This window comes from Dermacentor variabilis, chromosome 3 (genome assembly GCF_050947875.1).
Source record: "Dermacentor variabilis isolate Ectoservices chromosome 3, ASM5094787v1, whole genome shotgun sequence".
In the NCBI taxonomy this organism is placed as follows: domain Eukaryota; kingdom Metazoa; phylum Arthropoda; class Arachnida; order Ixodida; family Ixodidae; genus Dermacentor; species Dermacentor variabilis.
The window spans coordinates 170,056,116-170,200,294 of record NC_134570.1 but is presented as its reverse complement, the minus strand read 5'-3'; the positions used below and the strand labels follow the sequence as shown (position 1 = coordinate 170,200,294).

The 144,179-nt window shown below is 45.6% G+C and overlaps 1 protein-coding gene across 1 annotated transcript; it reads left to right on the top strand.

The window, feature by feature from the left end:
* Positions 1-33,484: 33,484 nt before the first annotated feature.
* On the top strand, positions 33,485-110,217 carry LOC142576513 (neprilysin-1-like). Its single transcript, XM_075686665.1, has 22 exons — positions 33,485-33,715; positions 35,499-35,626; positions 41,492-41,637; positions 49,041-49,088; positions 54,331-54,507; positions 58,719-58,811; positions 62,751-62,947; positions 64,873-65,052; positions 68,048-68,134; positions 71,014-71,144; positions 78,954-79,185; positions 80,801-80,911; positions 86,029-86,106; positions 86,175-86,284; positions 86,896-86,954; positions 89,365-89,416; positions 90,463-90,530; positions 91,745-91,875; positions 102,927-102,992; positions 104,155-104,262; positions 104,650-104,726; positions 108,352-110,217. The coding sequence occupies exons 1-22, from the start codon at positions 33,698-33,700 to the stop codon at positions 108,473-108,475; spliced, it is 2,421 nt and encodes an 806-aa protein (XP_075542780.1). The 5' UTR covers positions 33,485-33,697; the 3' UTR covers positions 108,476-110,217.
* Positions 110,218-144,179: the final 33,962 nt, after the last annotated feature.

Below are 144,179 nucleotides of genomic sequence, written 5' to 3'. Positions count from 1 at the left end.
CATAATCAAATCGTGGTTTTGGCACGTAAAACCCCATATTTCTTTTCTTCAAGTTTGTTTCTGCCCAACGGGAGAAGCATATCACGAAAGAGGTTTGACGCCATTCTCAGGAAACGAGGTGTTCGCTGCGGTGCGTTGATGCATTCACTGCTTTAACAGCATTGAGCCAAAATGCGCTCTGCTACGTCAGATGGGAGGGCGGCTAGAAACAATGGACAAAACAATATTACGTAGTCTTATGCTGCTGTGCTGAGCTTCGCAAGATAACTTTAATTAAACTTAAGTACTTCCATCGTGACACAGCTTGCCCCTGAAAGTTAGTCGGCGCAGCGCAACCATTTCATTGCTCCTGCATGGGTAGCGAGCACATTTCGCGGGCGAACTTCGTCAGCGATGATAATCAACGCTTTAAAACAGGTGACAACCTTAGCTTAGATCACCGTTTTGAATCTACTTTTTTCTGTAAGCCCGTCATACGCATTTAAAACTAAAAGAAGAAAGTTAAGAAGCTCAGGCTGGTTGGTACTTGACCAAATAAACAGCTGGAGCGCTACGCACACTAGAAAAAAGAAGCTACCGAACTTCTGAGAACGGCCTACTAATGCGTAGGCATTGTTTGGCTCGGCTTTGACTTCGTTCTTTCTTAGTTTTGCCTACTTGCTTTTATTAGCTAATGCGCGTCTTCCGGTGCAAAGACTGCTTACGCTTTACTTTAGGCCACTGTCAGATTTTCGCGCCGCATCCGGCCCCTTCAATGCAGTTGTTCCAGTTGAGCCGCAACGCCTGGTCCGTACTTGCCCAAAGCCACCTAGAAAAAAATATTTTTTCCTAGGTAGCTTTGGCTCGCCTCGACGTAGAAGAGCGGGTGAACGGGAACACCAGCTGCCGCAGCAGCGCGGGAGGCGTTGGGTGAGGGGATCGGGCATCGCCGAGATGCCATATCACCTTCGCTGTCGCTTTCAAAAGCCTGTTTTATGCGCGCGTTCCTTGTCCATGCATGACCCCCCCCCCCCCCCCCCCCTGCGTTCTGGCTGCGCCTCGATAAGGGCCAGTGAAAACCTGCTAAGCGCGTCAACGTGCTCGCTTGCTCGAGAGATGTTCATAACTCGAGGGACGCTCAGCAGCGTTCACTTGGACATTGCGCCACCCCAACATCTCAAGTTGTTCCACACCCATATTTCAAGTTGGCACAACCCCACATTTCAGTTGTGCCAACCCCAAATTCCAAGTAGGCCCATCCCAAAATTGAAGTTGGCCCACCCCGAAATTCAGTTGGGTCACCTCCCCAGACCCAAAATTCAAGTTCACCCACTGGGAGACCCACTCGCCATGTCTACATGGCGAGTGGGTCTAAATGCAGGTTTTGTCGCCCGACATTGTAACCTCGTTTTGTATCCTCGTCACCTGTGTAGCCCTCACTTTTTTTCTATTTCAGTGCTACGCTTGAAATTTAGAAATTTTACACTGAAATATTTTAGAACGAAAAATTTAGCATTTTAGATCGAAATTTGAGAACCACTCGGTCTGAAAACTTCGAATGATTCCAGAAAACCCTTTTCTCAATTCTGAACGCGAATGTGCAGCTTAAGCCATTGTGTGCGGGCTTGATAGCTGTCATCCGGAGTACATTCCCAAAGGATCCATTGTCCGCGATAGCAATGGGCGCGCTGGCGCAATACATTCGACGAGCCCATCCGCTTTCGCCGTTCTCCATACGCCATATGCCAAAAGGAGGCGCTGGACCCAGGCCAGAAATGCCTAATTCTATGCTAAAAGGGCGATATCAAACGGCAGCAGGCACCCTGACAAACAGGATGGAAGGTGACTAAAGGGAACGCAAAATGACATAATGCGACGCTCGTCCATTATATACATATACACGTTAAAACACGTTGGCGGGCTAGTTTGTATATACGTGCCCGTATACACACACAGCTGCCATGCCTGCGGTGCCCATGATGGCATTAATGCGTTCGTTATGCCACGCAGGGTATCGCGCAAGCAGATTCAGCGCAACCTCCCTGAACGGGAACTATCGAATGTATGCGTAGCTTTATATGGCAGTTGGCGTGTTGCGGAATGAACATGTTCAGCAATGTACATATCTGCATCTCTCTGCTATGCATACGCCTAATGCATGAATAAATAAATAAAGCATATACATAATCTTACCCCCCCCCCCCCCACATCAGTACTACGCATAAAACATTTCGCGCATCTCACCGACAGCCATATAACGTACGCATATATTCGACAATTCACCTTCAGGGAGGTTCTGCTTAATTTTTTAGATTGTCCAGGAAAGAACATGTGCCATCCGCGTACCACTTTGTCGTGTATGCGGCCCTAGTGTTTCAGTAGACGCAAATAATAATCTTTATGCTCAACAGAATTGGTTGGTGCTGAGATGCGCTTCTATTGTATTGTCGCTGAAAACGTAAGCGCAAATATTGCGATATCGACGTCAAATATAATGTAGTGTCTTGCAGGCCTGCGTGCAGAGCTGTTTTAGAGCGCAGCTCTTTGGCGTCCGTTCCTGGGTTTCGCGTCGGCGTCGTCGTCGGCCTCGTAACCAGCTCCGCCCCACTTTCATCCCCCCCAGCGCTAGCAGCGATCGACTGATACCGCTGGATGCCGCTGACGCCGCTAGAGAGTCAAGATAACGTGACTGCATAGAACACCGTCGCCGCCATGCAGAAAGAGGAGGAAAGGGTCCCCCCCCCCTGTTCTTGTGTGGCGGATAGGGTGCTCTTCAGTTGCCGACGCGCCGGTTATTCCTTGTCCCTGAAACCAACTCCGCAGCTGGGGTTGACTCACTATCGGCGTCAGCGGCATCAGTCAGTCGCTGCTATCTCTTTCCTCCTCCCTTTATCGTGTTGTCCGCTTGCTGCGCGCGCTTCTGCCCCCATCGTTTGCCGCTGGGTGTACACGCCGCCCCCCTCCCCCCTCTTCCTGCGAGTCTCCGGTTGTCAAAGCGCCGGCTCGAACTTAGTTCCTTTCTTCGCTCCTCCTCCAATGCAACCCCTGTGCGGTGGCAATCAGAGAGCCAGATCGGTGGCGGCGGATCTGTATATGTGCACCGCCCGAGCCGAAATTGCCGCTGCCGTTCACCCTGTGCGGTGGCAATCAGAGAGCCAGATCGGTGGCGGCTTCACATAAAGACAAACAGCAATTTCCTAACACTTATGCGGGAGAACATCCCGTTCCTCTCGCTCGTAACGCGTCCCACGGCTGTGACAACCTCGCGAGGCACTTGTATACATCTCGTCTTTGAGAATCAAGCATTGGTGTACCAAGTCGAACATATATCAGTCTATTTCTCCGACCACAAAGCTTCCTTCATGACTGTCAAGAACTGTTAGTGGAGTCTTTGTTAAAGGAATACGTGTGAAAAAAAAAATTCTGTGATAGCGCATACATGTGTTGCTAGATTTCTTTGCCTCAATCTATCGAAAAGGTGAAACAGCTTATTTGCTGCGCTCAAATTTCGCATTAGGAAGTAACGTAATCGTCGGCAATTTTTTTTTTCAATGACGGCAGTGTGAATAGCGATGTGGAAGTCGCTATTTTTCGTAGCATCTATAAGTGGGCGGCGAAGCTCTGTGTCTATTCGGCAGCTCCACGGGGTATTTGGTGCGTTGTAATCGCCAGCTACAATTGTATGTCTAGTGGGACATCCGTTTTAGCCTCGACTCCAAACTCATTGCTTCCGCAGTTTGACAAAGCGGCTATATTTAAATTGAAGCCACTAGAAGTCAGAACCTTCTAATGTTAGAGCAACTAGAACGATATCACGGGGTGGAGCGGGGACGGGGGGGGGGGGGTACGAGGTAGGCTGTACAAATGTTGCGTGCCGATCCTAGCTTCCAGAAGGCGCTTGCCAAAGAAGATGCCAGCTAAGCCTCTAGCACTAACGTTTGAAGCTGCTAAGCGGCCATTCAGTTTGCGTAGTGTACTGTGTTGGAGGTATTTGTTATAGCCAGACAACACCATTGTTGGTCGGGCGTTCATACATTGAAGGATAATCACGGGAATTCTTTCTGTTGGGTTGAAGACGTAGGCAGAGTTCTGCATGTGTGAGAGTGAAATTCTGACAGCTGCACTGCAACAATTGTGATAAGCGATGAACGGTATCTTGAGAGTGATTCATGTTGAAGCTGGTACAGTGGTTGGAAGATAAGGTTACAGATGACCCACTAACCCTGATTCACCTCCTGTTCCTTCGAGACCCACTGGAAAAGCGCGCGGGGTTGTGCCTGTCTCTCTAGCGCTTGAATAAGAGCTGCCAGTTTGCTTATCGTTTGGTGCATAGTCATGATAACATTCTGTATATGCTACAGAAGCAGTTGCAGCTCCTGCCTTTGAATATCGTATGGGTGGCGTGACCCATCTTCGCATTTGCTTAACCTCGGTTACATCTCTCACTGGGTGTGATAAGGTAGCAGTGGGCAAATTATTGTCCGGCTCCGTATTTTGTCGTTATTTCATACAGTGCTTCTTGCTTGTAGAGAGTTTCTTTTATCCCCAATGTATGAACCGTGCGGTGAGATTTCTCCTCGGTGTGCTTCCTTCTCAGCTGTGTGGACGTACATTTCGGCAAACATACGTCGAACCTGTTGTATTTTCTTTCTGCTTCATTTTCAGTGGGCCTGCGCATCAATAACTTTCTCTGGTAATTTCTGAACATCTGTCTCATCTTCTTTCTCTGGTTCCGCGACATCCAATGGCGATTTGTTGAAGCACGTCTGTCTCAGTCGTAGTTCTAGAATTTGACGGCCTGCACGTGAGTGACAGCTGCGTAGCCTGTTTGCGCCAGATGAGCAGTTAGGGCTTGTTGTGTGGACACCTTGAAACACCCGTAGCATGTTCGAGTTGGCAGTGTGGATAGCGCGGTTGTATAGCTGTCCAGATTTCTCCTGCAGTGTGCATTCCTTTGCGTTCATCTGCGTCCCTCTGTATCTGCCATATTCTGCTTCGTGCGGGCAAACGTTTGCTTTGTGACGAATCCTTTGACAATGCGAACATTAGATGGGCGATGGCCGAATAGGTTGCATTTCACGCGAAATATATTTGATTTTTACATGGCATCGTATCTCAGGACTTGTAATAATGTTTACCATCCATCTATCCATCTGCTTTATTTTATTAAGACGGTATGTATTCAAACCTTTTACCCACATTTGCAGGCGGAGAATCGAATCTCGAACGCCCTCGTCCATAAGTTATGTGCTGAAACGATATATGATACGTTTGATCGCGTCTTCTATTGAAGCGACGTATAAGCTTGCACTGGGCTATGACCAAGATTTTCTATCTTTAGAAATTATTCTGTTGCTACGTCGGCAGGAATATACGATGCAACGAAGTTTGCGTGAAGCTGTTTGCGAATAGTTATCAATGTTTTGCAATGGTGCTCTCTTTTGAGACAGACGTCTAGCACTGTGTCTAGAATCGACAGAATCGACGCTGCGGTCTTGGGTCCTACTATTATAGTGGTGGTGTCTTGCGGAACCTCACTCGTATAAAGATTAGCTTTCTGTGGTTTTCATGTCATGAGTGGGGTTGTTTCATTGCGCGCTTGGCTGGTAATTTCAATTTCTTGATCTGAATTTGGGCCGCACTATAGCGCGTCCTCTTCGAAGCCATGCTTCTAGTCTCCCTTGCGAACATGCTTCACAGCGTCGCGTGGTTGCAGCCTTTTTTCTTGCTTCTTGGAGCTCAATGTGCACTAATGCAGTGTTTTAGGCTTGGCTTCACTTATTCCCCACGGTCCTATGGTAATGCGCTGTCACGCCGCACTCAATGCGCATCGCTTTGTTATAGTCAAAGTGTGCCACAATTCTGGTTGGCCGAAATGCTTCCCTATATTTCTGAAATATCTCGTGCAGTTCAGGCGACGATTACCCAATGTCATGTTCTTGAATTTCGTATATTGATGTAGCCAGCATAACATTAATGGGAAGAGGCTAGGGGATAAATTATTATCAAAACAAAGATAAGGAAGTATCTCACTAACGTTCTATAGCTTTAAGGATTCATCACATAATACAGAACTTTTCCGAATGATCCCTGTCTCTGCTTGCGGCTCTTATGTCTTAGATGAGAAGCTTGTGGTCTCCTGAAGAAACACTTCTGTTGGAAGTTTCGTACCTACTTCTAAGAAGCGCCGCAGAACCTTCTAGAAATTTCTTTCCAGTATCACCTTTACAGGACGAAGTCAACGTACACTCCTATGCTGGTTGATCACCAAGTGCGGCTTTTATAACCAACTGCATATACCCATTGTACTAATAAAATAATCACCGCCCAAGGACTCCGTGCCCATGGCTAAGCAGCAAATTGGAACGTGCGGCCCCGGTTTTTATCAATGGCATAATCCCGACGGTTCGTTAAACGATGGCTTGGCTGCCGGATCCTCTGTGCGCCGTTGCTGCTTATGTTCGGCTGCACGAGCCGTTCTTGTGCCTGGGCTGCAGCATCAGCGCGTAGTAGGCGAGCTCGTTGACGCTTCTGCTCGCTGCGTTGCTGATCGAAAGCTGCCTGCTCCTCAGGATCAGGCAGCTCACGCGTGGCCTACCCATTTCAGTGCTGGAGAGAAAATGCTGTGCGCGCTCGGCTGCGATGGAGAGCAACGACGTCACTACTGGAGCAGCCAATCGCGCGCCTTTCTCCTTTCTTTCGCGCATGCGCATGGGTTTGTGTTGGCGATAGGCGACGGACGGACCAATCGGCGAGCCATATAGAGCTTCGCTGTAAAAATTTGAAGATGCAAAACCGCTAAACCAATCAGCCTTCTGCAGGGAAGGGGGTGGGTGTTCTGGTCGTTCGCTGTGGGTATATATCACCCAGGGGGAATTCGTACGGACGCCTTTAAAAATGGCTTACTCTAGACGTTCGCCTTACGTCAAGTTACAAGCAAGATCGTAGACTGCCCAGACAGCAAACTGTTCCCTTATAAGGTGCGTCCACCGTTATCTTTTAGTCGCCACATATCGCAACGAATCCATCTTTCATGTACGCTCGCGCAGTCAGTATAGGCCAATTGAAGTGAGCAGCAGGAGAACGCATGCCGAGCTTCAAGAGGCAGCAATACTATCACCTTGTTTCATTGTGTATGACAGTGGTCTTGCCTTGAATATATTTCGACCCGTTCATTCAAACGTATACAAATGCCTTTGTCGCACGTAGCATACCCTTGTTACTTACTGGAATGTCTTTATGCTCCGACAAAATGTTTTCTAGCTCCTGTCTCTCATTGTATTTGAGGCAATAGACACGCTGGACACGAGGGTAACGAAGCCCTTCAGGGCTTGAATGAAGTTCACCGAAGGGCCTTAAATACCGGTGGCTAAGTGCGACTCCAGATGCAGTCAGGTTCTTGCCGTCAGACCTGACTCAAAGCATGCGCTTAGTAGTGATGGGCGGTGGAGTCAAGTAGCAAAAGAACTACACCTAATGTATAGGCCATCTTACGAGCTGCTTGTGTAGGCGCCTCATGAATACTTACAGGAAATCGGGCGTCCGTCTCCATGATAATGCCCTTTCCTCGACAGCAGGTGTGGCGCAGCACAAGGCTACCAAACCCTTTCTCGGAGACTGCTTCAGCGCATTGCATGCATAAAAAAGACGCTTTATACTAACGGGCTTTGCGTTGAAAGAAAATTCGTTCTGATATCAGTGGCATGTTTGCTGCGATGACAGCGCAGATTTGCCAGCAGCTGAAATGCTTTGCATGAATAAAACAGCAGTCCTCTGCCGAGATGTCGTATGTTCCTCGCCTCTTGCTGGCTTTTTCTTATCCCAGTTTTTGTATTTCCACCATTCATAGTGGTATTTGCTGTTTCCAAGTCAATTCACACACTTACATCTCAATCTTTGAGTATCTGCTCTTTATCAGATTAGTGCCTAAATCGATTAGTGCCTTAATCTATTCTGAACCATGTTGCTTATGATGTCCCCCCCCAAATGTGGTGTGTTCAAAACTTTGTCTTTACCTGATTTCAATTCTTTATTGCTGGAAACTGTTGTCTTAAAGCATTTTTGGATAAGCCCGTATAAAATTCCTCATGTGCCTGTTCGTTGCCTGAGACCAAAGAATCCGCATGTTACAACCCGCTGTAAGACGAGATATGGTCGAAGACTCCGGAACTATTATGTCCCAGCAATGTTTAGTTTACTTCCCCAAAGCATACAAGATGTGAAGACGAAATATGGTCTCAGAAAGGCTCTTAGCACATTAATGCGTCATCGGAAGCCTGTCATATCTGTGTTTGTGTGTTTTTTTTTTCTGACTGTTGTCTACAATCTAATAACGTGTTACTGATGGCTCTGTTGCTGTCTGCCAGGCACGGCCGTTCAAGCCCATTGCGGCTTTGGCAGGCCCGATTCTTCCATTGTATGATTCTCAAGTCATCAATAAAGTATTATTATTATTATTATTATTATTATTATTGTTATTATTATTACTATTATTATTATTATTATTATTATTATTATTATTATTATTATTATTATTATTATTATTATTATTATTATTATTATTATTATTATTATTATTATTATTATTATAGACCCTTACGCTATCTGGATCTTCTTCATTTTTTCCATACTTCCTCCTTCGCTTTGTTCAACATTCAGGGCAAAAAGCAGAGTCCTTCAAGCGTGGAGCATTCAGATTACGCACAAGACAATACGCCTACAGCCCCTACCCCCACTCCCCACTTACCAGCAAACTTGTGTGAAATATTGGTGGTAAACACTGGTGTACTAAAACCAATGTTTCATTTGTTGACCAGCGGTCAAGAAGCTACGGTGTTCTACACGTTAGTGCCAATGAGCATGTAGGCACGTTTCGTGAATATAAAATTAATACCCGCGTCGAAATTGACTGATATTTTTCCAGGAATAAATAAATAAAGGTTAGAAAATATACCCTCTTGAGTGACTTACCAAGTCTTTCTGCCTCCCATTTTGTTATTTGATTGTCTATGCCAATATGCCAATCTCCGAAAGAGTGTACCACAAGCTTCTTTCTTGTATAAGGGAATACACGGGGAAGACAGGAGAGGGAAATTCAAGACGATGATCAAAACGAGGACAATGTAAAAGCGGCAGCCAACGTTTGGACAAGTGGTCTTTTTCAAGGCCACATATGCTAGTATATATGGGTATGCTAGTATATATAGGGTGGATCACATATGCTAGTACTGCATTTATAGGTAGGCCTCTTCTAAACGGCAAAGGGTTAAGGCGGATGGGCAAGGCAACGACCGAGGGTGTGTTAGTGGCGGGGTTGCAAAATTTAAAAGAAAGCTGTGTTATTCATTGTCGTGGAGGAATTTGAGGAAGCGCCATGTGTTTTTTCGTGAAGGGGCCTGGATTACCGGCTCGGGGTGGGGGGAGGAGGAGTGGAGATTATCTCCTCCGCTAGAAATGCGTGAGCTATCGTTTAAAAGAGATACAAGAACGGGCAGAAAGTGGCGCTCGTGGAAAAAAATCACTACAGTTCAATAAATATATAAACAAAAAAAGATGGGCAAGAAGGAAAGAAAAGAAAAACAAAACACTAAGCAACTCAATCAAAAATAACTAAGTGATGTTGTCTATCCTTTGAAATTTAACAAAGAGACAATTTCAGAACACATCCAGAACTTATGGATGAGGTACCATTCTCTGTATTTTCTGTCTCGCGGGCATTTCATCGTAGGATGTGCAGTTTCAGTTCATTAGTCATGATTATCTTGCTTGACATGTTCGGCACCCGCCGTGGTTGCTCAGTGGCTATGGTGTTGGGCTGCTGAGCACGAGGTCGCGGGATCGAATCCCGGCCACGGCGGCCGCATTTCGATGGGGGCGAAATGCGAAAACACCCGTGTGCTTAGATTTAGGTGCACGTTAAAGAACCCCAGGTGGTCAAAATTTCCGGAGTCCTCCACTACGGCGTGCCTCATAATCAGAAAGTGGTTTTGGCACGTAAAACCTCAGATATTATTATGACATGTTTGGCGACGGCTTCGGGAAGCTTTTTAGCTGTGTCGGCGCGATGTCCGTTTAACATGACGTTCTTTGATGATCCCGTTTCATCGATATATCGTTCATTGCCGAAGAAACATTCAAGTATACAAATCACATAGGAACTACTGCAAGTAAATCTAGTTTTCACTTCGTGTGTACAACTATTTGCGGTGCTCTTAATTTTATTCTCACTTTGAAGGTTCCTGCATGTTTTGCATCTGGGGCGACATAATGCTTTTATTACATAGGAATCGTGTTGCCTGATCTTTGTGTGCACTAACATATCTTTAAAGTTCCTGTTGCGGCGATAGGTCACCCTTGGTACCACTGGGAAGGCTTTTCTCAGACGCTCGTTACTTGATAATATCGGCGGGTATTTTCGTAGGATCTTTTTTATGTTTGAGAGGGCATTACAACATTTTGTTGTAAAGGCTCGTGGTCTTTCAGATTGTGGTTTAAGCTGTTTCTTAACTAATTCCTACCGCCTCTCCAATCTTGACGCAACGTCAAAGCTCCGTCGAGAGGAACTTGTGGATAGTTTCTTTCTGCCAGCGTTGCTTTTGATCATTTAGGCGGTGGATATAATTCTTGTCTTCACTGCAGATTCTTCTTACTCGTTTCGCTTGTCCTACAAAAATTCCTTGCGTCCAGTGTCGGGAATGATGAGTGCGGTAGCCGAAATATTGCTGGCTATCCGCAGGCTTTCGGTAAAATGTCGTTCTCCGTTTTCCATTTTCTATGTACACCATCGTGTCGAGGAAGTTTATTTCCCTGGAAGGATGGTGAGCAGTAAACTTATTACTCGGGTGAAAGCTGCTGAAATGGCTAATTAGGTCTGTTAGCGCGCTTGTGCAGTGTTCCCATAGTCGTCAATGAAATGCAGGTAGGTGTGGGGTTTTAAAGGGTAACATTTCAACTGGTCTTCTTCAAGCTGTCCCATGAAAATGTTGGCATACATGGTATACCAAGGGTGACCCATCGCCGCAACACAAACTTTAAAGACAGCTTAGTGCACGATAAAGTAAGCCAACGTCATTCTCCCGCAATAGAAGCATGTTGCCCCTACAGGTGCTAAATCTGCAGGAATCTTCAAAGTAGCAGTAAAATTAAATGCCCCGCAAGTAGTTATACACTAGAAGTGAAAATTTGTTTTACTTGCACTAGTTTCCATGTGATTTACATGCCTGAATGTTCCCTCTGTAAGAAACATTATATCGGTGAAACGGCACACTCAATGAAAGTAATCATTAACGGACATCGCTCAGACACAGCTAAAGAGCCTCCCAAAGCCGTCGCCGAGCATTTCTACCAACCATGTCATGAATACAAATGAATACAAACACTACATCCTACAGTGAAATTAGCGTTCTGCGCGAGAGAGAAAATACATAGAATCATACCTCACCCATAAGTACAGGACATTGAGAGCAATAGGCCTAAACGTTGCAACGGCAGCTTTAGAAACTATTCGCTATGCTAACTTTTAAGCCATAGACAACAGCACTGTTCTTTTTTCATTGGGTTGCTCTAGCGTTTAGTTCTTTATTTTTCTTTTCCGTCATCTCTGCCTTCTTATTCTTATATTTATGTGCTTGTTCCATCCTAGTAAATTTTTTTCCATCCACGGCCACCACTTTCTCTCGCTTCTTTCATTCTCTCTCAGACGATAGCTCACTGACCTCCAGTGGAGCAGATAAGCCCCTCCTCCCGTATTACAGGCCCCTTCAACGAAAAGACACACGGCCGTGTCGCAAGCCGTGTGTCAGTCGGCGGCAGTTTAACCGGCTGACACACGGCGATTCCTCAAATTCCTCCACCAACGTTGAATAACGCACCTTTCTTTTCAGTTCTATAACCTTTCCGATAACACACCTTCGGTCGTTGCCTACCCCACCCAACTTACCCCGTCTCCTCTTTAGAAGAACCCTACCTATATATACTGTGCCAAGCAAAGCTTATGTTGCCTTCAATATGACAAGTCCACTTGTCGAGACGTCGGCTCCCGCTTCTACCTGGTTCTTTTTTGCTCATTTCCCTATATAAGAGTTGATGTGAAGTCATTTGAAATGCTTCTAGGTTGAGTAAATCAGTTCTACAAAGAACTGTGACGTAGTAGACGTTTTATGATACACTTAATTCTCATCGACCTATCCTCCCGGCGTGGTCGATCTACTATGAGAGCCAACCAGAAGGCTACAAGGTTTTTGAGCTGGGACAGGTAAATTGATAACTCTGAAGTGCAGATACCCTGCATATGACAAATGACTTATGCGGAAAGGCGCAAGGTAATGGAAGTTCAAATTGTCAGTTATACAAATGTAACAATTCATGCAGGTTAAACCACAGACAGACAGGCATAAAGTATACTGAGATGCATTTAGGAAATTTTATTGTGATGCCTTCGTTACTGTGACAAATCTGCTGCAACTCCACCTCCATGGAAATCACTGTGGTGGTTCATCTGCTGTGTTCCTGTTAGGCTTTCAAAGAACTTAGTCACCCAGTACACTTAATGTCAAAAGGAAAATTGAACCACGTTTTCCTTGGCACCGACATCTCCCTGTCTAATTTCCCGGTCCTTATCTCTAATCTCCCTTTCCTTATCTCATGTCCTTGTCCCTGACTGCATATTGTTTCTGAATGAAGGCCAGCCCTTCTATGCGAAATTAATTTTTATCACTTGAGGTTTCTGTACAATTACATACAGTTACTGTTTGAACATACAATAACGTTCGGATAACAATCGTTCAGCTTATCTATAAACCCAATCTGCTTCGCTCTTGAAGTTGTGTTCATTTCCTCTCCTGCGCTAAGCTATTTGTCACGTAGCTTCTTTTCAATTCTGCCATCACTGTGAGCGCCTGTCTTTACGTCCAGATATCACACTGCTCGGCGACTGGCAATCGTTTCTTTAAGCCTCTTTACCGCGCGAACTGCTGTGAGAGCGAGAAGCAAAGACCGCTTCTGCCGCTTCAGCGCATGATGAGCTTGTTGTGGCACGCAGATGCCACTAATGCAGTGACCAGCCTGTGGGAGCAAAGAAAATGTGCTATATAAAAATAACATAGGCTTCCACATGCAGTCAACACCTCACCCCGCCCCCTACTGCGCACCCCATAATGCCCTAAACGAAATAATTGAGACGTGTTGCGCTGGAATTTTTATTCTATGCTGGAGTTCGCTTACTTGCCAAACTACTTTGTGAAAACTAATGTTCACACTACGTGACCCGAAAGCAGCAGGTTCTAATGCGGAGAAGTCATAGCGTACATTGTCAAAATTGCCGCGGGGTACTTTAGCCGTTATAGCGCGGGAATTGTTCCCACCAAACAATTCCAGCGAGCGCATCTATGACTGCGTAATATGACGTCTCCTCGCGGGTATCCCCAAAGCATAAACACCTTTTAGTGAACAAGGGCATGAGGTGCCACACAACGCTTTGATTTTCGTGATTTTCATATATTTATACTATAGACAGTCCTTGGGCAGTTAGGTATGTTCCACGGGGTATGAGTCTAGTTTTGGACAGTATTTCTTCTGGCCGCCGGGACACGAGGGGTATAGACTCCCTAATTACCTTTACGTATGCGCTATACTTCTCTCCGTCAGCACCGCGTCTTACATTCCTTCCCTCCACAGACATCAAACAGCTGCTCCGTGATTGTGGTGACACTGCGTGGGCGTTTTACAGTGTGCATCCGCGAGAACGGCTTTGCTGTTCGGCATGGATCGTGAATGGTGTAGTGCATAGGTGAACGCAAACACTACATGACATTAAAGTCGGGACCCGTGCGATGCATAAACATTGTAGGAGTTTACACGTTGAATTCGTGAAAATAAAGACAATTGCGAGCATCACCTTCAGTTGTATTGCATATAATTGACTGCGTTAGGAAAGCTTCGCTTCACATAAATTCGAAATTGTGCGCTGTATCTCCGTACACTTTACTGTTATCTGCTGATATAATTTCGAAGGCCCTCGCTTTAATCTTCACGAACAAATAAATAAACATGTCCTGTCCATGTGCGAAAGAATTAGCGTTCATCCGCAAAATGGTATAATAATTCCTACATGTACTGGCCTCTACACTCACCATTCTGGTAGCTTATTTGTTGGCTTCACTTTAACATTTCGTCTTATAAAGGCTAGCGAGTATTTACATATTTTATTCTGAGGCCGCAGGATTCCCGGTCATGAAAAATTAGAGTTGCAGGCAGGCAACTCACGTCACGTGATTGTCCACATGTTCGGATCATGAGTACAGCTAGGGTTATGCGGACAAATGTAATACTATACCTATACAACTGGTATTTCGATTCACTGTTGTTCTATAAGGGTGGCCCTTCGCGACGCAGCAGCTAGCAGGAGTGTTGAGGAGAGAGCGCCTACATACGTAACACGCTCTCAAAGGAAACTAAGAAAACCCAACGTAGCATCAATACCGTTCTAACTGGGGACAAAGGATTGCAATGGCAAAAACGAGGTAATTACCTGGTGCTCGCCAGTGAATTCCCTGAAGGCCTGAAAAAAGGAAACAGTTCTACGATGTTACACGTTTACAATAACACCCTTTAAAACTTGGTATTGTGAAGGTAGTGACATCAATAACTGCTTTTCCAGTTGAGACTAGTGTATAAAATCTGAGCTCCACATAGAAGTGAAGCAGATAGCAAGGTAGGGAGAACGAAGAATATGTTACTTCACCCTTAAAACACTGACGACTGCATTATTCGACATAGCTGTAAGAAGAAACTGCAGGTTTCACGGGTCAGCGAAAAGTAGAATACTACACATCCCTGCAGCGACCGCGTATCTCTAAAAACTACATGTTTTCAATAAATCTTAGCAATATCGGTGGCCATTCTTTCTTCTCTCCTGTTCAACCTCCTCGAATAAGCCCTGTTTCTCTATAATTGTATAATTTTGTAAATATATCGTGAAGTATTCTTGTCAAATTATAAATAAGTATATTCACTGAAAAAACAACTTGCTTTGATTTAATTCAGCTTTTTCTTTAAATATTTTGTACTGCCTATTATTCCATTACCATGCTTTTATCGTTTTCTGTACTGCTACAACTGCCCGGTATATTAAAGCAAAGCTGCTAGTGCATAAGCACATGAAGACGTTACAAGCAGGTTTTCTCGGTGTCCTTTGAAGACAGGATGGGTCACTAATTTTACATAAGGGCCAAGTAGATAATATGGTAATGCTGGTGTGGGCGAAAAAAGGTTTTAAGTTTATGGAATAAATAAAATATTGTGGACAACTGGACAGAAATACGGCAATGACTTCCAATTTTCATGGCAATATTCTCTGGCCTTGCAAGTTTAAAATACGGAAGGTAATTACTGGTTTTCTAAAAAAGAAATATTGCAGGCTATTGTAAGCGTTGTACACGCGTACATTGCGCACGCAGAATGCTTTACATGTCTAATGGCAGACTCGAATATGGCAGCGACATTAAAACAGAGGATATCGAGGGTATTTTATGGACGGTATGTGGAGCCGGAAGTATAATTTATAGAAATGAGCCGACAGTTGAATCGTCCGAGGGTGGTGCGGTGTCCCTAGTCAAGGCTACCTTGGGCCGGAGACGATAGCAAAAATTAAAAGTATCTGGGTTAGTTACGGGCCTTGTAAAAGTTACTCGCACAGGCGCTCTAAAGCAATGCTTTCGCGGGAAATTCATTCGTGGTTTCACAAGGCAGCTGTAGTCTTTTTGTACAAGTCCTTTGTTCGGCAAATTCCAGAAAGAAGCAAGAAAAATAAAGAAAGGAAGACGGAAGTACGCGTCACTTCGCTTAAAACACTATCGACAGGATCCGTTCCTTTAGCAGTGACAAGTGGTTATGAGGCACATTTAGGTCGATATTCTTATTTTCACAATAAAAGCAATTACGCAAGTCCGGCATCGAATTCGTATGCTCTAAACTTTAGCAGCAACATGGAGGCAAAAATGCGCAAATATGGGCTCTCGCTTCAATTGCTTCCTAGTTTGTAACGCATCTACTTTCTAACGCATCTACATTGCAGCAGCGTACGCTGCTGCAACGATCCTAACATATGAAAAGCGATTCTTCCAAGCTACGTCGAAAACAAATATGGCTACCTTGCCGCATCTATATCCGAAAATTTTCTTCCGCTACTGGTTAAACCATTCATTCATGTTTTTGTTTTGCGTGAGATGTTAAAATATCACCCACAGTGCAAGGCGTGCCGTCCTGCTCCATCTGAAAAATTATTGGAGATTGAACATCTTCGGAAAGCAAGCGGCACGGAAAAGTGCAGTGTCTTGCGTGAAATGTCTGCAACAGAGAAAATTTGCATTTGACATATAAGCGATATTGAAAAGATTAGAAAAATACACTTCTAAAATGAAAACTCTGATATTCAACTGAGCGTGTGTTCTCTCGCGGATCTTGAGTGGATAATATTGTGTGCAATAATCTGGGTCCGCATACAAAAAAAAAAACCCTCTTACAATAGGATTATCCATAACAGCGTTTTTAAGCCCGTCCTAAAGCTGGCCTTCCATTAGCAAAGGCGGCAACAGAACGCAAAAGAGCACTTATGAATGATAGACTTTGTGGATTTGGCCCCTGAAATTCCTTGTAGGATGGAAACGTTTCTACTTCACACATTTTGTCAGTGGATATGAAATGCGCATTTCTTGGTTTGTTTTTAAACTAAATAGGTAGTGGTCTCAAAGAGAGCCTACGCAGAAATACTAAAATTCGTTAGAGTGAGAAATTAATCTTTATAACCTATATATTAAAGAATTTCGCTGTAACATGTTTGCTATCTGGAGACTAAATGTAAATAAAAGTTCTACTTTTTGGATTCTCTGTGGAAAGCCCGGCGCAGGTTAGGCAATGTACCGTGAGAAAATTGAAAATATTTGTTTCGTATTTTCGCTGCTGTGGCTATATAAAAGTTCGTGAAACTGCTTTAGCCATGTGGCTCTTTACAAATTATTGAAGTCCATCTTTACCTATAAAACACTACGTAGGCGCGAGCAGACACTGTCAAAATCCATGACGTCTTAACTAGCTTGTGCGGAAACTTCTAGGCGGCGTGACGAACAGTATTTTGTTGCTTCGTATTGTCTGGCTTAATTACCAAGCTTCTTCTCACAGTGACAGTGACAATGTTAGCAATGTACAAAAGTAATCTATAAGTAGAGATCAAACTAGGTTTATGTTTAGTGCTTCCTTAAGTGTCTCAGGCACTTAAAGGGGTGGCTTCTCGTAATCGGGATAATTTTTAGACGAAGAACTGCTAGGTAACACAGGATGCGATGTAATAATTACGTGCGAGGGCCTTGAGAGATACTTCAAGCACTTTGTTCATCATCATTCCTCATTCCCTTCTACTTCTCTGTGTTTTCGCCTTCCCCTTCACCAAAGTGTGGAGTAGCAGGCCCGAGACACGCTTCTCCGGCAAACCTCTCAGCCCTTGTCCTAGCACTGTGTATTCTTCTCTCTATCTCTCTTTCAAGCGGCCGTGGACAGAGCGACAAGTTGGTAAGCTTGGACAAAGTTGGGCAGGTCGCGCTGTTTGATCAGTTCTTCACTTCTCAACACACAGCAAATTAAAACTTGGCCACAACCCACAGTGGCAGCCTAAGGACTTGCGCTGCTCTGCTCGACATCACGGGTTCAATGGCGGACGCGGCGGGCTGTATTTCGATGGGGGTGAATTGCAGAATCGCTTGTATTCCCAGATTTCGGAAAACCTGAAAGAACCCTAACTGGTCAGAATTATTTTGGAGTCGCCCACTCATATCCTGTTTTCGCAAGTAAAACTCCAAAACTGAGTTTTTGTTTTCAACATGGTTAAAACCTCTACTCCTCGCGCATGAAAGAAAAAAAAACGAACTAGGAGGAAGCGGAGGAAGTCATGAAGTATAGAACGGAGCGACCATGGGGAAAAGCACCCAAGCTGGCGATGGCAAGCAGCGTTGTCTAGCAATACAGCATGGCTGTAACAGTCTCGTCGTACCCGTGTCTTCAGCGCCGCTCGCATGTCAGCTCGGAGGTTGTAATGGGGTGGCTAATCGTGCGTACGTTCGGGGGATGTTGTTACCGTTGCAACGCAAGCAATGTTTTACAGGTTTCGAGGGCGGGAACCACAAGTATCAAGTGCGTCGAGCAAAAAGCGGGCGGTCAAAGCAGCGGCCAGCGACTCTCAAACGAACCACAAACGGAGTCACGTACGCCGTGCTGTTCCCAGATTTCCACGGCCGAGTCGCGCATTTCCCAATATCCCTAAAGTAGATGGAGATAAAGAACGGCGTCAGAGGTGGTCGCCTTGCGATGGTTGGATACTTGAGGTAAACTTGTTCCGGGATTTTTTGTTTTATTGTCATTTTTTGCTCCATGTCGTCACGCCCATTACTTCTGTGTTCGCTTTACTGGACATTCCCAACGGCTTAGTCGCTATTCCAATCTGCTGCTTAGCAGATATCGCGAGTTTGAAAAGCCAACGAAGCTGCTATATACTAAAGCAAGGTTTGGGTACGGGCTAGTTGGTGTTCCATGGTATCAATCGTCACATTAGCGCATACATAGACGAGGGACAAAAAAGGACGACGAAGACAAGCGCTGACTTCCAAATGATTTTTATTATGAGAAACATACATATATATACTGGGACACCAAGACAAAAGCGCCCCCTACAAAGCAACAACCCGACGTGAGTATGCATTCAAAATTCACGAGCTAAGAACAACGAGAGCGCATGTGCGACCTCAATAAAGCCAGTTCTTTGTCAGTTAATGCAATTGATGGCTTGCTAACTGAGTCACCATCGGCAATCGCTGCTGCTTCCATGATAAGTCTGGTGCATTCATTAGAATGCCTCGCTAAGATAGTGGTTCATTTGAAAAGCGGGATACAGCCGCACTGTGCGCAATGAACACCTAGAAACCCTTCGCGCCTTTTGCGCACTTTATTGCTGTGTTCTTGTAACCTGACGTTAAGACATCTGCCTGTCTGCCCTACATAAGACCGACCGCATTTCAAAAGTACCTTATACAAAATTCTTTTCGAACAAAGAGTATACTTTTTTATGATAAACACTGCAAATCCTACGTTCCTTAGCAACAGGATTGGTTCTGACACAAAGCTGGGCGAGTTTTCTTTTTCTTTTTCGTACGTTCATGGAATCTCTCGCAAACTCACAAAAATAGGACAAAGTGCAGGTATCGAGGTTGTATCCTCAGCTCCAAAAAAAAAAAAAAAAAGCTTGCCCAGCTTTGTGTCAGAACCAATCCTGCTGCTAAGGAACGTAGGATATGCAGTGTTAATCATAGAAAAAAGTATACGGTTTATTCGAAAGAGGTTGTGTATATGATACCTTTGAAATGCGGTCTGTCATATGTAGGGCAGGCAGGTAGATGTCTTAACGTTAGGTAATAATAACACAACAATAAAGGGCGCGAAGGGTTTCTAGGTGTTCATTGCGCGCAGTGCGGCTTTTTTGTCCTTGTTTTCCCACGTCTATGTATGCGCTGTAAGTGATGATTGATGCTACATACTAATTGGGGTGGAAGTCAAAAGTGCCTTTGTATCTTGCTTTCGGGTCACGTCAATGAAGCCCAGGAACATTACATCGTTCCGAAATGTAGTTTAGCAGAATGCGTTGTTGGGCAAGTTGGTTCATTGTATTTGGAAAGATTGGTTGCGCTTTGTAGACGACCACAAGGAAGAAGGCGCCTGTCCTGTATTGCGCATGTCCTGTCTTCTTCCTTGTGATCGTCTACAAAGCGCAACCAATCTTTCCAAATCGTTCTGAAGCCTGCCAACACGGCGTTTTTCTTTATGAGCTGTCAATTGATACCCATAACTGTTATTTTTTTTTCAAGCAATGTTCCGCCAGAACCAGATTTCTGCCGTTCCCAGTTGAGGACATTTTTCCTGCAGGGTATTACTGCTGTGTTCTTGTCGACGTGTGTCATCAAGAGATTTTGAAAAAATATATATATTTGCGAACTCTGACATATGTACTACATAAAAGTATACTAGCATACACGCCGCAAAGCGCCAGCTGTGTAACCAGCCGCTTCTGAAAAGGCCAACACCAACGTAATTCAAGATAAACTAATAATACCTTATACCTGAGGGAATGTATTTCGAACATCTTCAATATAGGTCGGTGTATCGTTTGGTTAAAGCAAAGATATCATCCGCGGTGGATGTCACCAATTCCACCTAGCACACCCTATCGCTCATGATTTGAGCTGATGAGCGAAATATGTCACTCACAGGTATCAGTGAAATGAATCGATGGCAAAACCAAGGGCTTGTAGAGAAGTGGTGCACCTCGGGCATCACAACTGAAAAAAAAATGGGCAAAGTACTTAACATCTCTTACATGCCGCACGGACGGTTCACAAATGAGGTCGCTCAGGAGCGTGTGCTACACGGCCCCTGATCCCAGACACATTGCGTCCCAAAGCAGCGCAAGCAACAAAATAAGCATCATGAGCATCCCAGATATATCCTTTAGCACTTGGAGAGAGTATAGTGGCCTCGAGGTCATCTTAAAATTCTGAATGCTGTTTACTAGCATAGACCAATACTGGGCAACTCTTCCACATATATGATATGAGCGACTTAAATGAATAATCATTATAACAGCGGGTCGAATATATTCTTTTCTGAGACGATGCACCAATACCTGAATTTGCTGAGGGTTCATGCACCTTCGCTGGCTATTTGCGAGTTCTGACCACGTAACGGAGTTGGAACAGCAGGTCCCAAACGCACATAAGCTAAACGGAGCTACTTCGTCGCAAATGTGCAAAACGTTTGAATGCACGTCGTCGGGCTGCAGCTATCGTGTTGTTAGAGTGAACTTATTAAAGCCGGCTCTCCTTGTGTCCGTTATGAGACCTGCCTGTTTACTTTTTGACGAAATTGGTCCATGTATTATGGAGTTTACCTAACTTTTTAAGAAGTTGGTGCTTGTCGGCGCTTATTCTTCCTTACTTTCCAGCTATCCAAATTTCGGAGTTTATTTTTTGAGTTTTCATTGGTATCACGCTATAAACAGGGACTTAAATCACACGACAACGTCTCCAGTATTCTGAAAACAACATTATTCAGGTGTAATATTTACAATGCCGGTGGGCCATCACAAGTACAACCCTACAGCGCGCATTACAGCTAATTGTAATAGATACAGGAATAATTCACGAGATTCATGTCACTGATGACAGCATGCTGCTCTCCGATAATTACTCTTCGCATAGAAAATCCCCTTTACACATCGGCGTTCGAAACTGATAAAGCTAATAGTGTCAATGCGCAGCTGGGTAGTGCGCTGCGTGACGCCTCCAGAATCAAAGGGGGTCAACACTGCTCCCAACCGCGCAGCTTTGATATTTTCGAAAATAATCAGTGAGTTCCGGCATATCGTCCCTGGCACGGAGCAACAGCGTAGAAATCTGCTCATTGTGTGCGAAAAAACTGGGCAGCTCAGCCTCCTGACGTTCGGATTAACAATTTCAACACCAAACGAAACAAGTGAGTTGGTATACTTTATTCGGTCGACTAAATCCCTTTTAGCAGTCACCTTTGAATAGCCTTTCGTAAATCGGTGTTCTTCGTCTAAAACTTTACCGTCTAGACATTTATTGGTGGATGTTTTTTGGCTCTTTTTGGTTTAAACCGAATACACCGAAGCTTACTGGACCCAAGAGGAGCCAGCTCTAGGTTAAGCCTAGCAACACAACAGCTGCAGCTTGAGGTCGTGCTTGCGGTTGATAATAGATCGAACAGGAGCCAGTTTTATTCTCATCGAAGCCGCACAAAAGCTGCCGCCCTGCATGCGGAATACTGTTGCTGGTGTTTTGTCCCTTTTTCGGAAAAAGGCGTTCTATGTTCATTCCATGCTTCTGGTTCCTGCTATTATACGCTAGTTGCAGGGCTGGGACAACAAATGAAGTTGCAGCTCGGAAAACGGTTGCCAATCTAGTCAAGGAGTATAAATGAGTTGCACTGTAGTTTCCGCAATGCAAAAATGTACTTGTAGTTGCGGCCATAAGACAATCATGAGTAAAGCTTCGGCGTGAAATTATTGGCAAATTTTACACGGCATTACTGAATACTTTGATATATTGTGTCAATTTCTCAAGGTATCTAAAAAACAAGATCAAAAGGGAGCAGTTTATAGTACTTGTGCGAGTGTTCCAGCTCTGGAAGCACCAGATGAAATTTTTAATGTGTGTAGTCTATTCCGCAACGAATTTTCTGGTGCTCACAGGGTCTTTTGGATTCGCAGATAGTGTTTGACTAGATACATATCTCAAGTTAAGAATACATGTGGGCTGAGAATACATGTGCCCTCGTGTAGCATTAGAAAAATGATGGTGCAGCTTGGTGGTCAGCCGCATACTCATGGCTGCCGTGAGGACCGCTCAAGCGAAAATTTGATTCGAATGCCAGCGTTGACGCACAGTTAGCCGTTAATTTTTCAGCGATGTTATTAGTGCGACTGCAAACGATCAAAAGCAAAATATGCCAATTTTCAAGGTTTTCAAAAAAAAATGAAATATCGCCCACGAAATTTGTATTCCGAAAAGCTTTCGTTTACGGCCTGTATAATGACACTTTATGAAAGGTTTATAATAAAGTTTCCCACTGCTCGTAGCAGACCAAAGACATCATCATCATCATCATCAGCAGCAGCAGCAGCAGCAGCAGCAGCAGCAGCAGCAGCAGCAGCAGCAGCAGCAGCAGCAGCAGCAGCAGCAGCAGCAGCAGCAGCAGCAGCAGCAGCAGCAGCAGCAGCAGCAGCCTGGTTACGCCCACTGCAGAGCAAAGCCCTCTCCCATACTTCTCCAACAACACCGGTCATGCACTAATTGTGGCCATGTCGTCCCTGCAAACTTCTTAATCTCATCCGCCCATCTAACTTTCTGCCGCCCCCTGCTACGCTTCCCTTCCCTTGGAATCCAGTCCGTAACCCTTAATGACCATTGGTTATCTTCCCTCCTCATTACATGTCCTGCTCATGCCTATTTCTTTTTCTTGATTTCAACGACGATGTCATTAACTCGCGTTTGTGCCCTCACCCAACCTGCTCTTTTCTTATCCCTTAACGTTACACTCATCATTCTTCTTTGCATAGCTCGTTGCGTCGTCTTCAATTTAAGTACAACCCTTTTCGTAAGCCTCCAGGTTTCTGCCCCATATGTGACTACTGGTAACACACAGCTGTTATACACTTTCCTTTTGAGGGATAGTGGCAACCTGCTGTTCATGACCTGAGAATGCCCGCCAAACGCACCCCAGCCCATTCTTATTCTTCTGATTATTTCCGTCTCATAATCCGGATCCGAGGTCAATACCTGCCCTAAGTAGATGTATTCCCTTACCACTTCCAGTGCCTCGCTACCTATTGTAAATTGCTGTTCTTTTCCGAGACTGTTAAACATTACTTTAGTTTTCTGCAAATTAATTTTTAGACCCACTCTTCTGCTTTGCCTCTCCAGGTCAGTGAGCGTGTATTGCAATTGGTCCCCTGAGTTACTAAGCAATGCAATATCATCAGCGAATCGCAAGTTACTAAGGTATTCTCCATTAAATTTTATCCCCAATTCTTCCCAATCCAGGTCTCCGAATACCTCCTGTAAACACGCTGTGAATAGCATAGGAGAGATTGTATCTCCCTGCCTGACGCATTTCTTTAATGGGATTTTGCTGCTTTCTTTATGGAGGACTACGGTGGCTGTGGAGCCGCTATAGATATCTTTCAGTATTTTTACATACGGCTCGTCTACACCCTGATTCCGTAATGCCTCCATGACTGCTGAGGTTTCGACAGAATCAAACGCTTTCTTGTAATCAATGAAAGCTACATATAAGGGTTGGTTGTATTCCGCACATTTCTCTATCACCTGATTGATAGTGTGAATATGGTCTATTGTTCAGTAGCCCTTACGGAATCCTGCCTGGTCCTTTGCTTGACAGAAATGTAAGGTGTTCCTGGGTCTATTTGCGATTACCTTAGTAAACAGTGTGTAGGCAACTGACAGTAAGCTGATCGGTCTATGATTTTTCAAGTCTTTGGCGTCCTCTTTCTTATGGATTAGGATTATGTTAGCGTTCTTCCAAGATTCCGGTACCCTCGAGGTCATGAGGCATTGCGTATACAGGGTGGCCAGTTTCTCTAGAACAATCTGCCCACCATCCTTCAACAAAGCTGGTGTTACCTGATCTTCCCCAGCTGTCTTCCCCCTTTGCATAGTTCCCAAGGCTTTCTTCACTTCTTCCGGCGTTACCTGTGGGACTTCGAATTCCACTAGACTATTCTCTCAATCTTCGTTCGTGTTCGTCTTCGTTGGTGCCACTGGTACTGTCGACCAAAGACAACAGTAATTTAATACTTAAAAATATGGGGGCCACGTTATGGGTGGTGCGTTGCGAAAGTTTGAAGTCTTTAGGTACAACATGGTGCTTTATAAATAATTATGGAATATTTGTTATCTCCCAATTTTTACGGGGTGTAGAGACGTGTCGTTGCTTTTCCTGGTCTCCGGGGTCTCCTCTGAGAACGGTGCAAGTAGCCTTGTTTAGATTTTGCTGAAGTAGGAATCATGTTGTCGGTCACGTACAGTATATGTATATTGTGGGTAAGTTCTTGAGAACCTTTGTAGAAAAATTGGTCGTCAGGCGTTCCAGAGTGTAATATGGCCGTGATCCGTAATGTTACCCACAGTCCTAAATGAACCACGCATGGCTTCGCGTTCACAATCTCTAAAAACAGGGAATATGTGATTTGTAATGCGCCGCGAAGCTTTAGTGTTCCTCGAGCGTGTAATAATTTCCCAAAATAAAAACTGACCCCTCGCTTCTCTTTTTTCCATTTTCACGCGTTATACGTACGGTTCAGCATTTTTGGCTTGAACCAAAAAAAGTCGAGAACAGTCTCCTAAAGTTATCTCGCCGAATTCGGTTCCAGCCGCAAAAATATTCATTTTCTTCAACCTTCGGATGCACTACGACCTCCGATCCACTTTGTAAAGCGTAAAAGCTAACCGATGTCGACAAGGCAGGGTGCGTTGAGAAACTGGCTGCTGTTTCGGGGACTGCGGACGACTGCGCCGGCGCCGAAGGCCCCATAGTCGTGACGCGTATACGCATCAGCGTTAATCATTAGTTCTAAAGCGCAATACATCGCTCGCTTGCACTTGTGCGTGCGCGTTTCTCAATCCTGTTCCACTTTGACCTAACAAATGGGTCAATGTTATGCCTGTCATTCTGCGTCATTTAATTTTAACAGCAACTCATGGTTAACCGGAACGCATAATTGTAAGAAAAGAAAGAACGAAAACGTGTTTAGCTGTGCTTATATTTACCCTTAACACCAAAAATATGCGTCCAAAATAAAAACCAAGAACACTGAAAGGTAGTTATAGGAAATTAACTACCTATCTCCTAGGCGCCTTCGGTGAAGCAAACAAGGCTTGTTGTTGATATTGTAGTAAAGTCAGGGACAATGTAGAAATTATTTATAGGCGAAGGCCAAAGCGTGCGGTGTTTCTTTCATAACCTTTGCAATGAACTTTGTTTGCAGACAATGCAAACGGTTATAGGCGTGCTTTACGAACCGCGTGGAATTTAGCCTGCACACCCTGGGAAACTGTAAACGTCACGAAGATCAAGTTCTGTGACTACGGGGAAAGTAATGTGGTAAATCAGTTTGCGATATTAAAGGTGTACGGCTTAGGAGGAAGCTTTTTCTCAAGTGCTCCTATCTAAATACATGTAAAAGAATTCGTTTTTCTCGGCAAGCACTGCACCAAATTTGACGTAGTTTGTTGCATTTAAAAGAATAATGTAAAGTACAGAGGCTGTTTGTTTCGAATTCTTCTTTGAGTTCATCAACTTTTTATTATTATCAAGATTGCAAAAATTTCTGAAAACGGAACTATTAAATTTAAAACCCTGTAATTCAGCAATTAAAAATTATATCACAATTGTGTTAATTACATTTGATAGTACACCTAAAGCGGACAAAATTGATATGCTACCCATGAACCTGAAAAAAAATAGTATTATTGGAATACAACATTTGCAGAACCCTTGTGCACAGTAACAAATTCACTTACCATATAAATTGACATATAAAATTTTTCCGCTTTAAATGATATAATGAATGCCGTTTACAGAACCCCGATATCTGTTCTTGCATCTTGAAACGGTAACTGTTACAGTATATCTGCTCTTGATGCAGAACGACTAGTTTGTAAACTTCATACTTCTATTTTTTTCGAACTTTCGAATTTTTCAAGTTCTTATTACCAACATTATGGCCCTAAATTGAAATTCGGCTTCCAACAGCCACTAAAATATAAGTTTGTATCTCAAGTACAACAAAATCCATTAAAATTGGTCCAGGGGTTATCTCAGAAAAGCGTTTCTGCGTGTTACATGTATCTGAATAGGCCGCGTCGCAGTCGGGCCAGAGCTAAAGCTTCCTCCTAATTTCATCTTCTGGAAAACATTCCTTTAAGATGTGCTAAAAAGCATGATATATGCCCGTTTCACTCAAGGCTTTTTAGCCTTCTTAAAGAGTTTCACACCACACTGAGCCTACACTTAGGCATGTTAAGTGTAATCTGTGCTCTAGTTTTAGCATTTTTGGCCTAATTAGGGTCTGTCCAAATGGTTCCTGAACCCCCATTTTTCCCCCAATTTTCAAGCGCTATGAGAGGTTCGCGTTATGTGTGCCGGCGTGCATCGTGACCTAAGCGAGGGAGTTTTTTTATATTTGCCCAATATAAGGCAAATGTCCAGGACGATGCGTTCAGAGTCTCCGGGTGGATAACAGCCTTTGTGATAAATTGCTTATTCACATGTTCAGGAGCACTGCAAGTTTTTCTATGAATGGCGCAAAGTTCAGCCCGCTGCCTTGGAACTCTTAACGACACCTAGATAAAATGTAGTAAAAATGGGATAACTTTATGGTAAATCGGCACAGGAAGTTAAGCGCATGCGCCTACGTAGCGCCATTTCTGAAAACAATTCTTTACCATGTGCTTGAAAGCGTCATATACTGCCGAGGTTTCAAACGTGTGGGTCATTCGCGGGCAGGATTTTAAAGCATGTGGATTAATTACAGGCCACATAATTCTATAGTTCAACGGCTGGAAACACACAGCTTCATTGAAAATGCGGATGTGGTTTTGAAACTGTGCTAAAGTGTCGTTTTCCTTATATTCCTTCCATAAATACAATATTGGTGACTACATTTGAGCTCTTACCGCCAGTAAGGTAGAATAGTAGGAGAACCCACCCTGTACCAGCCATGGTTACGGAATTCGAGGCATATTGCGCCCGTATATAGCTGGGGTGGACGCGCAGCTGTGTTTGCTGTCAATCTAGCCAGCGTCTGAAACTTCTCCCGAAACAGAGCGTATTTTTGGCTTACATCATCCTTGCTATTGTTGACCATGTATTGTTCCAGCTTGGAAAACCCCAGCTACAAGAAAAGCAGCAGCTGCGCTTTACGTCCTTGTTTCAAGTTCATTGCCAAACAAACAAGATCCTGAACTGTGATGACAGTATGCTGCTTACAGTCGTTCGTTCGTTTTGTTTTCCTCGGTGCATAATAAACACATTTGGGGCCCTTATGCAGTTGTATGAAGATAAGGTTGTAAATCAAATTTCGATTTTCCTTTAGGCGGCGATTTCTCTTAAGCTTCTCACAACCTGGTGTTTGCGGAACGTGTTCCATTCTTTGGCCAGTTGTACCTTCTGTCAGCAAAAAACTATTCTTGACTCCCAGCGGAGTTCAAACACGGAACTTACTCTCAACTGCGGTTGCGACAGTTGACATTTGGGCTAGCTGGTATCGATACATGGTGGAATTAAACAGCTCAATGTTTTACGTAGAAGGCGACAGAGCAGGCACACACCTGCGCTGTTGCGTGCCCAGTCTGGCTTCGTCCGTGTAAAGCGTTACACAGTGTCTCCACCGTATTTCGGCTCCGAGCCAAGTATTCTAATTAGTGCACGTCGTCAGATCCGTTGCATGGAAAGAATAGTGAGGTGATGTTAGGCAGCTCGCCGCATTTATGTCAAGGCAATTGGACTTGCAACTTTGAGACGCTTCACGTATGGCTATAGTGTTTTCATATTTGTTTTTGTTTCGTGATACAACATGTAGACCAGTAGAGCTTCAGTCAGAGCTGTAACATTGCTAACTAGGTATCATTAAGAGATTCCTTACGACCATATTGCGGTTGTTTATTGAAATTTGTAATGCACCTAGTTTGTTCTATCATCATCTAGGCGTAAATGGCACATTTATAAGACAACTAACAGCAACTAGCACTGAGCTTTTTTTTTTTCGAGAAACGGTAAATGCATGAGAAGCGTGTGTGAATCGGCGGTTCATAGTCACTTGACGTTGGGCCAAGAAAGAATGGTACACAAAGGTATTAAGGAACACGTAGCTTCGTGACATGGTTAAATATTTCTTAAAAGCAATTCAAATAGGCTGCATTCAATGTATAACTTGTGCAGCTAGCAGATCGAGACTCGTCTCGTAGCAACCTGCCAGCACAATGCGTGCGGACTGTGGGAGGCGCCGCAAGAACAGCTTGCACAAAATTGGAAGCTGGCTCTCGTTTGCTGAGTGGCCAAACAGCAACTAATGCAACCGGTGCAGGAGTTCTGACGGTCGTTGGTCGCGGAGTTCCTCGGAGAGGAGCTGTTGAAGCCTATTCTGTTGCGATGGCCAGAGGCGTTGCAGGACCATGCGTTTCAGGTCGTCGTATGCTGTCTTTGTGTGAAGTGATACGCCGGAGTTGAAAACAGGCCTCTACTTGCCGAAGCCGAACTCGAAGATTCTTGTGCGAAAATATGGGAAGCTGAAGCTGTTCGGCGATGGCAGGAGACGTAATCGCGGCGTCTTCGCCGTCAGCAGGAGTAGGAGCAGCGCCGTCAATGGCCCGTGTTCGAAAAAGAAAAAAAAAACGTAAGTGTCCTGGATCACAATTTTTTGGGAGCTCGGTTTAGCGGAGGAAAGTAATACACGTTTTGACACGTTGAAAACGGAGAGTCGCATAGCGTTATTCCACATTAAAAGCAGGTTTGCCAAGTAGCAGTGGTCGGATAGCCACACGTCCAAGAAAGAGCAGGGGCCAATGAGCCCACGTGGCGAGGAAGCTGGATTTCCAAGAAGCAGGGACAACATATTGTGACGGACGGTTGCTACGAATGCATCAGGGCAACCTGCTCAGAACAGTTCCCTTTTGAATGGCTTTCAAGAAATTCCTTTAATACGCTGAGCGTACATTATGCGCTTCCTTTGAGAGAGCCCATATGTTCAATTTAGTGCGACCTGTTTGAAGCATAGGCCCGGTGCCAGAGCTATGTTTTGAGTTCAGAAATCATTTGAACTTTCCTAGAACACTCGTTTCTGGCACAGCAGGCTTTGTTTGCGTATTAAGATTATTGGTGGCTTTCCCGAAAGGATCCCCCCTCCCCCATTTTAGCCATATGAATGAAACCACTGAAGTCGAGAGTGTCGAGCAACATTAGTACGCGCACAAGATTAACCAATTAGGCTCTAAAAGCTGCTAATATCCCAAGATCCGTATATCGTGGCTGTGTAATAATTTTAAACGAGCAGGGTGCAAGTGTGCGATCAATGATTGTCTGCATGAAGACGATACGTTGCGTGATGTTTATGCAGGTAATGAAATGTGCCGAGATATATTGTAAAGATAGGCTAATCAGGAGACTGCCTGAGAAACTATTGGAATTTGAAAAAGAATAAAATATCACGAAGAAAATGCTTCCTAATTTTCGAACATCTGGAGCTTTCTTTTTGCAGCACACTTTCTGTCAGGCTATTTTTTGAGATCCAGGTTGATGTCATTTAAGTGCAGCATAAGGCACGCACAGCGGAATTGCGGCAGCTAATCTATGCGACAGTTAATAGAGAGAAATATTTCACAAAATGGACAGCTGTTAAGCTCATGTTTCACTACAATGGACACACCGCAACCGCACAACTGCGCGACCACGCCAACGTGCTCCAGAAACACTTCTCCCCTTCTTTTGCAATAACGGAGTGCAAGGTGGCTTTCCAATAGTTGGTAGAACTCTCGCTCCACGTGATGCATCAACTTCTCTAGTACTTCCCCCGTGGTAATCTTTCGGCAGCTCTTTAACTTCGCTCACTTGCGGTACCTTTGGATACCATTCCTCAGTCGTTTGATGGCGCCCGCGGGCTCCAGTGTGTATATTTCCCGCTTTTGGCGTGGCTCTGGCGTTTCAGAACCTCTAAACGCCGATACATCATTAGAAAAGCTTGTTGGGCTAATAAGCAAATTTTCGCCAAAGTTGCACGCTGTTTAAAGGAACACACTGCAGACAGGCACACAGGACAAGCGCAGCGTCCCATCTCTTCTCAGTGTCATGTTCCATTCTAAAACGAATATCATTCGCGACAAATGCATGTCATATGATATAGGTTCAGCTTTGTGGAAGCACGAAATTAAAAGTCTGTTCATTGTCAAATTCTAATGCACGTCGCAAAAAAAAAAACGCTCTTAATAAGCTGTTCAGGGCCTCAGAACATTACGCTTAGTTAGATGCAGGAAGTTGTGCTCATCATTAAAACCAGCGTTGATATATACATAACTATGTGCTATGGCCCTTCTTATCAAAAGTAGCATGAGACGTTAAGTGCTGGCATATCCAATATTTTCACTCATCGTTTACACGTTACATCACCACGTATATGCAATCTATTCCAGATAGGGCATGTGATGTGGCTGGATGACTGTCATGCAAATAACCTAATATTCTTTATAGAAAAGGATAGGGGAGCCTCTGTTTCAGGCTACAACAAAAGATAGCTGACAGAATTAGTATATCCATCAAAAACCACCAAGACTGGTGTATCTATATGGTATTTCCTGACCGAATGCTTCTGAAGGCACCAAATGCCACTTCGTAGTGCCGTTCGCAGCAAGGCCAGATGGTTAACACAACGGGGAAGTACGGCGAACTGGCCTTCAGTTGGAGTCTATAAAAAAGAAGAATTTAGAGCAGAACGCACCCATGTTTGCCCACATGACAAGCAATAGTTCGGGGTAACAGCACCAGCATGCATACAAACAGCCGGTGTAAAACATATTTGCATTAAGTGTGCAGATCACGTGAGTTGAATGCAGACCCAGTTCTTATGTGAACTGCTCATAAAGTGTTAAAAATCTTCCTGTTTTCTTAAAGCAAATGCTGGTTACAGCTTCTTTTTGCACTGAACCCCTATATTCTAAACTTTTCTTTTTGGGGGAATAAATAAGGATTTGAATTCTTGCGACTGTTTTTTGGTGTAGTTCACTTCGCTACACGCACTATAGAAAACAGCGCTCTATGCATGCGCGATGAATGCCTCGCAGTAGCAAAAAGCAAGCAGCGCTCGACCTCTACATGCAAATAAGTAAACATCTTGTATATTATGCTATGTATATACCGGGTGTTCAAAATTAAAACTTATGGTTTTCTTAAAGTTCGACACTGGGCTTGCATATTGCACAATTGCTTGAAAAAAGCGCACAACAGTCTTCATAAAGTAACACTTTTGATCCGTGCAGATAACTTCTGATTACATTTAGTCGCAGGATTTCAACTGGAAATATACCTCTCTATATAAGATTTAATAAACAAAGTTCCAAGGTTTATGGTTCTATTTGTACATGCAACATGTTGAGTATTGCTGGTTTCTGAATAGTTGACGGAGAATACTAGACATCAGTTTCTTTAGCTAGTTTTCTTGATCGATGAAATTTTTTTATTCATCGTGTCAAGGATTAGTTTATGTGGCGTTTTATTAACTTTGGCTTTAATGTTCAGCGAAATGCCCACAAGAGGAAAACTAACTTCCAATGGTTTAGAGCTGCTAGGCAAATGAGCATTGGAATTCTTGCTCCGGAAGGATTTCTGCTATACAGCTGCAACGAAACTTAGGGGAAACACGGCATAGCGCGGCAAAAACTGGCTTCGCCCTATCACATGTTGTAGCTCTAAGGGCGGCATGACTTTTACGAACGGGAATTTACTTATTGTCAGCGAAAAAGAATGACAGCAGTGCTGACAATCTACGTTAACCACATATTGCAATTGCGAAACGGATCTTGCTGAGTGCTCGAGCCACTCCCATTTTAAATATTCTGTGGCTGGTAACAGTTCTGATTTTAGTTTCCTCTGCCAGCGATCTGCTGTCAAGTTTCCTGTTTCCTTTCTTATTATACCTGAAAGCTTACCTGGCTCCCTGCATAAAAAAGTTGGGGTGTAATACAGTTTCATTCGATATATTTTCGTCACTTATCTAGAAAGCAGTGGTAGGGGCAGAAGTTCCGCTAAGTGCACAAGTCGTGAAGCCTGTCCAGTTTCTACCTTTGCTGTTTCGACATATTTTCTGACGTAAATAACTGCAACGTGAATTTGAGAATTCTAGACAACAAGCAAGCTAACCATTTATTGGGTAACAACTTTGAATAGCAATGTGCTACATTAACATGACGTCAAAACCAAGGAACAGCATTATCTCGAGTTCGCGTTTATAACCATTACAAAAATTCATTTAAACTTGAGCACGCAGTACGCGCTGGGAGGTTCGATAAGGAGTCATACCAAATCAGCTGAGTTGGATAAAGTTATTGCCTAAGAATATGCTTGCTTTTTCTTGGAAAAATTTATCAGGGAAGATGAAAAGAGCAAGTTTCTTTTTCGTTTTCTAATTCTGCGCCCGAGCGGAAGCTCGGGCACGTTAGTGCAACGTCAAGAATCTTTAGTGTCTTCTCATGTGCGCGCCGCGTTCTTTTTAATTGTTCTTAGCACTAATTTAGTTATTCGTTTCTTCGGAATACGCTGCAGTGTATGTTTAACAATTGGTGGTTATGAAGCCCACAGCAGACACTATTTATACCTGGAGACGTGACGAGTAGCTTGCGCGGCACTTGTTCAAGAAGCCGCTGGTTTTGAAGCCGTTTTCAACTATATTGTAAACAAGATAAAGCTTTGAATGTTAAGAGCTCGGCTGAGAAAAAAAAATGTAAGTGAGAAGAAAGAAATAGTGAAATTTTAGATATATATTTTCAAATGAAGAAATAAAATAAAAGAAGCAGTAGGTGCTTTCGGAAATTTAACGAGGTAATCAGTTCAGTCGTGTCGTTATTTTTGTTTGCTTCTAGCTCTCCAACGGTATGTTGACGTCAATGATATCCCACAATGTATTTCGCCAATACGACTAACATTTCCCATTTGTGTTCCTAAGCTGCGACGCAAGCTGCAGCTGCTGCTGCTGCTCCTGCTGCTGCTGCTGCTGCTGTGGCTGCTGCTGATGCTGCTGCTGCTGTCTGCTGCTGCTGCTGATGATGATGATGACGGATCTCTATTATGGCTCGTAACCACTGAGGGGCATAGGCCGAGAATCGGGCGGCTGCAGGTAGGCCAGCGAAGAAGACAAATTAGACGGGTCGGTCGAGCTGTATTCTTCATCTCAACATCATCATCGCCTGAACACGTGCCCTCCGTCGACGGCAGCGAGGACGAAGTCTGCGTCACGTGCGTGGACCGGGGCATGCGCGCGTGGTATCCAGAACCAGCTGCCCTTGAGTAGCGGGCCGGGAAAAAAATGCAGTAAACAGCCATGAATCCCTACTCCGGGGTAAGTACCCCGGCCCATTGTGGCCTCTTATACGCTCTATTCGCTTGGACGCTTGTCTTTAGCCTCCGATGGTTATTTCACGACCACGGTCAGCACTGTCACGGTTGCTTCGGCAGCTGTGCCGCTCCGTCGCGATCACGCTCGAGATGCTTTGGCCGTGCCACTGAGTATACAACAGTTTGTCCAATCCCTAACGTTGCCTTCGGATCAACTCTCAGCACACCTTTTGTTGTAACTTGTACGGAGGATTCATTTGCTTTGCAGATAGCCAAAGCGCACTGCCTACTTCGGTAACTCAAAGCAAGCCTTGTAGGGCATGTTCGTAGGCTAAGGGATTTTGCTTTCTCGTACGCAATGGAAGCTTAATTGTGTACAATGCTTGTACAATGCTTGTACAATCGAATGTTCCCTGTCGGAGGACCTCTTTTACCATTTTGCCATTTAAGATATTAGTAGCAGTATAGCAACAATTTTAAATTTGAAATGTTGAAGGCTTCCAATAGCGCCGCGTGCTGTGAACACAGCTTAGCGGTTTGAAACCTGCGACAGAGCATGCCGACGAGGACATCTTGTATATTAGTTGTTATACGAAGAAACGTTGCTTATCTTTGGCAGGTGACCGTGCTCGAGATGCCTAAATATGTATTATTATGCGGCCTGCATTGATCTTTTTATACTCTAGTTGTCTACACGAAAGGCAGAACATTGATACCAAACAGCAATTGTGTGCTACCTTTTTTACATTCGCTTTGCTTCAGTAAAACGTGCAGCTCTCCAACTCACTCGTTACGTTCAGGAACGACTGCTTATATCTTTGGCTGTAATTACGCTCGAGTCAGTGCTAGGAGGCAGTGCATCTTTTGCCGGCATCAGGCAAAATAGATCTGGCGGCAGTATGCTGGCACATAATTCTGCCCTACTAAGCATATATGAGAATCGAGAAGGGTCCCTTATTTTAACGGCCCATATGACGCAGTGGAGTTTTATTGTTTCATTATGGCGGGGCCATGGTTTAATACTGAGCAAGCTTCTTTAGTGCTTCGTTCACATACAGTTATCACTATGTTCGTAGGCCCCATAACTGCTCCTGTGTTCGCAAAACTTATCCTTCGTGAGACGGATAAGTTTTTGCAGATAGAAGGTTTCGTCATTCGCTGCTGTTCGTGCACCCGCACATCATGAGACCGAACTGCTCGATAATGGCATGGTTGCAGCGGTAATAGACAATCGTCGGTAGCGCGTAGGTAAGAAAAGTTTGACAATGCGATACCTGCTCTTCATTTAATAATACGCCTTTTTGAGTTAGTGTTGTTCCTAATGGCTCGAGGCGGGGCTTGTTGATTTACCTTTATCAATTCGAACCCAGGAGACGACGGGACAAGTGATTACAACAATCCGGTTCGTATGGGTTGTCCCATAGTTAACGATGCCCGCCATGTTTTCGTGTGTTAATTCAGGAGTGATCTAACGTTGGGACTTCATCGCGACGGTCACGCGGTGCTTTTCTACCTGCAAAACCAGCTTGCTGTTATTACAGTGACCAGCATGTTATATTCTAGCATTAGTTCTGTAAGCACCACTCCGGCGCATCTGGTAGCCGAAGGAACTTCGGTAATTACCTACTCCAAGCACTCCAAGTTCTCCCGGCAGCCCTTCCACTCTATTTTCCACGACATGCCAGGGCGTCAGCAAATTGACCACTCTCGTAATTAAATTTTCAACCATACGTATTGTCATGTTGCTTCCGTAAATACCATGTTACATCTGGCATACGTACTTGCAGGACACCGCGTCCCGCGACACGACGCTGGAGATGAGAGACACCACTGCGTCCACGACCTACTCCAAGGCGGCATCCTCGTCCAAGTACTCCTCCACCGCCAAAACCACAGGCCTCACGACCTCGGCGCTGTAAGTGTGCTCGATTACCTGTGGTACTGGAATTATTGTAATGTTTGCAGCTATGCATTCGACGCGTCTATAAAGACACGGCCAAAACTTCCTTAAAAGGAAACTTATCCTTGTGCTGCGCTTTATACGGCGACTCTGTGTCATCACGTTAGCATGCTGAACGTTATTGCTTCTCTTCCGCTAGATTAGAGTAGCGCTGCATGTCCCCTTGCTCCTCTGGCGCATGACTAAGGAGCAACGTTCGCCTTCTTTGGTCGAGGCATGTTTGCAGCCAGAGAGAAGGGAGAGTGGTACCCGGGATCCAATAATCGCACCATTGAACGAGCGCGTTCACGCCAAGTGCGCGCCATTTGCCACTTGGTACTTGGCCGGTAGCTGCGTCTTTAGCGCGTGAATGGGGCAGGGCTTCGGACTCCGTTGCGGGTGATGTAGCCTTCGTGGACAGAGGTCCCAGGAACCCCTAAGTATTCGGAACCCCGTTTACCTCAAATGAACCCTTAGTACACCGTTAATAGAGACTTGCTATTGTAAAACTCCTTTGTTAGCTTAACACTTCACATTCCTCATAAAAGCAAGAAATTGAGTTTTATTCTAAATGGTATCCATTAACTACTGCAAATATCCTCTTGCTATTTGGATATACTAGGAATGCAAGGTCTAGACCTTGACTGACCTTGCTGAAAGCTTCCTAAATGAAGCTTCGATATAAAAGCGCTATGTGTGCGATATGGGACGCCGCAACAAAGCTGCTAAGGGCAGTTCCGCAACGAGTTTCGTGCGGCGACGTGCGGCGGCGTTCACAATATCCAGAGCAGATACAACGCAACGGGTGTGGGAGTGCTGAATTTGCTTTGTTACGTAATGAGCGCTGATGATAATATAATAGGCATGTTGTGTATATTTCACTAGAACAGACAACCTATGACCACGGTGTATTCAAGCAGTCATCGGTAATTTTTGCTGGTCACGTCGCGTTATGCCGCTTCCACGTTGGAGGTCAGCCAGGGGTTTGCATACGGCTGCGGCGACGAAGACAGCCGCCGCGGTGTTGCAACGCGTCCTGCCTGGGCGCAGTCAATGAGAACAGCCAGGTACGAAAGCGCTCGAACGCAGTAACAGCAAACAAACCCCTAGAAATTCGAAAGGGTGTGAGAACTCGCGTATATATTTCGCTGTGTTTGAGGTATTTGTTGGCCGATTCACATATACCAATGAAAGATTTTTTTTCTGTGTCAGAACGCGAACACCAACGTGTCATGTCATGAACGCATCAAAGACAAGGAAAGAAGCGCGATTTGGTTAGCCTGATACTCTCGAATGCTCCAATAAAGTCCCTGCTAGGAATCCCATTCGTGCTAACGCATTAGGCGTTTAAACAGGGGTTTCACTTTTTATAGACTCGAGCAGTAGCCTATATCGTTGGTAGTGGAAGGGCTTTGTATATGGTGAAATTTGCAACCCCAAGCCGACCGTTAATTTATAGCAGAATGCTGATGCATAAGTGGACACTTCTTCTTGCGCAGGAGGCAGGTTAAAGGTGGGGAAAAGGGGAGTGACGAATGACCTTACTCACTCGATTCAGACGCCTCCTCGACTGCAACGCGCACCTGATTTCCTGATTTTAATGGCCCGAATTGAAAAATGTGATGCCCATGGCAGTTCACTCATATACCTGATAAGAGATAAAGTAATGATTTCTTCTCTCTTATTTTGGAGTATAGGTAAACGTACACCACCCTAGCCGACAGTCAATCGGGCATCACGTAGGACGCGTATCCTTTTGACTAATTAGAAAAAAAAAACATTTCTATTGTCTTGCGGTCCAAAACTACAATATTATTATGAGGCACGACGTAGTAGGGTACTCCAGAATAATTTTGGCCACCTGGGGCTCTTTAGCGAGCACCAAAACCTAACTACACTGGTATATTCGCATTTCCCATTCCTCGAAATGCGGCTACCTTGGCTGAAATTGAACCGGCGAACGCGAGTTCAGCAGCCCAACACCATAGCCACTGGTCTACCAGGACGGGCCACTTGATCACTACCAAACATTTTTGGTACCTACCGGATACCGCACTTCTTTAGCGTCTAAACTACAAGCAGCTAAACTACAAGCTATGTAATTATTGCTGCGGGGATCCTGTGTGTCGATATGTGTGGATTACGGAAATCTTGAATGGCCGGGATCCTATCACTTCAGGACAAGTTTTCATATCGTTATTAATTCTGACGCGCAGATAATTTTTATACTAAATTTTCCCAGTAATGCATGCGCGATAGAATTGAGGAAACACGATATTTGTGATTCTGTGGCTAAGACGTCGCAATTCCGCGTGCCTATTCTGGAGGATTGGCGAAGAATGTTGGCACATACCAGATAGAAAAATCAGGCACTATAAAGTACATAAAAAAATCTGTGAATATCTTGCCCTACTCCACTAACGTGTAACTTTTCTTTAGGATAATCTGCGAGCCAACCACAAATGAAAAAGCTTTATGTAAGGCTTTTCATTTTGTTACACAGAGCACAGATGCGGTTACCGACGCCGTTCTGGCGGTCAGCATCCTTAAATACGATGTTATATAAGCCCATTCGTTGCCACTTGTACTCGGGATCAACTATACCCTTCGTATATACATCCTAGAAAAGTGGCTTCATGGACTACACGTATTTGTAACGTGGAACATGTCAAATATTTTCTGTAGCGACGTATGGCTTTGGTGATAAGGCTCCGCCTAATAAATCATAATAAAAGATCCAAGGATATCAAAGGTCCTATTATGAGTTGTGTATTCGAAATCATTAATGCCCAATTAAACGCCGCTGAGCGATCTATGTAGTTATAAAACCCATCGCGGGTAAGCGAGCGCGTTGAGACGCTTTGCCAACGCGTCCTAGACAGCATAAGGGAGGTGCACTTCGATCCGTGACGTCATGCTACCTGGCCCGAGTGGCATAGAACGTAATGGGGGACGCTTCTCAATAAACGCAACGCCTCCTAGCTAGCAGGACTATGCAGTCTGCTTTACGACGTCGTGCTACTTGGACCAAAATTTGCATAGCCAAACTCGGCGGGACGAAAGAAGTTAGATGAAGATGACCGCAGCTTACGCGGGAGCATCCCCATTAGATACTACGGCAGTCGAGCGAGGTAGCATGACGTCGTAGATCGAAGTGCAGAGGCCTTGTGCTATGAAGGAGGCGTTGTTAAGCCGCGGTGATCTTGACGTCACAGCTTTCGTTACGCTGGACTTCGCAATGGAAATCACTGTCCAAGTAGTAGTACGTCATGAAGTAGAGTACACATCCCTTATATCTAGTTATAACGAAGGTGCCGAATAAAACAACGGACGAAGGAAGGCGACACGGGACAACCACGTAGCTGCCTTCGTGTCGCCTTCCTTCGCCGTTGTTTTATTCGGCGCCTTCGTTGTAATCATGTATAACTAACTCGCCCACCAGTAAGTGCTCACATGTAGTAGGCCCTGGTTTAGCCTAGTGGGTACGACACTCGACTTCTGAGTGTGGGGACCATCAACGTTTTACAGTGCAGCTATTAGGCGCCCGTTCCTGCGTTAAGCATAAGCGTGGCTTGGTGCCGTACCTCGTAACCGATCGCACGAGCACAATGAAAGATGAAAGCTAACGCGGAGCGCAATGGTAGATGAAAGAACACAGCGCGATGAGGAAAGTGGAGGAGGAAGCAACACAGAAAGCATGAGGGCGGAGAGCGGAGGCGGAGGGGAGAGGCGGTGGCTTGCGCATGCCCTGAGTTGCCTGCAGCCAAGGCATCCGCAGCCGCGTGGACGATCTCATCTGCTCTTCCAGGGCTGGGCTAGGTTGGCGTGAGGTGGGGAGGGCTACGCTCGTACGCGGTATCGGCTGCTGAGGTCAGTTCCGGTACCAGCATGTGTGAGGGGCATCACTGCTCCTGCAAGCACTGATGGCGAGCAGCAACGAGTAAGGCTCGATGTGACGCCCCCTTGTGTGTTATCGCCGCTGGTACTGGTGGCACGATTAACCCGCCACGAAGGGCCGCCGTCATCGTTAGTGGAAAGAAAGCGTAAAAAGAAAAGCGTAGTGACGATCACTGCGATATGTCGCCAGAGTAGCGCACGTCGTCTGTAATGAACAAAGCGCTGTATGAGTGCAGGTCTGTCAGCGGCAGCTGTTGTGAATGGCGCCCACGCGTAACCTACGCGCTGCCTCTCGGTATATCCTGATTAGCGTGGCAGTCGCCTGACACTTGGCTCCATTTGCAACCTGCCGCATGAGACAATGTCCGCGCTAACTACTTTACTCACAGCGTTGTCTTCCTATGTAAGGCGTGTACCTATATAATGATACAACATATTGACACGCGAAATGGAAACATGTGTAGAATGGCGCTCAAATTTCGCATTAGGGAGGTCCATAATCCTCGGTGAATTTTTTTTCCTTTCGAAAAGATTGTTTTTTATGCATAAATGTCTTTATGGCGATTACCGAGGCGAAGTTATAAGGCACTTAGCGGTCAAGGACCACGCGGATAACACAGGCTTTTGAAAGCGAGGGTGGCGTTTTGCCGCGGCGATGCCTTCTCCCCACATGCAATTCCTAGCGCACCAGCATGGTAGCCGGTGTGCCCTTTCGCCCGCTCTGCTCCGTGCAGGCACGCACGCCATGTGCTGTTGCAGCGAATGGGGAATTTAGCTGCCGTTTCGCTGCTGCACACGTGGGCTTTCTGAATCAGTGATCGATTTGATGCTTTCGCGTCAATATATATGCCAAGATACCGACCAACCCAGCAGCGCTAAGTATCCATGCCACACTTGGGAGGGTGGCAAAGAAAGCTTCGTTAAAACAATAACATCGGCAACAGTGGCAACTATAGTCACATCTTAGCGAACATGGCATTATTTTAGTTAGAAAAGGAGCAAAGAGACGAAGTTATACGAATAGAGCGAAGGGTCAGGTTTCAAGAGAATAGCGGAATGAAAGAGGAGGGACTGAAATGGACGGATAAATGATGTGTAATGAATACGTGCAGAAAATACGGATCATAACATCGCTCACGACACAGCCCAGACACAGCCCTCTTATGAGCATCCTGATGAGTTCGCAGATGTACTTTTTATAGGACAGAAGCACTTGTCGTGATTTACACTGGTTGATCTATATCGGGTGTTGAATCCACGAGAGATCAACAAAAGCCGGCATACTGCAACCCAATCCAGATCGACGAGCGAAAAATAAATATGGTCCGGCAGGGACCGCAGCGTAAGGTGGGCGCCCACCATATCCGCCAACCTCATTGCGATTTCATCATTTGCACCTTAAATACCACTTTGTAAAGCACGTACAACTCGTTGTCGTAACTGCTGCTACTTTCCGAGGAACGAGAGCTGTTGTCAGAATCGCTCAAGGCAAGAAGCAGTGCCGCACGGTTGAACGACGCCATTTAGAGAATGTAAACTGCACAGGGTTACTAAATAACGGCTCAAAAAGAGCTGAGAACAGCCAAACCTCCCAACCAACAAACGCGTCGTCGGTGTTCCGCTGAAATCCGTCTCTGCTCCGTGGTTGAGCCGGTTGACCCCAATCGATCAGTGGTAAACGCAAACTTGCTCTAGATCAATCAGTGGAATTCAATTTCTTGGACACGGAGCAAGAAAACGCGCTTCAGATTGACCAGTGGAATGCACCATTAGAATTACGTTGGCTGAGCGCTCTGAAAAAGATTAGCAGGCGATGTTGCTTCGTTTTGTATGTCCGAAAAAAAATTGTGAGCTGTTGAAATAGTGGTCAGCGCCGTGATGCCTAAATATATTGTTGATAATGACGCTCTGCTGGTCTGCCCTTGCTCCCACGCTCCTACGCAGGCGCGAAAGTGGCAGCGGGGGCTCGGCCGACTCAAAGGGCCGGTCAGGTGGCACCTCATACTGGTGGTTCGTGGTTGGCGCCGTTCCGGTTGCCACTTTTCTGCTCGTCACCATACCCATCGCCGCCTTCCTGAAGAGTTTCGTGGGTGAGTATACGGTGCGCCATTTCATCGCTTACTGGCTTCGTCCATTTCACTGACACAGCGCAACTCTAGGAAACAGTTGAAGATTGATAGGCTTAGCCGAAGCGCGCACGCAGTTAGCAACATGAGCTTCACTTTTGCAGGACAAAGTTCGAATTACTGGATAGGTTGAAGTTTTGCATCTTGGGTGAATAGAACTGAGGGACACGAGTGAGTTCGCTTCCATGGTACACCCATTCGCCTCCTGTGTGACGAGCAAGTAGTCGTTGTTCCGATTACATGGCGCGCGTTGATGTAGCGGCCACTGCTCGGGCAGATGACAGACGGCGACAACACTGTAAAAACCTTGGAATTTAATGTGCGGCGATCATGGCAAAAACGCGCTGCGGCCGAAATGATGGAACACCGGTGGAACAGACAACGAAAAAGAGAGGAGGAAGAAGAGAACACGGAATTCCGGGAGTACAAGGTTTCTTGGCTAGAAAGAGAAACTGAAACTTGTAACGGCAACCAAAATTGCAGCGGTTTCGACACATGCTAACAACACACTCCCCGCTTCGTATCACAAGATACCACTATGCAGGCTAAGGAACAGTACGTCAGTCTTCGTGCGCTATACGATGTACAGTCTCAGTCACTAACCGGGAAAATATATTCCCCACACCACAAGTCGCCACCTTCGCATCAACCTTCTGCACTTTACCATCCTCACTGGGAAACGCACTGACTACGCGCGCCTTGGGCCACTCATTGCGGTTAACGTTCTTGTCCTTGAGCAGCACTAGATCACTAGACTAGCTATGCTATCTTGGAAACTGCCATTTGTGCCGGCTCTGCAGCATAGTGACGAAGTCCCGCCGCCAGCAGTGCTAGAAGAGTCGGCGATCATTGGACTTGACGCCACTGACGCCTATGCAAATCCCTACAGTCAGAGACCACGTGTAAAAGTGTTTGCACCCGTCTTTTGGGTCAGGAGCATTGCGGCACTCTGTTCCAGCACTCGACGTCTGTGGAGAATGGAACTAGAGGCCTCGCGTTTATGGTGGCCATAACTTCAGCTAGGAACGTCACGAGTATTTCGTGGGTGAGGCGGCCGGGGGAGTGTTCTTACAACATGGAATCTAAGATGCGCCTGGCAACGCCGATTATTCTTTCCCAGACTCCGCCTATGTGAGAAGTGTGGGGAAGATTAAATACCTAGCTGCAACCCAAGTTTGAGGGAAATTTGTGGACTCTTTCGGTATCCAGGTCGCCCACATTGAGCTGCAGCTTTGAGCACGCTCTACTAAAATTTGTTCCACAATCAGAGCATAGCTTTGCCGGTCCTCTAAAGGAAATGACTCTTGTCAAGGCATTTATAAAGCTTGAAGTGTCCATGAATTCCATGACTTCGCTATGAACTGCGCGTACACTCATGCACGTGAACAACGCAGCCCAAGGCTTGCCGTGGGCTTCGCCCCCTCTACTGTGACCTGCAATCACCATCCATGGTTCGAAAACATCAAGACCCACATAAGTGAAAAGGGGCGCTGTGCTAAGCCGCTCGGTCAGCAGGTCTGCAATTTTCTGCTCTCATTGCTTGTCTCGTAGCTTGCATTTGCGCATGTACGAGCAGATTCGACATTTAGTCCCAACGAGCCAGAAGCCGGCTGCTCGGATCGCTCCTTCGGTGAGGGGCCCACCTTGGTTCTTGACGTCTTCGTGATAGTGGTTTATTAGGAGCATGGCAATATGGTGGTGTCTAGGGATGACAATTGACTTAGACTCGTCCTGGATCCACTGGGCCTTTTTTAGATGACCATCCATTTTCAGCAGTGCTCTGCATCAATCGACCAATGGGTAGAGCTTCCACAGTTGGCTCGATTTTCATATGTTCTCCTGATCTAGACACTGTAGTCCTTAAGAGTATACCTCACTCTGTACTGAATGGAATATGACTGCCTTAGCTCAAGCCTGGTGTTCTGAAGATTCTGGAGTTTGAGTCAGTGAACGAATGTCCTGAACAGACTTGCTGTGGCGAAACTTGCTCGCCGCTCGTACGGGAACTGCCATTACAGGCATTAAACTGGTCCAACTTCAGAAGCACACGAACCTACTGGTGTCAATTCCTCTCATGCTCACAGTGGTCGCAACGCTAGTTGCCTGAGGCCGCACGTCGACTTCAAAGTCAGGACAAATGAGTTCAAACCTACCCCGTAGGACTTCCGAGCACTGTTCGTGGCATCGTAGAAATTCTCGACCAGTCAGCCAGCCCGACTGCGAAGCTGTGGCGCGGGTACGAACCTTGTGCCGAGATCTGCAGGATTAATAACATAGGGCTACTGATCCGCCCGAGTCGATCTCCTGATGCGTTGCATTCGGTTGCGGACGTACACATAGAACCTCCTGGTCTCATTGAGTACATAGCTGAGGACGTTATTGCTATGACAGTAGATCTTTCCAGGGCGCAACGTAGTATCCATTTCTCTTTCCATGAGCTCTGGCAGCTACAATGCCAATTCTGCGCTACCTGCGATCCTAGCAAGTGTGTTCAGAACGCGGCGCCAACTTAGATTTCGCCATGAAAGCCCCTCATGGCACGCACCGTCTTGATTCCTGGTATTCAGATGCGGCGCCACAGAGGCGACTGTCGTGTTTATTGCGTGTGGAAACATGTGCACTTCTTTCCGACGGGCCGTAGCCAGTGAGGTGTGTACGTACTTACGAGGCACATGTAAATTTTCAAGCACCTTCAAGGAATCGTTCCAGTCTTTCCACTCTTTTTTCTTCTCATCAGCAACTGCGGCATTCCAATCACCGCTCTATGTAATAAGCTCAGGGAGAAGAGACATTCTTTGATGGTGACGGAAGCCGCAGAACCTAGAGGGTCATACAAGCTGTTCGCGGTCGACAAGCTGCCACGTCGGGTGAATAGTATCTCTAGTTTTAGATCCCCGGAGGTAAACATGTCCCCTTTCAAATCCCAGCAGATTCCCAGAGTGCGTAGGATGTAGGGGGGGGGGGGGGGTGTCCGTCGACGCCCAGGTCAAGATCTTGCAAGTCATTTGCTCGGTCGTCCCTTAGGAATGCCTCCATCACTAAATTTCTGTTAGACGTGACTTTGTGCAGCCTAAGGTTCGAAGCTTCTAACATGAGTTGTGTGCGCTTAGTAGGCTGAGAGTTTCCTGCTCCATGGGAAGAAACATCAGTCTATTGTCAACATAAAAATCTCTGTCCACAAAGTGTGTGGCATTCGTGCCAAATTCTTCTTCCACTTCACGTGCTATCCTCTGAAGGGCATAGTTTGCAACAGCTGGCGACGGGCTGTTACCCAAAAAGTTGCACCGTCATCCGGTACTCTACAACGTCATTGTGAATGTCGTTGTTGGAGAACCACAGGAACCATAGGCAATTACTATGGTCTTCGTGCACGCTGAAGCAGTAGAGTATCTGCTTAATATCTGCTGTCACTGCAACGAGCTGCTTCCTGAAACGGATGACACCTAAGCAGACTATTCTTCATGTCTGGTCCAATGAGCAGAACGTTGTTCAAAGAGATGTTCTCGTACTGCGCCCTTGAATCAAAGGCAACTCTAGTTTAACTTGGCTTCTGTGGATGGCTCCCGCCAAACATAGGAGGGCACCAGCATTCTTCTCAGTCTCTAAAGGGTGGAGCTTCTTCCGCGTGGCCATTTTTCAACATTTTTTCTATGAATGCTCCGAAATTCTCCACTGATTCTGGTTCCTTATCGAGCGCGCGTTTCGAGGTGGCGATGCGGTATTCTGGGAGAACAAGGTTGCTTGGCTAGAAAGAGAACGCGAAAATTTTAACAGAAACCCAAATTGCAGCGTTATCAACATAAAGTCTCAACACACTCGTGATTGCATTTTCACGGCATTGTCCTAGCTTCGCTTATTAGGATTCAAACAGGCATGTTAGAACAACCTTCAAAGCTTCCAAAACAGTCGGAAATTTCAATCCATGTGAGACATTAGGGAACGGGTTTGATCTGACTAATCCAGTCACTATATTGGATTGCTCTTGTCCAAGTGTGGTTGTGTGTCGGCAACCAATCAAAAAAGCACTAACGTCTGGGATCTTTGGAGTGCACAGCCCACGGGAGTACCTGGCCGATCAATTGGCTATTCGTTATGACTGATGTGAGATAAACAATCATGCCATTTCATTTAAATATCTTACCCAATGACTCGCATATTTTAACAAGCCACAGAACATAGTCGCACGTGCTTTGAGAAATGTTTTTCCATTTAGTTTTTTATATGTTACATAGGCACTCATTGCAACCTACAGTATAATAATCAAGACACAGACCGACGCAGGGCATATCTCTGGTGTCTTGCACATGCTTACCAAGCCTCAGTCAGCTCAAGAAAAAATTTTGTCGGATTTAGCGGACATACGGGCTAAACAATATGCCACTGAAGAAAAAGTGAAGAACTTGACTGAACGTGTCTGCCTTCTAGGGCAAGGTCGCTCGCAGTCCGGTAACTCTTCCGTCGCTTCGAAAGCCCCGTCTGCAGAAATAGCTGCTTTGAAAGCTTCCACAGCTGATTCCAAAAATAGGCTACGAAGGAACAACCTTCTCTTTTTTGGTTTTGAGGATAACCCGTTGGAAACCTGGAAGCAAGCCGAAGAAACTGTTGTTGCGTTCTGCTCTACTAAGCTAGGTGTATCGCTTGACCCACTAAATATTGATCGAGCGCATAGACTGGGCACTTACAGTGAATATAAAAACCGCCCCATAATTGTTCGCTTTGTTAGATTCAAAGATAAAGATGCGGTATGGATTCGGGTCCGAAGTTGAAGACAAGTCTCATCCCTGTCGTCGGCTTTTTACAATCTTTTCGCAACGCATGGGCTTTATCAATTCGTGCAGGGACCAACACGGCGCCATGGCAATGCCGCTTCCACCTTAGATCTTCTGATTTCAAACGCTCCTTCGTTGGTGCAATCTGTTTCCATAGTTCACGGAATAAGCGACCATGATGCAGTGGTTGCCCGTATCGTTGCTCCCAACCCGTACATACCGCCACCAAAACCCAGAAATGTTTATTTCTTTGTTAGCGGAAATTATTCTCGTATTTCTGAAACGCTTGAATCAAACTTCGATACTTTCTCAGAACAAAGCAGCACTGTATCTGTCTCCGAGTTATGGCTGCTGTTCAAGGAACAACTTTTACAGCTCACTGACATGCCCATTCCATCTAGGCTTCTTTCTGTGAAACACCGAAAAAATAAATCTTGGCTTGATAAACCCATAAAGGTACTACTTAATAAGAGGAATCGTATGCTGTAACGGTATAGAGAAAATCTCGATCCTTTGCAATTTTCTAAGCTTCGATAACTTGGTTCTGAAACCCAGATAAAAATCACAGCAGAAAAAAGCGGTATATTGACTCTCTTGGTTCTAAAATTAAAGAAAATCCAAAAGAACTTTGGAAACTAGTGAAATAAAACAGTAAAGACGATGTTGGTATCCCTCCGTTAACCCACAATACTGCAGCTCTTATTAATGATAGAGATAAATCAAGCTGTCTTAATGATTACTTTGTTTCTGTGTATTCCACGCTATTACCTCAACATCTTCCAGTCTTATTGAGCAACGCGCTTGATGATATGCCGGATATTGCAATTCACTACTTCGGAATAGTCGGCCTTCTCCAAAAATAAAAGCACACTCGGCACCAGATCAAGATAGGATACCCAATTTTGTTTTGAAATGCTGCGCACATATCATATCAAGCTATCTAGAAGTACTGTATCACAAATCTCTTGAAACGTCAGAATTACCTGAAGACTGGAGGATGGGCGACACTGTTCCGATTCATAAAAGCGGGCCCCGTGACAGTGTCATGAATTATAGACCTATATCTTTAACATCTGTGTGTTGCAAAACCCTGGAACACATAAGTTACACTAACACCTTCACTCACCTTCAAAGCAGCAGTTTCTTTGTTCCTTACCAACATGGGTTTAGAGGTGGTCACTCATGCGTAACTCAGTTAGTGGAATTTACCCATGACATATTCACATCATTTGACAAAAGGTTTACATCAGACTGCATACTATTTGATTTCCAGAAAGCGTTTGAGAAAGCGTCCCATGTTCTCTTACTTCATAAGCTTTCACTTCTTGGTTTACCAGAAAAAATCCTTTATTGGCTCAAAAACTACTTGACAGGTCGTTTACAAAGAGTGGTAATTAATGGCACAGAATCAGAATACGCGTGCGTATCTTCTGGCGTTCCGCAGGGTTCCGTCTTAGGTCCTCTTTTATTTCTTATATATATAAATGACATTGACACAGGAATCACCTCGAAAATCCGGCTGTGCGCAGACAATTGCGTCCTTTACAAAGAAATTAATAATGATTCCGACCGAGTAGTATTACAGACAGACCGAAATAAAATTTCTTCATGGTGTGACAGGTGGCTTATGTCCCTCAACATCTCAAAATGTAAGCGTGTTTGTTTCACCCGCAAGCGGCAACCAATCCGTGCACAGTATTACTTCAACGGCTCCCCTTTATCGGAAACAAGTGAAGCTAAATGGTGTTACACTTTTCGCCGATCTGACACGGAATCGTCACATTCAAAGCATCACTTTAAAAGCAGGGCGAGTACATAATTTTATTAAACGCAACTTAAGGCACGCGCCACTAGACGTCAAGAGAACACTTTACCTAAGCAACGTTCGCCCGATTCTCGAATACGCGTCTCTTGTGTGGGACCCACATACACAAATTCTTATGAATAGCTTCGAAGCGATACAGAAACGTGCGGCCCGTTTCATAAGTGGCATTTACTCATTTCCAAACAGCATCTCAGAAATAAAACAGCACATATGTTTGGAAGATCTTTCACTACACCGCGTTGTTTACCGCCTCTCTTTCCTTCGAGATACCGTCTTCAATCGCACACCACTAAACAAAGAGACTTATCTACAACCACCAATATGCATATCAGCGCGCCACGACCACTTACTTAAGATAAAAGAAATATGCCCAATATGATCATGTGCTCGTGGTTGCACCATTTTGATATTCGTGAGTGTATTCATCCTCGTTCCCTTGACAGGTACATTTGTTTGCCCTAGCACTCTATCTCTTCGCTACGGCACTGTTGCATTGTCTCTCTTTGTGTTTATTTGTTTGTGTGTGTGTGTGTGTGTGTGTGTGTGTGTGTGTGTGTGTGTGTGTGTGTGTGTGTGTGTGTGTGTGTGTGTGCGTGTGTGTGTGCGCGTGCGTGCGTGCGTGCGTGCGTGCGTGCGTACGTGCGTGCACCATAGTGCTTAATGCACGACTAAATGTAGACGCTGTTAAGCTAGAGCCATTTCGTGGTTACAGTGACGCCCGCTACAGCTTAGTCCCTCCAATGCCACTGATTTGCCCGTTTCTTCCAACGCAGGGTTCGACAGAGTACGAATATGCGAGACTCGAGCATGCAGAGAAGCCGGTGAGTGGTCGCCGAATATAGCTGACACAACGAAAAAGCACAACTTTGTTACGTATCGCTATAAAGCCTTAACCACGCGTGAAACTTGACGGACAGCATGGTCTGCTTCAGAGAAAATTATGGTAAGTAATAAAGGGACACTAGAGGAGAATATTAGATCGAACTAGATTGAAAGGTTAGGCTTCTGTAGTAACGAATTCATCATTCGTAGCAAGACGGAGCTCTTCTGAACGAGAAACTAACGGAAACGGAAAATCAGACTGCGCCACCTATTGCGGATTGTAGTACGTGCCATCTGACATTAGCACTGGTTAAATTAAAGCGCGTGGAATAGCGGCAGATCAGATTGTGATTACTCCATCTTCTCCATTTTCTTTCGAGTGTTTCGAATTGAGGAGCAACAGCGCGACCTTCGGGGACTATTCCCTATGCAATAAAGTTATATATTGACTCACTGAAAATAATCATAGGCTGCTAGATCAATAACCTATCACTATAGCTCGGCCTAGTATTCTTTAGTGTCATTTTGAAAGAGTGGAGCGGGGCGGCACTTATCACGCTATAGATTCTCTTAAGATACGCGGCAGCCAGTTCACAGAGCGAACACACGCATTCTCAAGAAGCCTTTTCTAAAAGAACACGAAGACTGTATAGTAGTGCCTAGGATAGTGCAGAGCAGTCCATAGGGGGGAGGGGCTTCGCAGGGCTGTGTTCGATTTACTGGTCGGACGTGCTGTCTGATATCCCCAATATAAGTCTTGTAAGCATTCTCTTTAATACTTTTGATGTGCGTGTGACCCCGGCACATTTTGATGGACGTGCTTGATGCTGCAATATTAGCGAAAGATGCCTCGTAATGACAGTGTTCTGGCAACACCAAAGCTTTGTTAATTTGACCCTTGCTTTCGATGCGACTTGCGTTTGTAGAGGTTTAGGGACACCTTCGGGATTGACGACAGGGGATTTATAGCAGCCCGTTGGGAGTATTTTAATTCCTGCGCGCTGCTTAAGGCGTTGCGGTCGGTAACTTGTGCATTGCCAGAGGTTTATTTTTGAGTATTCTTTATGCCTATTGTTGGTCCGAGTATACATTTCCTTGGCAACTGCGGTTTGCAATTGGGTGGTCTACATCGTTCGCAATGTCTCCAACATCCCAACTGCCTGGCATGCACTTACGAACAGTACAAGCTTAGGAACTTCTATAAGCGTGTGTGACTATTCGAAGTTTTGCTTACTATTTGAATAGCTTTTGCTACTTTATTTGTCTACGATTTGATAAATAACTATTCGATATTGTCGAACATTCGTTTCACTAGAATACTATAAGGAACAGCAGCAGTTCTTGCAGTTTACAGGAATAAAGACATATGCAAATTGAGACTAATCTGCTATATTAGATTCAATATTGAAAGGTCGTTTCTCTCAAATATTCTGATGCGATCCGATTCCAAGATATTGCTGCTTCAGCATTCCTACATTTTACTGTTTCTTTTACCTAAATGGCGGGCCTTATTCTTTGACACCATCAATCACAATGGATTTTCCGTACCGACGAACGCAAAAGTGCGGCCTTATGAGCGCAAATGGCGCAGGTCAAGAGCAATGGAAGTAGAAAAAGAAATTTATTACAAATTTCTGTCTCTCTTGCCAAATCGCCTACCTACTAACTTTATGAAGGCGCACATTTTTTTTTCTGGCTAAGTAGAGTAAAAGAAAACAAGTGCAATAATTTTTACACTATAAAGATCAGAGTTTGACGAAGCTCCTTATAGACCCTATATTTCTAAGTTGAAGCACCTTTGGTCGCTTCAATAAGGCAGCGACTTGGGCGTGTTGGTACATATTTGAAAAGGTGGCAGCGCAAAAAAAAAAAAAGAACGCAGACGAAGACGAGTCGACAAGGGCGAGCGTTTAACCTGAGATGAGCAAGTTGGATTGCGACCCTTGAGTGGGCGGAGCAGACCAGATCCTCAGTCTCCCCAGTAATTTTTGCCAGGGAACTCCATTGTTTGGTCGGCAAGGACGTCAAAGGTCAGCACATGTTCATATCAGGCATTGTGCATCCTACCGCAAACTTGCACTCTCGAAGATCTCGGTACAAACGTGCTTGGCGTCTCTATTCAGACCGCAAGGTTTTGACAACACGTATTCCATGGCTGAAGGATGGCGAAAGTCCTCCGAACAACACCCTGACTTCCTAAGGTAGTTGTTTGTCATGGACACCGAAATAAACTTCCCGAGCACGGCATACTGAGGTAGCAATGCATGAAACCGTAGCACACGATGAGAAACAGCCAACGTGTGTATCGTTGGTACAGCGCTCGTCCTTGTCGTCTCGTCTCCATGAGTGTTTTTTTTTTTGTGCAGCCGCCTTTTCAAGCATGTTTAGTCGCTCAACGCGTACGCCTCTTTATTGTCACCTCATCCCTCGAAAAAGAACAAATGTCTACAGATTCTATTGTCTGCAGAATCGCACTATTTTTGGCAGCGTTAAAGTATCCACATTTCTTTATATTAATGCCCATTAGGCCGCCCACAATGACAAACGCAATAGTTCCAACAGGTATTTTATCCAGTCACGTCACCGAAACTCCTTCATATGCTAACTTCAGGCGAACCTTTCTTTGTGAACCGTCGCTGCATTTGCTAACTACGGCTGCTTCTGCCATCTTGCCGAATATCTCACAAATAATAAATAAATAAATTAGCTCTCCGATCGCGGGATCGAAGCTCAGTCTCCCTGAACATCAGCAGGATGCTCTGACGATTTGGCCAAAGTTTTTCTTTGTTTTATTGTTTTTTATCACAAACATACTTCTCTAGTCAGCGCCAAATGACCCTCTTAAACGATTGGCACGTGTGAGAAGTCATGGAGCACGTGCGCGAATGCCAGGTTCCATTCAAATTAGAGGGAGGAGTGAAACGGGTGAGTAATAATCAACCTTCTCAACCAATTTTTGTATTGATACACCTTTCCTCTCCATTCTGCGCTCGACACACATCGAACATAGTTTTCGTCCTGGTGACTTCAATGCGTCGATGTCGCAAACTGTGCCTTCGCGTGAACTCCTATTTGCGTTACTGCTTAGCATATGAGCGGTGTCGTGAAGAAACACTGCATGACACTAATATTGTGACCTGCAGGGTGCGTAAACATTGAATTAGCTTACCCCTTGCATAAGGCGACAATAAACATAGTTGCTCGCATCGTGATTAGTTTTACATCATTGAACCGCTTTGCTTGGCGCGCTATAACGTAAACCTATTCCTATCTCTTTCCATTCCATCTCTACCATTAACCCTCCACGATCGGCTTAAAATTCATCGGGCCACCCCCACTTCGCCTGCCGGTCATGTGACGTCACGAAGAGAGCGAACACTCACCGCGTCATAGTGACGTGTACGCATAAAAGATGCAATATTAGGCGGAACAATACTTTCTTCGGAACAGCCGCGACCACCCCGTTCCATAAGGAATACAAAATGGCTGCGCCGTTCGCTGTGGTACTGACTACTCGTAGCTGCAGGGAAGAATGTATTTCTCTGTCTATCATAAAATATTTTTCATGAAGCTATAACGTTGTCCAGCTCTTTTGTCCTGTATAGGGCACCTTTCTGCGAGCACTTCCTCGCTGAAGAGCCATATTATGGTCAGCTTTAACCTGCCCTTCCACGCCAGCGTTATTTTAGACCAGCCACCGCAAATTATGCAAGGGGAACTGGACCAATCACAGGCACCGGCATCACCCTCCTTATCTGTTTATCTACATTCACTGCGGTATCTCGCACTAGCCGAAACCCTCTCCGCTTGTGCGCACTTCTCGCCCGTTGTCAGCCAATCAAACAAGAAAAACTTGTCAAGGCGGCAATGTTGTTTGCAACCAAAGCAAGCAGACATAACCTACACACAATCAGAGCGCGTTTGGTTGCGCTGTTCAACAACAACGCTGTGAGTCAGCGCCCTGTGCTTGCGTCAACGGTTGTGTAAACGTGACGTAAGGAGATTGGAATAAATACAGAACGGATTGTACGTTTCACGTTATACGGCGCTTGAATTCTAAACTGTAGGTTGCATCTGAATAAATATGCTGTACTCTGGCCTTGTTCACAGCATTCTTCGTGACCACATACACGTGCTTTGCGCATGCATTAAAGTCTACTCGTTTCATCGAATGCTTCAAAAATAATTATGCATATTGAGAATGGAATGCACACTCATCACGTATGACCAGGGGCTAAATTCACAAGGATCCTATTTCCGAAGTTCTTTTTACCATTGGCAGGGCACCTCCGTTAATATATGTCCAGCGCCATGATTGACTGACATTTTCTCTTACGAAAGACTAACCTAAGAGCTTCTCGTGGATTCGGGACCATATATACAATTAAGCACAGCTGCACAATCAAAACTTTCTGCTGTACTTATTTGCGAGCTGGCAACACGTGTGTGTGTGGGGCATTGAACTACATATATTTGAATGAAAGGAACCTATCTAAATCTAAAGGCTGCCACCGTTGCACGTTGTTTGTTGTGGTTTAGTGTATTATCTTTTAATGCAAGAGCCAGTAAGCTTTGTTAAGCACGTGAACGTACTTGGCCACATACCTGTTGCCCAAGACCAGAGCCTAGTACTACGGCAGCAGCGCGTCAGTTTATGTCAGTCTTCTGTGCCTTATAGTGAACGCTCCTATTCTGAAGAGGCATTGTCACGTTTTGTATGATGGCGACCAGCAGCCGTAGTTTCAAATGGCCTCTCCGCTTAAGCCGCGTTTAGAGTACGGCGTCTGCAGCGTGTCAGTCAGCCGGCGACGCTACGATCGCCGGAAATTTGCCCCTGTATAGTTCAGTGGTTCAGCGTGCTGAACGTTGCCCCCAGCAGTGCTATACGTTGCCGCAACGCATGCGCACATCTTCCAGGCGAGCGATCACTTGCGTATTTGGCGACGGCGCAAACTCAGCACGCTTGCTTCAATGCACACGAACTGTAGGCCAGCATAGTGGCGCCAAGAGAGCTAGCGAACGATGCACTCTGCTCTAGTGGCTCTGGCGTCAGATGGGAAATGTTCCATTCCTTGGTGAGCAGCACCGAAACCCGCTGAGCGCCACCCGTAACGCTGACTGCACCGGACGCTAGACTGCATAGCGTTGGATTTTCGCGAGCCTAGCGTAACTGCGCCGCGCGTGGACCGCGTCCACGCCACGCCGGACTATATCCGCGCCTTTACACCTTTACACTTGCAGGCAAGTTCTACGAGGCTATCATCGAGCGCGGACGCACGGACCCGTGCGATGACTTCTACGCGCACGTGTGCCGCAAGTGGACGCACAACGCGCGCATTCCCCCCTACGCGAGGAAGTTCTCGTTCGACGACTGGATCATCTCAGACATCGAGAAGACGCTCTTCGCAGAGGTCGAAGGTAAGGCGTATATAACCGGGCACTTCTGAGCTGCCTACGAATGCTACTTAGTAACACGCTGTTTCATTGACGCCAGGTATACGGCCCATGACGTTTATGGGCCAACAGCTGTACAGTATTTGTTCGCAGTGCTGCTTTTTGCACAAGGCGCGGGTGCATGCTTAACTGACGTACCATTCCTAATTATGAGCACGAGCATAACTGCACGCCGTTGATAATTTCACGCAGAAAGATGCTACGCCTACACTTTCTTGCTTCGCACAATAAAAATAATGTAATTTTTCGACCTTCACAGTCTCAACCGATAACATCTATACTCCGTTCCATACACATCAGTCAACGCTCTGAAGACTAGAGAAGCTTCTTGCAGTGGCTTCGTTTCCACTTGGATATTGTTCCATGTTTCATTTCTTTTCTTTTGGCGCACTTGTGCGCAACGGTTCTTTGTTTAGGCTCAGTATTGTGTGAAACAAGTTTTAATCTTTAGAAAGAAGCACTTTGTGGAATACGGCTTTTAATGCGTTGTTTTTGATCATATTAATATTCAGTGTTATATTCGGGTTCTTTATGTATAACCCGAGCCTCATGTGCATGCTCGCGAAGCACCTATCGCAATCGGTGCGGAGCCCCGATTGCGATAGCAAATTAGTAAATATCTGTGCGAAGCAAGAATAGTAGTTTTATCGGCCGTATAGACTTGTAAACATTCGTCTACTAACTAAATTGGCAATGATAGAATATGTAACCGTGACTCACCGAGGAAGAGAGACACAGACACAGCGCCGTCTTAGCGTGTCTGCTTCTTTCTACGTCCTTGTCCAGTCGCGCTTACCCATTGTTATTGATCCAAACCAACTAGCCCGTCAATGTGTTTTAACTAAATTACCAGCACGGTGCCACGCGCGCACAGGTAAACAAGAAAACACCTCGCTCAATGACAGCGGAAACTGTCTGCGAGAACGCTGGAGTTAGGAATTGCGGCAGCAGCGGCGAGTCAATTGACCTCCATACATCTGTCACTTCAACGAAATGTCGAAATGCAAATACGAAGCTACCGGCACTACGCGCTCTCTGCAAACATCGCAGGTCGCTCTGAATATGAGGCCCGCGAGGGCGCGCACTTTGGCCACGTCGCAGATTGCTTTCAAGACACACCAGGGGCCGTATAACGTAAAACTATTCCAATATGTTTTTATTCCAACCTCTTGACGTCAAATTTGCGTAACCGCCGACGCAAGCATCAGGCGGTCTCCCGCAGGGTTGTCTGAACAAACCAATCAAATGCTCCCCTCGTTCATAGGTCACTTTTGTTTGCTTGAAAAACGAATAACATCGCCTGCACTGAGCGGCTTGTCTTATCTAATTGGCTCACAAGAGGCGAGGAGCACGCTCTAGTGGAGAGGGATTCGATGGGGCCGAGCCACTGCGCTGAATATCGATAACCGGATGAAGAGGGCAGTGCCGGCGTTTACGATTGGTCCGCTTTCCCTTACATAGCTAGCGGTGGCTGGTAGAAAATCGCGGCGGCATGCAACGGAAGCCACTAAAATGACACTAAAACGGGTCCTCAGCAAATAATAGTTGGCAGAAGGCGGTCGTAAACGTTCCGAAAGTGTTCGAAAACGTTACACGGCCAGGCAAAAAGGTTTATTACACGCAAATAAACACATGCTCTCCGGCAGGGCAGAGTAGCGAGTGCCGGAGCGAACGGCGGCAGCCATGTTTTATTCCTTGCGGAACGGGGCAGCGTGCGGCTATTCAGAAAGAAATTCAGTTTTGTTCGGCATATTAATAGATCTTTCACGCGTTCGCGTCACTTTGACGCGGTAAGTTAATATTGTGAGAAGCAGGTGAAGTGGGTGCAACCCGAAAACTTTTGACCAATAGCGGAGGGCTAATGGGAAAGAGGCGTCGAATCAGAAATAACTATTTTCGTTTTGTTCGGTCAAATTATGCATAATCAGTGCGCACACGTGGTATCAAATGGGGAGCTATCGCGGTTTTCGTGACGGGGTGTTCCAAAAAAGTTTTTGACCAATCGCGGTAGGCTGATTGCAGAATTAGAATAGAAAAGTTTGGAATAGTTTTACGTTATTGCGCCCCAGCGCCCGCAACGCGTCCCTACAGCGTCCGCCAGAGGCGTCTAGTATGGCGTCCGCGATTCGCGTGGCCAACGCCGTGGTAGACACCGCGGTTGTGTCCACTCTGTACGGAGCGGCGGGCGAGGAGAACGTCGAGTCACCGTAGCAGCCGCCGGAGAAGAACGCCCCTCCTCTCTCTTCTCACCCACTGCCTCAAGCTCCAAAGGACAAGGCATAAATCCCGGCCGTGTTCCTCGCTCGCGAACGCGTGATTGAACCGCGTTCGCCGGCTCACCGTCAGACGCTTTCACTCACACGGAACCTCACGGTGAAGGCGACGGCCGAAACGCGCCTGGAGTGTCCAGATAACAGCTATCGCGATAAAAACCCGAAAAGAACAACAAAAATAACCGTGCGGCATCACAGTAGAAACGGAGAGGGCGCGAACGCGGTCGCACTCGCTATCTCGATGGTGCGACGTCTGATGTGCCACAGGGAAAGCTCATGTGCTACTCGTGCAAAGGAGGGGGGCCAGGAACATGCGTAGCGACCACTGCGGCGTCGCAGACGAAACGGTAAAAGGCGCGAACGGGGTCGTGGACGCTACGTTGACCTTGACGGTGCGATCTTTGGTGTTCCACAGGGGAAAACGCAGGTGCTACACATGCAAAGAAGAGAGACCAGGAACATGCACATGCATGCACACCGAGCACCGCGGCGCGGAAACCCTAACGGAAACGGCGCGAACGCGCAATCCTCCTGTTCGCCTCCAAGCGCCTTCCTTCTCCGGCGCTCGCTTCTCTCGCGGCGACGAATACATTGTCGCCGATTTCACAGACGGGAGACATACCCTTGCTCGCAAAAGGCTATCCCGGCACAGTCTGGGCGCCGCGGTCACAAACTCTGAGAGAACTACGGTGTTACAGCACTGCAGTGCAGAATTATTTTTATTTATTTATTTATTTTCGAAATATCGCGTAATATGAGTAAGCCCAAGCGGGGTGAATACGAAAGAACGTAAGAAACGCACGAAGAATAAAGAAATTTCATTCGGCAGCCTGTTCAAATTCTAGCGCTTTGGAATTCAAGTGATTAAAGAAGCAAGAGAAGAAAAAAAATTGTTTGCTTAACACCTCTGCACATGCGAAATTCGCAACCAAGGTTACGGTTGTTGGTGCCACTTGTGTTGAATCTTAATGATTTCAACTTTTCTCTGTTGTGTACTACTAGAAGAAATGGCAGGAGTGTTGATGACACTCAGCTTGCAGCATTTCGAGTATGATACCTTTTCTTTCTAGCGAAGGAGCTCTAGCTACTGTTGCTCACTGGAAATAAGCACCTTAAAAAGTGAGCAATTGCGTAAACTAGATACTCGTCGACACATGTCCAACGGCATAATTTCAGACAGTGTGTTCTCGATAATTGCACGGTGTGCATTGACGATATTTCGCTCTTTTGTAGACGCACACTGGCAACGTGAAATTTCAGGCTTCCATGAACGTTTCATGCAGTTTTTTGTTGCCATGCCTTCCAATGCCCAGTTGCCAGACTTGTTCTTTAGTTCTTGCAATTAATGGAGCTATGTTCTTGCTCATGAAGCAATTAAAGGTTACATTTTAGCCTATTCACCATTCCCACTTGTTTATTTCTCTTTTTAATTTGTCCATGAATTCTTTTGGAGCTAGCAGCTTGCATTATTGCAAGCGAGGTACTCTTTGCATATTCTTGCAGTGTCAACATTCTGAATGAGGTTGTTAACCGCGACGGTGTCCCGTTAGTACTGGTATAGCAAACGCCTAAAGTAGGATACACTTTTTCATATAGCCTGAGGGCGTTTCCCCCGGTCTTACCAGAACTATTTGTACACTGCGTATGCGTTATAGTTCCTGAAACATGGTAACAAAAAGAGACGTTTCATTTTCTTCACTCAAAAGCATGTCGTTGTGGCATGCTTTATTCTACTACATGCATTTTTCTAGGTATAAATATGTAGGTCTCTTTCGCTCTATTTATGCTAACTGCGCCCGTTCACTCTGCGAATGCAAATATTTTGCCTCGTCATGATGCGAAGGCGAGCACTTAAATACAAAATGCTTAGTAATCTGTGGGATTGTTCACCCCTTATTCCAGCTTCGATAACAGAGCAAGGTCAGATCATGAACCAAATGACGCACATTCCTGTCCGGAAATTTGAGGCAATCTTCGCAGCATGTCAAAACGCAGGTAAGCAAAAAACTTAGAAAGGTTTTTGAGCTCATTTTCAGTTTCTTTGGTTTATTCATTTATAAATTTTTTTTGCTTTTCTCCTTGAATACTACTGGCAAGCAGCGACGTGAGATTAGAATCCCGCAGTATTACCATTAGTGGCAAGGCCTGGGCACTGTGTTCTGCTTGAGCACAGCTTTTGGTGCAGGGCCCGTACATTATATGAATGTCTTTTCTCAAAGATGGTGCCACAAGCCACGGGGGTTGATGGCAGCTTAGCTTCGGAAAGGAAAACAGTCGTCGGCTGGCGTCCCGCCGGAGTGTGCGTGGCCGTTTTGGTTGGGCGGTACCTATGTTCTCAATCGGCACGATATACTTCATCGGTGCGCTGGCTACATTAACGGGCGTGGTGTGTGCGCCGGCTAGGGGGCCGCCTTGTTAACCATAGTCACTGTTGTGTGCCGCTTCGGTCCACATTGTCCAGCACCTGTAGCCACTTTGCCTGCGTAGGTTTCGAAGATTGTTATAGTATCGCTACACCGAAAAAGGTTTGCATCCTGACGTTTTTCGTCAATACGCTAATTCGTAATTCTCATTCGGAAGCTGGGTAAATGGCATGACGCAAGTGGGTACATTTACCACAGCTGTTTTTGCTACCCCTTTTCCTAACAGTGTTATGGACAATTAGAAGAGAGAGAGTTATATATTCTTACATATGACAGTTCCCAGTGACCCAATCATGTCGCTGCTGTGTTGCAATTCGTCGTGGGGTGCTTCGGAACGAGCAACTGAGGTTGTAAAAATATCTCCCGACCCATAATGTGTCTTCTGAATGTAAGCAGCGATACTATGCGCCTTCGGCTTAGCCGTGATAATGCGGGATGTGCAACGGTCATCTGCGGATAACTGCCTGTAAATTATCCGCATATGAAATGCCATTTTTTGAGTTTAAAGCGTCTCTGACATCTCGTGTCTGGTTCCAAGCAGCGAAAGCAGCCGCAAGTGAGTGAAGACGACATCTTCTGCTGCACCTAAGCTAACTACGTCACCATGGACAAAAAGCTGTGACCAGGGTTGAAGAAACAGATTAGTCCTTCTCTATATTTTGCTCTGTCTTATCATATTGTAACGAGCCGGAGAGGGGGAACGCGATCGAGGCGCCGTTGAACCTTCTGGCCGAAAGTTTGTAGAATTTCCGTCGCGGCTACGTGCAGCATCAGACACAGGGTAACTGCAGCTGGAAAGTTTTGGATACCCAGCCGCGCGGTAGTGACACGCGCGGTAAACATGTCCTGCTTCGCCGCAATGAAAGCATAGCGGCCGGCGGTCAGCGGTGCGCCACAAATCGGTCTTTCGAAGCGGGTAGCCGGCAGAGGATTCACTGTAGAAACGAGGCGCAGCGATCGACTGGCGGCGATACGGCATAGTCGGCGGCGGCTGTGACTGTCGAAAATAAGGCGTCGGGGGTGGCGGTGATGGCTACGTCGTAGTGGTCGACGGTGTCAGCAGCATCGAAGTGGCAGAGGTGGACGGCAGACAGCTTCCGCGTAGGTCAATCGTCGCGGCACCGCCTGCCAGTCGGGCGACGAAAAGGCCTCTCGAACTTCCTCCCGAACGATATCAGCGACAGAAGCCACCGCTGGTGCCATGGGAGAGATCCCGAGCTGCCGGATCTCCTCTCGCACAATCTCTCTGATGACTTCACGTAGAGACGTGCTGCAGCTCTCAGGTAGAATGGAAGCGTTCACCGGCGAGCTCTTGCGATCATATTGGCGGTACCGTTGCTGTAGTGCCCGTTCTATAGCGGTAGCCTCCTTGGTAAATTCGGCCACTGTCGTTGGTGGGTTCCTCACGAGCCCGGCAAAGAGTTCCTCCTTCACTCCGCGCAAGAGATAGCGCAACTTCTTTTCTTCGGCCATCTCAGGGTCTGCTCTGCGGGAAAGGCGCGCCATATCGTCTGCAAACATGGCAACGCTCTCGTTTGGTTTTTGAATACGGGATTCCAGTAGGCGCTGCGCGTTGTCTCTTCTGTCGCTACTAGTGAACGTGTCTAGCAGCTGGGTGCGGAAGGCATCCCACGAGGTCAAATTTCTCTCCCGGTTCACAAACCACGTCCGCGCACTGTCTTGAAGCGCAAACTAGACATTAGACAGCTTTTGCTGGGAGCCCCAGTCATTATAACTGGCGACACGCTCAAATTGGTCAAGCCAATCTTGGACATCCTCAAAAGCGTCGCCGTGGAAACTTTCTGGTATCTTAGGATTCTGCAGCGTCACTTGCGATGGAGTTGCAGTAGCCATGGCGGAAGTAGGTTGACGCGTTCCAGCAGGGTCCTGCAAAGGGCTGAACTCGGGCGTCAGGCCTAGCAGGCGGCGACTGTACCAGTGAACAGGAGTTTCGATGAACGAAGGTGATTCCGCTTTCGAGGTATGGCTCCGCGAAGGGGTGCCGAGCATGAGACAATCCTGCCCAGCACCTCCACCAGTGTCGCAGCCTATTAGGAGACGGATAGCCGGCGTAGAGGACGTGTAAAAGCAGTTTTATGAGAGCAGTCAACGCGACGTCGTTGTCGTCTCTGTTTTTCCACTCGCGCGCCACTTCAGCGTCGTTCTCATCGCCTGGCACATACCCGCGGCGACTATACAGGATGTGGCAATATACAGGTGATCCTAATATCCGATCGAACCGAAGGATACAATGGAATAGTATTAGAATAGAATCGATACATCAGCCTAGCTTCAGTACATTTTATTTGGGGAGGGATGCATTATTGCAGAAGTATTTCATAAGCTAAGCAATGTAGCGTTAAATCATTCCCATTTTAGACTACAGTTCAAGGGATGAATTATAATAAACGACGACCACAATATCAATCCGTTATTCCCTGTCCAATATACTTGAAAACGAATCGCAGCTGTACCCTAGGATTCTGAATCTCGTTCAAGCGTTATGATATTCCCTAAGTAATGCCGTACACCTGTGACAATGCATGATCACCGTCAATAGCAGAATGAGAAAGTGACACCGCTGATGAATAGCTAGGGGCCTCTTTCGTTTGGAACTGATGGATACATGATATATATAAACGCACGTCAAACGAGTCGCAGCTGTATTCTCTCTTGGACAAGCATCCAGCATGTCTTGCATAGCCAGGTACGTTGCCGGAGGTCAGGTGGCGAAACCATCTAAGGTCACTGCTACGCGACACCCTAAATTCGTCCCATATCCCAGTGGGAATGAATTCCGCTCCAAGTTTCCGAACATGCACTCGTGTGAGACGGGGTTAAGGACCATCGTGACGTCGTATTCTCCGGTCTACCTATCTGTTGAACCGGTGGCAACAATGTCGCGTGTTACAGCGTAGATGTTTTAAGTAAGACTCGGTAGGCAGCACATTTATTTTTTATTTGGCAGTAATCCTCTGGAAACGTTCGTAGGGCGATTCATTTTCTAGTGGCAGCATAGTAGGGATACGCTGCGCTAGGTCACATGAAATAAAATATGCCCACGGAGATGATGTGCAATGCAGAAACACGGCACCAAAGCGAAGAACATACAATCAGATCCACCACCATGCAAAGGATTTCCCTATGCATCTGTGTGTAGCAAATCACACCTTCCAGAAAAAATTCACCCTTGACTTACTACATGACAGAGGCGGGACGACTTCAGTACAGACGGATTTCTATTTGTAGCAAGGAAATGAATTGCTGTCCCATGTGAAGTCACTTAAGGGGTTCGTGCTGCTGCAGCGTTTTGATTGTCCGTTTTCATTTTGTCGGTGCTGATGTGTGTTGTGATACCCCCGTTAATACTGTATTTTTAAAGATTATTATTATTTATTCTACGATGTGGACCAGCTTTTATTCTCATATAGCCTGGAGCAAACAGAATCGCCTCTTCGATGGGTACTGCCGCCTGAAATGAGTTTTCCGTTACGCGCAATCGGCGCCGCAGAGCGCAACAGCAGCATGGAGGACATCAAGAAGATGCCACGCATCCTGGGACTGGAGCACTTCCCGTCGCTAGACCCCGAGGGAGACCCCAAGATCTCCGTGATCGCCGCCAAGCTGGCCAAGAACTTCGGCCTCTTCCCACTCGTCAAGGTCCAGATGAGGGTAGACCCCGACGACTACTCCAAAGTGATCATCTACGTGAGTGTACAAAGCTCGCACCGCGAAAGTTTGTATCCTTGAAACTGAAGCGCCACGCAGCAGTTGTCGACACTTGTGGGTAGGTTCATCCTTAGTGAAATCTACAGTGGCGTCTGAATAATCGAAACTTTCGAAGAAGAAATCGAATAATGTCTTATTTGTTTCGATCTTCGAATGGAATAGTGACTATTCGTAAACGCAAGTTTATTTGAAATTTTTCGAATATTTGAAAACGGCAACTGCACCCAAATAAACATAAAATAGGAGCAAAAGTACGGTAAATTTTCGCCCTCGCCGGCATACCGCACACACAAAACATGAGATCTTGCGTAGTGGAGCAGGCTACGTAAGTTAGGTAGTCATGCTTTACAGGCTGTACAGCAATTATTTGCACTCTCTGAAGAGCCCTGTACATGCGAAGAAACTACTTCCTTGCTCCTAATCTTTCATTCGTCCTTTCATTAAACAAAGCTTTATAGGGTACTATGTAATGGCAGAAACTTGCGAACATTAAGTATACTGGGTTGTGAACATCGTTTTATATTACTGGTGATAACGGCTGTTCATAATTAGAAGCCAATTCAATACGTATCCTATATGCGATTGACTTCATTCGCTCCTGGCACTATTCGGTTCGTGTTTGATTTGGTCTCAAAATCGCTATTTGCACACCCCTAGAAATGTACACGTGTTGCTCTCAGTACCTGTGATATCTCACGTGTTCGTGGGAATGAAGACATCGCATAGCGTAATTTGGCGCACTTTTTTACTACACCTGAAAGTGGGGAGAAATAGCGTCTGTAGAGTCTTGTTCAAATAGTTGAACCGATGGCACCATCGCAATCGGCACAACTCTGTCAACAGCTGTTGACAGAGTTGTGCCGCGTAACTTGCATGCGTCGTTTTTCTTCCGAATTTAAGATATTTCGTGCTTTTTCTTGCAAGAAAGCTAAGGAAACGTCGCTTCACGTTCTTTGTTTTTTGTAAGCCTCACAATATTCAATAAAACGCTTGGCCCCTTTGCTTACATCATTCATATTGGCCCGCCGTGAGAGAAGTGAGATACTTTTGATACGTAAATTGGATTTTGCTGCCTGTCGGCATGCAAGAAGTACAGAAGTATCCGGAAAACAACAATTAAAGTGTTTCATTGAACTTCGGGCACAAGAAAAAGTGCAATCGAGCTTTCGATTTAATTTCTTTAGGTTTGTTCGAATGAAAGCGCTAGTCAATGCAGGACCTTATTGTTTGGTGTAACTTACAATAGATTTCGTGGGGAAAAAAATCGGAAAGCGTGATACTTCTTGGCGCTTACGCGCAATCGAGGTCACATTGCGATCCTCTTTACAACTTCACTTATACAGAAAATTTTGTCGTAGTTGCTAGGAAGTGTAGTAAAAGCTTGTCAAATAGGTCGCTGAGTTTTCTTTCTTTTATACTCTAGCAGGCGCGCGAATTAAGATGAACAAATTTTGTTTTAAGAAAGGAAGTTTACTCCGCTCTTAGCGAAAAGTGGCAGTTGAGATGGAGCAAGGCCTATCCTAGCTGAAGCTTCGTACTTACTGAAGGTCTATTACGATTGCGGTAGAGCGCTTACAATGTAATGTTGTTAACGTAATATAATGGTCCGTCCAACTACTCTGCCGACCCGTTTGTATATATATGGTAACTAAATACTTTGGACGTTTATTAAGCTTTTCGAAACTGTTAGAGAGCTGAACCATGAGTGTGCGGACTCTAAGAGTGCTGAAATAAAACTTGTTTTAGCCACATGAGGTCACTTCGCTCTCCCGTCAAACGGACTTATCACACAACGAGACACACTCAGCTGCTTGAATACCCTCGCAACGCCCACAATATTGAACTACCTACCTCACGCTATTCGTTACACCATTCCTGTTTTCCGTCTTTCTTTTTTCTCGCAGTTGGACGAACCAGAGACGACGGCGCTGCCCAAGTTCATTCTCTCGACCACAGAATCTTCAAATTGGCTTCGCCAGAGTGTTTGCGACGCCATGCTGTCCGTGTACGGTATCGTGCCAACGAACGACCAGTGGGACACGCTGTGCGACAACATTCAGGCATTCGACATTGAGCTCATAAAGGTACGCGTGTGTGGGAGGAGTACCATGCTCTCGTCTCTGACGTGGCCGAAATTGCGCCTCAGGCCATCAAGAGGAAGCTTTAGCTCGGGTGCTCCTATCTAAATACCTGTAAAAGGAGAATTCGTTTTTCTCGGCAACCACTGCACCAAATTTGACGAGGTTTGTTGGATTTAAAAGAGAACTTAAAATCTAGTGACTGTTCGTTTCGAATTTTCGATTTAGGTCATCAACTTTTTATAAAGAACGGGCAAAAATTGAAAATTTTTGAAAATTTTCAAAAAACGAGACTATCAAGTTTACAACTCTGTAACTCAGCCACGAAAAATCATAATACAATGCTATGAATTGCATCTAATAGTACATTTAAAGCGGACAAAATTCGTGTGTTACACGTGAATCTCAAAAAATTTAGTAATATGTAAATACGGCTTTTGCAAAACCCTTGTTGCAGAACCCCTGAAACAACGTAACGAATTCACGTAAGATATAGAATTACATATCGAATTCGTCCACTTTCAATGGTCTAATGGATGCTGTTTACAGAACCGCTATATCTGTTCTGAATGCAGAGCTATGAATTTGTAAGCTTCGTGCTTCTATTTTTTTCAAACTTTCGAATTTTGGAAAATTTTTGTAACAAAATTCAGGATAGAAATCGAAATTTCGCAAACAACCAATACTAGAACTGAACTTTTTCTCTGAAATGCAACAAATTTCATTAATGTCGGTCCAGCGGTTATCTCAGAAAAACGTTTTTCCGTTTTAGGCGTATTTGAATATGCCGCGTCGGAGTGGAAAAAAAGATCGGGAAGCGTCGCAACGCGATTTCCGGAGAGCCTTCTTTTTTTAATGCTTATGATTCTACTGGTGCGACAGCCAGGGTTTCTTGCTGTCATAATTTATTCAACACGGCGAATAAGTTTGGAAATGTAATGCGAAAATGTGTGCGCTATGATACTGATAATCTTTCTTTATAGGAGCAAATAATACTCGTGTTTTGCAAATAAACAGGCTCTTGTGAAATTTTAGCATTATTTGGAGTGCGAAACAGTGCTTACTGTAATTCATTGCTATGAGACATGGCAGCCTGTGACTGCTGTTGAGCTTCATAGTATCATAGTAATCGGCTCCATTGATGCAGCTGTGTCTGGCAGTTAGATGTATACTAATAAATGTGCAATACAAGGCATGTAATAGTGCATATCCCGTCGTCGCCGGTTGCATAACTGTACTAAAGCCTCTTACAGTCACGGTTAATTAAGGTGAAGCAAGGACGCGTAGTCCTCAAACCAATGTAAGTTTATTGCTTTCTTCGCAGAAAACGAAATGATACTCCATTGTTGATAAAGAGATGGAAATATTCAAATGACACTTATGGGGCGCTCACGCTTCGAAATGGATTCACTAAGGTGTTTATTCTAGGTGCCAGCGTTACAAATATGCAGTTGTAGAAAATACGCTGCAATGTAGTCTGTGCTTTTGGCATGTGTGAGCCATAATGATAAGTCACGGCTCGCAGCTGAGGTAACAAAACCTCTTCAGGGTATGTTTAGTCCACCGGAACAATCACGCAGGAGAACCAACGCGGACAGGGTGCGAGTAAGTGTTCGCGCGTGCAGCACGACATAGAACCTCCAGCTACGATCCACTCATGTAATCCGCCCTTGATATAACATTTGGCCGAGGTTGATGTTATTTCAGTCGGTTAGTACGCGACATTTATTCATAATACACACGGCTGTGCGAGGGACACTGCGCCACAACTGCGGCACTTTTTCGTCTTGTGATTAGCGCGCATGCAACAATTAAGGACATTTTTTCGACATCCAAAGGCGATTTAGTCTTGTGGCGGACACCTCAGCAACTCGCTGCGCATGTGAGTAACTAGAAAGGCAAGCAAACCAACGTACTATTACGGTCAATGAGTACGCGAAGCTGACGTGAAAGTTTATTTCCTGTGCAACGTAGCGTGTTAACAAACGCAAACGAACGACACAATGAAATCCGAATACGAGATTTTTTTTCCAGTTCGGAGTGTTGCTCCTGATGGTACGCACCGTATTTGACGATCCGCGACTCGTCACAGGTAGTAGAGCTTTCTCGATTTGTTGAACATTTCTCAGCCACCAACTACCATCACCAAAAGAAACTGCGAAACAGCTCTCGGCGAAATTTCGACGCATCTTCTAGCTTCCTCTTTTCTAACTTTGTTTGCGCCGGAGTTCAAAAATAAAATCGGTCGCTGCGATCGGTGGGAATTGCGAGCAACTTGTTATTGGTAACTCTGACAAATTCCTTTCTGGACTACAGTATTGCGTCTGTAAATAAATTTCATGTCATATCACTTGAAGTTTTATAATGTATGGTTTTGTGTCTTTGATTGACATTTACATGCACCCACTTAGTACCTTAGATACCTCCGACCAGAAAGCTTTCCGAAATAAGGATTCGTAAAGAAAAAAAACACACAGTTTTGTCGCGGGTCAAGTGTAAATTCCAGAAGACAGAAGCGCAGTCAGTATTCTATTGTGTGACCTGCACCACCGAATAGACGATATGCAAAATTCCTTGATAACTTGTTCTACAGCTAAGATGGCAGAGCGCTTGCTTATATCGTTGTTAAGGGTAACAGACAGTTAAAAAAACATTGACGTTGCGTTAAAGAGATGGCGGTAGCGATGATGTCCTTAGTGAGCAGGCTGAGGCCTTATTTACATAATACGCTGAGGTCCGTAGATTTTGTTACGTAGGATTATATGTGTGCACAAGCGCATTTGCGGATTTTACATTGACTGTAGTCCAGATTTGGTGATTTGAAAGAAAAGGCAGTATCTGTGCTTTTTCTTTCGAACTCTGTGCAATAGAAACGTAGGCGTTCTGCTGGAATACGGCTTCGTTAGCTGTTGCACTATCGCTTGCAATGACTTGAAATAATTTGATCTTTTTAGGCGCACCATACCGTTTTCGTTGCTCACGTTTTCTTTCACGCTTGCAGAGGCTGAGGTACGCCGAGGGCCACCGCAGTGGCGTGTACTACGACAAAAAAGTTCTGAAGCTTAAAGACTTGGACAACTCGTTTTACGTGAGCGCGTTTATTTTTATTTACAGCATTGCATATGTTTATCGCTCGGGTAACTTTTCCTCGTTTATTCATATGATCAATACATGACAGCACCCTGCCATGCACGCAATAAACGTTTTCCTGCACAGTCACAATATATGTTAACAGTCGAGAGGACCTGCAGCGAACGCCTTTACAACGAACTGCCATGTGTAACTAATTACTACTCCGGTGCCGCTTCTGCTTTGAGCTTACCTTTACAACGAAAGGACCTGTATAACGATTGATTTCGGAGGCCCCAAGCACTTCATTATAACGATTTCAAAAAATTAAATTCTTAGGTTTTAGATGCCAAAGCTATGCTTTGATTATGAGGCACGTCCTTGTGGTGGACGCCATACTATACATGGATGCTCTCACATTTCGCCCCCATCGAAATGCCGCCGCCGTGATAACGACGTTCCATTGTGCATGGAACGTACGGGTACCTAAACAGCATGTCATATGGGGCCCTATAACGCAAAGCTATTCCAAACTTTTCTATTCCAATTCTGCGATCAGCCCTCCGCGATTGGTCACACACTTTTCTGGACCACCCCCACTTCGCCTGTCTATCGCGCGACCTCACGAAAACCGCGATACCTCTCCATCTGATATGACGTGTACACATTGATTATTCATGATTGCAGTGAACGAAAGAAAAATCGTTCATTCTGATTCGACGCCTTTTCGCTGTTAGACCTCGACTATTGGTGTAAAGATTTAGGGCTGCACCCACTTCATCTGCCTGTCACGCGACATCAGAAAACCGCGAAAACTCACCACGTCAACGTGACGTGTAAGCGTTAAAAACCCATTAATATGCCGAACAAATGTGAATTTTTCTCTGAATAGCCGCAGGCTGCCCCGTTCCGAAAGGAATAAAAGATGGCTGCCGCCAATAGCTCAGGTACTGGCTACTCGCTCCTGCCGGAGAGTATGGGTTTATTTGCGTGTAATACAACTTTTTGGGTGGCCGTGTAACGGTTTTGAGAAATTTTGGCACGTTTACGACCTCATTCTGCTAACTCTTCTTTGCTGAGGATCCGTTTTAGCGTCATTCTTAAGCTTCCGTTGCATGCCGCCGCGATTGTCGGCGAGCCACCGCAAGCTAAGTAAGAGAAAGCGGACGAATGCCGACAACACCCTCTTCATCCGATTATCGATATTCAGTGCAGTGGCTCGGCCCCATCGAATCCCTCTCCACTAGAGCGTGCTCCTCGCTTCTTGTGAGCCACTTAGATAAGACACGCCGCTCAGTGCAGGCAATGTAATTCGTTTTTCAAGCAAACAAAAGTGACCTCCTATGAAACAGAAGAGCGTTTGATTGGTTTGATCAGACAACCCTACGGGCGACTGCCCGATGCTTGCGTCGGCGGTTACGCAAATTTGACGTCAGGAGATTGGAATAAAAGCATATTGGAATAGTTTTACGTTATACGGCCCATGATTATATTGAATTATAGGTATATGACACAGAGGTCTTTTGTTATGGTGTCTCAGATTCTAAGCACAGGGACGTTTGCCCACGCACACATGGCCAAACGCTACGAGGAGACATCACACAGCACGTCACCAGAGTGATTTGTGATTTGTTCCTTGAGCCGTCCTTGCTAGCTGGGTAGCAGCACGTCACTATTGTGACGTGCAGCTACCCTGCTAAAGATGGCTGCTGCTAAAAGATGGCTGAAGGAACAAACCACATGTCACCCTCACATATCGCTCAGACTGCTTGCAATAGGTTCAGCGCGAAGCAAGCGGCCTCACATGCAGAAAAGCGAAAGCACTCTTTGCCTATTTATTTCTTTTGTGGGCTTTTCGTTTTACCTAGACAGACAAAGGAGATGGGACAGGCAGGGAGGTTAACCAGATGATATTCTGGTTTGCTACCCTGGACTGGGGGAAGGGTAAGGAGAAATGAAAGGTGGAAATAATAACGGAGAGAAGATGCAAAGAAAAGAAAAAGAAATGTATGGATGGTAGTGAACGTTCATAGGTTCTACATAAGTTGTACCTGAGCATATGGCTGAGGAAAGGTCTCGCTTCATGAACATGTTGCAAATGTTTAATTTTGCATAGCTTTTCTTTCACTGGGCAACTAGGACACAGAAACCCAGCAGAACCCATCCTCTTGGACTGGCATTTGCATTTGCATCCTCTTGGAAGCGAGTTGCATTCAGCTTATCGCGTGATCATGTTTAGAGGTCAATACAGAGGCGCAATGGCCACCGCCGAAACGTGTCACGTAGGAGTCGTGTATGGCTGCCGGGATCCTCCCTCGCGCATCGCTTTGGACGCGTTGCGCCATCTAGTGGCGCGGCCGTGAACTATTACTCTTTTTTCGTAGTCTCAGAGATTGCAACGGCTAGGCGTCAGTACGCGCTGACGCTGAGAAGAAAGTCCTCCTTCTCCAGCCTATGACCAAGGCTGAACGCACACAGCTTCGGGTTGCCTGTGCTCTTCGACGCAGATTTGTAAACAAACAGTGCCAAAGTGTTTCTAGTTTTCTTCATTTAAAGGACAGCTATTAAAGAGACTATAGAAGCACGGTACAAACTCACTGTGGGCGAAGTGGGCTAAGAAGTTTATTCGCAATAATAAAAATATATGCATGTAGGAACAGGGTGCGCTCGCCTATTTTTTTTCTTTTTACTTTCCGAGCTGTGCCATTAAGGCTTTATTATACACTACCCTTACCAGAAACACTCCGAGCAACCAAGAATGGGTTGATGCCCTGTCGTGAGTCATGATACTTCGCGGTTGAGGGTTATGCCTGTCGTATATAATTTTTCATTTTTTCCGAATGTTGCCAAGGCGCATGCTCTTTACTAAGCGTGTCTCCTCTGGTATTTTCCCCGCAGTGGAATTGGATGACTTTCCTGAAGACTGTGTTCGAGGGCACGCCCACAAACGTTGGTCCCCAGACGAAAATTCTCATCGGCAACGTGAAATATATTTCGGGCCTGGCGCGGTTCTTGCAGAAGCAGTCGAAGTAAGCCGTAAATATATACCCCTGCATATAATCTTAAGCAAAGGCTGGTCAGCCGTATATCATACGCTCTCTAGCGAAACGACAAGAAAGTGGGTTAACCGAGGGGCCTGATATTTATTAATGATATCATAAGAAGACAAGCAAAGAAACCAAAGAAAACACAGAGGAATTTACTCGAACTTACTAATTGGAATTATGAAATTTCGAAATATATGAATTGAAAGTGAATAGAAAAACAACTTTCCGCACGTGGGGAACGATCCTACGTCTTCGCATTACGCGTGCGATGCTCTAACCAATTGAGGCACCGCGGCGCCGTTCCCTCTCCACCGTGACAGTTGGGCTAGTTTGAGCATCGCACGCGTAATGCGAAGACGTGGGATCATTCCCCACCTTGGGCAACTTGTTTTTTCATGCACTTTCAATTCCATTAATTCATCCTTTCTTTATTTCAGTTAGTAAGTACAAATACTTTCCGCTGTGTTTTCTTTCGTGTCTTTGTTTGTTGGCTTCTTGTGATATTGCTACGGAGCAGTATTTGCGATGACAAAGAGGCGAGATTGGTGAAGACGGCGACGACGATTAGAGGCTAGCGCGGGCTGTTGCCTCTTGGCCAAGTGCGGCGTATTGCCTTGTAAATATACTTGTATATAGATTTTCGTCGGCGTCTTCCTACGTAACATATCTTGTGGAGGTGGACATTCCCTGTACCTCGTCACGGAGCTTCGCAGGGGACGGTAAGTCGAGCCTTCCTTCATGACCCCCGGCGACGACAACTCCAACTCCGCCGGCTCCGACACCTGCTGCCACTTCGACGACCTATATCACTCTCCCCACTCCCCGTGATCCTGGCGTATTCTCGGGCAAAGATGGGGAAGACGTCGAGGACTGGATCAGCCTGTACGAACACGTCAGCCGCAGTAACCCGTGGGACCCTACTATCATGTTCGCCAACGTGGTCTTTTACTTTGGTGGCACACCTCGAGTTTGGTTTCGGACGCACGAAGATGACCTCACCAGTTTGGACTCGCCTAAGCAAAAGCTCCGAGTCTTGTTCGGCAACCCCTACGGTCACTAACTTGCCACGCAGAAGGCTCTTTCCGGCCGTGTGCAGACGTCAACAGAGCCCTACGCCACGTACATTGAGAACGTCTTGGCTCTGTACCGCAATGTTGACGCACACATGACTGAGTCCGACAAGGTCTCCGACATCCTCAAAGGCATTGCCGATGACGCCATCAACTTGCTCGTTTTTAACAACGTGGCGACGGTGGATGCAGGTATAAAAGAGTGCCGCCACCTGGAACTAGCTAAAAGCTGACGTATCGACCAGCAGTTTGCCCGTCTGCCCAACACCCCAGCGATATCTTCCTGTGCAGACGCTCCTCGTTCCAACAACACTAGCGATGTTACCAGAATCGTCCGGCGTGAGATCGAGGCCGCCTATCTGGCTGCCTTCGACTCCAGCCCCTCCAATGCACCTGCACTCACGCTTTCCCTCATCCAGGCAGTTGTCCGCCAGGAGTTTGCAAACATGGGTCTTCACACCATCTGCTCGGCCCATCGCCCTTATACCCACCCGGCTTCTTCGATTCCGCCCCGTCCCGCATCTTCTTGCCCACCACGTTTCCGCAACCCGCCTGCATGGCGCACACAAGACGACAAGCCCATTTGTTTTCACTGCCATCGAATCGGGCACATTTCTCTGCACTGTCGCAGTCGCTGGAGTTCCCCGAACCGGTCTACTTATACTGCCTATTCTCGCCCCCCAGGTGGCCCTTCTCGTCCCTATGCTGCCCGCTCCGATAATGCCGCCGCAGATTCTCCTGCGCCGAACCGCCCCTATTTTCGTTCGCCTTCGCCCCAACGACGACACTCTCACTCCCTCCAGCCGCGTCGCTCCTATTCGCCGACTCCCTTCGGATGCCGCTCAAAGCCAGAAAACTATACTATGCAGCACTTCAAGGTGACGCTGCGTTGCTCCTTACGCCGCCAAATTCTCTACTGACGTTGCCCACTCATATGAACCTTCTTGACGCGCAAGTCGACGGTGTTTCTGTATGTGCTCTCATTGGCACTGGGGCGCATTTGTCGGTAATAAGCTCTGACCTTCGTAACCGGCTGAGGAAAATAATCCCGCCCGCCACGACGCCTGTTGTCCGTGTCGCCGATGGCAGAACAGCCCCTGTAATTGGTATGTGTGCCGCCCGCGTCTCCTTCGCCGATCGCTCCACTATCGTGCTATTCAGTCATCGCCCACTGTCCCCACGACATCATCCTCGGCTTACACTTACTCTCCGCACATTCTGCTCTCATCGATTGTTCCGCCAGCAGTCTCCGTCTTGACCTGCCTGTTCTGGATCCCGCTGAACCACACCCCAGTCGCCTCAGTTCCGTTGAATTCGTTCGCTTGCCACCTTCGGCAATGACTTACATTGACTTCGTGTCATCCCCACCAGTCCCCGAGAGTCACTACATCGCGGCTCCTATGCAAGACGTCCTCTTTACACACGAGATCACAGTACCTCATACAGTTTTATCTATTACAGCGAATTGCGTCTGTCTGCAAGTGGTCAATTTTGGCTTGAACACACAAGTGCTGCCACGCGGGATGTCTCTGGCCCAGCTTTGCTCATTCGAGGCTCATTCAGTAGCATCTATTGCACTAAACGACAATTCAGCCCATCCTCGTCTACCATCGCAGTCGGCAACTTGTACCATCGCCGACTTACAGAAAATGATTGCGCCCGACATTCCGTCCGAGCACGCTCGTGAGCTCTACCGCGTTCTGTTACCCTACCACGATATTTTTTACTTTAAGGATCGTCCTTTGGCCCAAACTACAGCTGTTAAACATCGCATTAATACCGGCGATGCCCCTCCTATTCATCGCCGCCAGTATCAAGTATCACCGTCTGAGCGTCAAGTTATCCACTCCGAAGTTCGCAAAATGCTTCCCAAGAACATGATTGAACCGTCATGTAGTCCATGGGCGTTACCTGTTGTACTGGTGAAAAAGAAGGATGGATCATGGCGCTTTTGTGTGGATTATCGGCACCTTAACAGGGTTACCAAAAAGGACGTGTATCCCCTACCTCGGATAGATGACGCCCTTGACTGCCTCCACGGTGCTCGCAATTTTTCCCTCTATTGACCTTCGCTCCAGTTACTGGCAGATTGCCGTGGACGATCTCGACCGCGAGAAGACTGTCTTTGTAACACCCGACGGTCTTTATCAATTCAAAGTGATGCCGTTCGGTCTATGTAACGCTCCTGCCACTTTTGAACGCATTATGAACTGCCTTCTTCACGGTTTCAAATGTTCCACGTACCTGTGCTACTTGGACGGCGTTATAGTGTACCTCCCAACGTTCGCTACGCATCTCGAGCGCCTGTCAGCAGTCTTGGACGCTTTTAGTCTTGCCGGTCTGCAACTCAACTCTTCGAAGTGCCAATTCCGCTGTCGCCAGATTACCATACTTGGAAATCTCGTTGGCGCGAACGGAGTGCAACCGGACCTAGGCAAGATCCATGCTGTTACGCACTTCCCTGTTCCAAAGCGTGTCAAGGATGTGCACAGATTCATCGGCCTGCGAGACAGTCGCCCCTTTCCAGTGGGACGATAACGAGGCCTCTGCATTCTCGCTTCTAATCGACCTTCTCACAACGCCTCCCGCTCTGGCCCATTTCGATCCTTCTGCGCCCATCGAAGTCCTTACTGATGCCGGCGGTCACGGAATTGGCGCAGTACTGGCACAACGCCAGCGCGGCCACGACCGTGTTATCGCTTACGCCAGCAGGCTCCTCTCGCCCGCGGAGCGCAACTATTACATCACTATGCGTGAGTGTACGGCTCTAGTTTGGGTGGTTGCATTGCTCCGCCCATACTTATATGGCCGACCCTTTTCCGTTGTCACAGACCATCACGCGCTTTGCCGGTTATGCTCACTGAAAAATCCTACAGGAAGACTTGGTCGCTGGGCCTTACGCCACCAAGAATATTCGTACTCTGTCACCTATAAATCTAGCCGACTACACAAGGACGCTGTCTGCCTGTCTCGCTACCCGGTAGACGATCCTGACGACGCCGACAGTAGTACCACCAACTGCATTTTCTCTGTGTCTACCTTCGCTAACATCGCCGATGAGCAGTACCGAGACCTACCGCTGCGAGTACTCATCGAGCATCTGCGCTCTACACTTACCGACGCATTCGTTCGCCGATACGTCTTCTAAGGCGGCATTCTCTACCGAAGGAACTTCCTCCCTGACGGCCCTGATATTCTTGTCGTGCCAAAACATCTACGACAGACTGTGCTCTTTGAGATGCATCACGCACCCACTGCAGAACATCATGGGGTAACCCACACGTACGACCGCGTCCGCCGCCACCGCTTCTATTGACCTGGTCTCGCTCGCTCAGGTGATCACACCTCAGGGGCTACCTGCCGGTCCTCTCCAGCCGATCACCGTCCCTGTGGGACCGTTCTTTCGTGTTGGATTAGACCTCCTCGGTCTCTTTCCCACGTCATACTCTAGGAACAAATGGGTAGCCGTCGCAACTGATTACGCCACCCGATACGCTATCACGCGGGCTCTCCCTACCAGTTGTGCCACTGACGTCGCGGACTTTCTCTTGCTTCACATTATCTTACTTCATAGCGCCCTTCGACAGCTGCTTACTGACCGTGGTCGTAACTTCCTCTCGAACGTTATCGCCGACATTGTGCGTTCCTGCTCCATTCAACACAAGCTGACTGCCTCATACCATCATCAAACCAGTTGCCTGACAGAGCGATTAAACCGTACTCTTACCGATATGCTGCCCAAGTACGTTTCCAAGGTACATCACGACTGGGACATTGCCCTTCCTTACGTCACATTTGCGTACAATTTTTCCCGGCATGACACCGCCGGATTTTCTCCATTTTATCTATTGTACGGTCGCGAACCGACCTTGCCCCTAGACATGGCACTTGCTCCTGCTGCGATCTCAACAAGCGAGTATGCGCGCGACGCCATGGTCCTCGCTGACCATGCACACCTGCTTTCTCGTACTCGACTGACGGCCTCGCAAACCACTCAGCAGCGTCAGTACAACGCCCGCCACCATGACGTACAGTTTTCGCCTGGTGCACTCGTGCTCCTGTGGTCGCCCTCTCGTCACGTCGGACTTTCAGAGAAGCTCCTTTCGCGATATAAAAGGCCCTGCCGCCTGCTCCGCCAGCTGACGCCTGTGACGTACGAAATTGCTCCTGTGCGTTCAACCTCGTCCTCTACTCTGGCATCTGGTGATGTTGTACACGTCAGTAGGCTCAAGGCCTACTACACTGCTTCCGATTCCGGCGTTTAGTCGCTCTGGGACGGCGCTTTTGCCGCCGGGGGTAGCTCTACGGAGCAGTATTTGCGATGACAGAGGCGAGCAGGGTGAAGACGAAGACGACGATTGGAGGCTAGCGCGGGCTGTTGCCTCTTGGCCAAGTGCGGCGTATCGCCTTGTAAATATACTTGTATATAGCTTTTCGTCGGCGTCTTCCTACGTAACAATATGTTCTGTAGAAAAGTATTTCTGCTCAGCTGTGTAATCATGCGCGTGTATTGCTACAATATGCGGCATAGTGAAACAATACAATATGCTATTAAAACAAAGATATGCGCCTTCATTTACTAGGAGAATCGTTTTGTATACACATAATAATATACTGGCGAAAGAACTGGTGCAAATGCCTGATATGACGAAACGCCTCTGAATCGTGCTTTAGTGTGTACCATCTATGATACCACAGTAGAGTGAGGTGGAACTGCCTAGAAGACTTACCAACTGCGCCTGGCGATCTTCGAATTTCTCGCTTTTATGGTATGATGCTTATTTTATTATTTTCTCTCGCATTTAAGCAGTAGGCTGGCAAACAGCAGTTTGATTCGGGAGCCTGTACCAATTCATTTGTTTGTGACTTTGGTTGCCACGGAGAGAATGTGATGTCTGTTTCGTTTATCGTTGTCTAACTGGAAACTGCATCCATAATAACTCGCCCAGAAGTGAAAGCCAGTGGGATTAGCTACGTTCTACCTAGTAATTGTACCTAGTGTTCTAGTTATGAAAGCAGAATTTTGCCCCAATCCCAAAATTGGACATCATCATCTCAGTTCACACGGAAAAATGTTGGTGTTTAACCTTGACCTCTGAGGTTGCTATTACAGCCCTTCTGTGCATTACCGACAAAGCTTTAAGTATTGAACGTTAGCTTTACGTTGCATTGCCGATTAGTCTACGTGATTTATATTGGTATTTCACGTGCTTAAGCATCTCGAAGTGTTGTATATTGACAAAGATGTCGTTTGACGTTAATAGTAGCAGTACTCTGGGAGTTGCACCTGTCACGTTTATTGTACGAAGGCTTTTTTTACGTCATTGCATACACTGGAGGATAAGAAAACTTTTACGTCGATTTTCGAGGACAAATGACATCAAAGAAATAAAAATGGTGGGGAGGTTAATCAGACATCAAGCCGCTTGGTTGAGCATGGGGTCGGGGTATAAAGATTTGCGTGAAAAGTTCAAGCGGGTTTCTGTGACGTTACAGACTCACAACCCAACGCAAATGAAGCTGTTACCATACCATATCTACAGATAGTTATTTTACATAATGTTGCACATTATCGCAACATTATATGTAAGCTCCGTTCTTTACATCAAACAGAAAAAACCATGCGCGCTTTGCCGGGTTGGTTATTTTTCGATATGAATGGAAGTACTGTCATTGTTATTAAAATTTTCCGTGCAATATACTCTTAACTTTAGTGTCAGGCAGTATGCTATACATGCTGCCACATTAGACCTGGCGCTGCAATGGCGCCATAGTCTAGCCAACCAACTAGCCAGGTATCCTACCTTGCTTCTACGTGTTTTCGATCCCTCTGTAGTGAAATTAACGAAATAAAAGTGAGGAAAACACGCACCACGAGAGGTATGGCCAGGTAAACCCAATGAAAAATAAAAAAAGGGTTGTAATCCCAAATCAAAATTGGGTGTATAAGCCAATATGAAAAAAAAAATTCCCCACGATTACGATATTTCCTAATGCAAAATTTGAGTGCAGCTCTAAACGCGTTTTTATTTCGCGATACATTGCCTGGCGCGGACACTGTTTCGTGCGGCCCGTTGTAATCGCAACAAAGTGCGGCGCGACTGCTTTGCAAATCGGGAGATCGCGAGGGCAAGCGCGTGGGTGACGCGTGGCCGCGATTCACAGAAGCCACCGCCGACAGAACTCCCTGACTACGCGCGCTTCTCTGGCGCCGTCTCGTAGCCATCGTCGCTTTCTCCATACCCTCCTCCTCCGCTTTCCACCTCATGCTTCTCCTGCACTCTGTGCGCTTTCCTCTCCACGTCTCCACCTCTGCGCCCCGCGTTCGGTTTAGCTTTCACTGTGCTTTTTCACTCGGTTACGCCGCCGCCGACGTTGACGACGACGATTCCCGCAGGAATGGTCGCCCAAAGAACAGAAAAGGAATATGTCCAGTTGTAAATGTTTAGTCTTTCTGTCTCCTTTTGATCTTGCTGGCAATTTTTGTTTGTATACTTTAATTTAATCACCGAAACGAAGTTTATTTCGCCAATCCTTCGAAACGTTTACTGCTAAACAGCACACCCCTACACAATTACCTTCCATTCCCCCTTCGAACCTGTGGTTCCACTACTAGCGCGTTGTAGTCGGCCCAGCGTACGGCTCACGTTTCGAGTTAAAATGCTCCTGCGGATGCTTATATCACTCCGCGGATGAAAAAAAAAGGACGGGGATGTTGCAGGGACGTCATCTACAACTACCTGGGCTATCGCGTGCTGCTGCGCCTCGGCCTGCTCTACCGGACGCACGAGAAACACGTGAAAACGCTGTTCTACCGCTACCACCTGGGCTACAAAACGGAACCCGAGCGGTGGCGCCTCTGCCTGCGCTACGCCGAGAAGAGCATGCCCACGGCCGCCTCCTGGATCTACCACATGTGGATCAAGAAGAAGTTCGGACTCAAAGGTGACAAGGTGCGTGCCTCGTTGAGCTCTCAAACAAGGGCGTTTGGAAGCGGTGGGTCATATTGCGAATCACTTGAGAGGCTGCACACATCACTTCCACACTATTGATTGAAACAGCTTGCGCATGACTTTTTCGTACACGTGGGAGGAAAATTCCCTAAAAGCTCTTTACTTGTTAATAATTGGTATGCACTTCTGGGAATCCACAAGCGAAGGAAACAAACCAAGCTAGTAAGTACACGTTGGTATTTTTCTTGCGCTGTCTTTTTGACATGGAACAAAACGAGTGAAGAGGAACGGTGCGGCCAATTGAATGAAAAGGCGAGCTGCCATCTTCGAGTGAAGTGTTTTTATGACGCTGCTACTCACGTAACGCACTTATCCCGACATATAAAAATTCGCTTTGCTTGAACAAAATCAGTTGTTGTATTGCTTGCGCTTTCATCCAACCCGTTGTGCCGTCCAATTCCAATCGTTTTGTTCCCAATCACAAACTGAGGGCAAGAAAACTATGATGAATACAAATATTGATAATGGATTTAGTCATAGCAGAATGTAATGGCGAAAACAACGAATCAGGACTTGGCACTATATGAATAAGGTAGCGCGTTTAGTTGCCATATGTTGTGCCACGACATTGTTAATTAAACATAGAAAATAGATTGAGTTGGGGAATTGAGGGCCGCCACGATGAAAATGCACCGCTGCCTGTATTGAACTGACTATACCTCGTGTTGGCCTTAACCTTTCACTTCATTTCCTGCTATCAAAATTATTGGACCTCTGCTGACAGGATCGCTCTTAGAACACAGTGCATCCGGAAGCTATTCTCACGGAACGTTTGGACTGTTTGTAAAGATAGTTGTTTTGACGCATGGATGAAGCAATTTTGAACGCGCCCTTTTACAGCGACAGCCGACTGCCTCAGCTAAATGCAGTCAGTTACTCATTACACTCTTCGAGACGCGTTTACTTCAGGAGGACCTTTATTGCATTGTAGGCTGTTTTAAAGTGTACTAGTTTCTGTGGAGTCTGACGTCTGTAACATCTGACGGTTTACAAAACACGAATTGTACATAGTCTGTGGTTCAGCCTGCAATATCTATTCTTTTAACTACTGTCGTTTTCCTTTTTTTTGCCAGTGGTCTTTTTTGGTCGTTTTCGAATACTAACTTCGATACCCTTAATATTGCTGCAGCAATAGATGCAGCGGCACTAAATGGCCTAAGCGTCCATGCAGGCCATACTTTCTCCTCCTGCTTACTGCAACAATTATGTTCGTGGCAGGGAAGACTTTTCCTGCTTAGGGTATTTAAATGACTGCGTTTAACATCTCTGGGGTGAACATAAAAACTAGTACAGCAATTTAAAAATCAATGTCGTTGTAAAATTAATGCTAAATTAATTTAGGAACACCAACGAAATGCATCAAGCTCACATTGTATTTGTTTGTTTGTTTGTTTGTTTGTTTGTTTTTGTTTCGTCTTTACCGTCGCGTGATCTTCCTGACATTATATCAAGTCCGCTACAGCGGACAAAAGCAAACCATCTTACGTGCGCTCTACGTTTGGAAATGATACTCCACATTTAGCTGAACACTATGCATGTTATTTTTGTGTCGCAGCTCTGGATCAAATTCTTCAACGTGTACCGGAAGATCTACGAAAGCGTGGACTATTCCTATGCGTACAGCTACCTGACTACTGCTGACGCAAGAGTGGAGGCTTACCGAAAGGTCGGCAAAACATTGCAGTTCATTCTCTTACGCCCTGTGGATGCAGAACACGCTTCACGTGAAATTAATTTTTGAATGTGTTTCAATCAACGACGCCCTAGATTCATTGTAGCACGTGCACAATCCTACCAGTGTGACGCGCCGAGGAGCTTGACGAGGCAATTCGGTGAGGGGGCTGGTGACGCTGCGTCATACGTATCGGACGATGTCTATGTTCTACTGCGTGTGTGTTTGTTCTCTTAGCGTGTGGAAATAGTATCTGCCGTGAGTGGCGATGGCTAGCGCTCTCAGGGCTAATCTTGCACACTGCACACGAATACGCAAGGCAGTGAAGAGGAGGACGGCCGCCGCGGAGCATATGGGTATGGCTCCCACTTGTGGCAAGTTATTTTTTATTTCGTCCATTTTCACTGCCCTTTATTTTATAGTATCTACATTTAAATTCAGTATAACAACCATTGCTTTACCTTAGGCTTTCTCTCGCGTCTTTGTCGTTTCCTCATACATCGATGCGTAAGAAGTTTTTCATGTACGCATATTTTCGCTAATCTCTCATCACACGCACGCACCCACGCACGCACTCACGCACGCACATACATAGACACAGATAGAAACAGTTTTTTTTAATGCTCAACGAAACTTTGCTGCGTCGATATAATGCCCGAGCACTGCGCGTACAATTAACTAGATGTTGCGATAAAAATGAAACGCCACGTCCATGGCTCCCCTGTTTTGCAGAATTCACGCAGAGCACCCAGAACAAGTAGGGAAACATGTACCTCGACCTCGAAAAAGCCTCCTGCTGTATAAAGATGACTGCAGACACAAAGATGCACATACAGACGCTACCTCTAAAGGGACCGAAAACTGGCCATAATGTGTTGTGAGACGCTGATAGTAATGAAATGGCCACGATTTATAGTGAAAGATTACAGCATGCTGTTTGCGATTTAAGTAGAACTATAATAATAAATTGTCAATTAAATTCTGAAAAACCAAAAAGTGGCGAGGCCTGGTGGTGAAAACTTGGTACTTCGAATGTATTCTGTGAGTTGAGTGTACGTAAGTCCACTATGATTAAGTACAGCATAACTATTATTTAAAATGGCAGTTAGCACGTTATTAGGCACTCGCGCATTAAGCTATGCCTCGGAAATCAAAAGTGCACGCATGGCTACGGCAACACGCTGAACTGGGAATAACGTGTAAAAGCATGGTTTCGTTTTCCATCCGATTGGTTTTATTTTGAGTGGTGAAATACCCAAGAAGTTGGACAGGAAACCGCGATAACACGTAGCTATTATGGCAGAAATACTTTGACATTACAGAAAACAACTCTCAGGAACATCGACTTTTAAACAAAATAATACTTTCTCACAGCTTCGGCCGCACTTGTCTGCCTCCCACTAATGCCGGCGTATAATCGCTATCGCGCTCGCCTATCACCGTTTTCAGGATGCTTCTAGTGAACGAATACATCGGTTGGGCGATCATAATTTCTAAAATGGCGTCGCCAGTCATTTTGGGCTCATCCACGGGAACATCGCATTTCTACAGATCCTGATCGATCTACGCGCCAGTTATCGAAATTTGTAAGCAGCGCTGATTCGGAAGGCAGATTTTCAGCGCGGAGTTTGGCTTTCTTCTCCGAACCGTTTCAACGTTGCCGCGCGTTGATATAGAAATATTCTGCCTGTTCTAAGCGTAACAGTTCCTATCTGCAGGAAGAAAACATCCTTCGCGCGGGATGATTTGCCAGCGGCCGTGCATGGAGCCGTGCTATGCACCGACAGAAGGCCGGAAGTCGACTCGGCACCCTGCCAAACTAGCCACTACGGTTTAGGTTTTCTTGGGCATCTCGAGGAATTTATGTACATAGAAAGCTGATATTTGGTGGAGTATTGACGTGGTAGCGTTAAGGACCCCGTGTCGCAGGAAATCCGGCGTCGGCATCGGTGGCGATGCCCGTCTGAGAAAATCCCGATACACGCGGGCCCTACGCGTGGAGCACATGCGTTACTAAATTGAACGAATTTCTCATAGTAAAATGCGTAAGTAAATTCGTAAAGTACGACTTACACACAATCTACGGACATAATAGCGTCTGATTGAAGCATAATTCTTTCTGTCTTAGTAGGAGCGACCCGTGCCGCTCGATTCCTTGCAACACCATCCAGTTAGCGGTACAAGATAGTCTTAATGGCAAAAAAGATTGAGGAGATGTACAAAAGAATGCTAGATAAAAAACATGTACAGCATACCTGATTAAGTGAGGCAGGCTGGGTGACCAGTTGTCACCGTCATGTTTCAAAGGGGACATCATTTAATAATCATCATCATCATAGTCACCGCGGCAGCAGCGATGCCAGCCGTGGAGGGGAAACAAAAAATAAAGAACCAGAAAGTTCTAAAAATGGTACAGCGCAATATACAAAAGAAGAAACAAGCCGAGCCGCCTAGATAAAGGACCTTTATCTAGGCGGCTCGATAAAGCTAGACCGGCTAGATAAAGTTCCTTTATCTAGCCGGCTCGGCTTGTTTGTTTTGTATGTTGCGCTGTACCATTTCTAGAATGCAATACCAACTCGCCCAATCCTCAGCCCTACAGAAAGTTCACCTTCGTGCACAGCCTTCGCCGCCAGCGTTTCCAGGAAAACATAACGGTTGCAAAACTGCAGTTGCCGGGAAGCGCGAGAAGCAGTAATAATCTTTCAGTGCTATCGCATTCTACTATTAAGGCGAAGCTTAAGCATCCTCCAAATTTTTTCACATGCTCTTGGATAAAGAATTGATATTCTATATTTCTATAATTTTGTTGTGCGAAACAACAATGACGTTTTTATAGAACTTTTTCTTTCTTTAACGTATGATTGTTCAGATGTCTTTCGTTATTTTTTTTATATATAAATATGGTTCAGGACTATTACCATCGGAAAGAGAATTTATTGTTTAGCAATATATACTACATTCGTTAGAATCTAGTATGCTGTATGATAGAAAAAAGGTTCTTAATTTTCTTTTTTTTTTTTTAAATAGTACGCGACCCTAATCTTTGACTTGGGTGTTTCTTAGTGGCACTCGCGTCTGGCATTGATGTTCCTTAGGTTGAGCGAGCAAATGTCTTTCCCTTGGCCCCACATGCGGGCGACGGGCGAGGGAAGGAGACGAGGAAGCACAGCGCACGCCACCTGGCGGTGCGTAGACCCCTAGCGAGCGGCGCACGAAGGGCAGCTTACTCGCCGTCTACGGTGCTGACGTCAGAGCATGTAACGAGCGCACGCGCGCAGCTGTTGCGAGCGAGCGAGCGAGCGAGCAGGTGAAGGCAGGAAGAGCAGAAGCGCGAGAGGAAGGAGTGACGTCACATCTGCTCTGCTAGGCTGATGTTCAGTCTATGCCAGTCAATTGTGTTCTACTAGTTTGCCAGTTAAATATCGTGCCACCTTCCTGTCCGTGACGTCATTCGTGACGTCAATATTTCCACTTTCTAATTCCGGGTTTCCAGGAATTTTGCCAAAGTCGTGCTTACGTGGCGGTTCTCTAAATTCTACAATTCTGTGCTTTTGCGTGCGGTAATCAGTGATTTCTAAATAAGTCAGCTTGTTACTAAGCTTCTGCTTTCATTTACCATCTATAATGAAGCCCATGAATTTCGTAGTACTATATTTTGTTTTTTTTCTTATTTATTTTGAATTTCGTCCCCATTCGTCTGAGGAGGTGATCCGGAACTGATGCGCGAGAAACAAGTAGTTGAAGCGCAGTTTTGCGCATGTTGAGTAAAAACTAAATTTTGTGTCTTTGATGCACTGTAAGTGCATCTACATGCTTTGTACCGACTGTTTTTTTTTTTCATCATGTATGCATTTCTTTCTTTCCTTTTTTCTTTTTTATATTGCTTGTTGTGGTATTCGGTGATCTTTACCATGGTGTTCTATATTGCTTTGCCCCCTAATTGTGTTTGAAATATCTTGTTGCTAAGCCCCCCCCCCCCCCTATGTAATGCCCGTAAGGGCCTTTAGGGTATTTGAATAATAAAAAAAGTATCACACGATGCTCATGCCACTAAAAAAAAGTATTTACCAAATTGCCCATAAACTGCTCCTCATCCAACGGGCCAGGAAGATGTTACGCGCAAAATTTATCGAATTTATCATCGCAGCCCCTCCTCAATGTCCATTCGCAGTAGTTCAGGGTAAAGACTTAACGGGAGATAGGTTTCAGAACACCTGAAGTTATTTCTTAGGCATTTAACTCAAGCTAGGTTGATAAAGTTCCTAGAAACCCTAGAATGTTGAGCTTAAGGTCCACTCCCTAAAAAAAAAAAAGAGAAAAAAATAAGCTGCGCTGCACAGAAAATATGGACTGCAAGAAGAAAAACGACAAAAACAAAAGATTATTGAAACTTCAATCGCTGGCTCTTGCAGGAGCATTCTCGTTATCAGCGCAAACCGAGGTAGGTTATGAGATGCCCGATGCTACTGCCTGCTTTAAGTCAGAAGTATTCTCCGGGGAGGGCGCTACATTCCAAAGGAAAGCGCCGAAAGCGGAATGAAGATGTAGCACCGCAGATTCACTCGTAAGAAACTCGCATAAAATCAGCGATACCAGATGCATTTCTTTCGCCATAGAATGCGTCGTAATCTTAATTTCTTGTGGTTTCGCGGAAAAAAAATTTTACGATCACATGATGTTACTTTATGAAATCCATTGGCACATTTCTCAGAGAATGCGCTATTCATGTGTCAGTCATTTTCGCTCGTGTGCAAGTTCTATTCGTGGTGTAAGTGAGCATTTGGTCAACGTTAAACAATAGTGCATCACTTTAGGGTGATTCACTAAGCTTTATGCAAGAAGTGTACAAGAAGTCGCAACTACATCTAACCCCACATTACTGTGCGAAGCGATTACGAAGTGCTCTCAGAGTGCTAAAAATAAGTTTAAAACGGATAATTGTGGTTGCGGGTCGTCGTTAAGACATAATCATTTCTGGCTTTCTCTGGTCGAGATATTCGTTGCAGACACTATCACTTTTTGTAGCTAAGTGTATGCCAGGTTTAATTAGCTAAGTTAGATGAACCGAAAATCATGGCAAGTCCATCTCTGTTTGTTCGCTCTTCCAGCTGAAGGACGTGCGGCTGCAGCTGTTTTTCATTAACGCCACCATGACAGACCCCCTCCTGAAGCTCTATGGCGGCCAGGTAAGGGGCTCATTGCGCTCAGAGAACGGTGGTGGTTTTTCTATTCACGATGCTTCAAAACCTTGCAGGAAACAAAAATAAATGTCAACGCTCCGGTGCCAGGGATCTACCAGATGACAAAACATTACTGGAACAACTACTTCTCTGTTGCGAAAAATGGCCGAGAACTTGACATTGCGTAAGTGGCACTTGCCTGCCCTAGTGTTTACATATCTTTCTTACGCTTGCATGTAATAATGGGTGCGTGTATTATTCATGGTTACATGTGCATAGACATCCTGCACGCAAAATATATCGGAAGTGCTTAAATCGCAGTTGCATAAAGTGCCAAGCAGCAGGAGGAGAGATCTCTTCCGTGCCTGCCTAAGTGCATAATGGTTTACGAATGCTTCAATGGTACGCACTAGTCAACAATGAATAACATTAGGAGACATCGTGCGTTATTTCGAAGCGGCAACAGTAGCATCAAATACTCGGTAGGTCTGAAGGCTAGATGGAATCTCGCCTGATGACGTTTTCTGTCACACTTACTTATGAAAAAGAAAAAAAATATATTTTGCGTTACTTCGGCCCTTTGTTATTTGTCAGTCCTCTGTGTAGAGGTCTGGGGCGAAAACAAAGCTTAATCACATAAACTTATACAATGGTGTAGGACCTAAACAAAAAAAAATAAAGTTGCATGCAGCGAGAAGGATCGTGTGTTGTAATTGTTCTTTGTGTGTATATCTGCGTTTGTTCTTATGTTATGCGTGTCAATTTTGTTTATGTTAGCTTCTACTTATGTTACAGGTACACAGGGTCTATCTTCGACATCTACAGCACGTACCACTACGACCTAAATTCTTTGTGTAAGTGGAAATCGTAGATCAGTCAGGATGATAGAATGCATTTTCTATGAAAGTGCCAGACGAGCAGCACTCTAACGAAGCTTTCTTGCTCAACGCGTAAGAAAAACGTAGCCGAAAAGTGCACCTTATACTACCGTAAACACAATCGCTGCTCCATTTCCCATTTCCTCCCATGAGTGCAACAGACAAGAACATCCCTGTGGGAATAATAATTATCTCATAATGGAAACAAAATACCCCCGATGTAGTCTGAGAAGAGCTTAGCGAGGCCAACAAAGAACAGGTTTCATTCAATTCGAAGGATTTTTCCGCACCGTTGCCTGAGATGTTTTTTTTTTTCTTTTTTTGCAAATACGTTACTGACTGTATCAGCTATTGTTCATTCTGTACATATATATAATAGTTGGGTCACATCTTTTGCTTCCAAGTTAGTCCACCCCTTGAAAGTCGCCTTGTTTTAATTAATGCTTCGACTCGGATGACGTTAGGTTAGGTTGGTTTTTTGTAATTAAGAGAGACTGTGACTACAGAGAAAATGTCGTTGATCCCTCTATCATAAGAACCGGTAGAGCATAAAAGTGAAACGTGTCCCCAGATAAGTTGTTGCACCTTTGTTGAATAATTAAGTTGCAAGCGGCCATCAGTGGCAACCTACCACTGCACAGGGAGCCTCCATCATCGACACAGAAGCGAAAGTTGTCTAACGACTCGCAGCCGGGAAACATCCCCCCGGAGACACTGCATTGCACGCGCCGAAGCTCTGCGCAAATCCGGCGTAAGCGACATACGTTCGCAAACCGTACAAGCGAAACCGAAGGGGTCGTTAGTGAATCGCTTCGTGAACTCACGTTATGCTGCAGCGAAAGGCGCACAATTTGCCGGTTTGCTTAGTGCGCGGCGTCCTGCTGCCCAATTGCTTCGGCGAAGGTACGAGCACTTTGGTCCGGCTCCGTGGTACCTTGGGCAGCCAGTTGAGCTGCGACGTGCTCAGCTTCAGGAATGTGAATGGCAGAGTTAACAGCGTGCGCCGCAAACGCGCGAATGCATTGTGCATCACGCTGGCGTGTGTCTCGCCGGACCAAAGCGAGATTCGCCTGTCACACGTCGCTGCCTTTTTTGGCACTTAGCGCAACAGTTTTTTTAGTTGGTGCCATCGTCAGCGAAGAAGTAGGCAGCGTGTAAATGTTGCTGGTGCATGTTGAAGCTGCACTCCGTGGGCGACGAGGCCTCACAGGCTCATTCGAAGCGAAAGACAAACCATGTGCTGAAACTGCGTCGTCACCTCAGCAGAAAGCCTACACGGCCTACACCAAACTACACCGTGTTGGAGCCTCCGCTACGTCGTCACTACCAAAAGGCGCACGCTAGTGGCGCTCGTTATTGTCATGATGCAGTACAACAACAACAGTAATTTTACTCAAGTAATCAAAACTGGTATGCGACAACGTCTGGATCCTTAGCCATAGGCTAGGTATGGATCCAGGCAGTTATACAAAGAAAAGTAAACGATTCATACACGAGCACAATCATTTGTTTTGGATCTAACAAGCAAAAAAAAAAACCAAAAGAAAGGAAATGCAATCCCTGTCAAGAGCATATTTTACGCTTTTGCACTGACGTCACATCCGTTGTATGAAGTTGATCGTGGACTCCGACGTAAAACACTTTCGTGTTAAGAATAGCAGGTCGTCGCAGGTGAATAACAATGACCGAATAGTGACATGAACAACAGCGGTCGAGCAGACGAGTGCCTGATTTCAGAAATCACCAGCCGCTTGTGCGCAGGTGCGAGTACAAGCTGGTGCTAGAGAGTAAATCTGAGGGCTTTTGCTCCTTGAATGTCTAGGTAGTACAGAGACGTTTCTTTGCTCGTTTTATATGCGTTTGTCCCTAGGCCTGCCGGCATTGCGGCTTGAGGTCGTGTGTGTGTGTGTGTGTGTGTGTGTGTGTGTGTGTGCGTGTGTGTGTGTGTGTGTGTGTGTGTGTGTGTGTGTGTGTGTGTGTGTGTGTGTGTGTGTGTGTGTGTGTGTGTGCGTGGGTGTGTGTGGGTGTGTGTGCGATCGTGTGTGTGTGTGCGCGTGCGTGTTTGATTTGATCATCCGCAAGTTTTATTCGTGCTCCTTGGATGTTGCTAGTGAGCTTGTAGACATTTTTGTCGCAACGGTAATCATGTGATAGTCGTGAAGGAATCACTGGACCTGTGAAATTTACGACTAATTGGATAGCTTGACGCTGCGTCTAAAGTTACGTCGGGCGTACGCAAATCTCAGAAGTTAAAAGTGCGTCTGACGTCAATTCCCACCTCGAGTCGATGAGCATGCTAAACCCATTCGGCAGATAAGAATTTGTAACGTGTGTTTTGGCTTTGGATTCTTGCTGGTTTAAACAGAACCTCTTGCCTGTATTACAGACATTTCCCACGGCGCGTTCCACGGACCTATGTACGCAAGAGACAAGAATCTGTAAGCAAATCTTTCTGGTCCAATAACCTTTGAGAACGCTGTTAGTCGCCGGCAGTTTATTACAAATGGCCACCTACTTATGCATTCACCGATACTGAGCTATGTTAGCACGCTGTGAGATCTACTTCGTGAACAGTTGTTGCATTGGACAAGGCATATAGTCCCTCTCTTATACTCACCCAGCCTGAGAAACCAACATGTGGTATTTTTTTCACGAGGCGTACGGAAGAAGTATTTCATAATGTTATTTTCAAGCGGAACTTACCTGAACGCCTCGATTGTGAGTCCCGTGTCTTATCGTGACTAATCGATGATGCTGAATAAGCTCCTCACAAAAACTTGCAAAACGCGATTTCATCGTGGTCCTAGTGGTAAAACATTAGTAGGTGAATCGCTGACCCCAAAGTCTACCTTATTACCGCTAAGGTGTGTTACATTGCAACATTATACCGAATAACATGTAATATGCCAACCAGTATTACTATCTTTGGTCCAGTTGGTGTCACGTTTCATGTCAATAATTTCGACAATAATGCTAGCGACATCCTTCGAACATTTCGGTTTCTGACCCTGACCCTGAGGCTGTCATGTTAACCATTTTAGTGTCCTTACGTATCGTAAAGTCGAATTAGCGAGGCTGACGAATACCGCAGACGAACTAAATGGCTTTCGAGGGTGTGTATATTTATTTTTTCCTATGTAACTGAAATGCAGCGGTTGAAATTAAGAGCCGTCCATTACGACGGGAATTGTCTTATTTCGCGTAAGTGGTTTGCGCGCGTACTTCTGGCGGCAATTATGTCTCACCGCAAGTATCAACTAGGCAAACAACGAGTTCTTCCTAAGAATTACAGACAAATGCATTGTTATCCAAATGACATTAATTTGCATTGCTACAGTCAATACCTCTCTTCCTTACATCTTCCTGTCCATATTGAAATGTTTGTTTTGTTAATGTTTTCTTCACTTTCACGTCACTCCCATTAAACCTTCAATATCGGGTCGTGCATTGGGTCGCGGTTTGTTTTCTTTTTTTTCTTTTTCAGGCTCCTAGACTTGGTGAAGAGCGGCTACAGAATTGGCAGAAACCTCCTAAAAGCCATTGATGAAAGAGGTGAGCGAGTCTTGCGCTAGTCAGCTAGCGGAAAGTGTGTCGCCGTAGTTCATACAACATCTGCGCAGATCGGTTAACCTGCGTTTTTCTCCCACTGAGGGTTATTAAACCGTTGGAACAAACTGACACATCGCTTTTCATTTCGTTATTTAAATTTAAGATAAAGCCCTCTCACCGAGAGTAACTGAATTCACATTATTCAGTCCTTACCTCCAGACAACCAATCCGTCACTGAGTTATGGATATAGGGTAAACGCCACAAAATGTCACTGTGAACAGGTACGCGTTCTTGTGCCGTTTGAGACAGGAAGTAAAACGAGTGTCCACTTAGCCGTTTGTAGAGGGCACTTCAAGATTTCAAGCTCTTATGCTCAGGTTTTGCGCAACTTAGGGCTCTATAGCCACCGCGGGCAACACAAACGCTAATGAAGCGCCATTTTAACTATGCATAAGGAAAAATTACAAGGAACAACTATAAGACGCTCTGAGCGAATAGCCACTGAGCCGTGTTATAAATGGTGTCGAACAAGCTCCGACCACATAAAGCAGAGCAGTGAACCCACCCCTCCACATGAAAGCTTGGAGTCTGAACACAGAAAACTACGTATACGCGCTGTTACGCCAGAGCCAACAAACAGCACCGGTTGCGACTTGGATTTTCACTTTCAGGCATGACCATATTCTGGAATTAGGACATTGCCACCATGTGTCAATTCAACGTTTATCTCAGATTTTAGGTAGTTATTGCATGCCGTGGATGTCTCTTGCGTGGAGTCTGCTTTCTTCAGAAATTCATTTCACATTGTTGGGTAACAGCTCACCTTTGTTCCTTTCTTTCGTGGCATTGTCGCTGTGCTCTACGCTTCGGTGGCAAGCTTGTATTGTGGTCATTTAAGGAGATTGTTTACATTACTGGCATGAAATTCACTCTTCTTGTTGTAAAAATCTGCAATGGCAGTGTAACTTTATCAGAATGAAACCGACTCTTTGGCATTTTTGCATTTTGGAGAAAACATATTCTGGTCAGCGTCTGAATTTTAATTCGGCGCCTCACAGATGTAATAAATTTCTTGGCCTCTGTGGGAGAAACCATGCTGATATAATCTCTAGCTTGAGGCGATGCGACCCTCAAAAGTTCGCGAATAAAGTTTCCTTCGCTTACGTTCTTTTTCTTCTAATTATTGTTACTGTGTTCCTTGTATCTCTTCACCCAGGCGGCTATATTGACTCAGAGCACTCGCGCGAAGACTGGATGGGCTACTACACCCGGCAGAGGCTCATGGCGAACAAGCAGTGCGTCTTCAAACAGTACACCAGCAAGCGGGTCGCTGAGAGCCGCCTGAAGGTCAGAGCCGATGCAGCACGGCAATGCAGCTATTTGATCGATTGTAGTACTTTGGTTACAGTGATGATGATGAATTCGACGCTTTGTGGCGCGAGCGCCAACTATGGCAAAATAACGCCTGGGTTACAGCGAAGCACACGATGGAACGTAGGACGAAAACAATGCAAAGATATTAAGCGCAGGCTAATCTTTCAGCTTATATTTATATTGTTTTCAGGCACTTTGGCTGATCTCCTTCCTCTTGGTTCTCGCCAGATCAATTGATGCACGCTGTCGTATTTTCGCTACTCTGCAAAAGAAAAAAAAATTTAAAGGAGAATTGATTTAGCGCACTTGACATCTTTTCTCACCATGCGTCCTGACAAAATAAAGCAATGCGGCTAAACTCACTTCAAGATATTTAAAACGCGTCGGCGTCCTTGAAGTATCCCAAACTTATGTGCATAGAAATATATACGTTAGTCTGTAACGACGTATTTTGCAGAAGTGCACTGGAAGCTTCAGGGAGAGCTCGACTCAGTTCGCAAAATATTAAAAGGGCTCCGGACATTGAAGTACTTATTGAAACGAAAAACACGGCTTGGTAGATCAGTGCCTAGTCAATGGCAGGCCGGGCTGCTGATCTCGAAGTCACGCGTCCTATCCTGGCAGCGGCGGCCGGGATTGGCCGAATTATAGCGCACCTCTGTGTAAGGGCACGAGTGATCTTGCAATTCGCCCCCAAAGAAATGTGGCCAGCATTCAGCCCGTGAGCTCATTCGCAGCAGTTCGAGGATTACCCAGATTAAGTAATACCCAGATTATTATTTCGTCCAAAGAGAAAAGCGTTTTTCCCCCTCTAAATGCTCCATCTATAGTACCAATAGCCACCATCGCATATTGCAGATAACTCGACATCGAACGCCAGTGGCCGTTTGAGCATTGCATATCAGAACGATGACTGCACATATTAAAGGGCCCTGAAACACTATACTAACTAATGATGGAATGACCTCAGTATGAAAAGACGTCAACTCACAAATATCCTGCCACAAAAGTTTCCGAATTCTTCAAGTTTCAGCGGTGTTTTGTCCCGCCGATTCTCGGCTTTCTCTCTTATTTTGTGTCCTCCAGCAAGCTCGAAGCTACTCAGGTCCCTTACCCACCCCCCGCCTTTCCGACTAAGCCCCTTGGAGATTTCGCACCCTTACCCAGTGTAGCTACGAGTTCGCTAGCGGATACAAAGGAAGAGAGAAAGCTGTGAGTCGGTATGATAAATAACACCGCTTATACTTCAAGGCTTCAGAAAACCTTTCTGGCAGAATTCATGCACATTCTTGTCTTTTGTATTCTGTTGAATTTCGATAAACATAGGTGCTTTTGTTCTTGCCGTGGTCCTAGTTGAATTGCCGGCCTTAACCGTTGTCAGTGCACCTACTGTTCTGATAGTCGCGTTACCCAGGCAACTACTGCATCCGTCTTGTAAATTGCGACGGAGTAATATATATATATATATTAATATATATATATATATATATATATATATATATATATATATATATATATAGTTACCATATATATATAATTACCACGTAGCGATTTACAAGAAGGATGCAATCACCACAAAGACCGTTCATGTCGCGTGGTTTTCAGATCGTGTCGTCGACCAGAAGGCTCGTCGCGCCACCCAGTGGTTGACGAGGCATCTAAGCTGCGCAGCGTGCAGGTGCAATCTCTGAGGCCAGCAGCAGGCACAGCTTGCTCTACTGTCGTGCGTAGACAGGAAGCGCAAAGATATTTTCGCGGTCATATTTAGATCGCGGACATCATCATCAACGTCAGCCTGGTTACGCCCAGTGCAGGGCAAAGGCCTCTCCCATATTTTTCTAACTACGCCGGTCATGTACTAACTGTGGCCATGTTGTTCCTGCAAGCTTCTTAATCTCATCCGCCCACCTAACTTTCTGCCGCGCCCTGCTACGCTTCCCTTCCCTTGGAATCCAGTCCGTAAGCCTTAATGACCACCGGTTATCTTCCCTCCTCATTACATGTCCTGCTCATGCCCCCCCCCATTTCTTTTTCTTGATTTCAACTAAGATGTCATTAACTCGCGTTTGTTCCCTCACCCAATCTGTTCTTTTCTTATCCCTTAACGTTACACCCATCATTCTTCTTTTCATAGCTCGTTGCGTCGTCCTCAATTTAAGTAGAACCCTTTTCGTAAGCCTCCAGGTTTCTACCCCATACGTGAGTACTGGTAAGACACAGCTGTTATATACTTTTCTCTTGACGGATAATTACAACCTGCTGTTCATGATTTCAGAATGCCTGCTAAACGCACACCAGCCCATTCCTATTCTTCTGATTATTAGAGTCTCATGATCCGGATCCATGGTCACTACCTGCCTTAAGTAGATGTATTCCCCCACCACTTCCAGTGCCTCGCTACCTATCGTAAACTGCTGTTCTCTTCCGGGACAATTAAACATTACTTCAGTTTCTGCAGATTAATTTTTAGACCCACCCTTCTGCTTTGCATCTCCAGGTCAGTGAGCATGCATTGCAATTGGTTCCCTGAGTTACTAAGCAAGGCAATATCATCAGGGTATCTCAAGTTGCTAAGGTATCCTCCATTACCCCTAATTCCCAATTCTTCCCACTCCAGGTCTCTGAATACCTCCTGTAAACACGCTGTGAATAGCATTGGAGAGATCGTATCTCCCTGCCTGACGCCTTTCTTTATTGGGTTTTGTTGCTTTCTATATGGACGACTACGGTCGCTGTGGAGCCGCTATAGATATCTTTCAGTATTTTTACATAAGGCTCGTCTACACCCTGGTTGCGTAATGCCTCCATGACTGCTGAGGTTTCGACAGAAACAAACGTTTTCTCGTAATCAATGAAAGCCATATATAACGGTTGGTTATATTCCGCACATTTCTCTATTACCTGATCGATAGTGTGAATATGGTTTATTGTTGAGTAGCCTTTACGGAATCCTGCCTGGTCCTTTGCTTGACAGAAGTTTAAGGTGTTCCTGATTCTATGTGCGATTACCTTAGTAAGTACTTTGTAGGCAACGGACAGTAAGCTGATCGGTCTATAATTTTTCAAGTCTTTGGCGTCCCCTTTCTTATGGATTAGGATTATGTTAGCGTTCTTCCAAGATACCGGTACGCTCGAGGCCATGAGGCATTGCGTATACAGGGTGGCCAGTTTCTCTGGAACAATCTGCCCACGGTCCTTCAACAAATCTGGTGTTACCTGATCCTCCCCACCTCCCTTCCCCCTTCGCATAGATCCCAAGGCTTTCTTTACTTCTTCCAGCGTTACCTGTGCGATTTCGAGTTCCTCTAGACTATTCTCTCTTCCAATATCGTCATGGTGCCACTGGTACTCTATAAATCTCTATAGAACTCCTCAGCCACTCGAACTATCTCATCCATATTAGTAATGATATTGCCGGCTTTGTCTCTAAACGCATACATCTGATTCTTGCCGATTCTTAGTTTCTTCTTCACTGATTTTAGGCTTCCTCCGTTCCTGAGAGCATGTTCAATTCTATCAATATTATAGTTCCTTATGTCAGCTGTCTTACGCTTGTTGATTAACTTCGAAAGTTCTGCCAGTTCTATTCTAGCTATAGGGTTAGAGGCTTTCATACATAGGCGTTCCTTGATCAGATCTTTCGTCTCCTGCGACAGCTGACTGGTATCCTGTCAAACGGAGTTACCACCCACTTCTATTGCACACTCCTTAATGATGCCCACTACATTGTCGTTCATTGCTTCAACACTAAGGTCCTCTTCCTGAATTAAAGCCGAATACCTGTTGTGTAGCTTGATCCGGAATTCCTCTATTTTCCCTTTTACCGCTAACTCATTAATCGGCTTCTTATTTATTAGTTTCTTCTGTTCCCTCCTCAGGTCTAGGCTAACCCGAGTTCTCACCATCCTATGGTCACTGCAACGCACCTTGCTGAGCGCGTCCACTTCTTGTATAATGCCAGGGTTAGCGCAGAGTATGAAGTCTATTTCATTTCTAGTCTCGCCGTACTGGCTCCTCCACGTCTACTTTCGGCTATCCCGCTTGCGGAAGAAGGCATTCATTATCCGCATATTATTCTGTTCTGCAAATTCTACTAGTAACTCTCCCCTGCTATTCCTAGACCCTATGTCATATTCCCCCACTGACTTGTCTACAGCCTGCTTCTTGCCTACCTTGGCATTGAAGTCGCACATCAGTCTAGTGTGTTCTGTTTTGAATCTTCCAATCGCCGATTCCACGTCTTCATAGAAGCTTTCGACTTCCTGGTCATCATGACTGGATGTAGGGGCGTAGAACTGTACGACCTTCAATTTGTACCTCTTATTATGTTTCACAACAAGACCTTCCACCTTCTCGTTAATGCTATAGAATTCCTGTATGTTAGCAGCTATATCCTCAATAATCAGGAATCCGACTCCTAGTTCTCGTCTCTCCGATAAGCCCCGGTAGCACAGGACGTGCCCGATTTTTAGCACTGTATATTCTTCTTTTGTCCTCCTAACCTCACTCAGCCCTATTATATCCCATTTACTACCCTCTAATTTCTCCAATAACAATGCTAGACTCGCCTCACTAGATAACGTTCTAACGTTAAACCTTGCCAGGTTCAGATTCCAATGGTGGCTTGTCCGGAACCAGGGATTCTTAGCACCCTCTGCTGCGTCACAGCTCTGACCGCCGCCGTGGTCAGTTGCTTCGCGGCTGCTAGGGACTGAGGGCCGGGGTTTGATTGTTGCATTCATATAGGAGGTTGTGGCCAAGTACTGCACCAGGGTGGCCAATCCTGCTCTGGTGAGAGAGTGCGTTACCGGTTCTGGTCACCGGGTCAGGCCGCACTCCAGGCCTGTTTATGCAATTTTTTCCATACGCGGATATATTTCTTTTTATCCGGTGGAAAATTGCGCGGCACCGGGATTCGAACGACGGTCCTCTTGAACGCGAGGTGGGTACTCTACCTCTTCGCCACCGCAGGAGTTGTACGTCTCATTTAACCTACAGTAGGGCCTTCTTCGATCAGTCAAGGTCGACCAATCTGATCTCTGTTAAACCGAACAGATGACACTCAACTGGAGAGACCTGGTAGTTTATGACCTGCACATTATTGGCCATAAATAGAGGAGAATATATATATATATATTTAGTGATAAACTAGAAGAAAAGAAATAAAGAAAGGAAAAAAGGAAGAGAACAGGAGATTTGAACTCGTGACCCTTGGATGTTGCTCGGAGAGATAGCTCATTTGGTTGGTCCGTCAGGCCCCAGGTTACATCGAAGCGGCATAGCTCCTGTCCAGAGCCTCGTACTTACTTGGTAAGAGACTGATGTTCGCGATGGTCGATTTTTCCGAGTGGTTGGAAGGCATACTTTCTTAGAAAAAAATGGCCGCTCGTCGATAAGAGGGAACTCGAGCGGCTATAGAGACTAGGATAAGCTTAAGCAGGTGCGAGCCGAGCTCGGCCCGCTTAGCGTGGGAAGCTAGCCCGAGTAACTATCCCAAGGACTGCGGCTCACGAGAGCGAAATGTCTTTGTCTAATTATAATAACCATAATATGACTACTTTCGGAAGAGAGAACGGCCCAGAGGGCTGTACTACGAGTGCTATGACTGATAATTTTCCTATATACTTATATATTTTTTTTTCTCATTTATGGGATCGAATGAGAGCGCTGTTAATTTGTTTCTGCGTGTAGTAGTTAAGAGGGCGAGTATAAGGAAGGAAAAAAGAAAGAAAGGAAAAGAAAAATTACTGAAGCATAATTGCAGCGCCGATCGCGGACATACATATCTTTAATTTACATCACTAAAGATTAGGAATTATAGTATAACTGAGAATCCGCCATTACTGGTCGTGCCCTAGCTGCTGACAACATTGCGAAGGAGAGAGCAAGCAATTTTTCACTGATTTTGATACGAGATACTAATTTCTGTGTGTCAGGTGCTGCAATAATATTTACCTGAGATGTTCGCTCTAGCCTGGTCTAAAGATCGAAAACGTTTGCTTACTATGTTCCAAAAAAGTTTCAGCACCTCTTCATGGAACGCTTTGGTGCAAATCAAACTGAAATCCTGACACAGCACATACACATTTTGCGAGATACAAGCTGATCTGGATACGCATAGACGCATTCATGAGCTCCCTGCACTTGCCAAAACTTTTAACGGAAGTTGTTCTCTCCCGCTGATCTCTCCTTTTCGTTCTTGTATCTGTTGGACACGAAAAACTGAAAAGCGATTCCTTGTTTTGTGGTCCCGTGCCATGTTGTTTTCATTTTTTCACAGTGCATCGTCGCACTGTTCGTTTCCTTTGCACCAAAATATATCAACTGAGCTTCTCTTTAAAGAACGCCTCTCAATAGCTGAGCAACATGGAAATGAAACAAAGTATCTTCCTAAGGAACTTTTCTCAATGGCTCAGCCACCTGTAAATCAAGCAATGCGTCTTGCACTTCAAGTATAACATTAATTTGCTACCCGACCACAACGACCCCATTGTATTCTATGCGCAACGGATACAGTTACGTGTTTTCTGCAACTAAACAAGTATGTAACACTATCATAGAAAGGGTTATTTCGGAGTCATGACAACAATCGACGGAGTTAGGCTGTAGTCACAGAATCATTTCCTTTTCGCTGTTCGCCTAAACCTTCGACCATTGGGCTGCAACGTTGCCAGTAAAGGCACAAACAATCAGCAACGCTTTTCAAAGCTCTGTCTTGAAGTGCTACTCTTCAAAATAGGTATTGACCAAGCCGGTGTACTCCACTGTTCAGCCGCCCATCCGAGTGAAAGTATCTACGGGTAAAATCGATGGAGCGGGTGCATTGAGGCTGAGGCATAAAAGCCGCGCTGCGCAATTCCAAAGGTTGTCGTCACCACATGCCTCTTATATTGGCGGCCTGTGGGGCCGCCAATATAATTTCCGCCACAGACCGCAAATTATTTCCGGCCCCACAGGCCAACAGATAGACTTGCAAAGCGGTGTTGTGGCAGATGCATTCGAGCACTTGCTTCTACGGTGCGGTACATTCTCCGCACTTTGGGGATGAAGTTATTGCGCTGTTGCTGCGTACAAGGGTGCCGGCAGGAAGCGCGATAGTTACAAGGTGGCGCCATTTTTACATCTAACCGCTGTCCTCCTCATCCTCGCACTCTTCCGCCTTTGCCCCCGCGTATTTCGTTTAGTGCGGTGACGTGGCATTTTCGTCCGTTAGCGGTGGTGTTTGTTTGGAGAAAGTTCCAAAAGACGGTGTACGCGAACATAGGCATGGATAAGCTTATGCTGCATGGCGCAAAGTTTCAAAGTGAGTATCGATAATGAATTTATTGCGAGACAATAAGGGAGTCATTTGATTCGCACCGGCGTTTAGAGTTTTGTGACCTTCTAGTCCTTCAGATTGATTACTCTAAGAGACGGAGGCTATCGGCACGATAAATTAAAATACGTAATCGACTAATAGACATCCCACTGATTACGTTTTAACCATTTCCGTTGCTGTACATATTCTAGCTTGTGAATTTTGGCCGGTGCATTCGCAAGGCTTATCCACTTAACACGAATTCTCAGGAGGACACCAGCTTCATAAATTTCGTTTCTATAGTGTCAACAAAACGCATCGGCATTTCCCTTAACGAAGCGTCTAAAACTACTTCGGACGTATACGCAAACAAGATACAGCCGATTGGCGGATCCGTAAGGACAACACTCTTCCGCAACCGCCTTCCGCGAAGCTCAGCGCTACCTTCAGAGTACAGTGGTTGGAATGCGCACAGCGCTGCTCGTCATACACGCATGCCTTCCCGCCAGCAAATGTGCTAGGCGGAACCCTGCGCAAACAATCAGGACAATATACGAGCCGTAGCACACTTCGACGGCACGGCGCTGTTTTCTTTCTTCTTTTTCTAATTTTGTTGCAGCAGTTTTCTTCACACGGAGAAAACTTTCTCGCCACATAGACCTGGTAAAGGCAAATGACAGCAATAGCGCGTCTTCGCTGACGCTCGACATCAATATCTATTGCACTGCGGGGTCGTGTGTATAAGTACGGTACATTTATTGCTCTGTTTCTGCACTACGTTTACCCGCTGTTATTACATTTGCCCTATAATGCGTGTAAGGACGGTGAAATAAGCTTAATTTAAAAAAAAAACTGGAACCCGTAACTCACGGTCCTATGCTTGTGGCTTTGTGGCAACCATAAGGACGCACGACTTGCTGCCATCTTGCCTTCTCATATGTGCCCAAGTGAATCGAAAAGGAATCAAAAGCGAAAAAAAAAAGATATTGTGGATTGCTATCCAGCCCAGGTACCCAGCGAACCATTCGGAGATTTTACCATGACGCCGACAACAGAACTGACTTGCGATCGTAGCTGTCCAGGTTTATCCACCATAATTTTTAACAATTTTGGCATTATTAAAAACCAGTCTTTGTATGCTTTATGCACGTTCTACTCCAGCAGTCGATCAACATTGTATTGAGCACAAACAGCCACTGCATGTTTCACTAGAAAAATGAGCCCTAAGCTGCACTGGTACTCATTACCATTGAAGTGGGCTACTGGGCGTATATTCTCCATTACGTTTGCGAAGTACCCCATCTGCACATCATTCACTACATTAAGTACATGAAACAGCATCAAAGTAGACATTAGTTTAAGTGGACACAGCCTAAAATACTTTCAGACATACGCACAAGTATACGACGTCTCATATAACGCCATAATTTGCACTACCAACTACAAATCTTTATTAGTGGTCTGCAATCAAATAGCGGTATGACAAAAGCAGTCTCTCGAAGAAGCCTCAAGAAAGACTTGCTTTGACCCACAAAGCGAACGGTATGATGTGGGTCACTCGGGCCTGTTGGTGAAGAAAAACTCACGATGGCTTCAAGAGGGGTCAGTTTTTTGGAGACCAGTGATGCTTCTCTAGCTGATTCGGTTGGTTGCAGTTTCTGTTGAAATTTAACACGCAGATTTGACTTCAGCATCTTCGTAACAGCGAATTTCTGCGTCATAGACGCATTTGCACTAACCACTTAAGTTGATCGGTAGCAGGGGGTAATCATATCATTGGTCTATTTGCGGGAAGCACACCTTGTCATTGTATCACATTGAAGAACACCGAATGGAATGAGTATCTCTTGGCGGGCATCAAAACTATGTAAGCGGATGCGTCCTTTGTTGCAGTAGTGATGAACTCGCTGATCTGCACCATGGGCTGCACCGACTCAGGCGGGCTGAGGCGTTGCTGCCCGTGAGCCAAGCGTGTATTTAACTGCTGTTTCGCTGCTACATACGTCAGCTTTTTCGCTAAATAAGCCATTTCATGCTTTCGCATAAAAAAAATGCGGGGTCTACCGTAATCGAGAGTATATGTAAGCACGAAATGGCTACGGGAAAAGCAGATTGGCTGGAGATTATATATCCACAATCTTAAAATGGGTGTAGTGCATGTTTGCAACGGAATACCGCAAGGTAATCTGGACTGGTCCACATGGACACAATTGTTTCTTGTCACAGATAGTCACAGAAAACAATTGCATCGATATGGCGTCTTTTGCTACTTTTGGGGCCGCCGCCTTCAACCGATTTTCTTCTTCCGACAGTGCGGCATGCTCAGCGTCTGTCGCTTCTTTTTCTTCGTGTCGCGTCGAAGTGGTCGGTTGCATATGTTCGGTTTTAGGCAGGTGGCCGCGGTTCGTGACGGTGTTGTCACCTTCGTGAGCGGCCGCATAATCCCGTCGTTGTTGGCATAGACCAGGAGTCTTTTGCTTTGGCGTATACCTAGCTTAGCGATCGGTTTCCGGAAAAGACTTCTTACCTCTCCTTTCACTGGGCTTCATTGCTCGGCTTCAGCGTTTGTGTCGGCGGCCTCATTGAAACGAAGGACGATGCAGAAGCACATGCAGCCACGACGCAACGCAGGCCTGAATGCTTGCTGAGTCGAAATGCACCTGTTTTGAACTGAACCTCGTTGCAAGTCTCTTCTTGGCCAAACAACCATTCGCGGCGCACCGAACGCTGGTAACCTGGTCACGCAGGGAGGCGCCATCTCTCGAGGCGGCGCAAAACCTGCGCCGCGGAACTAACGGACCGCAGGCATCGAAAAGGGCACAGGCAACCCTCTCTAAGCGTCAAAATATGACAAACAAGTGTATGGTGCCCTGTATCTGCCTTTTGAACCTGGCTACTGGAAATGACAGTAAATTTCAGTTTACTAGAAGTCACAGCTTGAGTGCTATTGTAAACAAACATTAGGAAGTAATAGGGAGCAATATTTTCCTAACTAGTTTGGCGTGTAAAAAGCGCTTGTAATGCCCTCCTGTAAAAGGGGTTGGGGGCCAGAGACGGCATTTTAAGTTTTCACTGGTTGCCCGGATGATCTTGTTTTGTTATCGCAATAATGCTGAGATGTTCTCGTTTCGTTCTCGTTCTGTTCTGTTTTTCAATGTCCGAATAACGGCTCTGCATTTTGGCTCGAGGTCTCTTGAATGTCGCCGACAACGAGAGCTAAAAGCGTTTCGTGCTTAAAAATAATTGGCATAGCTGTGTGGTCACTTCCTACATCGCGTGCTTATTTACCGCCTATTCCGTTTTCATGTTTCTTATGCTGCACTCTTTGCCTCAGTGGTGTTAGCAGCTACCGCCGTACAGTTACAGTACCCTGAGTAGCAATTTCTTTCTTTAGATTTTATTCAAAATCAACACCAATTTACTACTGCTACATCGCAAGCCTCACTTTACCTTCTTGTTTTTGTTTTTGTCTAAATTCTATTCCTAATCCACTACTCACCACTTATCGATAGTCATGATACCCTGGGATCTCAAACAAAGTGCAAACGAAAGAATTAAAATAAAAAGTAATTCAATTTTCCCAATGCTCAAAAGTATTCTGCCCAAATACCGCAAACTCTTCATTCATCGAGTTCATTCATTCATTCATCACAGTTCCCAATTTTCAATTGCTCATAATGCAATTTTCTTTTCACAACGTCCTCACTGGGTATTGAATTTCTTGCAGCTGAACGCCAACGCAACTGTTGATGAAGACATGATTGACGTCGCCATCATAACGCCGCTTTTGAGGGTAAGTCTCATATAATGAAGCTCTTTCTATAGATTAGTCCACCTTAAAGCACAATAGCGATAAGTATAGCCCTCGCAAATCTTTCATTCTTGTGTGGTTTCAATCCTATTTCATATAACACCACATTACCACACACACAAAAAAAATCTCATACGCATTTCTCCGAAAGCGTTGCATTAGGACGAAGACGAATTTTTCCGCTATAGCGAAACCTTTCCGAGAAGCCCGTATGAGCTATCCTTCTAGGTTCGAGCAAGTCTCGAGTGAACGAAAATTCTTCCGTTGTTGTTGTTGATGATTATTATTGCTAATGGTATCACATTAGGCTTGGAAGGGGGAGGGGGGGGAGTTATCTAGCCATTGCCAGCTCCTTGTGCGTTACGGTATCGTAATCACGTATTCTGCCTATCTCTGCTTTATCGTATAATGTTGCCTATGCCTTTTACTATTCTATCTCCATCTCTCCCTACTTTTTTTCCCGCGAATACTCCGACGATGTCGATGCCCCTTATCTCCACTGCTAACCTATCAACTCTCCCAGCAGCCTTTCCGGCAGGTATGATCTTTAAGTGGTCACCCCAGCGATTCTGGAAGGTGGACTTTCTGTGATGTTTAGTCTCTCCCTTTAGTGAAACATCCGCACCTTGTGGATTTCCGTAGTACAAATTTGGCATTATCAATCTTGGCATAACGCGGTGATGGCGTCCAAAGGCGTTCTGTGCAGTTTTGCGTTTCACACTATATTACTCACTTATTCTCGTTCTTCATTGTTTTCACTAAGTAAGTGGAACCTATTTGCAAAGCTGTTGATCTTGAAAAGCGGTATTTACGTACGACAAATTCGTGAGCACCGGTGCTTCCTTCGGTCTAGTTTGTTGCCACCGTTTCTCTATATCTGTATTGTTAAACATCTTAATTTTGCTCTCATAGGTTTAGCAATTAATAAGTGAAGCGCATTCTGAAAAATGTTGTACTTGTGAAATTTATCTGTAACGAGAATTATGGTTCACCTGCATATCGGAGACGTTGCTATCTTTCATCTTTACCACTTTTTTTCGTCGTATCAGCAGTGTTTGGGGCATATTTTGGCGTTAAGTGCTTTTTCCGTACTCTTCTTCTTTTTCCATTTTCGCTTACCGTGTCCTCTTCGCACCGCGTGCAGTTCTACAGGAAGCTCATCTACGAAAAGGCCTACCCCTTCCCCGACTACAGGCTGCAGGGCCTGCACCACGTGTCCTCAGACCAGCTTTTCTTCTACTCGCTGGCAGAGGTAAGCGAGCAAGCAATGTTTTGATTGTCTTACATTTGACCGCCACAAACAAAATACACTATTGCGGGTTGAACGCCCGGGTAATTGAGAGAACGCCCAAAGTTAGCCGTGAAAGTCCGCTTGCACATCTTCCGAACCGTGTTATGAGGACGACAAACTCGTTAAATAAACTGGATAAACGCGAAACTGGCTTTCCTTGCCAACCAGAAAACGTATCTCGCAAAAAGCAGTACGTAATCAGCAATGGACCACGAGGTTAATTCGCATTGTCAAACGGCGAACGCATTCAGTCCACGAGTTGCCACTACACAATTATAACTTCATATAAACACGTTTTTACGAATTTCAAGATATGTTTTAATGTCCTCCTTGCTTCTTATTCTTCAGTCATTCTGCGAGAAAACGACGCGCGAGGCGGTAGACGAGCTCATCAACAATGGCACCTTCAGCCCCAACAAGTACCGGTAAGACGCTGTCGCTGTTTTTTTTTTTTTTCGTGCTAAGATTTGATTCCTCGGAAAAAAATAACAGTCGCTTGTTAATTGCGGGCGAGTAATACAATAGTGTGTAATTGCGTTAGCCACGCCTTGAAATGACGCGAATATATGAGCTTGTCAATTGAGGTGCAGTATAATACTGTGCGAACGAAGCAGGAAATAGTAACAAGAAAAAGAAATTTTAATGAATCCACAATTCATACCCCCCCCCCCCCCCCCCCGAACCCCAACCTGTTATCGTGAAACTTCAAGGCGTTTGCATGAACCCGACAGAATCGGGCGGAGTCGGTTTGTCGAGCTTTAATCGACCTATCGAGTTCGTGTAAGCGCAATCGGGTCGCGTTCAGCGAGCGTCGAGTCGGGCTGAGCGAGTTCGGCTCCTCGTTGACACAGTCCGACCTATTTGCAGCACTCCTGTAAACGCGGATAGGTGGCAATAGCCATTGCTGAGGCTTTCGCGAGACAACTAAGCCGTTAGCTCTCTTATATTTGCCGGCAGCGAGAACGATATCAGGACAAAGCAAACACAAACACCGTGAAGTGCAATCTCGTGCTGGTAACGATAAGAGCCATGGGCTAAAGCTGTTTGAGACGGCTGCAGGAACCTGAAGCCCTGTTCGAACACGTTGGTGTCTCGTCTCGCCGCTGCGTGCAACCTTGACCTAGACGCACCAGAAGCCAGTTCATGCACATGCTGTCATGTCGGGTTCTGTCAGCCCTATATGTGACTCAATCCGCTCGCATAGGATCAAGGCTGACGTAGACATATTGCGAACATAGAAAGTGTCAATGTGAAACGTGGCGTCTGCGCCGAGATAATACAGCGGTTCTTTCTGTGACGACGACACTCTGTCAGGGTGGAGTTGCTGTATATGCTTCCACAGCGAGTCGAGTTGCGTGGGAGGTCTGCCATCTTGCTCACAAACGAATAAAGTGTCGAGGGAAAGCCACACGTCACGTTCGAAGGACTCGTCGTAGACGCGGTGCACTTTATATGGTGCACTCGATGACCACCTATGTATTACGAAATAAGCAAATCTCACATATGGTAGTCCTTCTTGAAATACCACCTTGCACTGGCTGAACAACTATCAGCCACTAGTCAAGTCGCCGTTTCTGATTACATTTATCCTGATGTCATAGAATCATATTCTTTCAAAAATTTAAAATTATGGTTGATTGGCTGGTTGGCTGAGACGTCGTCTAAAGCAAGCTGCGCGCCGGACATTGGCGTAATTTCTCATAACACACGACAATGAGCAATGCTGTACCTTCACAAAATTAAAAAAAATGCCTTTGCCATCAGAATATCGCACTCAAGGAAGAATGTTAGACAGACGAACTTCGGAAGCCGTTGTGTATATATTAGTCGTCAAAGAAGGTGCCAATTGTAGGGGATGCGTTGTCCCTACCACTGCCAGCTTTATCTCGGCCTTAGTGGCCGCTACCATGCATTTATATTCTTCAACCACCGGATCATATGTTTCTTGAACTGCATGACAACGCTAAGCGAATGTAAGTGCGAGTGGCCAATCAAAAAGAAGCACGCAACTCTGGTCGTGTCGGGAATACATACAGTAACTCGACGTCAGACATCGGAGCAGCGTCCAGCCTGTATCATCACTAGGATCGCCTAGTCATGGATGGCGGATAAGAATACACGCTGTTTCACTAGGGACCAACTTTAAATGTAAGCAAATGCCACGTAGGTCGACCAAACCAAGGTAATGTTGTTTGCCGTCGCTTTGAGATACTCTGATTATTGTTTGCATTCCGCCTAATTAGATAATTAGTCTCAATTATTTAATTAGCTCAATTATTTTTAGATTGGAAGTGCTCATGATAAAAGTGTAATGTAACATGAGAAACTCCCTGTGTGCCTTTCTCTTGTTCAATGCGTGCAACATAGAAGTGTTTTTCCAAGTGTGAATGAAGCCCGCGAATACACGCAAAGTCCCTCGAGCGGCCAGTCGTGCTGAAATTTTGCGTGCATTCGCGCGCTTCCTTCACGCTCAGAAAAACAACTTTTATGCAGAATTTATTGAGCAATAGAAAGCTGTATCGGGAGTTTCTCATGTTGCTCTACAATTTTCCTCATTGGCACGTTTGTACTAAATGTAATAATTGAGAACCTGATGAATTAATTAAGACTAAATATGTAATTAGGCAGAATGCAAAAATAATCCGAGTATCTACAAGCGATGGCAAACAACATTAAATTGGTTCGATCCAGCTACGTGGAATTTGTATATTTTTAATGTCTGGCTCAAATAATGTTTAACACCCTGTACAGTCGAACCAGAAGAATCTGTACAGTTCGCCGACCTTGAAAAGCTGGTGTTTAGAGTATTTAGATTGATCGAGGTGGCACAGCGATAAGAGTGTGGCTGTTTTTCAAAAGACACAAAACATACACTATTCTACTCGTCGCTCAGTGATAAGCGCAGCGTTTCTAAGCTATTCAAACGCAGTAATCAGCCCGCGTGGTCTTAGGAGTTTCACGCCACCGGTGGGTGCTATGTATATAGTGCTGATTCATTTTAATATACAATGAAAACAACGGGATTTGTGATACACTCTTCATGCATTTGCCTCCCCCCCCCCACCATCGGTCACCCAGCGCCCACCGGTTACGCAAAAAAGCAGCGGCCACCATGCAAGCCGGCTATAACATTTGAATCGCTGAGCACTTAGGCAACGAGCGGCACGACGTCCAGCGCATCGCAAGACGTAGGCTGTGTGTCTAAGTTTTCTCCGTCCATGTTAGAAGTGGCGGTACCTTCTTCTTTTTTCTCAACCCTGTAAGACTTAGGCGCGTCTATAGAAACGCTACACCAAAGCACCACAATTCCTAGTACATCATCATAATCAGCAGAAGCTCGATGTGGGCGAGTTGGTGGAGCATACTTAATGAAAAAAGAGAGCGCTACGAAGACAAGGACGAAAGAACAACATGTACGACAGACAAGACAAGGTAGCGCCTTGTCTGTCGTACATGTTGTTCTTTCGTCCTTGTCTTCGTAGCGCTCTCTTTTTTCATTAAGTATCATCATAATCCGATGCGCTAGTGTTTGTGTGCAGCACATACGGGATATATAATGGCATGCGAATTCAGCATCCCCATTTATATGAATGCCATGCGGAATTGTCGCATTCACAAAACAAAGCGTTCGTTGATTGTTCCCTTACACTGCTTGAATTGAAGCGAATACCAGGCTTGTACTGGAGGGTGAGATGAATTTGACTTGAAACTTGAAACATTCCCTGTTGAACTTTGCCACAAATCGCAGCGTCTATCATTGTAGTGCTTCGAGCACTAGCTCCTACAATAGGCTTTCCCATGCTCATAGCAAGATGAGGACATTTGACTGCCGTAATGGCAGCGATTGCGAAAACTGTGCTCAGAACAGTGTTCCACTGGACACATGGCATTCCGTTCAACTTAAATTTATTGGCTTTTTTATTATAGAGACTGATGCAGTTAAAAACTATTTTCCTCCAAAAACGCGAAAGTGTTATCTAATAGCGATGGTATCGTGACAGGGAGCCATGCTTATTACACGCTGCTGTCTTCTTGATGCCTTTATTGCAGCATCAACAACCCACTGCGCAACTCCCAGCATTTCACAAAGGCCTTCGCATGTCCGGAGTCAAGCCAGATGAATGCCGGCCGGGAGAGCTGCGACTTCTGGTCCACATTCCGCAAGGACTTCTGACCGAACCCGCGCCACATGAAAGAACGCCGTTGCATAGAATACAACTGTGCCTCACACTTTCAGCCAGATTTCACGCTTGTTCCCTCACGCAGTGTCTCATATCCCAATACAGATGCAAAGCTGGCAAGACACAAAAATGAAATAAAGGCAGGAAGGGGGGTGAAAATGGACTCCTTACTCTGCCAGGGTACGTCGCGCTTTTTGGTACGTCTCACAGTGTTTTCTGGGAGCATTTACAGGTAAACCATCCAAGCTCCACCTAAAACAAACAATAATGGTCATCTTAGTTTGAAGCGGACACATTTGTATTCCAGCGTAACGATGCTCGAATATCTGCTGCTAACAAGGCAAATATCTGTCGCTGAACAAAGAAATTATTGGGCGCAAGTGAGCTGGTTTATGCACATAGCGGTACCCGGACTAAAAGACGTTATAGCGTGTTTTTGTTCCACTGGCATAGTCCTTTCTTTATTATTAATTAAATTACTCCCGAGAATATACAGTAACATTCGGAGAGCATTCAGTGTTCCCGTGCACTGGTCGGACAGATAATAACTTTCAGCTTTTCCTTAAACGCATTACTACTTATTGGTTACTGGTAGCAGGGCTGTGGCCCGCTACAGCAACATAGTTGCGAAATATCTCGCGAAAATTCCTCTAATAAAACTCGTTTAAGATATATTGTCTTACGTGACTGTTCTTGTCCAAGGAAAATCATAAAATTACATATGTTTGTTCTACGGTAGGTTACTCCAATCATTTCTTTGTCTCTTCTCTATAGTCAAACTTTCGACAACAATATGGTCTGCCATGTGGTCCGTTTTTATGGCAACATGATGGTCCGCAAACGGTGAGGTGGTGACAGACAAGTAAAACAAACATTGAGTAAACATGCAGAAATGCATCAACATAGCATAAACTGCTGATTCCTCGAAACACGGTCGAGAAATACACGGCCGAGACAAGGTGGGCGGCAGGTCCATCTAAACTAGGAACAGAGCTAGTAGATATTGTGTATTACAAATATTGTGCCCTCGTGGGCGCGCGGAAATTCTGAGCGTAACGTTGTGACCAGAAGAGTGCCACATGGCTGCTGTTATGCTGCTTCTGATTTCTTAGCTGAAACAACATGTACTTTGATGAGGTCTGTTTTGAACAGACCACGGAATGCTTCCAAATTCTGTTCTTTCTTCTAACTTCTTTCATGATGGTAGTTTACGTTACATCGAAGGTGTCACGAATCTAATTACCATTAATAATGCAGACATCAAGATAGCTTCAGTAGAATAGCAGCAGCAGGAAGGAAGGGAAATAATCCTTCTCACTCTAATATCAATCAAGGCATCGGGCATAGCGGAGACGCTGTCCAAGCAAATGTGCTTCCGCGGTACAAGTGTGTCCATCGCATCAGCGCGTTCCGGAGAGTGCCTAGAGGCGTCCATGGTATGCAAAGGAAAGTTATCGTGTTGTCAGTTTTTGTAATGTTATAGAGCTTGGCTAACTTGGCGGCGTAAATTAGAACAATTGCAATTATGTCTCCGAGCATTCTTTGTGGTGAATATTGTTTAAATATTGTATAATTTTATGTTTTCTTTTGTACTGGTTCATCATGTATAAGTGTTATTAGACTGCAATTACCTTTGTTTTACAAGCCTTGCTGCGAAGCCACTGCCAAGCGAAAGGGGGCTGCGGCTTTGTCAAGCTGTTTCTGACAGATTTTTCTGCGCCTCCGCTGTCTGTATTTGTACAAGGCAGAAATAAAGAATTTGAATTTGAATTTGATTGCATGTATCACCGATTGTCGTCGCACGATTTCGCAGGCCATGATTAGACGCCCAAACATGTGAACGCAAATGCGAACGCATAACAATGCACCTAGCACATAAAAGTCTACATTTCGTGCGCAGGAAAGCATTGCATAACTTAGCACATGATTATATATCCCAACAATAAAAAGAATATTTCAAAAATACCCGCTATGCTGTGACGGAAATGCGTAGCGTTCGCCGGAGCCTTACGCGTACTTCAATTTTCTTCCGCTTCAAATGCTTGATCATTACGTAGCTCGTGCTTTCTTTCAGTCGGTCACTTCGTGGGAAGCCCGACATCGATGCACCTCTGCCTATTCCTGTATGTGGCGCGTTAGTGGTATGCGGCTTATGATAACAACGAGAATGGTAACGACATTGTCGCCGTCACAATGGACAATAGGTGACGGATCTTACGGACGAGAAGTTCTGCAAATACGGGGAAAGTTATGTTGTGATACCACATCAAAATAAAAAAAGCGCTGAAATATAACTGCGCTTAGAAAGAGAATCTGAGAGAAAAAGTTCCAAGAGCGAGTTTCCGCATGAGTAGGTCAGGTGCTGTGCGCCATTGAATACAGGAATTCAGGTGAAAATCCCGTGTTCAGCAAGTCGCGCGCAAATTAAAAGCTTGCCGTGGTGGTGATATAGGACCTGCTTCGAGTAGGCCACATAGACAAGGAGTTTTTCAGTGGGGTTGTTTGCAGGCAGGGTTTATATCCAATTCCGTAGGCAAGCAGTTCAATAAATAGCACGACACAAGAGATTGGCGGTGCTGTATCCTGTTCTTAAACACATGTCTCTAGCTTCATTGTCATGTGTGTTCACATGCTTCTTGCAAAGATGACTCAGCTAGAGTCGCCATATTTTCTTGTTTTATTTGTTTCATGTTTATAGAAGAACGACACTATGTCCTCAATTTGACAGTGCATGGAACAATAGAAGATAGGACAGTTGCATAATAAAGTTCCCTTCAACACAATTCTGTCTTTCAACAGCATTCACTCTATAGCAATCCTAAATATTGATTCGTATATATCTCGGAAAAATACATCCATTTCTTGGCCAATACTCCTTACCACATGTTCATAGGACAAAAAAAAAGAAAAAAAAGCTAACATGTCAAGTCAAGTCAAGTTTATTTACAACATGTACAAGGTACAGTGTTGAAGGCCACCCTGGCAAGAAAGCTGTAAACATACAGCTTGACGAGGCCAGGGGGCCACCACCAGGCAACATCAGCATCGCACACATCCGCAGTGCAAACAATAAGCTTTCTTAAGTAGCTGCAGTAATACAACACGTGGTACATATCCACTTCCCTGGGCATGAATAGATCTTTATACATGCATAATTATTAAGAGCGCATTGAAATTCGGGTGGATAACGTTAGCGCCACGGAAATATATAGTTACACTTTAAAAAATGAACATTATTAAAAGCAATAATTAAAAGGAAGTTAAACAACAGTTAAGAATGTCCACGTGCAACTTAAAAGAAATGAAATGAATATGTGTGTGTGCATTCAGAAAAATTCTAACTTGTGTGCTTCCGTGTTTATTGGTTTACTCAACGTGTGTGGGCGTCTGACCTGTGTAGCAAATTTGTGCGCAGAACATCTAGACCTTCGCCATCTTTATGTAATTGTTTACCCCCTATCACCTCGTCTGCTTCAACGCAAACTAGCAGGCCTGGCGCAACGCTCGTGAGGTCGACCTTGCCGAGTTTCTTCAAATAAAGCTTTTTTCTCTCTCTTACATGAGTCCATTTACTGTCTGGCGGAAGAACACCCAATTTCTTATGGACATGATCTTATTGTTAACAAATAAAAATTGTTGCGGTGATGGGCAATTGCCGACTGCACTTCGACAAAGTTTCTGAGTACGGGATCTCACTGGCTGAAATTTCGGTTTCTGGGTAGCTTTACGGGTGTTCATGCCAGGAATTGAGCAAAAATAAAGAATACATATGTGAATAATACTGGGAAAAAGTGAAGAGGCGAAGATTTTGGCCGTGGACGACGTAGCTAGCTCACTAAAAACTGGGACATTTACGAATAAGCGGGTGCCGTTAACACCCTACGTTTGCACGCTTAGAGAAAATCTCTGTCCCGTATATGGACCAAGCGCATTGTTGCATAACTTCAGTGATCTTGTGAGAGTGGCTGAAGACCAATACAAATCTGGCCCGCCAAGTCGCTGACCAGCCGATGCAGCGTTGGTGCGGGCTGTCGGCTGGATGCCGGACTGGGGTCTCCGGCATAGCCTTCTATTCTCTTTGTTTAAGCTTTTATTTCAAGTTTGTGCTACCAATAACCGGCTCATTCAGCCTGACAATATCAATCCCTGCTATGTAACGAGATCTTATGATAAATTATCATATTCAGAGTTTTCCATAGCCTAATATTCTATGGGAACCCTCCTATCAGTGCTGATGTCTTCTTCCTTCAAAATTCTGGCACGTGCCCACGAGGGGCAGTGCTGATGCTGATTGCTGTACCTTCTTCCTCTTCCTTGTATTATGGCGCCTACCCACGAGGGAGGGCGGGATTGGCCACAATTCGCAATGGGAACATAATATGAAATTCCTGCCTCCTAACTTTAAATAATAGTGATAATAATGTACGTCTTTTGCTTTCTTTTCTTGAAAATTGGTGATGCCAATTGTGAAGAAAATTGTGAAGATTATAAAAATAATGCGATGTAGTGTGAATAATCAGGAAAATATGCTTCATATGGCAGTCTTCCTCGTACTCGTGCGCTATCTGACACACTTACTTTCGGGTTCGACCAAGGGTACATGCACCAAAAAATAAGATATTAAATATCGAGAGAGGAAGGCCCATACCAAATGGGGGTAGCTCTAAGTATACTTTCTTTCTGAATTACATTTTCGGCAGTAGAGGAGGAAATGGAGCAGTGATTATAAATCACTACACGACTGAAGTCGAGAGCATGACGGAAGCCTTATCTGGTCGGGTTGATCCATACCCGAAAGGAAGCGGTCCGGGCGCCGACCAAAATGATTTAAAATCTATATTTACGTTCCGGCTCCACCACGGGCTAGCCATAATAAAAAACCCGAGTGTGGAACAGTGGGAGAGGATGCTATCCAGCGACGTCCTGAAAGTCCAACAAGGACTAGTAAGGCTTGCACGCAGGGCAGCTACCCTCAGCGGAGCCCTGGACTAGGGGAACCGACCCTGGAGAGAAGATGGAAGACTCCATCTGAAGCCGCAAAAATCACTGCAAAATAGAGCAAATAAAGGTTTTCATTATCATCATCATCATCCACCACGGGAGCCTTGTTCACAACAAGATTGTGAACAAGGTTCCCATGGGGGAGGCGAAACTTGAATATATATTTTAAACCATTTTGGTCGGTGCCCGGACCTCTTCCTTCTGAGTATTCCCACATGACGCACAAAGGTTCGATGGTGCAAACCCACACCTGTTCATGTATAAAGAAGCCTTCAAAAAATGATCCCTGACAATGACCTAGCATAGTAACATTAGCATTACTGGCTGATGTATGAATATATGAATGAGTGAATGAGGATAGGTTGGTTGGTTGATGGTTGATGGGCGCAGAGATAGATTTTATTAACACCCTTTTCGCGCAACAAACTGATGGTCTCCCGTGTACCGGTTAAACGCGCAACTTCGTTTTTGAGGCAGAACGGTCTGTGTGTTTTGCCAGCGGACAAGGAAGGTGGCTTTGTTGTCCTCAAGGAAGGTGATTCTAATACGAAAGCCTGCTCTGCGATTGCCTCTGTAGTGATGTATCTCTCAGAAAAATCAAGCTAGAAGCAAAGCGTCTTTGTAAGAAGGCAGACCTTAGTCAGTTGTTTCGTTAAATTGACAACGCAAAGTCTGGTTGCCTTCAAATTATATTTAGTGCGAAGACGCACAAACCCGATTGCCCATTAAGGGTAATAGTTTCAGAAACATGGTCATGGCAGAAAAAGTTCGCTCTTTTCTTGCAAGATAAGCTGCGAATTCTTAATATTGACCACCCATTTTTGGTTAGGAGCTCTGCAGAAATCGTACATTTCCTGAAAGAAAATTCTGACAAAAGCTTATCAGCTTGCTCCTTTGACATAAAGGACTTGTACTACTCCTTGCCTCAAAAGAAACTAATAACTTGTGTAGAAGAGTGCATAGACGAGTATGGCGTGGTTTCGTTCCAAAATTCAGCCGGTTTGTCCGTTCAGGGCTTTTTAGATATGCTTACTTGCTACCTTCACTCTACATATGCAGCATGGAATGACGACATATTCATTCAAAAGCAAGGGGTTTGCATCGGTTCATGTTTGGCGCCCATACTAAGTGACACTTTTCTAGCTCACCATAACAGAAACCTGTCCCGTACCTTGTCGGAGCACAGGGTGGTAAATGTTGTCAGATACGTTGACGACTATCTCGTTCTGTTTGAACCAGACGCACGTTTTACAGTAGGCAAGCTTTACGAAGTATTTTCTGCAGGCCTTAGCCCACTTACTCTCACGTTTGAAGAGCCCTCCAATAACGTGCTGCGCTTCCTAGATATTCAGCTCGAGTTCATGGAACGGCACACGTGTTGGGAGTACAAACCTACAGCTAATAAGCCCCTGTTATCGTATAGGTCAGCCCACTCGAAGCTCGTCAAGAGGTGCATTGCCAACTTATGCTTTGGAAATGTTCTAAAGAAGTCTTGCCACCACAAGATCTATACGAGCCTTATGGATCAATCGGGAAGGTTATCAGCAGCAGGGTTTCCAGAATCAGTACAAGTTTCGGTCGTCGAGGGGCTGCTAAAAAGGTGCAGGTCAGATAGCACAATTTAGGACACGGCAAATCAAGGGACGGAACGTAGAAGGAAGGTAGCGGTAGTGCCCTACCTGCATAAAACGGCACATAAACTTAAGGAAATGGCTAGCCGGGTGGACACAAAAGTGGTCTTTTCCGCACCAGAAAAGCTGGCAAAAATATGTCGATTGACGGACCCGTACCGTAAGCCAGCTGCCGGATGCTCTACGAATCATCGAAAAGCGCCAGGGGGATGCGTAGAGACTGTTGTATATGAGCTTCCGCTGTCCTGTGGGAAAACATACATCGGACAGACAGGGACATGTCTTAATGACAGGTTACGGGAACATTGCCAAACTGTGAAAAATAAGCAATACGGTCATCTGTCAGCCCACTGTCAAGAATGCGGCTGTGCGCCAGTGTATGAATCCTGCCGGGTTCTTGCGAAGCACAAAGATAAATACGTGCAAGAGATCATTGAAGCTCAGGCTATGTGGAGGAATAGAGACACGTGTGTTAGTGCCCTTTCAATCGACCTGTTAGATAAGGAGACGGCTTTTTTGGATGGGTAAGATTTGGATAAGGTGGCGCCACTGTGCATGGGTTATATAGGTGTATTTCCTGAAGATCAAGTTGTTGAAGTTAGCGCATTGTGTTGTCGTCTCCCTTCCGTCCTTGTTTACTGGCGCTAAATATGCTTTCAATTTACCAACACGCCCAACAAATGGCAAGGGAAAATTGGTACACAAAAAGTTCTACTGTTAGCTCGGCAGGACCCTTGCCGTATGCGTAGTGTAACACAAGTTCTCATCAAATATACCAAATAGAGTAATCTCTACTTGAGGCTTCGAAAAGTCTTCGTTGTTCAAGTTCGTTCGCCACAAGTGCCAAGGCAGCCCCCCTGACTACCATCCGAAGATCTATGGTCTGCATTACAGATCACTGTTATACTTCATCGAACACAACAGCCTATACATGTACGTCCAACTTATACACGCAACTTGCATGGTTCACGTGTTTTGTGCCGCAAGGGAAGTTCCCGAATTAAAGAAGTACCTAGCAGAATTCATGTAGTAGTATTTCATACACTTTTCTAGCCACTTCCTTGATGAGGGCGCCAGAAAGGAAATCACTACACGCTCAGCATTTCTTTAATTTAAACTTCATCCGATCTGCAGGACTTCAACAAAGTTTTTCCGCAACATACCAAACACACCATTCTTCTCCTAGTGGTTAAATTGCACATGTGCTATAGCTTTGGGTAAACATCAAAGAAACATACCATTGCGAGCGCGGTTGACATATTGACGCGAGGAAATACTGCTCGGCGTACGGACTTTACTATTTTTTCAAGTCTTTCGGTACAAAAGAGAGCCTACGACAACAAATGTGCTACGAATTATTTTCACGCCTCAGTGCCGGTTCCCTCATCGCGAAAGAGGAGGAAGAAGTGGAGGAGGTTCTTCCCGCAGAAGAAGAGCAAGGCGCCCGGGCGCCGCTTGCGTTCGCGATGGCGTCGTAAGAGGCCGCCGCCACCGAAGGCGAGCCCCGGTCGAGCCGCGCGGTGGGACGTCCCGCGGAACCGGCGATGCGGTGAAAACCCGCGCCTGCGCGAAGCCGTTGAACACCGCGATGCTGGCCACAAACGACGTCGGCAGAAGGATCTCCAACATGTCGGGCAGGTCCTCGCAGGACACGGGTGAGCGTTGTGGAATATACTTCATAATTCCACAACATAATTTCATGTATTTCATAAATAAAATGCATTTCAGTTCATCAAGACGAGCGCTTTACCCGAGTTGTAGCAGGCGCCTACTGCAGACAATCTGTTCTTTGAGCAATTACGAATTTATAACTTATTTGCCCAGTTCCGCCAGCGAACAGTACAATCGTTCGTAGAAAAGGCATGAAAATTGTTCTGAGCGTCCAAGTGAGGTTAAGAAATGTTGTCCTGATGTTCTTTATCATTGAGCATATTCGTCTGTGCACGTAATGTGGAAGCTGTTATATTCCACACTTGCACTGCGTTAACATGGTACCGACAAACTTCGTCCACCACAGTGCCTAGATTACGTGCACCATGCCAGCGACTGTTATAAAATTATATACGGCCGCATATTTCAAGTATGCTGCGCGTTTCATGTCGTCGTGTGGCAAAATTTCGATGTGCCAACTAGCACATCAATTTGCGTGCTTACACAGACATTCTTGCTGGTGTATAGCTTATGAAATGGAAAAATTGTCATCCACCCCAATTGTAGCACGGCGCTACAAAGAGCACCTACGCCGGTTTCTTCAGAAACAAAGCCTCTAAGTTGAAATAAGATTCGTCCTGGTTCAGGATTCGAACCCGCTACCAACGCCTTTTCACGGTGGTTGCTCTAGAATATTAACTAACCACGAGGCTAGCAGATTGAAGAGCGATGGTAAATTATTCGACAACTCGAGGCACTGAGACAATGAATATGGAATTGTAGCGCGAAGCCCCAATAAAGTTGAATAATTCACCCTCGATCCGCGATAGACTAGCCTTCTGGTTAGCTAAAATGGTAGAGTGACAACTGCAGAAAGGCGGTGGTTCTGGGTCTGAATCCAGCTCTGCGACGAATTTTTTCTTCAACTACGACGCTTTTTTTCAGAGAAACCGGTATAGGTTTCCTTTGCAGCTTCGTGCTAAAATTCCCATGGGTAACAATTTTTGCCCTTTCAAGTAGTGTCCTCTATATTGCGGGCTTCTGCAGAATTGCTTTGCCATTGTGTTATTGTTTGTACGCAAAAATTTCCATAACCATTTGAACTCATGCTGAACAGCATTACTGGAGACCTATTGGGTGTTTACCACAAAACCAGCCTCTATGACACTTCCCGAATGCAGATTATGTGTCCCACAAAAGACGCACCACTTTCCTCTTTGAGACCACGTTGTTTCAAGAAATAATGACGTAGGGCAGCGGTTGCAGCTGTGGCGCGCTATAATTAACGGTGTTACAACGCCCAGACGCCACCTAGCGCACGCCAGCTCGCGTCTCCGGGTTAGTGACACAAAAGACAAGGACATGAAAATTTTTCCTTTTGTCACGCGGGGACCGAAATGAAGAAACGCAAAGTATCTCCACAATCGAATGCCTACTTTGGGCCCCTAATGTGGCTACCGAAGTAATATCGAAGAAAACGTGAGACGTTTGGTCCACCGAGAACCATGCGCATACTGCTGGGTGTCCTACATCGGCTAAACAAGACTTTCCGGAGATGTTGCTCTCAAGCGGACGCGGTGCAATCCGTCGAGTCCCCACAGTGATGGCGGCGAGGGACCATCGTTCCCTTTTCTCGTCTGCTAGCCAGAAAGCGTACAAGACTCTGCTAGGCGAAAATCCACTCGGCCAGAGAAAACCGAACGCGCACCGAACTGCACCGCGCGGTGGTCGGGGCAACATGAGAAAAACGCATGCGCTCTGGCTGGCTCTGACAGCCCGCGGGTAGGGTGGCGAGAACTAAAACATTGAAGAGGCTCAATGCGTCCTCGTGAATAAAAGTCAAAGCAGAGAAAGTAAACAAGAACGCAGCTTCCTTTGCTGGCTTTAGTGTTTTGACATGGATGCTTTGCAGTAGGTGAAAAAAAAATTTGATATTTTTTGTGAGATGACGGCACAAATGAACCACCTCAACGCTTCGTCTCATCGGACCTCGCTGCGTGCGTTGTCAACTTGTCTGATATTGTGTTGATTTGGCTTGCCTTGTTGTATGTTCCGATGTACGACTTCAAAAAAGTCAATACACCTTAGGCGTCAAATGTTTATAACAGCATTAAACCAACAAAGTTCCGCAATTGAAAATCGAAAGCACAACTTTGGAAATGCCAGAGCACGTTTCACATCAAGCGTTTATGAGAACTTTAGGCCATAAATATTCGGAATTAACATCCATGCGCTTCGTAGATTCCGCGGTCTCCGCGAGATGCCGCGGCGAGCCCGTTCGCCATCAAAACGCGCTTAAAACTTTGTGCTCGGATGGGGCGCTTGCATTATTTAACTCCTGGTGCATGGACGTTGTCGCAAAATCACGCCCGAGTTTGCTATGTTCGCGGTGAAATGTTTTTTCGAGCGTCAAGAAGACATCTTAGAAAAAAATCCAGAATCATTTCCGGTGCCGGGGGTTGCTTTGGTCGGCGGTGCATGGACACGACGAAAAATTTCGGGGGGGGGAGGGGGGCTGAAGCTCCATAAGACCCCCCCCCTGGCTACGCCCCTGGCCGTAACCACCGTAGAGGCGGCAGTTTGGGCAGCGGCAATTCTGATAAGCAGGAGGAGGCCTTGAATGCACATCGGAACGATATGAAGAGGAAACGAATCGCCCAGCAAACAGATGAACAGCGCGCCGAACGACTGGCTAAACGCCGCAACCTAGCTAGGCAACCAGACTAACCTGGACTTGCAATCAAGATTAACCTAGCCTAACCATGCTATGCATTAGGTTTCGCTACGTATATCCTGGCATAGCCGAGCTAAGCGACTGCCGTTTTTTTTATGGGGCTTTACGTGCCAAAACCACACCCTGAATATGAGGCACGCCGTAGTGGAAGACTCCGGAAATTTTGTCCACCTGTGCTTCTTTAACGTGCACTTAAATCTAAGTACACGGGTGTTATCGCATTCCGCCCCCATCGGATTTCCCGCCTCATGAGCCATATAATGCTTTCACATTAAAACGCTAATGTATGGAGTGGTCTGACTTTCAGAAGCACAGCCTGGAGCTGCTATGCGCCGACACGCGCGTGCAATTGTAGATTGGTATTAGAGCGCCAATGAAGAGAAAAGTGATTTGAGCTGTATTAGTAATACGATATACAATGTTGGTATTGTAGCAATATTACAATATAAGAAAACTACACTCCGCGAATCGGATTTGATACGCCAGAAAGCTTGCAATAACGAAAGACGGAAGGCAATGCCGTCTTGTACTTTTGCAGCCAGTCACTGTCCCTTCGTTAAATTTTTTATCGGTAATGAAGCACTAGATTGTAATGCAAAGACGTCACAGCAACGTTCGAGATTATTTACGGCGCCACAACGGCCCATATATGTGGAAAATTTTCTCATTTTATTACGTCGCAATTCAACACAAGCATTGCGGTATCGGCGGGAAATTCAAAAGATTGAAGTTTTTTTCCTAGTCAGCCTCTTAGTACAAAATTAAGGAAGAAAATATTTTAAAGATTCTTTGATCAGTGTAAACTGATTTAATGCGTTTCTTTGGTGTCCCTTTCAGTCAAAACATGGCCGGTGTGTTCCTGTCGAGGTTTGTGGGGCAAAAGGTTAACGCAAAAAGAAAGCGGAAGAAATGGGCAGAAACGAACCAAAAGAGCACATTTCTACCTTTGTGCTCTTTCGGTCCCTCTCTTGTTTCCTTTGCTAACCTTTTGCGCCACAAACCTTGACAGCTGTGCACCAACTAGCCCATCATCGTACTTTGGTGAACTACAGTGTGTTCTTTATGACCCTGTTTGCGCAGTGGACAGCCAAGGAGAAAATACTATGGACGCCACAGACGAAAACCGGATCATGTGAGCTTCCTGCTTTCTTTATTTCACTTTGAGCAAAACTTTTATTTTACCTTTTGCAACATTATCTAAAATAATCGATTGCTGCTTTTAAGCTAGAAAAAATTTTCACTGCGAGATGCACGCTTGAAGCGAGCCACGGGGAACGAACAATGCGAGCCCGGGAAGCTACATTTACAAGAGTCCGATGCAATCGAGTCCAATCGGGTTGTTGGGAGAAAACCCACTCGAGAGTGTTAACTTTCACCTTACCAGAAAGACATGATGTGACGCATGTACCATGCATTACTTCCCTTCTCAAAACCTGTGCATTGTACAGCGTTCCTAAACATTTTTTTTTTTTGCCTCATATTTGTAACTTCTGCATGTAACGACCCAAGTTTTTTGTATCTCTGTGCTTGTCTGATCTTTCAGGCGCTTAAGGGTGCTACACCACTATAAAACGAAGTCACACGTTTCTCCTACTTGCACAGCCAACCTCCGCCGGCGCAACCGAGACGGCGCGTGCGATGCCTGTTTCCGATGCTCTTGGCCGTGTTTGTGGTTCTCGTGGGTGTCCTTGCCACTCCAGTGGTCGTCTTTGTCCTCGACGGTAAAGGTAGGCCTGCACTATTACATGTGAACTGCTTAGGGCTACCAAGATCTTAAAGCACAGACTGTTACGCCGATAAAAAAGGGCTAGGATAGTTAAGAAGCAACTCCAGAAGTCTCTTGGAATGCTACCACGTATACATGGAAGTACAACAGAGCTTCCTTGAACGGCTACAGCGCAATCTGTCCAATGATGGTGGTTAAGTTACTGCACACTCTGGAATGGAGGGGATGGCGCGACAAATGAATTCAGTCTGCGTAAGCATAAAGAAAGGCTCGAGTGCTGACCGGCGATAGGTCCACGGCTGATCAATCACCGACCAGAAGCATAAGATGGCAAGTGATAAGCAGCACTTAAAATTTCATTGCGGATGCATACGCGGCACATACCCTGAGATAAAAAAAACGCACTCGTCAAAAAATTTTGTCCAAAGGAGGTGTTCACAAAGTAACAAACTACTCCCGCGATTCGTAAAACAAACCCTCATCATCATCATCATATTTTATGTCCACTGCAGGACGAAGGGTTCTCCCTGCAATCTCCAATTACCCCTGTCCTCCGCCAACCGATTCCAACTAGCACACGCAAATTTCCTAATTTCGTCGCACCACCTAGTCTACTGGCGTCCTCTACGGCGCTTCCCTTCTCTTGGTACCCATTCTGTCACCCTAATGCCCCAACGGTTATCTAATCTGCGCATTACATGACCTGCCCAGCGTCATTTTTTTTTAATGTCTATTAGAATATCATCTATACCCCTTTGCTCTCTGATCCAAACCGCTCTCTTTCTGTCTCTTAAAGTAACCATGTGTTTACTTAGGGTCAATAAGAAAACGCGGGCAGAATACAAAATACAAATGCAGGGAAAACACGGGGAAGACGGGCGATGGAAATTCAAGACGATGAGCTAAACGAGAACATGGTAAAAGCGGGAGTCAACGTTCCGGCAAGTGGATTTGTCTTTTTGGTAACATTCGCGACAAAGACTAAATTGGAAGAACATACGAAAAAAGAATATGTGAGGGTTAACCTAACTGAACGATGAAACGCAATTCAAAAGTTCGGCGCAAAGGCAGAGCGCTGGAACACGTGTGCTTAATTTGCGGGCTGCAAGACGGCAGTCTGATGCTCAGAGCGCCGGGCTTCTGGCTCCTCACGGTGTTGGTTGCTGTCGAAGATGGTGGCGGTCTCAGACCGCGGATTGGTCTTCTTGTCGAGGACCCCGGCTTGGGAAACCTAGCTTGCCGGCCTCTACTTCACTGACCCCCAAGGCCTTCATCTAGCTATCCCAGGCTTGCTTAAAGCTACACTTCCCCTCGCTGCTGGCCGGCGTGGAGGACCGATCGGGCGACTCGCGGGACAAAAGGGAAGCCCCGTCTTCATTTACTTCGCCGTGTAAAGATCACCGCAGCCGTCGGTAAGGGCAGTGACCGCGCTCATACGGGCATGTACTTTAGGACGCAGTCAAAACTAGGTATTATAGTAAACCGAAACAGAGTTTTGGTACACTTGGAAACAAGTAATAGGCCATCACCCTAATAACGACTGTAAATAATCTTGGATATCGCGGTGCCAACTTTATATGGAGCAAGCGCCAGAAGATGTGCGTTTGGTGCTTCTGGACGTATTAATCGGACAGTGAAATTATTTAACCTTGCTACTGCAGTTTTTCCATTGAAGAAAATATTTAATGAAGTAGCTGCACTACAATAACTTTGAGATAGTTAAATACTCGGATCCGCAGTCTTTGTTTCTGGAGGTAATCGTCGCAGAAATAAAACAATGAGTGGACTCGATAGTCATATAGCGTAGCAGAAAGTGCATACACTAACACAATAATTCTTGCACCTCGCATGCTTGGGCCACAGCAAATTAAATATGGTTATTGTACTCAATGCAGGCATTCAGATGAGATCCTTAATAAAAACGGCAACAAGCTTTCGGGAATGCGTTCTACGCATAAAGCTGAAGCAATACCTATTCGCATTTCAAGATACATTTTTTGCTTGATCGAGCTTTAGGAAACGCCAAGATGGCACCTCGGATATGAAATTACAATTGAACATGCACACAAAAATGTTCCTTAGAAGTAGTACCGACACCTTGAAAATTCTGGTACAAAATATATAATATGCTGTACGCATGGTTTCAGTTTACTGCGGTTCTTAAGCTGGTGGCATATGTTATATGACTTTTGCGAGGCGCTCTTCTCTATAAAGTAATCAATTATTACATATACCGCATCTGTTCAATTTGGTTGTGTTCGCGGTACAATTTTTGCTAAAGAAATTGGCCTTGGTTAATTGGAAATTGGTTTTTCGCGACAGAGCAGGCGACGTAGTTTTGGACGTCATTTAGGTTTGAATACTTGCATTCTCAAAAATGTACACTTTGTACGGTTTACCCTCACCGCCAACAATAATGATCAATCTTGTGCACACTACCTTTATTTTTAACGCTGAGCTCATTAAACTTCTCTCGAGAACGTCGTGTATGCTGAAGCGTGCCACCCATTTTCGACAGGAAAATACCGGAGGCCTAGAGTTAAAAGAAGTGCACAGGAGATAGACGAAGATGAATATTTTTTGACCATGCAAGCCCTGGACGGTACAGGATTGTCCTTGAAGTGTGCGGTTTTTAACTTGCGACCAAACCACAGCAAACTCAGAGCCGTGACGTCGTCCTCGCGGTAGGTCATCACAGCCATTGGGTGAACGAACGCGGCATGTTTTATAGCTTAGAAAAACGAAACGAAAGAAAAAAACACATTGTAACAATCACTGCAATACAAGTGTGTCTGTGGCCAGAAAGCGAAATAAGTAAGCGTCCAAGTTCGAAAGCCGCTCAGCAGCTACTGCAAGTGCTGCAGTAAACTGTAGTGTGGCGTAGACATAGGGCTTTCAGTAAGAAAAACGAGCATTACTAAATAAAGAGCGCGGTGAGCACGCACGAAATGTTTTGGAAGAGTAATTGTCAATGAATCAAGTCATTGATGTAAATATTTTAGCGTGGTATTTAGACGATGCTTTAGTTTTGGTTACCACGACAGCTAATTGCATCGATTTTGTCTCATGAACCTACATATTCTATTTACCGTTCATCTTTAAGCCGGAACCATTTGACAGACATGAGAAGCTTGCGCGCTCATTTACGCCTCATCTCTCTGATTCTTTCGGGACAGGTCAACTACCTTTCTTCGGCAAGAAGAACGAAACCACGGTCGCCGAGCTCAGCCTGGCCGCCATTACGCAAGCCGCCACGCCGAAAGCCTCCGGTGCGACGTCCTCGTCTTCGCCGATTGACGGGCCCCAAGATAGGATCGTTGGCTTGACGACGCCACCGCGCCCGAGAGCATCGCATGCCTCTACCGCCGGTCAGGCGGCCGGGTCCAGATACCACGCCGCACCGCACCACAAGCCCGACTCGAACCGCGAACGCGTCTACGCGCCCAGCGTGGCCGGCGCAGCAAGCAGTACCACGATGGGGGCCACAGCAGAGGTACAGGTTCTCAGCGAGCAAGTCATTGTCCTACCCAAGGGAGGAATCATGAGCAAGCTGCGGGCCGCCGGCGCCGTTGACGCCACCTCCGCAAACACGCACAGGAAAGCGCGCCGCTCCAGGTCTTCTCATGCCGCCAGTAGCCGCTTGGAGCGCAGTGGTGGCAACGACACAGCATCAACCAAAGCTCCAAAGTCTCCGAGTCCCCGTCACACCGTGAGCGGCACCGTGAGCGGCACGAGCCAGGGCTCCATTGCCAGCGGTGCGGTAAACTACAGCAGCAAGGTCAAGGATGATTCGGGTCATCCTTCTTCGGTGCCCACCACTAATAGTAGCAGCAGGCCATCATCGCACTCCCTAAACGTGCGACATAAGCGTGTAATTCGGAACAAAGCCAATCGCCGAAAGCGCGGAAAGAAACCAGTTACTACACGCATCCCATCAAGAAAAGGTTTCACCAAGCACGCTTCTTCACATCATGCACGCACCGTCGAAGAACACTCTGTCACAAACGTCAGCACAAGAAGACCACTTGGCCAAAAATTGCAGATATCGGATACGATTGTGTCTCTCGAGCTTCGGCGCAGACGTTCCACGAGGAGTTCCAGGCGCGGAGTCGAAAAGGCGGAGACGACGCCGTCCGGTCGTGACAGCAGTGATTCATTCACGCTCACCAGCAACAAAGAAGACGCCTTGCCGTTGCTTCATTCGGGAACGCAGGGCAAATTAGAGGGTACTTCGCCTAGCAGTGGTTCCGGGAAACACGGCACGTCTGCAGAAACCGCGAACACAAGCGCCATCACTATGCTGGCTTGGACAAAAGACCGTATGGTAACTGCAGCTCCAAGCTCCAAAAACACCACATCCTGGTTTGTCGCAGCCAACTCGTCATTGGAACTTGCTCCAGGGGCTACACACAGTGTTGTAGACCAGGCTCCAAGCAGTATGTCGCCGCATTCTGCGGCAGAATTAAAACCCGAAAACGACACGCAGATTGGCGGTGGTCGTGGGCGTTCTGTAGGCAGCCGTGGAAGCGCCCGAGAAATGAGTAAAAGAACGGAAAGCACTCGACGTGGGATAAAAGAAGTAGAGTGGGAAACAAGTGCTGTCAGCGTGCTGAAGAAAACAACCGCTGTACATGCCGCAGGAGTAGACGCATCGAAATCAACGAACCCTAAATTATCACAAACCGTGCAGCCGGAGTTGGCCCCTGACCGTGTCTCCACAGATGATTGGCGATCCTGGCTACTTGTTAATAACACGCAGACCGATCATGGGTCGTTGCCCACCGATAACGATACGATTCCCAATGAGGAGGAAAAATTTGTCGACTTCACCGTAAATAGAAACGGAAATCATGACGATGGCGACATGGAACCAAATGGTAACGAATCAGAGATTCAGAGAAGAAATTACAACGGGGAGCTTACTCACCGTTCCAAAGGAATAACTGAGACGTCTTCGCGTCCTAATGTTGGAAACTTTACGTCAGGTGTCGCTTCCGAGATATTTATAAGCAGTTCCACACGACGAGTTACCATAGGATCGGAAGCACGCCACTACACTGGCTCCTCGACAAGAAACAAAAAATTAATTTATAATGGTAACCAGGCAGAGAGCGAGATTACTGCAAAGAATGAAATTCAAAGAAAAGAAGAGAGCACGACTTTGTCATCTCCAAAACTTGAGATGCGACTTGTCAATATAGCTACTGCCACACCTGCAGCTAAACCACTCGCTATTTTCGTAACAGGTAATGACGCTCCAGAAAAAGACCGTACAGGTGACATGAAGTCAAGTACGCCGCAAAAGCAAAATGGCAACTCCTTAGAGGGCGACAGCGCCGGCCTTGTCGAGTTGGAAGTAAACTTCGTGTCGCGCAATAAGGAAACCAACAAGACGTCAATAGCTACGACTCATGCAGTGTCTTCTACGCAAACAGTTCACAAGGCGTCCAAGATAACTGCGTCGAAACAAAACGACACAATTCATCAGAAGGCGAAGCCTACAAACCATCCACATTCTACGATCATATCGGCAAGTGGACCCAGCCAGCAGCCCTTCAGAGAAGAATTGGTTGCACGTTCGACCAAGGGTCAAGCCTTAACGTCCACGTCACACGCGACCAACATGACCACCGATGCTAGCCTTGGTGCTGGAGACACCAGTAAGCGAGGCCAAGCGACAGCACCCGACGATTCCGATGACGATGAAGATGATGACGACGAAGGCAGCGATGATGAAGAATCAGATGCTCCGACCACGTCGCAATCAAAGACAAATCCAGCGTCAACGACACCTCACATCGTTCTAAATTTTAAGGGCGCATTTGGTACAGCGAGAAAAACGAGCGCACCAAAATCGGCAGCGTCCGTCACAGAGCAGCGGACATCTGTAAAAAGGGGCTCTGAAAATTCTACCACTCATTCAACGTTGAACCATTCTTACTCAACGAAGCGGAATAGGGCAAACGGTCTCTTACGTCTTGGTGCGACGCACAAAGTCGGTAGCGCCTCCACGGGCGGCAGCGCAGTGACTCTGAAGCGTGATCAGCCATCTCAGTTATCGAACAAGCGCGATATCACGAACAACTTGTCCCATGATCCTGCCGTAGGCTCGGGGGAGGAGAAAAAACAAATGAATGGAGCGCTCACCGCCCCAACTCATCCTCCGGTAAATTTACGACCAGCTGGGTCACCCTCTAAAGACGGTGTGCTGTCAGTAAGTACAGTATCGGCATCCACCTCTCACAGCGACGACGGAGCCAAGCAATATACATCGGTTAGAGGCAGCGATGACGGCTCCATCTGGCGCACAATACCTCCTGCTAAAAACGCACCCTCATCGACGACAAAAACAACTGCGCTGCCAGACTCTGGCGTCGGCGTGGAGAACTACTATGACGACACCAAGAACGAGACATCGTCCGAAAGCGCTGAGGTGGACGAAATCCGCGGTGAGCCCAAGACGCGGAATCGCCGAATATCCGGCGAGATGAGCACGACTACTAAGTCGAGCAAAAAGCCGGACGTGTTTCAGACGGAGTACTATTACGACGATTCGCCATCGCGCAAGACAGAGGAGACTACTACTCTGGACATCACGGAACCGGGCTACGAAAGCGCGCCTGAGCAGGAGGCCATTGACGATCTCTTCTTTTAAAATGCACGCCACACATGAGTGATATTGCTGCAGCAAGGCCACAGCTGTTCGTTTAACAAGATGCCTGTTGTGGAGCAGTGACGCGAAGCCTTTCAAGGAAGAGAACAGTGCCTGTGTTCCCTATCAAGCTAAAGAACAGGCTGATTCCTCAATTATTTCCACGCGACCCAGGCATCTCAAATGTGGACGGTCACCGACTCTGAGAAGCTGCCGTGTGTCGGAGAATCCAGCTCATGCTTGCATTGATGCTATGTATCAGTAAACAAGCATATACCTATATCATTCTGTAGCAAAGAGCAGCTAACCTTTACTACAATTGGCGTCAGTTGCAGTGCTGAAGGGGTTATTTCCTTTCCCTAAAGCGTTACGGCAAACCTGTACCGTACACATGTATATGTGTGCAGGCTTACCAACTTACAGGGAGTATAAGCTCTAGAAGGCGTTGGAAAACAAGCCACCAATCTCAAAAACTTCTTAAGCACGTGTTTCTTTCAGCAAGTGGAGCTGCAGCCTGACACACACGCTCAAACAATAGCGAAAGGTAGTTGGTTCACGCAAGTTCGTTCTACATTTGCTTTGCGAAGCGCGTGATAATAAACCCCGATCAAGACACACGATGCGACTTGTGCACTGCTTAATGCCACGAACAGATTTTATTAAAATTCAGTGCAAAGCTGAAATATTGGTGTAGCGAGTATTACGCTCTGATTTTTAAAATTGGAACAGTCGCACATTCTTTACATCAGAGAGCTCAAGAAACAATCACTTAATAACTCATTAGATTAAGCGAGAGGAACGATGGAATCTGAGGGACTCCGGTTCTTTATAACCATCTTTATAGTTTTCCATTACTTGTTCCGAATTTTCTTCGTATTTATTCTTATGTGGGCAGCCTCGGTTGCTTTCTTGGCCCATGTGTTGACACCGTGGGTGTTCTTGTTCGCGTTAGTAATCAATCGCCGCTACCCACTGTGGTGGACTGATCTAGAATCGCGATCGGAATCAATAAAACAGCGGAAGGAAATTCCAAAAACTACAGAAAGGAATCGGACGAAAAAAAATTTCAATATAATTAGGTATCAGAACACAGCGAAAATGCAAGGATGTACTACTACTATCCGAGAATGTGGAATACCTTTTCGAATTAGGCACTCAGATGGAATAGTTCTCATTCCAAGGACCGATTATTTCTTAACTTTTCTTCGAATAATCAGCGCAGTTATGCAAACACGTAACGAAAAAAAAAAAACAGCAGGAGGTTAATTTTCCAGGTTTCCATACTCTGGCTACCGTGATATAGCACGTAGTCCAAGCTTGTATGCATCTATCGGAAAATAACTGATCAGAAAGCGTTGTTTCTGCTTATATGTCGCGTGACGCGAAGCTCACCTTCAAGCGACCTATCATCATCATGAGATTGGTAACTTCAAGTATTTATAGTAAACTATTCCGGAACTGGCTGCTGAGCGTGCTGGGGGCGGTACTGTAATACTCTCGGGAAACTGTCGTTTTATTTACCATATTAAGTGTATTGTCTGACTTTCATTTGAGAGCTAGTGAGAAAAAATTGGAGGATGCTTAAGCTTCGCCATCAAGAGCAGAAAGTCGTAGCATTCAAAGATCCCTGTCTCTTTCTCATGCTTCCCGGCAACTGCAGCTTATGTAACCTTAATGTATACCGGCAAACGCTGGTGGCGAACGCTATGCATGAAGGAGAGCTTTCTGGTAGGAACGCGGCCTCTTGCCTGGGCGCTTCCCGATGGTTGTGCACAGGTGGGCCAAAAAATGCACCAGTTTGAAGTTTCAGTTTTTGTTTCGCACTTGTAGTATTTAAGCCTGGGAAGATGTAACATAAAAGGCTTGCGCTGTCGGTGTTTTGCTTCATCACTTTTGTTTTTGTGCACTGTCGTTCTCAAAATACCCGAAATAACTTTGTCAAGGATATGACAATGTATGAGAAAACATACGGGTCGACAGGTGTAGATATATAACCCGCATGTACCACATGTCATACAGCAAGGCGTCGCATATACATATACTTAAATATACACAGGACTTTTTGGTCACGAGGACGCCGGCACCGGACGCTGACACCGGATTTTGTGCGACTCGTTAATAGACCGATTTAGAAAAGTGTTAGTCTCCTTACGTACGTTAAACGTAATCACGTTTGCGGGGCGTTACGGGACGCGTCCTTTCAAGACATTTGGTTTACCGTACAGTAACGCAAACGTAAGGAAGTCGTTATGAAATAGGGCACCGTCCAGTGCCTCGTGCCAAACGTATGCAAGCCACGACAACCCATTACCAACCATGCTGTTGTTGCTACGCCGACGCGTCTCGTAAGGCGTACGGGCTCCGGAATCGCCGAACGATCTCAGAAACAGGACGCTTTATGCGCTCATAACTAACGTTTCAGGAGAGTGTAGTGAAAGCGAAAGCGCATTACAATAGTTACTGGCAATCAACGCGAGTGAGAGCGTACCCATCACGAGAATTCACGCTGAAGCGGGAGCCATGAGTGCTGCCATGTTCGACAACGCTATTTCTTGGCGTACGTAAACATTCGAACGTTAAAAGATAGCTTTAGTTGAGCAATTGCAACCAAATGTAAAAGCATTACGTAAGTAAAGAAAAAGGGTCTTCCTTACTTCGCATGCTTCGAACGTTATTGGGGCTGCGGTTTACGTGCACTATGATAACGTACGTTATTTGGCGAGTCCGTAATGTTTACGGACGCTAACAAATAGCGTTGTCGAACATGGCGGCACCCATAGCTGCCACTTCTGCGTAAATTCTTGTGATGGCTACGCTCTAACTCGCGCTGATCGCCAATAATTATTGTAATTATCTTTCGCTTTCTCTAAAGTCACCTGAAAGGTTAGTTATGAGCGCGTAGCGGGTCCATTTTCTGAGATCGTTCGGCGATTCTGGTGCCCGTATACGCTTAACCAGACGCGCCCACATAGCAACATCACAATGGTCGCTAATGGATCGTCTTGCCTGGGATATGTTTGGCACGAATTGCCAGACAACACCCTATTTTATAACGTTTTATTTACGTTTGTGTTTCCGTAAGGTAAACTAAAAGACTTGATTGGACACGCACCGTAACGTCCCGTAAAGGTGCTTACGTTTAACGTACGTAATGCGACAAACGCTGTTCTAAAACTGCCTAAACTCACCAAATAACGCACGTTATCCCAGCGCACGTAAACCGCAGAAACCCGAAACGTTCAAAACATGCGCGGTGATGACAACTCTATTTCTTTACGTACGTAATGCGTTTACGTTTGGTTGCGAACGCTAAACTAAAGCCGTCTAATTGCACCTTGGGTACTCTAGACAATTCCGTGTAGGAGTGTGTTTTAGTGCACACTGAGAAAACCGAACCCAAGACTCAAAAATAGACAATTTTACATTAACCTTTGCAACAAAACGTAAACCCATTACGTACGTGAAGAAAAAGTGTCGTCGTCACTGAGCATGCTCAGCACGTTATTGGGTTTCTGTGGTTTACGTAAGCTATGATAGCGTACGTTATTGTGCGAATTCGTAATGTTTACGGACGCCAAGAAATATTCTTCTCAAACATGATGGCACCCATGGCTCCCGCTCCAGCGTGAATTCTCGTCATGGGTACGCTCGCACTCGCGTTGATCGCCAGTATTGTAATGAGCTTTCGCTTTGTCTTAACTCACGGGAAAGGTTAGTTATTAGCGCATAGCGCGTCAATTTTCTGAGATCTTTCGACAGTTCTGGAGCCCGTGGGCCTAACGAGACGCGTCCACATAGCAACAGCAGGATAGTTGCTAGTGGATCGTCTTGCCTTGGATACGTTTGGCAAGAGGCATCAGACGGCGCCCTGTTTTATAACATCTTCCTACGTTTGCGCTTCCGTACGGTAAACTAAATGACTTGAAGGGACGCGCACCGTAACGTCCCGCAAATGTGCTTACGTTTAAAGTACGTAAGGCGACCAACGTTATTTTAAGACTGTTGCAATATTCGTTGCAATTAACATTTCCTCTTAATAACGTTTGGCTAGTGTTCGATTCGCTGCAATTACTGCGCGATTCATATTCGACTCGCTTCCAAAAATTGGCTAACCCTTCCAACATTTTGAAGAGCACGCATAAGTGGCAGTAAACCTTTCAATATAACAACAGTAGCACAAGCGTAGCTGTGGGTGGAGCTATGCGAGGCGGCTCCAAGAAAAAGAATGACGAGCGGACTTTGTCTACGTCCAAACTTTTCAAATACGTTTTTCTTGTTTTGAGCACCTATGGGACAATAAAAAAAATGTTTGAATAGGCGGATTTGTTGAATGAATGGAACAGAATGCACACAGGTGCTCCGAAACTGCATAAATAAATATTGAAAGATGCTCTTCCGAAGGCACATGATTCAAAGCACTCCTGAACTTCTACGAAGACGCCGATGTTTCTGCCCTAGTTTGCATCTGGACAGATGGTAGACCCGCATTGAAGGGCAGAATCAAATTAAATCCTTGGAACTATGCACACACTCAACGCCAAGCACATTTTCTTGAATCTGACTTCATTTGATTTCCCTCTAAACATTGCTCTAAGCCATTAAGGGTAATTGCCTAAGAATCGGATGTAATTATGAAAATGTGTGGTCCGCACTTTACTGCAGCTCCGTTTTCTCTTTCTCGTCTTCGTTCTGCCTTGGCTCCTTGCGCTCATAGATCCTTGGGGATGACTATCATCAAGTGAGACGGTTATTGCTGTTTTTCTGCTCCAGTTCAAAGGCGGTGGTTTTATTGAAAACTCAACAGAAGTATGACATATTATTGTAACTAAAATTTCCTTTAGGTTCAATAACACCCTGCGCGTGCTCTAAACACCTGAAGTGTGCCAGGGACATCACTAGCAGAACATAAAAATTTCGCCAGGCGCTTTATTCTGCACATTCCGCCATTTTCTTTGAGGCGTGCCGTAGACGCGGCGCGTACAAAATGGCGCTGATGGCCCCGTTTTGCCTGCACAAAGTGAGTCAAACTTGACGTTTTGCCTAACACCCGTATTCTTAAACACGCATTCCTTCAACGCTTCTCCTCGACTCAGCCAAGTCGAGGCAACGGGGCTTCCTTTACTCAAGGTGCCGTTGCGTTTCATGAACACTACACCACCTTTCCTCTGCCGAGGAACACCTTGAAAATGTGCCCTCAACACGAGGGAAGTGCACCGGCCGAGAAAAGCGTCTGATATCGAGATTATTTTTAATGTGCCTATCAAAACTACAATTATTTAAGACAAATATGTGTTTTCGTTAATTCGTCTTCCTAATCAAACGGCTACTGGGCGCAATGCAGAACTTTAGCTCGGCAACGCTGCCACTGCGAGCATTCGACCGAGAGATCAAGAAGGAGCTGTGTTTGAGGTCTGGCAACAATCGCACCGCAAGGGCTGAGAGCATGCGGCGCATGGCAGAAAAGCAAGAAAATTTGCGCCAGCATTTGTTCGCTGCTCTTGGTTTCTTAGTGCTTGTTTGGTGGTTCATATTGCAGGTGTTAATCGCGGTTATTATGGGTAATTTTGTCCGTGTGTCTATGGCGGCCGAGCCGGGTTGACTTCTAAGAAGGCCACACATGGAGCGGTCGACGGGCAGCTTCACTTACTTTCAAGACCGAGTGGTGGTGAACGTTGGCTGATAGCAACAACAGGACAGAAAATGTGCGTGAGTAAGCTATTTTTGCACGGAGGCACATTGTGTTGATGCTGTTTTCGTGAGGTTGCTGCGGCGCTGTCGATAAAATGTTTCCGATTTGCTCAAGCATGACTTTTGTTCATGCTGCGGAAATTAGCACCTGAAGCATATTCAAGGGAGCATAAGCTTGCGTAGAACATTTTTTTTTTTTTTTTGCTAATCGGAGCTTACCGGATATTCGGCCCGACAGTCTGTTATTAGTTCGGCTTTTTTAAACAAAAATGCAGAATGTATGAATCGGAGCCTATGTCCAACGATCATTCCAGTATCGCGTATGAAATCTTTCTGCAGAGAAGCAGTTATACAGGGTGTCTCACGTAACTTGCGCCAAGATTTTCAAAATGAAAGGAGCGTCAGAAGCGAATTGAACCAACCGCATATTATGCTCACTGGCTTATAGTAGCTCAGGAATTTTTTTGTCCTTCCCATAACTCACTAATTAATTAAGTTTAATTACCCAACTTTATAATTATTGGCTGAGGACCCCAAGTACGGTACGCATATTTGTAAAGCACATTCAGAAATCACCGATCGAGTTGTTTCCTGTACGATACGTCTCATGCAGTTTTTGCCGGGTCGCAAAGAAAGCCCGTGAAATACGAAAATATCTATGGGCACTTTGCCAAGCTAAACTGCGATAGGCGAAAGCCTGTCTATGACTGCCTCTGTTGCTGTTGTCTGAACTGTTTTGCGAGCGGACGCCGCCATGGCCGCGAGCATGGGATGCAATCACAGCCATCTGGATCCAAGGTTCGCCGCAGATGTGCGCGCACCCCCACGTGCATGTCCGCGCTCTCCCACGCGCCCACTCGCACAGCGCTACTGGCATGGCGCCTCCTCTCCTTGCTCCTCTCGCCGGTGATCACCGCTTTTCTGCGTCCACCACGGACTGCGTCTGGACACTCATGAGCCACTGTAGGAAAAACCAACGTGACGGAGCGCTTGCGCAGTGGTATCGTGCTGCTGTCAAGCGTGTGTTCGGTGAACAAGGTCGGCTCCCGTCCGATGAAGGCGCAAATGGATACTGCTGGCCAAGCGCTGCCGAGGAGATAAAGAACGCCCTGCCACTTCCTCGTCGCCAGTCACTATGCAGCCGATCTTGTTCACCGAACGAACGCTTGAGAACAGCACAATACCACTACGCAAACGCTGCGTCACTGACTTTTTTTTTTATACTTCACGGGTTTTCTTTGCTACCCGGAAAAAAGCACTACGTGATACGTATCGTAAAGGGAACAACGCGATAGGTGGTTTCTGAAGGTACTCTAAAAATCTGCGTATCATACTTGGGGTCCTCAGCCAGTAATTAAGAAGTTGGGCAAATAAGCTTAATTAGTGTGTTATAGGAAAGACAAACATTTGTCCAAGTTACTATAGGCTATTGCGAATAGTATGCGTTTGATTCCATTTGCTTCTGACGCGCCTTTCATTTTTAAATTCTTGGCTCAATTACGTGGGACATGCTGTAGTATACATATGGCAGAATGCATATGGTTGAGTGCTTAGCATCGGCAGGTTGAAGAGAAGCGTTTTTGAGTCCCCTACTTTGTTTTAGAAGCCGTGGTGGTTAGTCGCTGTGTTCAAATTGTAGCACACGTCGTCAATGAGCTAGCACTGGTGCCTGCTTTTCCAGTACTTCCTCACTTCACATATACGCTATGCAATGTTTTACTCTTCTGAAAATTCACTTGTCATTCCTTCATCTCCACCATTAGTGTTTTTTCTCCTTACCTGCTTCAATGTGCTCTGTGGTAGCATCTGATGCACGTGGCGTAATCTGTGCGTTCAAGTTCACGCAATGGCCACATTTTTTTAGTTGTGCTGTCTTTTCATTTCAGCTGGTTAGGTACACTTAATTTACGTAGCGCGCGGACACCTGATGTACATAAAAATTTTGCCATTCTAGTGCGCGATGTGGGCCTTGGAAAGACCATTTAATGAAAAAAAAAACGTCTGTGCTGTGTAGTAAGGCTTACGGCAAACGTGAAAGCATCGATAGAGTCGGTACCTGCCTGTTGGAATTGCACCAGCTTGCTCCCCTGACAGAAACTAGCTGCTGAAGAACTACTTGACTAACCTACCCGATGATTAGTCTGTGCTTATTTTCCTAAACAATGTATTAATAATAATGCTTCCTCTCCCGACACTAACAAAATTTCTAAATATACACCGTGTTCTTTCGAGCCACAAACATGATACTGCTATACCAGAATTAAATCAAATTCATATTTTATTCCTCTTCAATTGTCATATAAGCTTGTTTTGGAGGGCATATTTCCATGATTATCCCTTTACCTGGCAAGAAAGACCTCACCGAGGATGTTTTATTGCTTTATTTCTTCTTGCTATTGTTCAAATACCTACCAAATGAAATATGAATGGATTTCTCTGAAAACTAAGTGGCCACAGCGGGTCGAAAATATTGTTGACCAGCTGGTTAGAGGCAAATCTATGGTCGAAAACTTTTGTTTGGTACTTGCTTTGACAAGGTAAATGTACGTGTTCTTGAGATGAACCTCAATAAAAAAATAAAAGGTTTCTTAAATAAAGTGAAAAAAAATTCGCTTTAGCGATATTATGAGCACCACGTCCGCTAAGACGTTACCGGCGAAGTCTTCGAGTTTCGTCGCCAAAACATCTGCTGCTGCTCACAGTCGACATTTTTGTGACTACCACTGTTCATCAGGTACAAAATTAAGGCAAATTGAAAGGCACAGACTACTATTTGGTTTTGTATAGTATATTCAGAAATTTTGTAAGGCCAACTATATTGTAATGCTGACGGTTAAAGGGTTATGATGTGTGAAGTCATCAGTTGCCCATGATGGGTTGCGATTGCGACGTGAGCTTTTTACTGCCCACAATTTGTGATGTAGCAGTTTCGTAGCATTTGCAGCCAGAACTTTAGTATTTAGTGGTACGCTGAAGCTACTTTAGTATGAGCAAGTGTATATTAAGAAATATGGCATAATTTTTATCTTTGATCTCAGCTTGTCTAAAGTAAAGGTAGTGATGCCCTCTATACTGTATTTTTCAGGTCGTCAATGTGACATTCTGCGTCACCATTAGGCCTATTTTAGGATCCTACAAGACACGCTGCTACCCTGAGTGTTGTTCCTCGGTCAATTGCTGAAGTTCTGCAAGCCCCTCGGAAGCTATCTGTCATCCGTATCCAATGGAAGAAATTCATTGTTCCGGCCCTCATGATTCATCTTAAGCTCAAGCTAGAACCAGAGCAGAAAGAGCATATATTTTGCAAGTATTTACCGTTGCACGCCGCCGGCTGCCTACACCCGACAGGCTACTGTCAAGAATACAGGTGGAGTGTTATTCTAGATATATTTATAAGCCGTACTACTGCGTCTGTTTATAAGATCAGAGTTCACGCTGTATTTGCATAGTATCAAAGTACAAAAAGACGAGCATAATGTTAATTTGTTGTTTTACAAAAAAAAATGGCGCTTGGATTGACCAGAAAATATTAGGGGTACATACTGTTTTAATAAATATGGCTGAAGAAAAGAAACTTAGACGAAAAATACAAGACTTTAGCTAATACGTGTCTATGAAAGAAAAAGGAAAATGCATGCAGTCAAACTGCTTTTAGTGGTGATGTTTGAGCTGGGATATGATGTCAGATGCGGTAGGCTAGATGTCTTAGCCAGAAAAGTGCGATAACTATGGTAGTGCAACAAAACAAATTAACTGGAGTTCTTCATTAGCACACGAATGCAAGCGCATCACACAGAGCACACTTGGAAAGGCAGTTGTTCTGCGTGCTTATGTTGGCAGTCTTGTTCCTGCCTTAGACAAGGGGTTGGTGATAAACATACAATGATGCTAAGGCCCATGAAAAGAAGCTCATATACTGTATTCGTTTTCCTTAGTTTACTTTTCGTACTAATTACATTCGTTTAAGGTTTTCTTGTGTTGTAGAACGCCATCTCTTTTTTACATTCTTGAGCTCATACTAAATCTATTTATGTTTGCAAAGACACATCTTTTAGCTCGACTGGCGCTCGCACCGTCAGACCGACATACAGCGATCTAACACTAACATAATGAACCCTCTAGAGAGCTGGAATATTCCAACAAAGATATGCGAGATATATCTGCTACAACTTGGTAGCATTGTCTGTATTAGGAGCTGTCACGGCACTGCTGCAGCTTTTTTATCAGAATAAAAAATAATGTAATGTACAAAACCTCTACTCTGTTGTACTGTTATTCTGTTTTTATTCAAATAAAACATTCCATTCACCGGTGTACACATGCAGGTATAATTCTAAATGCCGTTTCATTGTTTCTCGTTGGGCTCGGATATTCATAGGCATGATAAGCTAATTAAACTGAATATCTTAAAGTATGGCTCAGGTACTTATTGTTTATGACTTTAAATACAACAATCTACAGATTATCACGCAATGTTGCAGTACATTTTTGTTTTCCCTAGCGCAACTAGCTGCATGAAATTAAAGAAAATCAAAAAAATTAAAGTGAAGGCACCTGCTCTTTTATAGACAAGCTCGCTTTGCTGCGGTGTGCTCCGCCTTCTTAGGATTAGCGTAGTCAGCGACAATCTATCCGAGTACAAACCGCGGGTACGGAGGGGGGGGGGGGGCTGTCAGCGCTCGTGCAGCCAGATTCGCATCCCGCAATCGAACACACAGACACTACACGCACTAATGCCAGGAGTCTACGCAGTTGTTTTCTTTTCGTAGGTTCGAAGTCCGCAGTTATGTATCGCGCCGTGCTTCAACTGATGCGGTTTTGTACGATCAGCCGCGAGAAACACGTGAATGCACTGACACCAATAGTAGTTTTGGAGCATTGGCACGAAGAATACCCGCATGCAGGTCAACAACTGGCTCATGTACGGAGTAAGACGACAGTCGTTGCACTAGCTCGCAGTCTTCTTGACAGGACGGCCGATCTGTCTCGGCACCGCCGTGGAATAATTCCGTTGCTGAAGCGCTCCAGAAGATTGCACCCGTCCCTAAAACGAAGCCATCGTTAAGCAAAGGAAAGCTACGGAGGCAACTGACACCCATCGGAGAAAGCTGACAAGGCGAGTGACAGATCACAAGGCAGCCATGTTTACGCACTACACTTGATGAGCGATTCAATGTAGCTGCGGGGCTACTTTGAGATTCTTGAGTAAAACGCTCTAGCTTTGCTTCATTCAAGGTGCGTTTCGAGTGGAGGGCGATTTGTGAAAGAAAAACCACCTTCAAGGAGCATATCGAGTGCAGGGTCGACTCGAGGTGCGTTTGTGAATATGGTGGTAAGAAACTGAAGTCAAGGCACTGGGCCTAACGTTCTTGATACAGCCAAACAGTTTTCTTTCGCAGTAAAAATAAAGCAGCTAGCTCAAAGCGTGCGATTATTCCGTCAAAAACATTTCTCGCTCTCGTGCTCTGCTTCATTAGCTAGGATGGTGTTCCCGCTAAACTGAATGAGTCATCGTACACTAACGTCAGCGCGCTTGTTTCTTGCATTGAGACAGCAAACGCGACCGACCAATAGTGATGAGCGCACGTTCAAAACCGCGTTATCGCTATCTCGCGAAACGCGTTACTCAGCCCGAGTCATCTGAGTGAGAAGCGGCCGATCATCACCGATAGGGTTGCGCGCCAGAGATATCCGCATGGGCGACGCAAGCGCCGGCGCTGCCATCTCTTGTTCACTTCGCTACTTACTCGCACCACGTGAAGAAATTTCAAGGCAGCGCCTTGCGTACATTTCTTTTATTAAATTTAAAAGCCACCGCTGCAATAATCTCTCGTGATGCGCGAAGTAACTAATCTTGATTACAATAGAAAGGCATCAGTGAAAAGTGAAGAAATCGGGGAGGGGTTGTAAAGTTCAACCAATATTAATTAAAATGAGCGTGTTTGAAAGAAGAAATTGTGGACAGAAACACAAATGGCAACACCCCCAGAGAGCGATGCAAATGCTATGAGCACAAGCTTTTCATGACCCCAAACCATAGAGAAAATGCGTCGATGCGCACGCATCTAGGCTGCCTTTATATATGGCCGTTCGTCAGCGTAATTCGCACGGCTCGTCGCACGACAAATAATGGCGGCCCAGTGCAACGTCATGCAATGTCAAATTGACGTTTACGAAGCGGCCTTTGCGGTTACGCTCCTCACGAGACAATCCTTCAGTCAATCACCAAGTTGACATGGCACCTATCTTGGACCACCAAAACATATTCAATAAATTGCAGATACATTGCACAGGCTTCTGCACGCTACCGCCCACTTTCATTTTGAAGCGCTAACGTCGCAATATAGCAGCCAAGGACCAGAAATAAAAAGAAACATTAGACCATAAATTTTGCAGCTCTACGCCATGTTAGCAATTTTTCAAAACGCAAAATTGCATTTTAGAAAACTTCCGCTTCCCGACACAATTGTCAAAACACTTGAACTCTCGAAAAAAAATCAGGGAGTGAACATGGCGGACATTGGCAGCCGTGCGGCCGCCTTGCATGTCGGGAAATAGAGCAACAGAACCCATCTCACTAAGAATGGCAATGGTAATGCGATTAGCAATGTTGCCATGCTCCCTATAGCCAAATTATTCGGTTTTGTGTAGCCGACTTGTTCAATTTACTGTTGCCGACATGTTCACTTCTCTATGACTCAGCGGTCCTTCCTAAATTCACACTTTGGTCCCAATCTGTCCACTTTCTTCTCCCTCCATTCTCAGCTACATTTGATGCCGACTCTCTCACTTCTTTATAGCAGATGTCTTCAGATTTCTGTTACCGAGCGTTTGCTTCGTGCCTCTTGTCCGGTCGCCGGTCTATGTGGGCCTAGTGGCACATGCCTATTTTGGAGGGCTGACCATTGTACAAAATGCCTACATAACTAGTGTCCCAGGCCGGTACCCAATGGCACAAGCTGCCTGTCCGGGCACATGCTAAGTGGCACATGCCCAGCTTCACACACACACACACACACACACACACACACACACACACACACACACACACACACACACACACACACACACACACACACACACATATATATATATATATATATATATATATATATATATATATATATATATATATAATGGGCCAAGTTGACTACTCGGCCACATGCCTAGTGACGCATACCTACTGGCACATACCCAATTGCCCAAGTTGTCTATTCCCAAGTTTGTTCCTCATATACAGGGTGGCACTTAGGCGGTCACCCGTGCAAGATGGTGTGAACGACGTTGGATGCCTTCAGACATACCGAGAAGTGATTGAAGTAGCTAAATAATGTTGACCGCATTAAAAGGAAGCACAATTTCTTAAAATTTCGTTTTTGAGTGTGATCAGCTACATTCGTTAGGAACTTCAAACACTTTTCGGTATGATGCGAGTTTCTGACTTCTATCACACGAACTTGGGCCACAGGTATCTGCCGCTATATATCTGACACTTTGTATGTGCCTGACTAGACAATTTGTGTGATTGGGCAAGTGCAACACGGCATGTGCCACGGGGTACGTTCTGATCTCCACTAGAGGGAGTTAGCGGAGGTCAGCGGCGGTATGTGCCGCCCTCTCGAGCCAACATGCGTCCGTAGGTATGAATCTCTCTTCTACGAAAAAAAAAATAAAGGCAAGCGCGAGTGAAGAGACCGGCCACTGCACTTGCCTTGTCAAGCTTTTTTCATAAACACTCTTGTGCGTATCAACCCTGCTCATGCCTCGTTACAATCATCATTGATATCGTCAGGATAACCATAACAATAATTATAGAAATATATAAAACAATTTATAATCGCCAATTGCACAACCACCCTAGTACGGACTGCTAATTGCGTTACGGTCACCAAACATCCCTAAAGCGTGGATGCGCCGCCAAATTTTTTGAGGCAGTTCCTTTCTTGCCGCCGCTTCTGCTTCTGCAGAATGTTCCTAGTATATCGAGCTAGTAGTCTAGGCTTAAATTTGTGGGCATCCTACCCATAAGTATTAAAGGACTCTGCCATTACCGTTCATTGCGAGTACTAATTGAGTATACTAGCCAGAGCATCATGATAGCCACTCTACGCACGGTCAATGAAGCGTCCAGAAGGTTATGCTGCTAGTGGTGCCAACTGTGGTGTACTTTAATCGAGTAGATATCAAATACGTGCTGAATAAAATTTTGTTGTCTTTATGTTACGCATTAGGCTCCCTATTCTTTTTGCTTCTTTTATTATTTCTTCTTGTGTGTAATCTGGATCCGCTCCATCCCACTCGCATGAGCACTCATCGGTAACATGCACTGGCAGAGAGAAGATACAATTATTTAATCAACTTTTCGTAGGAGTTTCCACGTGCCAGTATTTCCAACGATATACATCTGCATTTATATCTACGTCGTGATAGAGCCACAGAAATGTTTGCATTGCGACCAAAGCCTTTATTCTTGACACCCATTGGCTACCTCTATAAAAAAGTTAATTTATTATAATTATTTATCAAATTTCTTATTCACTTTTGTATCATCACCTTTCTACATTGAACGTCGGCCCCGGTAAGTATTAAGTCCTTCCACGGTAAGAAAAAAAAAATTTTTCCTATAGGCGTTTTTACGTAATTTGTGCAAACCACCCGATTCATGTCTGATTCCCCACAGTGGGTATGTGCCATTTGTGTATGGAAACAACAACAACAACAACAACGACAACAACAACAACGACACGCTGACCGAGCTTGAGGTTGCAGGCTGTCCTACGATCAAGGTCAACTCAACCTGCCTCGGTGTGCGGGCGCCAGCGCCTGGGCTGGCGTTTTCCAGGGCAAAGTGGATAAGGCGACAGTGAGTGACCACCATTTGTTACAGTAATTGGATTAGAATGTTGTGTGAATAAATCCAATGCGCTCTGGACATTGCTTTTAGTGGCACTTTACATAGTTGACAGACGTTGTGTATACATGTAATTGCAATTCTACGCTTATACAAACATGTTCATAAATATTTTTCAGTCTTTTTTTGTTTCTTAACCCATGATAGTCTCTGCAGTAATCTATTTTCTTTTTGTGATGGGAGAAGATGGTGCTATTGCGTTTGTATAGTATGGTACTCAATCGTAACTCATTAATTTGAGCTACGTCACTAATGCCCGAACCATTTAGCGGATTTTCATCGCAACCAAATTGTTGAAGAAGTGTCGAGGAACGGCTATTTCCTGGGCGTGCGGTAACATTACTTGGTTTTCTCCGTGCATTCTTCTTTACTTATAAAACTGAAAATTGGGCCGCCTAAACGGAGCATATGGTATGGGCGCGTAAATCTCGATACTTCTTGGAGTTTGGTATGTTAAAACCAATATTTTTTTTCTCTTTTTCAGGGCGCAAGCGCCTTTAGTGGCCAGCCATGGACGGCGATGTGTAAGTTTCCGTTGATGTTCTTTCCGCAGAGCGTATCGGAACACATGCGAATGTGCTGAGGAAGTAACAGAAGCACTAAGCGGAACGTGCAACAATGTCGCGTCGTGTACCCTAGCACTCACACTTTAAGTGCCGTAAATTGTGTGGTGATCAACATAGGTCAGAAAAAAGATCAGTACTCAGACTCACTCACGAGATGCACGTTTTCTTGAGGCTCACTCAGACTCAATATCGACCAGAGTCACACAACCTTAGTTATTCAGACTCGACCTAACCACGATCGAACCCACGCTTACTGACTCGGGCTGAGAGGTGCACCAGAAGTTAGAGCAGGTTCAGTAATAAGGCAGGCTCACTAAAGCTGACTCAAGCCCACGAAACTACCTATGCGGAATTACTTAAGCAATCATGTCTCGCGAAATCGAGCTCAACTCCGTTCGACGGTATGTAGCATCAGATTCTAATTCGCTTCGACTCGCGCATGCTAAAGCCCACACCCAGTCAAAATCACCGGAGCTCACTGATGTTTGGCCGTGAACCTCGGTGTGTCTATTCGTAGGCCAGTCCGCGAGTGTGTATATGGTGATCGACGGCCTTCCTTGTTTTTTAGTTTTTCTAGAGCGATAGCTTTCATAGGCTCTTAAATGATTAGATGTCGCAAACTCGTCTGTGGTTCGAGTTGTGCACATTTTCTCGAAATAAAGGCGCAACTAACTCTGAAAATGCATCGCAGGGCAATAAATACAGCTTCTCACAAATATGCAGGTTCTCAACCGTAATGTAGCTCCTTCTGATGAACCGCCATTATTTGTGAGCTGTTTACTTTGAGCCTTCTGCCATCACTGACATATACTGCGCAAGAGGCTATTGTAGAAAACGCTTAAGGCTAACATATTACGCGTGCACTTCAGTGTCTGCTTGCGAGACCTACCGCAAATGCGCAGAGAACTTATAAATGTGCACAAACGTGCTTAAACTGGCATGTCGCTTTGGCAACTATTTGCTGCTAGTGAATGGTTCCCCGACTTTCAATTCGTATCGAACAACGTAACTGCTTGAATACTTTGTTTTGCGCTAAACAAAATATTTATGGATTCGCACCAACTAGCCCGCCAACATATTGTACTGAACCTACCTGCTGCGCCTTTCCACAGAGGGTGTTTAACGACTTAAGGGGAAG

Coding starts and splice junctions, on each gene's coding strand:
- LOC142576513 (XM_075686665.1), top strand. Junction 58,812..62,750: donor CGCAGCATGTCAAAACGCAG/GTAAGCAAAAAA, acceptor TCGGCGCCGCAG/AGCGCAACAGCAGCATGGAG. Junction 91,876..102,926: donor TCGCTGAGAGCCGCCTGAAG/GTCAGAGCCGAT, acceptor AATTTCTTGCAG/CTGAACGCCAACGCAACTGT.